Source organism: Excalfactoria chinensis, chromosome 4 (genome assembly GCF_039878825.1).
Source record: "Excalfactoria chinensis isolate bCotChi1 chromosome 4, bCotChi1.hap2, whole genome shotgun sequence".
Taxonomy (NCBI): domain Eukaryota; kingdom Metazoa; phylum Chordata; class Aves; order Galliformes; family Phasianidae; genus Excalfactoria; species Excalfactoria chinensis.
This window is the reverse complement of record NC_092828.1, coordinates 75521821-75665999: the sequence shown is the minus strand read 5'-3', so window position 1 is coordinate 75665999 and position 144179 is coordinate 75521821. Positions and strand designations below refer to the sequence as shown.

General features: G+C 45.5%; 1 protein-coding gene across 2 annotated transcripts; it reads right to left on the bottom strand.

Annotated features, from left to right (window-relative positions):
* Positions 1-64817: 64817 nt before the first annotated feature.
* LOC140252291 (gamma-aminobutyric acid receptor subunit beta-4) lies at positions 64818-132027 on the bottom strand. 2 transcript variants are annotated; one of them, XM_072336788.1, is made up of 9 exons: positions 130964-132027; positions 127325-127413; positions 105405-105472; positions 87025-87245; positions 75250-75332; positions 70541-70678; positions 68836-68988; positions 66017-66273; positions 64818-65479 (listed from the first exon to the last, which is right to left on the bottom strand). In XM_072336788.1, exons 1-9 carry the CDS (start codon positions 131041-131043, stop codon positions 65102-65104), a joined length of 1467 nt encoding a protein of 488 aa, XP_072192889.1. In that variant the 5' UTR covers positions 131044-132027; the 3' UTR covers positions 64818-65101. The 2 variants fall into 2 exon arrangements, with proteins under 2 accessions (XP_072192889.1, XP_072192890.1); XM_072336789.1 differs by having other exon boundaries at positions 64819-65479; positions 66029-66273.
* Positions 132028-144179: the final 12152 nt, after the last annotated feature.

Here is a 144179-nt window from a genome sequence, read left to right as displayed (position 1 = left end):
ACCACCACTAAGGTAATGTTTCTTTCTGGAGATTGCTTCTTTGTGGAGTTTTTGTGGTGAGCCTCAACATTGGTGAGCATCCATCTTGACTGAAAGCCTCAGCACTGGTGAGTCTTTTCTTAGATACCCTCTGGCTATTTATTCTGTAGATACAACCATACACCTGTACAGTCTGTTGTTTTAAAACTCCTGGAAGAGATGGGTGACATCACATGCAATCTCAGGCAACACCTTATGGCTAGAGCCTTTACAAGAAATGCAGTACCTGCTTTTAGCTGGTTCTTATCCTGACAGATTCAAACACAGTGTGCCCAGAGGCTGTTCTGGCTAAGTCTCTTCTTCGGTGCATCACCTGTGGGACAGAAATAAGGGACAACTGGCAGGGCCAGAAAAAGAGAAAGCAGGAGTGCTTGCAAAGTGCTTCTCTGCAGAAGGAGCACCAGGTGCCCAGGTCCAGACACTTTTCATGAGCAGTGAACTTAATTTTCTTGTCAAATGGTCTTTTGTCAGTAATAGTCCTTGCTATCCCTGTTTCTTTAAAGAGTAATTTTGACTGTAATTTAGTTGCAGTTAGCAGGAAGACCTGCTCGCATACATGCTACTTTTCATTTCTTTGCACTGGGTTGAAGTTGGATATCACTTTTTAAAACAGAACCTTGCATAAATTTATCTTCTGGAGTTACATTGATGCCCTGTGCAGCAGAATTGGTCCGGCAGCACACAGCCCCACCAGCTGGGCCTTGGGATCACCTCTGCCTTCTTCTGCAGCTGCATCACTTCAGCCCACTTTTGTTGTCTTGTGATTGATGAGAAGCTCCCTCCCGCCCCGGCTTGCCTTTTCTCTGTCGGTTACAAGCGATGAACTTGCAATCGCTGCTTTTGCTCCTTACTTAAGGTTCATTACATTTGCTCTCGGTGCTACGGGAGGCATAGCTCAGGCTGCAGCATGCTGCGCCTCGGGCTGGAGGGCATTTGCGGCTCCGAGGAATCTCCAGCCTAGAAGCCAGCCGGAGCGGGCACAAAGCTGCGCATGGGAGCAGCCGAGTCGGGTTGGCAGTCAGGTTTCCCAGGGCAAACTTTTTCCAGATCCTCCTCTTAGTACGGACTCTTTGCTCTGCCCTGTGCACAGTTTCGAGGGATTTTATCAAAACCTGTTTGCACATCGGCACGCTGCTTCTGCACAGAGCCGTCGCTGCTACAGGGGCGGCCCGCAGCACGCCGGGCAGCAGCCCGGGCACGGTCGGAGCAGGGCTCAGCGCTGCGCTCTTGCGGGCGCACGGCAGAGGGAGCAGCGGGAGGTGCTCCTGTCCATGGCGCCTGGTTCCCCCTCCGGAGGTGTCTGCTTTGTAGAATTTTTTCAGTGACTCACAGGGAAGTAACCCCGTGTCCCCACTGCCTGCCCCCTGCTCTTCTCTGTCTGTGGTGTTTTGGAGCCGCATCCTCAGCCGAAGCTGGCTCAGAGGTGGCCCTGCAAGGATAGTCAAGATGGATCCTGTTTCAGCCATGTGGACACCAGCATGACACAGGCAAATGTATGAACGGGAATGAAAACATCAAGATGAAGAGGGAGATGTGTCTGTGATACACAGCAAACCATGGACCAAGTCCCTTTAGATGAGTTGCTGCTGATCAGTAGTTCTGAGCTGGCATGTATGTTTAAATAATGTTATTATCCTTGCAAATATAGAGCCCGTGATCAGTGGTTTCCCACAGTCAGGGAGAAATGTTGTTTAGAAGTAAATACTTTGGTTGTGATGGAGTTTGATGAAGGTGGTGTTGTGCTGGGTGTCAGGGCTGATGGCAAGCTGCTACTTTGAGCTAGAGCTTGCTGTAGATGAAGATGTTAAAGTCATGTTCTTAATGACTGGTATAAAAGTTGGTCAAAAGAAGAAACCTGAAGTGCAATAATGCCATTTAGTGAAGTTGCAGAATGGAGAAAAACAGTTTTTCTTTATTTGAGGTCCTGTAATGAAGCACTGAAGTTTTTCAGTTTTCCAGATGTTAAAATCAAAAGCCAAGTAAATACCTGTTGTTGGTCCCCTCTGGAAAGCCCCATTACAGCTTCAGATTGTGTGTGCTGTATCTGTATGTGCCTATCCCAAGCCATTTACCAACATGGGAAATAAGCCCCTCTGTGTGGTCATTCAGGCAGCCCTATAGCTGAAGCTGCTGCTCTGAACGCATATGGCTGTGAGCAGCAGTGAGATGGCTGAGCTATACTTCTAGGGAGGTCGTGAAACCGAGAAATGTAGGATTATTTCCTATCACAGGACATGGGGTCCCTTGGCACTTCTGAAAGTCCTTTTCAGATCACTGTTCCTCATGATATCCAAGAGCAGGGAGTGCTGCCCCGTTATTTAAATGCCTGCTGCTCTCTAGAGGATGAAAATATTTGTGGTGTGAGAGCATGCTGTGGAGCTTCTGTTCTTTGTCCGTGTTCCTGGGTGCAGTGTTTTTGCACTTTGAAACAATGAAAGTTCACAACAGAAATGTTCAATTAACTGTTAAACATTCTCATCAATTCAGGGATCATTTCCAAATCTGATGGATGAGTTCAAAATATTCAATTCATTCTAACCATCAGGCGGAAAAACAGTCGAACTCCTGAGGAAAAAAGAGCAGATAAATGCTGAAATGAACTTGCATATCTTTCAGAGGTACAGTGCATCAGAGACATTGAATTATGAATGTGAAAACTTCCCAAATGTGTTCTGTAAGTGGAATAATAATGGGCAACGTCTCAAGCTCAGCATTTTTTCCTTTAACTTTGTTTCAGTCCAAGTGTAAAAGGCATGGCATTTGTGCACACATAGGGCATTGTACCATGTATGATGCCATTATTGGCCGTGACAAATAAGTGATAAATACAAATAAGAATTAGGATATATTTTGGATTTTTAATCTGTTCCATTTATCACAGACACAACCAATGAATTCATACTGCTGAAACTTTTGAGAAGGCTTTGAATTGTTACAAGTGGAAAGAGTGGTGAGGCACTGCAATGTGCTGCCCAGGGAGGTGGTGGAGTCTCCATTCCTGGAGAGGTGTTCAAGAAACCTTTAGATGTTGTACTGAGGGCCATGGTTTAGTGGGGAAGTGTTGGTGGGAGGTGAACATTCAGACTGGATGATCTTGGAGGTCTTTTCCAACCTTGGTGATTCTATGAATCTAAGTTACTGAAAAGTCAGAAAAAAAAAAAAAAGCACTTTCCTGTTTTAAAGCAGTATGATTCTGTTTTCTATCAGCAGTTCTCTTGAATTCACAGATTCTGTATGTTATTAAAATAGGCTACGTAACCTGGCAAAAAAGTGTCATGGAGTGCTGAATTCTGTAACAGTTTCCTGTAATTCTGCATTATGTGCCAATTACATGTCCAGTTTATATTAATATGTCCAGTTTTATTTCCACTGTACTCTAGTTCCATTTAAAACTGGCTTCCATTTAAAACTGCAGTGTTAATATGATGAGCTATGAATTGTTTCAAAAACAAAGAAAAACCCCCAGAAGGCCAACATCCAATGCACTGATAGCAATGGAACAGTTTTGCTGCCTGCTATTATCTTTACTTTTACTTTCTCCAAATGCCCAAAGTTTCCATAGCTTAACTATTTCCATTAATGTGATGTGATGCACGGTATAAGCAGTCTACGTGAGACGGAGTAGATGTCATTATGTTTGCTTAAATTATCATTTCAGTAATAGTAATTTTAATGGGAAATGTATCACAAGTGCTGAACAGATTGCTGTGAAGACAGTGTCCATACTTTGCTTAGGATCATACACAAAAGCTCGGGAATTTGGAAGAAAAGAAGTTATTCTTCCAGTTTTGTGGGTGGAGAAGCCTGAAATTAAGAGACCAAATGACATATTTGGGTTTACTTGGGAAGTGGGAAAGGAGTTGTGAATGGAGCCCAAGTTTAGTAAGTCTCAGGGTGCGGTTTCATAGAGCAGTTCCCACAGCAATTCTTTCCTTAACCCTACAGTAAGATATGGATTGGGTTTCTTCTTACCAGCAAACTAGTGTAGAATAGAGAAGTTGTGGGTACGTGGAAATGACATAAATTGGCAGCAAATGTAATTTGTATTGCATGTATTTATCACTTCCCATTGCTTGTCAATCAGTAAAATAACTTACTTCATCCACTGATACAAATATAAGTACGAAAAATAAACAAATTAGCTGCCCTTTGCTTGGTCTTCATGGAATAAAAGTCTTCTGCTATTTACAGAGCCCGATGTTCCCATTTCCCTTGAAGCACTGAACTCTCTTTACTGGCCCGCTTATTAGTGACACTTACTGTTGGGAGATTGTAATGTTGCTGAAAGCACACAAAATACAATTCCTTCAGCCATTAATCCTTGTCTTGATGCTACTTTGCCAGCACAATGCCTCTCTCTTTTACCCCTGGCTTTTTTCTTTCTCTTGTTTCTTTTTCTATCCTCTCTATTTACCCCAGTGCAGCCACTCCACGAGGTAATTCCTTTTGAGGCAAGATTGCCCCAACCCAACTCCTATTTACACTGGCTGCAATTTTCAATTAAACACAAGAACTTAACTTTAGCGGAGGGCTCTATATAAGCCACAGGGTCCAGCTTTGGGGACTCAGATTTGCTTTCCCAGCTTGAGACTTTGAAGTTGGGAAGCATGAGAGAGCGCTTGGAAGAGGTGGTAAAGTGTCTTTCAAATAAGAGCTTAAAGCAGAAAACATGTTAACCTAAGGGCTCCGGGGTTAGGGAAAAACAAAAGGTAGGAAAACAAATCTCCGAAAGAAATGATGTGTAGGTCTGGTATCCAGAAACATGATTTAAGACAAACAACTTGCTGAATTACCCTTTGTACAGTGTAATACCGTGAGACATAAAAACTGGACTTCTTTTAAAGAATATCTCTGAGGTGTCCAGTCTAAACCAATTAGGCTTTGAGCAGGAGACTGTGAAATGCAGCTTAACATGCTGCTTTTAAGATTTAAAAAGCCCACTGCTGTAGTGAGAAGAACTGTACACTTTTCCTTTTGTTAGATGAACGAGCCACACGAGAAATTATAAGCACGCAACAGGAAGAATTTCAGTGTGTAAACCAATTCTCACTGCAGCTTCTCATTTAACTTTCTGTTGGAATAGCTTGGTAGACTGCAAATTATTTTCTGGCTACATGAAGTCCAGTGTGTCCTATAGTAGTAAGAAACATTTTTGATTGTGTCAGCCATAGGAAACCCCTATGGAATCATTAAGATCTGAAAACACCACCTAAAAATCATCTAGTAAAAGCAAAAATCTTGTCCAAGCAAATCAGACTTAGAAAGGTTAAAAGAAAAAGAAACACACCTTACACGTCTGCTAATGAGGATTAAATCACATCGTAACTAGTGAATTAGTGAATAAAAATATGAGCAGCACACAAACACGGTGCGCAGGTTGTGGTGTAATTTTACTGCTGTTTTGAGGCATCCAAGAAAAATGGGTCTGAAAAGCCTTAAATCTGAATTAGCTTAACTGTTTCTGACAAGTTTACACATGAGGGGCATCGAGACTGTGTGTACTGCTTGCTGCTTGCAGTTTCCTCCTGGCTTCTATTGGTGAGATACTGACCAGAGTTAAATCAATCCAGCTTTTGCTGATTTCCAACATTAGACATGTCCCAACTTCTCTCTTTTTTTTTTAACCTTGCTTTCAGACTGACTTTCTCCCAATTGAAATTCAGTCCCTCAATAGTTGGGTTTTTTTTTTTTCTTCCCCTTGCATTGATAAAAAAGGGTTTTCTTCACTCCCTCAATTTGATGTGACAGGGCCCTGACATGAATAATGGACGTATTTCTTTCACAGGCAAATCAACTTAATTTAGCATGCCTTTATACTTTCAATAGCAAAGCCACAAGCCTGTAAATTCCATGAGATCCTTTAGGTTTGCAGAAATCTTTAGAATTAGCAGAAAATGTATAAAGTAAACAGCACTTATTTTGTCAAAATACTTGAATAACTTTTATGCAGGAGTTAGAGATGAATATATCACTTCCTAATCAGATTGTGATTTACATGTAGTTGAGAATGGGCTGCCTGGGCTCAGCCTGCTCTCTTGCTAAAGGAGAAATAGGGCTAGGGGGAAGAAATCATCACAAACCTTAAACAGAACTAAAATCCCAAACTTTCTTCCAAAGCTGGAGGAGAGAAATGGAATTAGGATATGAGATTTGTGCAGTAGAGGCAGTGTTAGGAGAACCCCGTTCCATCCTCATCTACCTGAACAATTGCTCTAGAAGGGACTCCGTTCGAGCAGAAAGCAGTGAGCAGAGTGAATTATTATTTATGAAAAACAATTCTTTATGAATAATCATTTGAGGGTGAGAGCTCAAAACAGTCCATCAACATTAGAAAATGACCTGTGTATGTGCAGCCGTGGGCAGTGATTGGCATCACTTTACAGAGGTGAAATGTAGTGACCTGCCTGGCTATGATGTCATCGCTTCAAGCAGCTCTGTCCTCATCTGCATGACTCTGGAATGGGCACATTAATGAGATGCTGCAAGATTTGCCTTCTGTTGAACAACCAGCAAAACTCTTTGAAGCATCAGAGAACAACTTTGAATTTCTGCTTGGTTGTATGGTTCCAGGATGTATCAAGCTATACTGGTACTTCTGTGACGTGGTGATATAGCATCAACCCAACACAATGCCAACAACTGCAGGAGTGAGCTCTGCTCATATCCTCACACGAATCCAAGAAGAAATTATGGTGGTAACTTTCTCAGCTGTCCCTGTTCTCCACTGGGACTTATTCCCCAGGCTAGCTGCTGGTAAAAAGCAGTCTGATGAGGCTACTGAAGATAAGTAGAGATTAATTCCGTTGGCATTACTTGGTATCATAACATCAAGCAGCTGTAACAGCTCAAATACCTTGATGGTGGTTATATCAGTGTGCTGTAAATAGGTTAGTTTGAGGGGTACAAACTCCATTGCTAGAAATCATTCTGTTTGCATAACAACCTGTTAAACAACTCTTCCATTTCCTGGTGGTTGTTTATTAAATAAATAAAATAGAAGCTAGTTTAAGAAAGGATCTTCTCAAAAGAAGTTCAGCTGAAGTCTAAGCAGTCAGACTGCCTAGGAGAAAAACAGCCCTTGCAGCTGCCCTCCTGCATTCAGCACTGCTTCACAAGATGAAATCAAGTTCCATAGCTAACGGGATCCCACATACCTCCAGGTCTGCCTGTAATAAGTAGTTAATCAGCCAATTAGGGGAACCAACAATTACAAATTGGGAAGAAGAGAGAAAGGAAAGAAGAAGGGGGGAGGGAGGGGGAAAAGAAATGAGTATGAGTCAAGGTAGGCTGTAATCCCTTTGAAAAGGTTTCTAACATTAACTCCTAAAGAATTATGTTCTACCATACCTTGACTGATTTGTTTTCCCCCCTTACTCCCCCTTCCCCTTTTCCTACTCGTTGGGTCAGTTAATTGGCTGATTAACTAGCAATTACCTCTGGGACCAGTTCTATATAGGGTCTCTTTTAATCTAGAATTTTATTGACAAAGGCACCAGAGCAAATTCATCTCTGGCATAAGCTTGCTGAAGTGAATGGGCTGACACCCAGGACAAAGTTGAGCCATTGTATTGTGGGCACTGTGTTTTTAAAGCATTTGATTAACTTGGGACTTTTAAAATTACATTCCCTTTGCTGCAAAATCTGTTCATTTTGGTTGGAACCGGGAACAAGAGCTTGCAAGCCAAGTCTGTCAGGGGGCTGATAACTGTCTGCAGTGGCAACGCTTTCAGGCCCTGCATGTGTAGTGCCAGGACAGCAGAACAGGATGACACCTCCTTCCTCTCTCTGTCTGCACTATTGCAGCCTCACTGACACAGACTGAAATGGGACTCTGAGTGGAAATCCTTCGTTCTTGCAAAAGCCTGAGTTGTCAGGGGCTGACGGTCTAACTTCTCCCTTGGGCTGCCTTGCTTGGGAAGGCAGTACTGAAGGGGATGGATGGATCTGACACGCTATTACCGGGCAGTGGGGAAAGCACAGTGCTGGAGGGGACAGAGGGCTGTTTTGGGAAAACTCAGAGCAAAGAGCCCACTCTGAACACTGGAGCCAAAAGGCAGGGATCAGCATGCTGAGGGAGCTGGCACCTGCCCTAGAACACTGGGAGCTGGCAGGAACACATCCCTCCCTGCATGAAAGGGGCTCTGTGTTTTACGGTTTCAAACAGTGCACAGGTTAAAAATAGGCTAGCCTGGGAATAGAGCAATGTAAAGACAATAATATGTTTTAGGGAAGGGAGAGGCTATTCATTTCTCCATGATAAGTCAGTACAGAAAGCATTGCTGCTACTTTCTGAGCAAGCACAGGAGCAGCTTTAGCAGCAGCTCCGCAGCCGTTGTCCTGTTTGTGGTGCTGCAAAGGCTGCGAGAAAGAGTGTGGGTGGGATGCAGTCATTTAGCAAACACAGAAACAAAAAGCAGAGGCGTTAGCCATAGAAGTGACACCAGCTGTTTTATAGAGGTGGAAGGCAGAAGTGGGAGACGTGGCTGCATCCTGCTGCTCTGCAGTTGTGCCAGGATCAGTGTACATCTCCCATAGCCATCTGGAAATATCACCACTTCTACCTGAAGGTCACCTGTGCTTGGGAGTTAGCTGTCAAGCTAACAGCTGTTATGCTGGGGGCATAACGTGAGTGTTCTCTTACTTCAAAATCTCCCAAGTTATCTCTTTATGGATTAAATTAAGTGTGCCCAGAACAGTTTGAGGAAACTCCAATAAACCATCCCGCAAATGGAGCTAGAAACCTCCAACAGAAGGTGGTAGCAAGCATTTGGGCAGTGGTGGCTTGTGGATGTGGCAACAGCTGTCTGCAGGGGAAACACCTACTGCTATCTGCAGGGGCTGCAAAGAGGATGTGGGGTGGTAGCTTCAATATAGTCTAATTATTGTTGTATTGCCATAATTGGTCTCCTTTGCAAAAGAGACTTACCTTGCTGAAAAACTCTGCTATGCTAATGGTAATGAGAAACTTGTAATGCAATTGCCAGTGTTGGGGTTATCAGAGGGTGATTCTCTCTTCTGGTGTCATTGAAAGAAGTTCAGTCTCACACGGTATTTTTGAGCCTGAGGAAACATCTAATACCCAGCTTATCTTTTCATTAATGGACTTATCAATTTCAGTAGCAACGAAGTGATAAGCTGCGTTCCTCAGACTAGCACAGACTTGTTAATTCAGATGTCCTAATTCTGGGTTCCCTGAAACACGGCTCACCCGAAACCAAGCTGTGAAGGGTGTTAGCGGAGAATTTACCTACCACCCATGTGGATTATTAAAAACAGTCCCGTTATTGCAGCTCTGAAAACTCCTTAATATTAAAGGTTTGGAGACATCAGAGTAAGAGTAGATATGCCTTAGATGCCAAGATTTATTTAGTGCAGCATATGGGCAACACTGAGGCCAGACATCATTTTGAAATGATGCATATTGGCCTTATAAATTAAGATCACAGTTTGCAGACAGAAACAATAATACTGTTAGTGAGCATGAATAGAGAAAAGAAGTGTATGCAGGAAGAGAGTCTGGTTTGATGTAGTGGCTCTGATCCATTTGTCAGGGAGTGTAATGCTAGGACCGTGTTTTCCTGTAAGGTCAGAAAGTGCTTTTTCATCCTGAGCTTATTGAGGCTGGTCTAGGAGGTGGGTGCTGTGCTTGGCTCTGCTCTTAAACTGCTTACAAGTTTCTGTCCTAGTAAAGGGAAGGAGGGAAATGGTTTTTTGTGTGAATGTAAATGAAATGGTAGAAGTCAACCTGAAAAAGAGATAGTAAGGAAGGGCATCAGTTAGAAATGTTCAGTAGCCATGAAAATATACAGTGTGTTAGAAGTGATACGTAAGTTATTTATTACAGCTTTTGGAATCCATCTTGTCATCTCAACAACTGGCATTGTCATCATAGTGGAAAGGGGTGGCTGTTCCTGAGGTTTGCATTAGAAATAAGGTGGCAGTTGCAGATTGTGGAACTGAGGTTTTGTTCGTTGTGTTCTGGTTTCCTACTCCTGTGATATCTGAATCTTGTACTGCAGTCAGTGATCTCCTGTGTGAGGGGAGAAGGAGAGGGGCATTTACTGGGGGCTAGACTCCTGTATCTGCATGGGGTCAGCAGCAGTGAGGTGCTTGGTATGTGGTGTGGGATGGCAGGTTCCCTACCGTTCTCACCTGGGACCTAGCTTTAGTTCACTGCTAAACATGCATTAGAATGTAGAGAGAATCAGCTTGCAGTGTCAGACTTTCATAACAGATGTGAAAACCTTACAAACCAGGACAATAGAAAAGAGACAATTCCTTTTTAGTCTATCAGTCAGTTCACCCCCTGGGCTGTGCCTTTGCTCCATGTCCCTTCTCCTGGGATGCTTTCCCTTCCCACCGATGCCAAAGATGACCACAGGAATGTGAACAGAGCAGAGCAATGATAACCTGTCACATTAAAATATATATATATTAAAAATACAAAAATCCCGTTCTCCTGTTTTCTGTCTCATGCCCCCATGTATCATTGTACTGAGTAGACAAGCCCACTATTACAATGTTGTCAGGGCCCTGCTAGTTTTCTAGTTCAAATCCTTGTTCATGCTGTTTGCTAAGTACTTGTTCACTGTGACAGCTTTCAGCCAAACAGAACACACTGAATGCTTCTTTCCAAACAGCTCTGTCCTGCTGGGCTTCAAGTGAAACAAGCCCTTCAGACTCCATCATGTGAACTTTTCATAAGGAACAATCTCCTTTAGACAATTCCTTTCAGAGATACTATCCGTGAAACTGGGACTTGGGGATGAGGTGACATCACAGCCTTCTTCCTCTGGCCAGGGTCATGGCCACCAAAGTTGTATTTGTCAGAAGGCCTCCACATGGCATGGTGCATGATTTCCTTAATTGCCTCTTTTTTCCCCATTAAAAAAAAATAAAATAAATGAAAAATAAAAAAAAAAATCTACATCAACTTTTAAGTGGGTTTTAATATGTTTTCTATTGAAAGAAAAGCACATGCTTTCATGCAGATTGTCAAAGCCTGGGTTGTAAAATCAGCACTGATTAGTGAAAATGTAACTCACATGGAGCTAAATCTCACAGGCAGTTGTAGCAAAGCTGGTGGACCAAAGCAGAAAGATCTCTGTTCTTTCTGTTGGTGTCTGTATGTTGTGCCATTCCCCTCCAGTTCACTGTCAGTGCTCTTCTTAGTACGAGTCATACACAGAATCAACAGGAGGTTTGGTGGACCTGGCAAGGTGTGTATGTTCTCACCATCAAGTTAGTGGGGGCAAAATGGTCTGTGTTACAGAGCCTGGGAATGTGCAGTAGCTTATGTGCACTTCAGTGGCAAGGACTTAGCCTTGGGTCTCCTCCCACCCCATTGCTGAGAGACCTTAGGAAGATACTGCCACCTTTCCAGGAGGTGGAGGTTGAACCCAACCAACCATGACACCAAGTATCTGCCATGCATGACCAGGGCAGAGATAGTAATATGGAGAAAGCTGATGGAGAAGGAAGTTTGTAGGGGTATGGTTTGGTGTGGTGTAGAAAATTGTGCTTACAGTGTGCTTGTGGCCATGATGAATAGAGCATATATGTGGATTTATGCTTCTTCCTCTCCTTGGTTTGGTAAGTTAAAATACAAAAAAATACAAACAACTTGTGAGTGACTTGATGTCTTGTAGTGATATTTCTTTTTTATTAGTATATTATTAAAGTATTGCCCTTCTGCACTGCTATATTAAAAAATAATAATAATATTAAGATATCCTCAAAATGCATTGAGAAGGCATTGGCTTGAGATATCTTAAATACCTATTGGAAAACAAATGCGAAGAAATGTCTTTCAGTCCCAAATGGTGCCTAGTTCTTCATGAAAAACAGTTCAGCTCCCAGTCATTGAAACTGGTAATGGTGAATACTGCTTTTCCCACCTTCCATGATGAAACATATTGTAGCTGGGAGCTCCAGAGAGCCTCTTTTCCATATCACTGTTATATATGATGTTGTTGTCCTGTAATGGATATAAATGCTAAGAGTTCCAAGAGAAAAGAGTCTGGTGTGCCTGTGAGAATTGTCCATTAGAAGGAGTTCTGAAATCTCAGCATAACTTGGTGTATTGGAGCATGACAGCTATGACACTTAGCTCACAGCTAAGGAGTCTGAAGCAGATATCAGCTCAGGGCTGCAAAGGATGTACACAAGCCCTCAGCTGTCTGAAGTTGTTCCTTAAGTGGGATGTCTTTGCTCCACGCTTCTATAAATGTTAGCTTGTGAGCAAGGCTTTCTTTATCTGGCCGACAGTCTTTCTGTGAGTCAGAGTGGTTTAGATCAAAATTTGGTCATCAGTGTGTACTCTTCGGGATAATTTGTGTATGTTTTGTTTAGTAAGTTCCCTGAGAATAGCATTTTTCAGCACAGAAGTAGCAGTTTGGTTCTTCTGACTTGTAAGTTATCACCCATTTTCAGTCACATCATGAAACAGCTCCCATTGGTTTGAAGCTGACTGATAATTCAGTACTTCAGTTCAGCTCTGTAGGAAAGCCCAGAGCATAGGTTTGCAGATGCTTTGGGTATGGGGACAGGCAAACCCTCGCTGTCCTATAGCACATCCATACTTCTGCTTTTATTCCTCTCCCTAAGGGAGCTGGGCTGCCCCAGCTACACTGTTCTAGATCAAATTAGTAAAAGATTGGAGTGTGCTTGAGTAATTTCACACATCTGTGTAAATAAATGCACACAAGGGTTTTTACCATTGTTGTTCCCTATTGTGGAAGCTGTTCTTCATAGATATGTGGTACCTTAATGAGATCACTACCACCTGCAACTTCATGGCTATTCCCATACCCAAATAACGAAGGAAGCTTTAAGGCCAATTTTTAAAGACACTGAACAGTTAATTAGTGTTACACTGTGTGAATTCCTCATTGATGGTGGATAGAGATCATCTTCACATCCAGTTGTTTATTGATGCTTCTTTTCACAACTCTGGATCAGAATGCTGCACAGTTACCATTGGGCTACTGGGAGCTTTTCATGTGTCGTAATTTTGCAGGACCTCATTAATAACAACCACTTTCTGCACGTTCTTTGCCTTTTAAATTTGTGTAAGTCCTTAAGTATACACAGAGGAAAGGAGAATAAGACAAGGGATGAACTTCAGATAGAAGGACTTGAATGTAGAGAGAATTAACTACAATCCCATATTGTATTTGTTTATGCTGCTTAGAGGAGCGTAACTTCTGTGCTTAACTATTTTCCTTCAGAAGTACATATCACAGATTTCAAGTGCAGGCTGTGATAAATGCCAACAAATGCTGTATTCATTCTGCTGTGGTTCTCTCCCGTCCGCTCCTCTGCATTCTCCCCTCACTCTCATAAATGAGAAATGCACATTTCCAAGTGGAGGGGGTGTGAGGGGGCACTGGGATTGAGCTCTTTCTATGCAACCCTTGCTTTTTCACGATTCATTAAACCTTTTCTCCCTCGCGTGTAATTGGACCCCTCTCATTTACATGCATGAGGGATGCATAATTCTGAAGGTGCCTTGGTCCAAAGAGGGGGGGGGGGGACAGGAGTTTGGGAGATGGCCCCTGGGCTGGGATGCAAGAGACAAACTGGTTGAGAGTGAGCTGCGCAGCAGTGCTGCATGTCTGGAGTGGGTGGGCCGGGCATGGTGTGCAGCTTGCAAGGCAGGTCCGTGCTCACCTTGGCTCCAGGATTTCAGTGCTGGTCTTTGGAGCTGAGACCCTCCTTCTTCTTTCCCTGAGCTGTGAAAAGTAGCTCTCAGTATTTGCTTTTTTCCTCGCAATGTTGTCAGATTTAATAGCGTAGTCCCTCCTGTTTGTGGTGGGGGAAAGCATCCTGCCAGGAAGTGAAATATTGGAGTTGACTTTGTGCTGAGTTAAATTTACTGAGCTTAGAAAGCTGTATCCAATACATGGCAGAACTCCTCACTGCCTTTACGTGGGCTCTGTGCTGCTCATCCCCACACAGCTCCCGAAGTTGTTGGGTCCTTGCTGGGCTCTGTGAAATACTGCCCTACTTTGTGTCTCCCAGCAGTGATTTATCAGTCACATGAGGACATACTCATGTTCATGACGAGCTAAATACACAATAACAAAGCTTATTTTTAAGCTCTGGTTTTGAATACCAGCAGCGTTTTCCGACTGATGCTATAGGTAAAGTATTTCATGTTTGGGGTGCGTGTGTTGCAGGAGGATCTGCATGGAGCTGTAGGGATTGGCTTCCAGAGAGAGCAGTTTCCTTTTATGTCTGGTGGCATGGAGATTTGTGGTGGTCTCACTTTGGTTATTTTCAAGAAAGGAAAAAAAGAATGAAATATTGCCCTGTAGTGTAGGGCGTGGGTTTATGCCTGTGTTAAGTGTTGAAACTCGATTTAGATTTTTTTATTATTATTTTATTTTATTTATATATTTATTTCTTTTTACTAATTACTCTTTATAAACTGTGCACATCAGGTGGGGAGAAAATACTTAGAAACTCTCAGGGCTGATGTTGATGGGAAAAGTTTTAAAGGCATGAAATCAGAGAGAAAAGAAAAGTGCACATAAATATATTAATGAGTGTTTCTGCTAAGCTCTCACTTGATATGCTCGAGCCCATCTTTTAGCTTAACTTCTTTTTAGAAAGTTGAAAGAAGCTCGGAAATCCCCACAGAGAGCGGCCAGCCACACTTCTGCATCTCAATGCGTCCTTCTGCAGGAGCGCCTTTGATTTTAAATGGAAACGTTGTTGCTTTAATCGGGAGACAATCCTATATATTAGTTGTACTCGCCTATAATTGTAGGAGCTAAATGATACACAAAACTGGATACACATCATTGCAGGGCGATTAATGGGGAGGACTGAAAGCAAAAGTAAACACAAACCTTGCAAAATAAAAGAAGTTAAAAGATAAGTGTTAAGGACCTTTTTCCTTCTTTCTTTTTCTTTTTTGGTGGTGGTGGGGGGAGGGTGGGGGAGAATAAAACAAGATTTAGTAGCTTTCCACTTAATTTAAATGAAAAGAATCGCTACCTTACATATTGCACTGATAATGCGGGGGAGAGCGAAAACAAAACCCTCTTTGTGGCACTGACACCTCCTATAGTTGTTGTGAAGAAACTTTTCCCCTCGGTATCTGCTCACCAATTCTAATTAATGCTGCACATTCCTCCACTGAAATCATTTAATGCATAACAAGAGGGGGGGGGGAGCTAAAAAAGGGAGAAGGGAGGGAGGGAGGGAGAGAGAGGAGAAATTCTCAGTGCTCACGATTGCCCTGTTCGAATTATGGGAGTGAAAGCCCGGGCCCCCTAACCTACTGTCTATAAAGCAGAGCTTTGAAAGAGAGCTGCAACCTACAAAAGCTGTCAATCTTCCTTGCCCCGAAAGCCTGGGTTCACATGGCTTCGAGTGACAGCCCTCCTCCCCCGCACACAAAGCATCAATCTGGCTCTCCCCCGAGCACCCACAGCCCATTGTGCGGCCGCAGGTGCCTCACACAGCACCCACAGCCCCCAGCGCCGGCCCGGCACAAAGGCAAGGCAGTGAGGGTGCCAGCCCGCTCGCTGCACTGATTCTTGCTGTTTTCAGCCTTCTTTTTTTTTGTGGGGTGTTTCTGCTTCAGAGCCTCCTTGGTGATTAGGGCCAGCTGGGGGGGTTGGCGCTGAGTTCCTGGCAGATTAAAGTGTCCCAGGTTCTCTGCAGAGCTTGGGTAATCTGCCTTGTCGCTTGCTGCCTCGCTTGCCTCTGCGTAAAATTGAGAGGTGGTTTCTCTCTTTCTATCCACACCTTTTTCATAGAAACGGTACATCCAAGGAGATGGGGATGTGTTTGTGTGATGGCCCATGCCCAGAACAGGGTGACGCTTCTGTTGTAAAATGAATTAGTGGTAGTGGTAATGAAGAGGGGAGATATAGATTAGATATTAGGAGAAATTACTCAGGTGGAGGGGAGGCCCTGGCATGGCTGCCCAGAGAGCTGTGGGTGCCCCATCCCTGGAAGTGCCCAAGGCAGATGGGATGGGGCCCTGGGCAGTCTGAGCTTGTAAGGGGCAGCCAGCCCATGGCAGGGCTTGGCACTGGGTGGGCTTAAGGTCCTTTCCAGCCCAACCACTCAGTGACTCTATGATTCTATGCCGTGTCATATCCTGTAGTTCTAAAAGTGGAACTACTTCATCTCATGTCATTTCCCATATCTGAATTGTGAGTGATTTTTTCCCTGATCAGATCCAGCAGAACTGCGTTGGGTTCAGAAAATCCAGAAGGCAGCTACAGAATTTATGGTATCAGGAGACTGCACATAGAAACTGGATATGGAGAAAAGGGGGCTCACCCTTCCACCTGCCAATAGAAGTGCTGCGTAACTGGCTATTACTGTTAATTCTTTTCTTACAGCACAGCTCTTCTATTTTGATCTCTTTCAGCAGAAGTGCATTGTTTGGTGCAGGGCAAACCAAGAAGCCTTGCGTGTGCACAAGCTGCTCAATAACCTTATTTTTACTGAGTTAGGATTTCATGAAATGAGTTTCTTTCAACTTCACTTTATGTATCTTAAAAAACAAAACAAACAAACAAAACAAACAAAACAAAACAACAAGCAAACAAGATCTTTCAATCATCATTTTTGTTCTTAAATGTCTCAGCAAGTCTCCCTTCATCACTGCAGTGACACAGCTATGTCACTTCAGAGCTGCACCCCAACCTGGGCTCTGTGGGCAGGATGCTTGCAGCACAGAGCTGACTGCAGGCTAATTGCAGGAGGATTCCCTTTGCTTTTGGGGAGGTTTTGCTTCAGTGGCTGCAAATTAAAGTGACACTGCGATTGTAGTCAGCCCAATGAAATGATGCACTCGGTGCTTTGATTTTGGCCCTTAGATAGATTGCTCCATAATAATAATAATAATAATAATAATAATAATAATAATAATAATAATAATAATAATAATAATAATAAAGGAACTGCTGGCTAATTTGGTACTAAGCGTCAGTCAGAGATGGAAAATGTCAGAGCACAGAGCATGCTTGTAGATGTGCTGATAACACCTGTAGGAGAAAGCAAGTAGAAATCGTATGCTCTACTTTTCTGTGTTTCATTTCATATGGATGTTTTAAAGCAGCAACCAGAGCCAGGGCTGAGGGCATCATAGAAAGGTTGGGAAAGTCCTCTTAGATCACCCAGTTAAGAACAAAACAACAAAAAACACTTCTTTGAGCTCATTTAAGGAGAAATCACAGCTGCAGAATGCCAGCGCTGTGGCAGTGAAGCACAAAGCTGAGTGTATGAAAGGAAGCAGTTTCATTGCTGTTGGCTTTCTCCCTGTTCAAATGACAGAGCACCTTCAGGCAGAATTTGAGCCTCCTCCCAAAATATATGAGAAAAGCAAATTCAAACTGGCATTGGCTTCTCATGGCAGTTTCTCACAGTATGTGATCAAATGATTGCATCTTATGTTACTTGTGGTTTTCTTCTGTCACCTTCAAGGCCAGATAAAATGAGTGGGTTATCCAGAGCATCAGCACACAGGAAGGCTCAGCTGTTTCAAGCATGGTTTCCTCTACTACTGATTCCTGCAGTTATCAGTAACAAAATTGTCCAATTTCTGGTGTAGGATCGAGTCATTAAATTAGAGGCTTACAGCAATTCTCATCTTTCTGGGAGTGTTGCTGTCAAGCAGCAGCTTTTGCTGCCTTCTCAGGGCTGAGTCAGTTCCAGAGGACTTTAAATTTATGGCATATGCAGGAAATGGCAGTCTAAATAAGGCACCTCTTACTGGAGGTAGCTGTCATCACTGAACAACAAATAAAAAGACATCTAGCAACTTTCCAAATGCACACAAGTGATTTAATAGAAACACTTGCATTTAAAAATAAAGCCACCAGCCTGGGAGTTCCTTCTTGTTCTTAACTTGTAGTGGTATCACATGAATGGCTCAGTTTCAGGTGCACGAATGTGAGATGTGCCAGTAGCACAAATAGTTTTATTCACACTGCTGTGAAGTTCTCTCTCTCAACATTTCTTCTTTGTTTTCTTGACTGCCAAAAAATGTCCATTTCTCTTTATAGCATTGGTTTGAATGTATTTTTCCTTAGGATGTAGAAGCCATGGGTTGCATTCTCCCTAAAAATTCATTCATCTAAATTTTTAGAGTAGAAATGGTCTCCATCTCCAGCAGTACCCGAGGAAGACACAGGACTTGGCAGAGGAAGCTGTGCAGTGCACAGAGAGCAGCACCATTGGGGAAGGAGGGACATGGTTTGGGCAATAAGGAATGCTCAAAGCAAAGGAACTCTCCAGATGGCTGTGCCTGCCTGCTTGGCATGTGGACTTTAGCAAAGCTTAATAAGTACCAACACCAAAGAGAAGTTTTGTTTCCCGAAATGCCAGTTCTAAGAAAGTACATAAATAGTACTGAATGGGTGTGATTGTTTCTCCAAATAAGTTACTGCTTTGAGTCCAGCAATCATTTTCCTACAGTAAGTGAGGGTGTATGAATTGGAACCTGGTTTCGCTTTGCCTTCCTACTTAACTGTTTTGCCCTACCAATCTTAGCTACTCACTGCAGGTGATAGCCAAAAAAAGAGCTGCCAAGTGCTGTTATGTGTTTGGCTGATGCCCCTTAGGTAATACACAGGGTGTGCTCTGATAGTCATAGAAATCCTTTGGGAGTCCAGAAGATCCTAAACTAGCTGTTTGAACAGAGGAGATGCACTTTAAGATGTTTCCACTTAGGGGTTTGATTTTGCTTTCTATCTGCTTTTTTCCTGTTGTGCAGAAATGTGCTGGGGATTATGGATGCTTTCTGCTATGTACTGCTGCAGATGGCAGCCCTGCGGCAGGACGTCTGAAGGGCAGGAGGCTGTGTGTGGACTCAAGTGTATGGCTCTGCCATGAACACATGCCCACATGTGATTTGTTGGTGGAGTGCTATGGCAAAGCTGCAATATTTTAGTTAAAGTATAAAATAAAAACCAAATAAAGGGAGTAGTTTCTTGTATATTTCAATTAGAGCCCAGTTCTAGTGTACAAATTTATAGGAGGATCTGGAACACCCTGAGTGCCCAGTACGGTTTAACAGCTGGAAGCAGAAACTAGTTACATTCAGTGAAGGTGGGTATCTTGCTTGGGTGAGCTCAATAGACCATCAGTGTTTGGAAATCATCTCCATGGTAGATAGATAGATTTAATGTCTGGGAAAAAAATAAAACTGTAGTCAGCCTTTGCAGGAGGTTTGAACAGATCAACTTAATGCTATCCCTCAGAGCATACGCTTCTATGAAAGGTGGACAAATACAAGGAAATCAGCTGCACAAAACTGAGTATGGTTTTTCTTGATTAGTTCCAAATATGTTTTCCGTGTTTGTCACCAAATAAACTCCAATTTCTATTATTATTATTATTATTTTCCACCTGAAAAAATGACTCCAGCCTCCATCTGAGGAGTCACATAAAGGTTTCAGTTATCACAGGTCACCAGTTCCCCATGCTGGATGCCTGCAGTGATGCTTAAGGTGGTAACTGCTGATGACAACACAACGATCCCACATTCAGATGCATTTCGTATTTATCCTCTGGTGCATTCATTTCTTTCTCTTTTCAGAGGAATGAAGAGGGCATTTCAGTTTACAGCAGGCAGCACAGCCAATATGTTGGCTGTAGCTGCCAAGCCCCAGACTTTTCAGGACACAGAATGCCTGAAGTTTACCCTTCTCATATCGCTGCCCAAAAGGCTCTGGGTGTCCAATACCCACCACTAATCCTGCTTTTATTTTTCTCAGCTGAGACTTGGATCCAGTCTGTGGCTTCCGTAGGAATAACAGAACAGCAAGGGGCTCCTTGCTGCAGCTGGGAACGGAGGGAAACACTTTTGCCCAGGTTCTGGTACTTAGCATGCACCCAGGGACCGCCTCTGTTGTATTGGCATGGGGTGGTGGTTGGACTAGATGATCTTATTGGTCTTTCTTTCCAACCCTAAAAAGACTTTGGTTCTATCATTTGTAGGTGGGGAGCGCCATCTGCTGCGGGCAATGCATCGAGCGACCCTTCAACGACTCTTACATCGGCATCATAACTGCATTGATGGGAAATGAGTTACCAAAGTCGTGGTATTTTGTATCCTAAGCCTTCCATCAGTCATTTCAGCAGGTAAAGAGCAGCTGGTCGCCACTGTCAGTCAAAAGAACATCTTAACTGATACCACCTGCAGATATTTTCTGTTTAAAAAGATGAATGGCAAAAGCTGATCTGCTAAAATGATCTGTCTGGGAGTTAGGAACTCCTCACCAGCATGTGGCCTTGCAGACCAGTTATACCAATGACTGCCAGAGCTCTGTGGGCACTAATGGCCTTTAGCAGCCCCACCTATGGCCATTAGCAGTTCTGCCCTAGAGATGCTTGCTGCTGCTGCCTGTCTTCGTGTAAGGCTTATCAAAATGCACTTTGCCTTTGGAACAGCAGTGACTGAACCAGCACAAGGTAAGGCACTATATTCTGTGGGTTTTATGAAATGGAGTTGCATTTGTTTGTACACTTTTGGATTTATTCCTTCTGACGCAGGGCAGTACAGATATGTTTATTATGTTGTGATTGCTGGAAGTAGAGTTTATCACTGAGTGCTTTGGGCTCTGACATGGATCTCCTTTCTTTTAAAAAGCTGTTGTTTGAAGCTGTCTGATTCTTCTGGAATTCCTTACCTATGTAGTAAGAAACCTCGTGTAAGATGTAAACTGAGTGAGGAAAAGCATTATTGTTCCATGCTGTGAGCATCGTTCCTGGGCTTTTAAATCAATTGTTTTATAGGGACACAGACACTGATTTGGAACAGATGGGTCTGTGGTATTGGAAGGGACCTCTGAAGGTCACCTCTCCCATTGCACACACAGCAGGTTTAGCTCTGTCAGGTGACTCAGGGCCTCATGCCACGGAGCTTCTAGCTGTCTCATGCTATGAAACGTTGGAGTCCTTTCCTTATGCTGTTGCAGCCATTGGGCTGTGCGAAGGTTAATGGGTTCTGCGTGACATCTGGGCTATGTGATGGTGCAAAGTGAGTCTTTCTGCATGAAGAAATAAAGCCATGTCCCTGTGTGGATGCTACAGAGGTGCTGCCATGTAGTGTCATGCCTTTCTCTTTACCATTCTAATTTTCTGATGGGGTTTAGGTTTGTGAGAGGTGAGAGTGGCTCTTGATCTGCAGATGAAAACAAGTCCCTTCCCTGTCCATCTGCAGCAGATATACTAAGAGCAGGTCTTTGGTTCTTCTGCCATCGTGTGGCTGACAGCAGGTCTCGTTATGCTGTGTGATAAGGGCTTGATTCCCTTATTAGTAACAGCTGAATGAATAAAAGATCTTCTAATAAGGGACATTACAAACATTCTTCCTTTCCTCAATCCTTTAGCAGGGAAAAGGAGATTTTCAACACATGAGCAGCTCTCCAATCCCTGCTAGAGGAGAGGAGCAGTGGGAAGGGCTGCTCATCCAAAGGAGAATAATGCTGGGGTCCTGTTCCAACAAGAGTCTGGGGTGTGGGGCACACATTGGCTCACAGAGTTCTGGGTATGAAAACAAGTGACTTGTTAGGCAAATGTGCCAGCCACAATTAGTGTTCAGCTGCACTAATTGCGAGAGAGAAGGGCTACACCACCCTCCATAGCCATTGCCCATGCTGTTCAGCCCATTTCATTCCATGTAGCCACTATTGAGGCCACACTGGGAGACTAACATGGCAGTTTTTGGAGGAGAGAACTGCAGGCTGGGCACTCAGACCTCATCAGAATTGAGGATCCGCTTCTAAGCTCCAAAAGATGGATTTGTATGGCTGAGTGATAGCTCCTTCCTCCTGCAACTCCTACAAGGAAGTGAAGCAGAGAGTCTTCAGTTTTCAATATTTATTCATATTGAAATGCTGATATTAATATTAATTTATGACAATGATGTATGAATTTGCAAATAGAACCTCTTTAATACAGAAGTGATGAAAATAGTAACTCCAGCTGAAAAGCAGAATAGAGTAAGGTCATTCAAGAATGTGATTTGTAAAAGGGGTGGGAGGGAGGGAAGGAAACAGTAGGAAGATATTTCCTTCCCCAGATGTGATGCACAGAGAGGAGTGATGCAGCTGGGAGGGGAATGTGGTTGGCAGATGCCACCTCTTGGATCTGGCAGCACAGCAGTGTGATCTTCCACCAAGGACCTGAGTGAAAAGCAGGGCATAAGGAGAGAGTGTGCTGAAGGCTGGGATTCTCCTACCCATAAACATTCACTTATTTTTTTTATCTTTGTCTTAAAACAAAAGGCTCAGTTTCATCCAGAACAGCATAATGCCATAAAATAGTTCAAGTTAGAAGGGATCCATAGGGATAAATGAGTCAAACTCCTGGTAATAATAATATTATAAGTCTTTAAATAGAAGAGATCTGAGATTACCTGAGAACAGAGAGTGACTTGAGGCCAGATTTTGGTCCTTTCTGTTCTGTGTAGTATGTTACACCATAGGTACAGGACAATCTTACAGCAAGCTTTGCTGCCTCATTCCGGCAGAACTCAGCCTGCATCCAGCACAACAGGCTGCAGCAGCAGAGGGGGACACAAGCATGGATGCTCATGGCAGAACACAAGGACAGCTCGTGCTTCCTTTTCCATGCTCTCAGCAGAGGTCTGTGAGACATATCTTAAGAAATACAAGTATTGGGGAAGCATTTATGCCTACTAGCTGAATGGCAGCTTAAGAAATTTCTCCTATGTCCTAATATGTTCAAAAGTTTTCTCTTCATGCTTCTCTACCTTGAAACTTTAAGTAAAGGAAACAAACAAACAAACAACAAATGAAACTAAAACAGCCCTGCTCCAGCTGGAACATCTCTCACCTAAGCCAGGTGCTCCTTTTAATTTATGATGTGTAGTGTGGTGGGGCACCTCTCACTGCTGTGAGCCCTGGGACATAGCCTAGATCCACAGGGTAAAATACAGGGAGTTTATGACATTATTTGCCCAGAGGGTTTGTGGATGCTCCATCCCTGGAGGTGTTCAAGGCCAGGTTAGATGTGGCCCTGGGTAGCCTGATCTGGTGCCTGATTTATTGGTTGGCAGCCCTGCTTCAGGAGGGGGTTGGAACTAGATGCTCTTTGAGGTCCCTTCTAACTTAAGTCATTCTTAATGACACAGGGATTCTGTGGCTTACAACCAGCTGATGGTACCCTAATGCCAAGCTTTTGCCACATCTCCAGCCCTCTGCTGCTGATCAGTGCACTGTCTATATAAAGGCATACATATTATAGGCACAAAATGAGCACTGCAGAGCTACATCTCTAAAAGTTTGTTCTCCTGTTGGAGAGCCGCAATAGTGAGGTACAAGATGTGATGCCTGCCACTGTGTGCTGCTTTCCTTCATCGTCTCCCTTCTTCTCACTGCTAGGACAGTAATTTCTCAGTAGACTGAACACACCCATTTTCCTCATGGCCCTTCTTTCCTGACCCAGAAACTGAGACCTCTTGCATTTCCATTGCTTAAGTTCAGGAATGTGTGGCACAAAAAGCCAGAGCTACTGCCCCCCATTATCCTTATGGAGTCATAGAATTGTTTGAGCTGGAAGGAACCCCTGAAGGCCATCACTCCAACTCTCCTGCAGTGAGCAGGGACACCTACAGCTCCATCAGGTGCTCAGAACCCATCCAGCCTGACCTTGAGTGTCTCCAGGGATAGAGTACCATCACCTCTCTGGGCAACCTGTGCCAGTGCCTCACCACCCTTATTGTGAAAACTTTCTTCTTTATATCCAGCCTAAATCTCCCCTCTTTTAGTTTGAAACCGATTTCCCTTGTCATATCACAACAGACCCTGCTGAAAAGTTTATCCCTTTCTTTCTTAAAGCACAATGAGGCAGCACTTCTTAGTAATTCACCTACTCTAAGCAAGGCTGCGTAATCTATTCCTGTGACTTGCTGAGGGATAGAGAGCACAGATAAAGGGTGAGTCTGGACTTCCTAACAGCAAATCCACAACACACCACAGAGCAGGCTGCCATTCATCTTACAGCGAAAAAGAAAAAAAGGGAAAAAGAAAAAGCATACCCGCCCTCCTACCTCTGGGGTTCTGTCTTTATTTTAGCCATCAGTGCCTTCGCTCACATACTGAGGTAACTTTCAGGGCTGGATTCCATGGTCCCGAGGTCACCATAACTCAGCATACAGACTTAAATTACAGTAAGAGGACTCCAATTTACATAATGAAAACACAGGACAGGAAAAAAAAAAGGGGGAAAAAAATGACTGAATTGCTGAGTGATGAAGTCATTACAGCCCAATTGTAACAATCTGCTCTGATGCAGCACACAGACAAAGGCCCTGTGGATCTGAAAGGCCCGTTTACTTATTAACCAAATGACTGCTGCTGGAAGGTGGGGATAATCCAACAGCCAGCATCCATGTCCTGAAACAAATGGACATCTCTTTTCTGACTCTGGCTGTTCCTAACCTCAGCTGATTTCAAGGAATTGCAGTAGCGTGGATTTCAAACTGCATTCAGTGTATTACCTACATTGCTGCTGTCAGGTTCCCTCAAATCTGACACACAGGATGTGTCTGCATGAACCACATTGTCACTGTGGTGGATAAACCCAGTGTGGATGAGAGAGAACAATCAGCAAGGATGAAACATTGCTCTGTTTTTCAATTGTAAAGGAAGTCTGGGGTGTTGGAGGGCTGTTTTTGTTAAAAGCTGTATAGTATGTCAGGAGGGAAAAAAAAAGAAAAAGAAAAAAAAGAAGAGAATGAGCCTTTTGCATGTGATTCGTGTCTAAAAACACCCACGCAGCTCATCCCATTGACCTCAAAAGGCAGAAATGCTGCAGCAAGCCACTTCCAGAGAGGGAATTCATGGGCACGAAACCACAGCGAACAAAGAACTGATGAATTATCAGCTTTTCAGAGCTAATCTGCTCAGCAAATATTAATACAATTAGTCTTAATCCCCAAGTCTCATAGTTTTTAAGTTATGCTTCATTTTTTAAAGTATGGAAGCTTATCATCGGCTTCAGCTGGAAGGAAAAATGAGAAGAAATAGGTGAATCAAGAGACCTAGAAACCATTTCTTTTCTTGCCCTGTAAGCAGGCAGCAACTGGGCATGACCAGAATAGCAGAGATGACGTTCGACATGGCTCTCATCAGGCTGTTCCAGAAATACTGCTCTGCTGGCTCCCCAGCAGTGGGATGTGCTCAGGGCTGCCTGCAGCCATTCCCACCCACCATGCATTGAGCAGGCAGGGTCAGAGGGGCTGTGCTTGTGCTGCTCAGAGCTCCATACACCCCAGCCAGGTCAGCCAGCACCTAACCACCCCCTTGAGTGTGTTCATACATATGCTTGCTGTAGGTGCACAGGTGTGCTATTGGAGCAGGTACTGGGGAGCAGAAAGGATAATGGGATTCAGAATAATAATACAACAAAATGAAGTCCTTTGATAGACTGATAGACACTCCCCTCCCCCCTCAAGTTATCACAAGACAAGACATTTCAAAGGCTTCATTTTTGACACCTACTCATGGAAAAACAATTTAAAAATAGCAGAATTTCCTTTGATACATAAAATCCATCTCCTGCTCAGCAGCAGTGTTGAACAAACGCATTCTGCAGTGCTTTTCCTCTATTGTTTCGTCCCAGAGATGAGCTCAGTGCTGTCCCCTTTCCAGGTGATGGTTGTTACCAGTGAGAGGATGTGACAGGCAGTTTAGAAGTTTCCTTTTTTGCCTACTCCAGAAAGAAGAGCTCGGAAGCTTGCAGTGGTGAAGTGATTTCTTGCTATTTCTCTCTTTGTGCTTAGCTGCAGGTTTCCACCTCTGGTCTGCAGCACCCCAGGGAAAATACATACTCCTTGTAAGCTGTCAAGACAAGGTAACTCACTGAAGGAAGTCATAATCAGGAAGCTTAAATTAGCTGTATGGAGGGCTGTGGCTTCACTGGAAAACACTTAGGTGCTGCATACTGATAGGAACTGAAAGCAGAGGGAGAAGACCTGGCTGCTGTGGTTGGCAGAGGAGCAGCATTTCTTCCTCTCCCTCCTGTGACCTGGCAAAATGCTGTTCTTGTCTTTTAATTTATGCACATCTCCCATCTTTCTCCATTTTAACCAGAGCAGCACGGAGGATTTACTCTTTGCATTTTTTTTTTTCTTCCTTCTTTCCATTTGCCCCTTTCCTTTGCTCCAGAGAGCTTTCTTGCATGAAAGATGGCAGCCACCTGCTTCTATTGTGAGGCTGCAAATGCAAACAGCCACTCACTGAGCACAACCGCCGTTGGGCAGGAGAGGGCCCAGCTGGGACTGGGATCTACAAGTGGACTATTAGCAGCCAAGTAGTGGACTGAAGCTGGTTATTTTTATTGCTGCCCTGAGGAGATAGGTCAGACAAGGCAAAACATTAGTATAACCAGCAAAGTGTAAGCATCTGAAGGCTTCTGCAGGCTCTGAGATGCCCAAATGCTGCATTTTTGCACAGCGATGGTTGGCAGCAAGATGTTTTTTTCATGACAGTGTTTGTAACAAGAAATCTATTGAAGGAAAAGCGTGAAGTGCACTTGACTGATTTCTGACATCCCAGTTTTAAAAGCAAATTCTGCATTTTTCTTTGCTTGATGAGCTACAATTTGTCAATATCGACCTCACGCATGAGGTGGGATTGTGGCATATGCTGAGCCCACACCTCCAGAACTGCTCAGAGATGCTCTGTACTACACAACTGTCCATCCTCTGCCAGAGAAACAGGAAAGAAGGTGGCCATGCTTCTCTTGTGCTGCTTTGGGCATCAGCAGCACCAACCAGCATTGCTGTTTGGCAGAGCTGGGCTGCCCTGTGGGGTGAGAACATATGACAGAGGCAGATGTTGTGATACAGAAATAGCCTTAAGCTGTGGATATGCCAGTGCAAAACCACCATGCCTGCTGCAGCCACTGCCCTCAGCCAGACACAGGCTGTGCTTTATTGTAGGAAGTGGGACAGTAGAGACAGAACTGAACCCGCCTGCCTGAATTCTCCACACGCTGTTACGGCAGCTCTATCCCGCATAGTGCCAACGTGGCAGCTGAGTTCCCAGAATAGATGAACATAATTTTTTAAAAATCTGTTGTGATGTCAGAACGCTTTCCCTTTTTAGCTCTTGCCTCATCTATCAGCTATAACTCTCTTATGGGTGCTGAGCCATGAATGTAGGCTAGCAGCTAACGTAGGCTCAGATTTACAAAACCATTTGAAGCAGATCAGAGAGGGGGAGTCAGAATCTCCAAGGTGGCTTTCATGGCCGTAATCTCACGGCATGATGGAAACAGGAAAATGTGATGGAAGTACAACAAACGAAATGGTAATGCAGGGGTGCCATTCTGACATGCTTGCTATCCATCATCAGCAAAGAGCTAAGGCGTGGAGTTGATAAATGTTTGGCTCGGCCTATAAAAGTCAAAGGCCAGAACAGACAAAAAGATTTCTACATTACCCCCAGAGCTCAGCACATCTCTCCCTACAGAAATAAACACTTCTCAAAGTGCTTATTTCTCTCTAAGATTGATAAACATAGTTTTGGGTGAAAGCTTCACATGGAGACACCTGAACCAACAATACACATCCAAAGTGGAACAAGAGATTGGATTCTGCCCTCTGGGACCTTCAGAGGCTGTGCCAATTGGTATGGTACTGACCATTCATCTTACCAGACAGAGCCCACCTTGCTTCCAAACACCTACTCAGCCAAAGCATTGAACATCTCTTCTGCCACTGCCAATGAATCAAAGGCATCATAAAGTCCAAACAGCAATGTGAGTGTGGCTAAAAGGCTGCTACAGATGTTGTGTATCTAAAGCAGAACTGTTTGCTGTTCTTCTTTCTGTGTAAATACTGCAAGGCAAGAAGAGCATGTGGTATATGTATGTGTGGCAGAAATATAGGAGGAAAAAAAAAGTTACGTAGCAAATTCTGACACATGTTATGGAAAACTCCTTCACACAGCAAGCACTGTGCTGCATCAAAGGAAACAGTGAAGGTCAGAGTCACATGGGGGCTAGCATTTCAGATAGGACTGTTTTATTTCATTTGTTAAATTGATTTGTCAATGGCTGGTATTGATCATTTCCAGCTCCTTTTTTCCTTTTCAGCTGCAGTCTTCACTCCCTCGTATTTATAGTCAAAGACACATTTATTCTTCTACCAATTTAGCACCTTTAACAGCAAAACTCTTTCTGTCTGATCATCATACTCCTTTCTTTCCATCCCTTTTCTTTTTCTTCCCTTTCTCCAAACAGTTGAGGTTGCTGAGCTACTTCTGGCTCCTTTTCCAGCCATATTTCCCTGGGATCCCTTTGTAAGAACACATGAATCAGCAACCTGCTGCACAATTAATTTCTTCTAGTTGCTATGATGCAATTAACCATCAACAAAATGGTTTGATGTAAATTAAACTACACTTAATCAATCAACAGTGCATGTGTGTGTGATAGGGCTTCTTGGAAGATCTCAACAGACAGCAGAGCTATTTTAATCCAGTGGTTTATTATTATCATTTTTAATAAGCAGAGGATATACATCTTAGAAATGCTCAGATATATAGCTAGATTGGCAGTCAGATTGAAAACCAAACATCAGTACATTTACTTATCTACTGCCCTTCAATATGAGTTTTGCCAATTGCAGATTAAACCAGTAGAGAGATAAGGTCAAAAATGGAACATTAGCACATCCAGAACCCCTGGGAAGTTCCCTCTCTTCAATTCATCCCAAATTATTTTCCAGATAATTTATGGGATGTTCATCTTCTATAATTTGTTCGCCGCCTTCAAGCTACATTTTGCAAGAGGCTGTAACACCAAGGGAACCATGGGTTGTAAAACAAGTGTGTGTAATCCCTTTCACATGGAGGTTTGGTGCTGAGCTTATGGGAAACCAATTGCTAATGGAAAAAAAATAATGCCAAATGAATCAGTGGAGTGGGGGGAAGAGATGGAATAATGAGCCACGAGATTCTATCATGCAACCTTCTGAGATAGTGATTTCAGACTTCAGTTCTCAAGTTCTGCCACTAGAGGGTAATAAAAACTAAAATACTGGAATTCACGTGGCATTGACACCTCTGCCAACCTCAGCCGCGGGAGTGTCCCTGCACCGCAGCACCTGTAATAGGGCAGCATCATTAGGGGCCAAGATCGGCTCAAGTTACCTTGGACAGAGCCAGAGCCTTGGCTTCAAGGCTCACTGCCAAGTTTGCCACCCGTCGGGAACCTCAAGGTGTTCTGACTAAACAAGGTCCACCTAAGACTGCTTTTTAAAACTCTGGATTCTCACAGGAAAGTACTAAATTTGGACATGAAAAGCCTAAAAGCCAGGAGAAGCTCAAAGCCACTTCACAACTCTTCTTTCATTACACTGTCACTGATAGAACAATTTCTTTAGTATTGACACCCAGGTAGATGCATCTGGTTTGTCTTCCTTGCCCCAAAGCCACCATATCTAATTTCTACCAGCTATCTTCTGTAGCCTATTTCTGGGATTATCCTTCCCTTCACATACCTTTTGGCAGGGGAGATATTTGCATTTTCTCCCAGGGAAGGTCTCCAGGAGCTTCCCATTCAGGACAGAGTACGTAGCCAGGGAGGACCTCCTCCTAGTGCCACTTCCACAGAGATCACCATCTCCCTTTAGCAAGACTTGAGCACTCTGGAAAGAAACTCTTAAGCAGAAGATTTAAAACACTGAAATAAATGGGACTGCTTGAAGCACCGCACTGCTTGGAAGGTGTCAGGAGCTAAATTATTCTGGAAGCATCGAACCATATGCTGTCAAGAATAATCCTATGTTGGCAACAAGAGGATGGACAAAACAGCCCAATAGATTCCTTCTTCCCATCCTAGCATCTATAATTTCTCTGTTAATGACTTGTAATCACAACCTACATGTCAGGGCACATTTTGATTCCTTGCTTAATAAAGCACTGAGGCCAGTAAGATTATTCAATTAACCGCATGGTCCAGTGCCTCCTCCAGCGCCAAAGCCTCCCATCCCACATCAGCCAGCACTGTCCTCACATGTTTCTGCAAGGGCCCAGGGGGAAAGGAGCAGAGCAGAGAGAAACAGTCATTCTCCACATTTAAAAATATAAAACACATTCAGGACCACATGGTACTGCATTGTAAATCTTATTTCCATAAAGCATCTCCGGGGCTAATTCACAAGACATTAATCATAATCCATCTTCTCCCAGCTGTTAACTCATCTGTATGGTTTTTAATAAATGATTGTATGTGCATTTTCAAGAGACAAAACTGTGCCAACAAGAGCTGGTCCACTCAGTGCAGAGGTTTCTGTGGTTTGGAGGAACAAAGGCCACCAAGCAGGCTCCAGAGCCTGCACGGCAGGTCCTGGCCCCCAGCTGAGCCCTCACAGTGCCCGTCAGGGTTACCTCACCGCCATTCAATGACGCCCTATGGTGATGAGGTTTGGCTAGGGAACAGGCAGTAATATATTTCCAGGTCACTTCCTTCAAGTGCCATCTGATTTATTCCCAGTCGGTTCATTGGCGTCGTTCAGTGGCAGAAGCTTTAATTATTCTTTTAAATTTCATTTCAAACTCCAAGCACTGCCTTCCATCTCCCTCTTGCCTCTTGGATGCTGCTTCTTTTTGCCACACCTGTCAGAAGGATCATCTTTCCAAGAAAGGACTCATTTCATCGCCATGTTGTGCCAAGGGGGTAAAGAGCCATCAGGAGCTCTGGGTTCTGTTGTTTTAAGAACCAGGATACATGATTGTCCCCAGCTAGAGAATGCAACAGCATATCCAGAGAAAAGCTGCACCTCTTTAAAATGCTGCACATATAAGTCTTTCTTGGCAAGACAGCAAGTGACTCTTAGCTGAAGCGGTGAGGTGACTGACTGGGCAATGGTGTTTTGCATTACAAAGTCTGCTCAACACCCTCCTCCACTCACATCCCAATGCACAGCCCCACTGAACATCCCATGGCCCTCAGCAGGTTGATCTCTTTGCTCCTTGAAAAAACAGCCTTCCAAACTGCCAGGGTTGTGCCTCCCTATTAAATCAATGTGTTTTTCCTCTTGGCTGCCCTCCTATAACCAGCCAGGCAGCAGGCTTGCCCTCAACCCCTTCTTCCTCAGGCTTCCTTTCTATATGTAAAGCCAGATTTGGAAGGACTGCATTGTCTAACTCCACCCCCTAAATCAGCTTGCTGGCTAATCCTGTTTTAAGTGTACATGTTTAAGGGAACATCATCATGGCTGAAGAAGCCCCTCTCTTGCACCAATTAATCACCCAGAGTAATGTTAACAGCAACCTAAAACTCCAGAAGCCCAGGTATTGAGGGGAAAGTGTCAGAGGTTTTCGAAAAGCAGTTTCCTCTCTATTGTGAAGGCTATAAGAATTAAAGGCCAGGAGCCACATGCTTTCATCAGAAAGGGAACAGCTAAGTATCTTGGTACAATAAGGGGAAATGGTTTCAAACTAAAAGAGGGGAGATTTAGACTGAATATAAAGAAATTTTTCACAATAAGGGTGGTAAGGTTGCCCAGAGAGGTAGTGGTGCCCCATCCCTGGAAACACTCTAAGTCAGGCTGGATGGGCTCTGAGCACCTGATGGAGCTGTGGGTGTCCCTGCTCATTGCAGGGGAGTTGCAGTAATGACCTTCAGGGGTCTCTTCCAACAGAAATGATTCTATGATGAAAATCAGCAAGTTTGCATCAATTTCTTCAACTATGTCTTTAGAAAAAGATGGAAATTATATATATATATATAAATATATAAAATATATCACTCTTCTTATTAAATCTAGAGAAAACTATATTCCTTTACAGGACACAGGTAGTAGTAAGCTAAAGTAAGCATAAGTGGGACTGCATTAGATTTGGATAAAGCCATTGTGCGATGAGAAATGTGCCTTGGTGTTTACTAGAGGAGTAAAGTCCTAAAAGCTTTGAAATAATTATTGGTGGGCAAATACAGGCTTTGTGTTTCAGCCTGTACAGCTTTCCTTGCAGCTTTTCCTTAAAGATCAACTACTACTTCCTAATCTTGAATAGCTGTGCTATTAGTGCCCTTACCAACTACATTAATTCACCCTTCCTGGATGACCAGCAGCCATCCCCAGCTTCTCTTCCAGCTGCTGTGTCAATTTGGAGAACTCCAATAACTGGTATAAGGCTAATGGGGTCCTCTGCCTTGGCGCTGGCACAGGCAATGGACTTGGGAGTGCAGCCTCATTTCTTGCTCCCTCCTGCAGCTGTCTCCTCTGGAGAGCTTGCATTGTCACTCTCTTCCCTTCTCTTCAACTGCCCTTCTTCCTTCCTGGGAGCCCACAGAGGTGACAGCCCAATCCTGTCACTATTACAGATAAGCCACTCTCCAAAGAGAGGAGAACATTTTTCCATTATTAGAAGCCTCTCTCTGACTAATCCATTGCCCACCATGCTCCAGGCCTCATCCTTCCCTCTTTTTACATCTCAGCTTAATCTTTAACACCATAAAACAGTGTTCCAGGAATAAGTCATTAAAAGAAGAAAAACACAAGAGGATGCCACCTAGCACCCTGACCCTATGACAGCTTGCAAGTAACACAGAAATAAAAAGTAACACAATGATAAAATAAATATCAGCAATTCCTGTTCCTCTCCCCTTCGTAAAAGACGGTGTTTTTGTTTTAGTATTTCTCTAGGTTCCCCACTGCCCCACATAGCCTTTCACTATGAGAAAATCCACTCTCCACATCATTACCAGGCAACCTTGTTCACAGTCTGAATTTGTTTTCCACGTTTCACCTTGGAAATTACCACTCATATCACTGCTATTATCTGCGTGCTTCTTTTGAACCATAAAAAAAGCCCACACCAAGTGCTGTTAAGCCTGTTCCAGCAGTTATCTTCACATCTTCCACAGAATGGAGTGCCTGTACTTCACTCTCTGCCTCCACTGAAGGACCCAAAAAGCCTCAATGCACCACGTGGTCGGCAGCTAGCAGTAATATTTCAGAGCCCCATGGCAGCAGCTGCCCAGAACCACCATGAGCACTGTGAGCAGCTTAATTTGGTCATCTTGAATAATCTATTTGTTTTCTTAGCATTATGTGGTTTAAATTGATTTTGCTATTATTTTCAGCTCCACAGGAAGGAAAATTGGTAAATAACTTTTTTTTTTTCTTTTTTTTTTTTTTAATATTGTGGCAATCATTAACTGTCATCAGACCACTGGACAATCAAACTGCTGCCAGCAGGGATCACTCCGTAGGAGGAAAAAGACCACAAACTCCATAGGCACTTTCAGGCCAGGCTTAGGCAGTCGGCACACAGTGAACACAGTAAAACCAGACAGTCCTCCCACTTCTGGCCCCACCCGACCATGTAAATCTGGTTTTCCTCTGTGAAAAGAGGCATTATGGGTGGTGGGTCTGCAGCACATCCTTGCACCTGTGTTCAGATTCCAGGCACTCACAGGACATGGCTCTGAACAGGACCCATTCATCTTCTTCCAAGAGCACAAGACCTGCCTGGCCATATCCTGCACCCAGGCATGCAGCAAGCTGCCTGCCCACTGCCCTGTTTGGTTATTGGTACCCACTTTCATCCCCTGAGAAACACGCATCTGGGAACTGCAGGAAAATCAAAGCCACCCCCAGTTGTGATCTTCATACTCAGGATACTCAAATCCATCTTTCCTGTTCCCCAAATCACTTCTCATATTTTCTTCTCTGATTTTTCTTTTTCCATCTCTCCACCTACCTGAAATCCCAAGCAAAACTGTAGCAGCCATTCTGCATCTTCAGATCCTCGTCTGAAATTCATCACTGAACTCTCATGCTCCAACTCAGCCTATAGCTAATAATGCAACACAGCATGCACATACCTGCTCTCCAAAGCCCACCACCAGCCTAACCCCCTCCTAAAGCATGCCCTTCCTGTTCCTCCACAAAAGCATCGGCAGGTATGATACAATAAACCTCCTACTGCTGCTTGTTCCCAGAATTAACATAGTTGGAGGACTGGGACATAACTCTCCTAGCAACAAATATCTCTCTCCATATAGTTCCTAATTTGTGCGTTGTCAAAGCTACCTGCCATCTCCTGTCCTTAAGAAGCAATCCACCCTCCATTTTGCTTCAGCCAGTCTACCCGTTTCCTATCTCAGAACAGCACACAGCCCTTCACTTGCGGTTGCAGTCTGCAGCACAGCTGAACCAAGGGCAATGTTCTTCATTTCCCTGAAGACCGTATGAAGTCTTTAACCAGGCCAAATACTTTAAATAACCATTTGAAGACATGTTCCCGTTCTGGGAATTCTTCAACACAAACAGATGGATTGATAGATGCAGTAGATTAGTTTGGGTACAATGTGATCCAATGTGATACTCAAGTGATTCAAGCAGGGGAACCACATGCAATGCACTGCTTCAAGAAAAATAATATATTTTCTTGTCAAGAACATCACAACATTCTGATGCCAACCCTCCCCCCTGCATACGCTTCCCATAGAAATATGCCCTGCTGTCATCCATGGCCAGATGGTCACAAATCCCGTGGCGTTTCTCTAAGTGAACTTCATGGGGCAAGTTTTATTTCCATCTACCCTGGATTACAGTGATTGTGGGACAGACTAAAGTGGAGCATCTTCAGTGAGGTCAGTGGAGGATTGACTGCACAACTGATCAAGGAGAGATTTGTAATCCAGGCAGGAAAGAGAAGCAGCAGACATGAAGGCTTATGTTTATGTAGGTTGCTCCAAAATTAATGCCTCCTGCTTATTGCCATGGAAACTATAACAGATATAAAGAGCACAATTACACTGTTTGATGGAACAAAACAATATCTTTCAACACAGTCACCACCATTAGCTATGCATTTTCGTTTGTGGAACAAGAGCCTGCATGCTGCATTTGTAAAAGTCTGCACCAGTAGAAGTGACCCAATATTTCATAGCTGCTATGATAGCACCATTGCTGAAACACACTACCCACTGCCTCTCTGTGCTCACATCCACTGTTCGGGCTCCATAAACATTCACAAAGCTTCAATGAATGTCAATGAGTGCCATTTTTTCCACATGGAAGAATTCAATTCCACTCCCATGTCAAATAGTATTTGTCAGACTGCCCTTCTGCTGCCATCTGTCACACAGCAACAAAATGTAATGGAACATTGGTGGTAAGGTTCAATCTCTATTGCCATATCACCAACACTGACATCTGACACTGCGGGCCAAAGTAGTAGAATAGGAGGCATTACTTTCAGAGCAGCCACTGTATGTCCAGTCAGGTTTCTAATGTCCCATGTGCAGCAATTTAACTGATTTCATAAAGATGGAGGGGCTAAGACCTCACAGTCTATGTGCTTGACCATGAGCCTACAAGCAGCGATGGAAAACTGCGCTTCCAGGCTGCAGCTCAGCTCTGGTGAGAGCCTCTGGTAAACTCCCACAACTTTCAGTAACATGCATGGAGAAATACAGAAACACCAGGCACTGTGTTGATGTAGCTTGATGGATTTGTCAAACACATTTTTGCAATTTTACTGTGTTTTTATGTAGTGCAGAATCATGAGCTTTTTCTGTGTTTGATACAGCTTTAATGTCTTCAATTGCTTATAATGGAAACCTGACCTTTAGCGTGCTGGTGCCGTATCGCAGCACATTGAGGCAGGGAGTTGGAGGCAGCATGTGCCAAGGTTAGTAAGAGAGCAGTTTGCCACAGTGGGAACAAACAGACCATGGCAAGGAGGTAGCTGCCTGGACACAGTGTGGGATAAACATGTCTTGCTCTGCCTGGGAAATCAGATGCATGCTGGGACGGGAGGAAATGTATTTGCAGCTCCATGGGTGAGATGCTAATCCCCTGGGTCCATTAGTTAGGGCTCTTCACAGCCTGGCTGTGTCCCAAGCTCTCCTATCTCTTCTGGAGAGAGTAGCCCCGCACAGAGCATAACTCAGGGTTCAATCCCTCTTGGGAGGGATTTCTTCCAGTTTGGCCTCTCCCTTTGCAGTGTGCAAGGGCTTCTTGGCCACTGATGTATCTGATGACTTAGCTGAAGAAACCCACTTTCCACCTGCCAACCTTCAGAATAGTCCCAGTTGGAGCACTTGTAACTTTTCCTCCTTAAGTAGGACTTTGTCTGACAGTAGCTGTGCTGAGAAGTGAAGAATGTGGGGCTGAACATGCAGGGGGAGTAGAAGGAATAGCAGTGGCCAGCGGCAGCATCACAATGGTTGTTAGTTTTTACATCAGCTGAACTGGAAATAGATACTGTCTGTGCTCACATCAACAGGGACTGCTAGCTGGGGACAGCCAGTGATGCCCAGGGATAGCTTAGTGTTGGAGACTCCTTCCCATCACACAGAGCCTTTTGGCTGCTCCCAGCCAGGGACCATCTGTGGCCTCGTTAATACTGGGTGGAAAGCAGAAGAGGTGGAGGAGGCGTGGGTGCTCCCGGGGTACCAGTGCAGGAGCTGGGCCTGCAGGAACTCACACATGCTTGTTTGAAGCTTAGCCCTGGTTGTTGGACTCGGTGCAAACAGCCTCAGACACCAGGTACACTGACAAGTGGGCTTTAATGATCCCCAGCAGGCAGCCTTGGCCCATCCAGGCCCCTGCAGCACAGCTAGGAAGATCAAAGCTGTCACATGCAAGTGCCAACCTGACTGATGGTGACATGGGGGAACAAGCACAATTAAACAGAAATTAAACAGAAGGTACAAGGCTCTGCTGAGGATCTGACCCACTCCCCTGACATCAGTGGGAGTTCAGAGAGCACCTGCCATTGACCAATGTCATGTTCTGGGTTGGGAAGGATGAGGAGAACACAAGAAAGGAGCTGATCCCAGCCCACTGTGGCGCACTCTGAGCTCAGGTCCTTTCCATCCCCTCATCAAGAACTTGAGAGGGGGATGGGGAATTTCCCTGTGGTGATCCCTCTTCTGATGCTGACTTTGTAACAGACGCTTATCATGAATTAATTATGCATTATTAGCATCCATTATTCATTTCTATTATGTGTACATACATGTGTGGCGCTGAATAATAAGGGAATTATGCCAAACAATGAAATGGCCCTCCACCGAGAAGCAGCGTGGGTAGGAGGGAGTGTATCACAATGGAGGGGGTTTGCTGAGGGCCAGCATCAACTGGGGAAGGAGGCAAGCAGACTGTGCTGGCCAAAAGCCAGGGCAGAAGGCAAGGAGCTGGAAGAGATGGATGAATTACATCTGGGTGCACAGACTATTTCTCGTCTGAGTGGCTGAACATAAAGCAGTTCAGAGGAAATTTGGGTCAACATTTTTGGCAAAAACAAAACAAGACCCTGAAGATCACTAAAGCCAAGAACCACTTAAGTGGAATAGAAACAGAAACTGAACAGGAATAGAAAAGTTCTGTTATCTGGTCTGGTTTGTAATCTTGGTCTAAACAAAATCTGCATTGGTTTTGAATTCTCCAAAAAGGCCACTTCCAAACATTCCAGTCTGATGTCAAAACAAAAACGTTTCAGCGTGGCCTGCTTGCTTTCAGCTGAATCTGTTTGTGGATTTGACCCAAATTCACACACAGGTTACGCCAAATGCATTTTTTTTTCCCCATAAATTTGGTATATTTGTTCTGATTATTCATGCCATGGTGGGGAGGGGAGAGGAAGGACTCACTCAGTGCTCAGAGGATAAGGCACTGCCAAGAGACACACTCCGCACACAGAGCACCATTGCTGCAGCTGAACCAGAGGAAGGGAGCTCATGTTTTCAGAATCCATCTCAATTGATGGAGATAATTACAAGTGCCACATTCCCAATTTCTTCTTCCGGGAATTCTCTTCTTTAATAAACTCATTTTAACAAATTGATCACAGCCTCTCCAGTGCTCTGCACATATCAGAGCCATTTATAAGATTGAAGGGAACACTCTGGGTGAAAAATAGGAGTCGGTGCCAGAGATCTCAGTCTACCTTCAGCTGTAATAAAATTGAATTAACTCACTCTCCTCTCATGCCCACTATTTAATGCGGTCTTAGGTGTCTGCTTTTGAGCTTCAGTCAGTGCTGAATGCAGAGTCCAGAGATCTCAGAAGAGGCAAAGAGAAGTGGGACCTGCCCCATGGCAAGTGCAGAATTAATTATATAGTGCAGTCACCCACCCAGTGCGGCATGGAAGCTTCCTGATTTCAGTAGGCTGAGCACAGCACTATGCAGTGCCTTTATGTACACCTGCCGGAGGGCTCTGCTAGAGGACGGCTTGGTTGGGTCTTGGGTACTTCTGGTCCTGTCCAGTTCTCTTTTCTAGATGCTTAGTGGAGTGTTTGTGTAGCATAATTCTAGTGAAAATTAACAAGACAAAGAGTAACATGGAAGCATCCGACACACTGAAGACTTTGTGTTCTAAGCCAGTGTAATTGAACCATCTTCAAAAAGGAAATCTGCAAACATCGAAATGAGCTCTGAACCTAAGCTTTTAAGTGCATTTCATTAGACCTATGCCAATATTGTGAGGATGCCCTAATTTCCTACTGCAATTTAGTGTAAATCCATGTAGAAAACATTAAAATTAGCTATATCTTGCCTCCAAAATAAGCACTTCTTAACCCAAACCGAGAGACTATAGACAGCATTGTCCACTTGACCACCCATCTGGGTAAAGGATGCAGGCAAACCCTGAGCCAGGTGAACTGATTGCTGACCACATGAAAAGCTATGACTCACCCAGCTATACAACCTGGCCCAGTCTCCTATAGCAGCCCTTCAGCTGCTGACATGAAGCACAGTACAGAAATATGCAACCTACTGTTTCATACTTCCCTACAGGAAGATTCACCTATATGGAAGCTGCCTTGGCAGTATGTTGGACTTGATCTCTCCTAAGGTCCTTTCCATCCTCTCTGATTCTGTAGCAGCTGAGATTTGCAGTAAGAGCAATGAGTCTCAGGGAGAGAAGTCCATAGTCCAGAATGGCACCTTCATCTGCTGTAGCTGCAGCTGTGTTTTGTCATAGCCATATCTTGTGGGGAGGCCAAAATCACATTTCCCTGGGATGCAGGAGATGTTTTCCTGCTGCTGGCATTCCCAAAGCAATGAGGCAGTGGTCCCACCTTCCCCTTGTGCTCTCCTTAAGCTGTATCTTCCCTGTACCCTTTCTACAAAGGAGTGACTCCGTCTGCACTACAAGTTTCATCAGTTTTACATAACAGGAGGTTGCAGCCAGCACAGACACCTGCACAAACCCCACGTGGAGAGCCTGAAGCACCTTGTCCTGCTTCCCAGCAGTGGCATCACTAGTCTCGTAAGTAGCCCTAAGAAGAGGAACAGCAGCCTCAAATCCCCTCCTTGCTGTCCTATTGCCCGGGGCAGCAAGGCTCAGACCAACTCAACTATGGTGTCAGGAGAATCCACGAATGTCCCCTGCTCGGTGGCTAAAGCAGAGCCATGGACCTTGCAAGAGGCTTTGTAAGCTCCAGGAGTGTGAAACTACATTAATAAGCTGAGAGATGGATGCAGAGACAAGGCACAATGCCAGTCACCAGCTCCACAAGCCCCCAGCTGGCAGCAGCCCAGCACTGTGAGCAGGTGCAGGCAGACTGGGGACATGGGGAGCAGCGTGCATCCAGCAGCCCACCACAGCTTATCAGCAAGATGCTTCTTGGGGCATCCCACTGAGACATCAGGCCTTTGTGCAGACAGCAGCAGTGCTTTGCAGACCCAGGACTGCAGAACTGAGCTGCTGGCAGCTTGCTCGTGCCCAAAGGGATTTTGCAAAGAGCTGGGTGGGTGGCTGGCAGCCTGGGAAAAGAGCCACTCAGAAGCAGAGGGAAATAATTTTTTCCAGTTCAGGTGTGATTTGGATGTTTCATATGGATTTTTGTTCATCCAAAATAGGGATGGAAATTTCAAGTGGGAAAAAAAAATAAAAAAATCCTAAAATAAACCAAATATATATATTTGAGCGGTGGAAGATATTGTCCCTGTAATTCTTGTGTTTCATTTCTCCATTGATATTTTAAATGCCGTGTATTATGAGCTATGAGTTGAGATTCATTTATGGAAACACGTTTGGTGTTTTTATTTAGGGCATGGCTAAGTAGGTTTTTCATGCATATTTTTTGAAAATACATAATTTATCGAGACCTTCCCTCTCCCACATCTACTTTCAGCTTTACAAAAGGCTTTTCTTCTTTTGATTACTAAAAAAAGAAAGAAAAGGTTTTATGAAGCCATTCATAGCCCCTCTCTGGGATCCTTGTAAAGCAAGGCCATGACTGCATTCATATACTCAGAGCGTATAAGCAGGAAGGAGAGCAACTTTTTACACAGCCTTAGAGTGATAGAACAAGGGGGGATTGCTTTAAACTAAAGAAGAGATTTAGGTTAGACACTAGGGAGAAATTCTTAACTCAGAGGGCAGTGAGACCCTGACACTGCTGCCAGGGAGCTGTGGGTGCCCCATCCCTGAAGGCACGCAAGGCCAGGTGGGATGGGGCCCTGGGCAGCCCTGGGGGGCAGCCAGCCCATGGCAGGGCTTGGGACTGGATGGACTTTGAGGTCCCTTCCAACCTCAGCCATTCTGTTATTGTTCTTCCCGTTCTGTGTCTTCCTTCTCTGGCCCCAGAGGACTGGATGGGGATTGTCACCTTTCTGAGAAACCCCATGGGAACCTCCACCGAGGGTGAGCATGCAGCTGTGCCCCTTCCCTTCCAACCTTGGTGCTATTTCATTTTTGTCCAGACAGATGGGACAGGGGGAATTTCATTGTGCTACTTGAAATGTATGCAGGCTCATCAGCAAAGAGAACATTGCTGTAGTCATTAAAAGCAAACAGAGCATGCTGACTCCCAGCATCAACCCTGCTGCAGAAAGAGAAGGTGAGAGCCGGTAGCTCTCTCAGAGATGCTGAGACTTATCCCAGGTGGGGACAGTGGGACTACTGTTTGATTAACCAAAGGCTCTCACAGACCAGGCACTGGATAAGGAGCCCCCCCTGACTCCAGCGAAGCAGGCCAGATGTCCTCAGCCTTGCCAACAGCAGAGAGTCAGAGTTTCCCCAAAGAAGAGCAAGCCCAGCAGCTGGTAGGCTCTCCTACACCCCTAGCTCCAGCTCACAGCCCCGTAGCAGAAGATCTGTTATGTCAGAGATAGAGCAAGGTTGCACTGTGGTGTTGCAAGGTCCCAAATTAGCAATGTGTTAGTGACAAAGCACCGGCACCGTGCAGGGTCAAGTAAGAAAGGTTAAATCTATTATGACAACTTCTATTTTGGCTGAAAATATATCCGCCTTTAGCACTAAAAAGATGTTTCTCCTGGGGTTTGTGTTTTTGTGGCTTTTACGAGAGAAGCAGACCACCACTGTCTTGCTTTTCAGGAATATTTTTGGATTTTTACTGCTCCTCGGGTGTCCAACACTAAAAATAAAATATAGATTCTTGGTTGTTACCGCTGTCAAAAATAAACTAAATCCCCAAATGAATCCCATTAAGGGAGGTTTAAAGGTCAATTTAATGTCCCTGCAAGATGTAGCATTATGAGGAACCTGGCCTGGAGCTCTGCAGGGGGCTGGGAGGGCACAAGGCCCGCTCTCCCCACTGGCACACTGCCTTGCCTTAGCGCCCACCGGAGCTGAGAGCTGCCTGTAGTAGGGAATCAAGAGCAGCAGGGATGGCAAATAACAAAGCGACATTTGAGAATGAGATGAGCACCTGGAAAAAAGCTGGTAGTAGGGAGGGACACAGTGGGGGAGAGGATCCATGGAAGCTGTGATGGGACATCCCAGGTTCTCCTGAATAATCTCTTACATGCAGTGAAACTCATGATGATAATTCCAAGTCTTCAATTTACATCCTTGAAGCCATCATCATAAGGCAGAAGGATAGGCTGTTTTTATTCCGTTTTCTTAAGGGGGTGTCTCAGATTAGAGCTGACACCAAAAGGATGAGCACTAAATCTGGGGCTAAATATTTCATTGCCGCAGATGCTGGCATCAAGTTGGTTACAAAGAAACTCTCTTGAATTGTTTTCCTTTGTTGTTTTTTGTTTGTTTGGTTGGTTGGTTTGGTTTGCAGGCTTTGATGTTATTTATTTATTTCATTTTACACAACTTTCTGCTAAATATTAATTTGGATGAGGGAAAAATTTGGATGAGACCATGGGCAGCCCAATTTAGTGGTTGGCAGCCAGCCTGTGGCGGGGGGTTGGAGCTGGATGATCCTTAAGGTCCTCTCCAACGTAAGCCATTCAGTGATTCTGTGAAAAGAAAACGGAGTTCAGCCGAATCAGCTTGGAACTGGAAGGTGCCAAGTTACAAGGAAAGAAAGGAAAAGACTGATGAGATAAAACTTAATAGTCTCTGTCTTTCTTGCAGTTTTCATGTATTCAGCTGATCTGCCTCATGCAAAGATCAAGGACGACTTTGCCCTAATTCATGGTGAGAAAGATATTTTTTTCTTGAGTATCACAAGAGATGGAGCTCCAATTTAGACAGAAGGGATTGTGAACAGGGTCATGGTAGGCCTTTCAGTTTGTCATCCCTGTCCATGACTTATATGGTTGATGTCAGAGAGCCCGTCCGGGACATGCTGGATTTCCACAGTTGTGCTCCTCTGTGCACTGCACCATACATAACATCTTGTTTCTGGTACAATCAGCAACGGGCAGCTAAGGAAAGAAATTATGTTAAGGAGCAACAGCTTCCTTTTGTTATGTTTCAGAGGTTTGCAATAAAACTTCACATGGGAAATCATGTTTATGCTTCAATGCGGTGAGCAAAAGCATCCCATTTCCCTTTTCTGCCATTCAGGCTAAATTTGGCTCTCCCTGACACTGGTATCTTTGGAATACATCCACTGAATTTATCCTGCCTTTCCACAGTGGCATCTGGGAGCAAGATGTGGATCCTTATTTATTTATCAAGGCTATATGCTTTTGAGACTCGCTATTGCAGGAGGAAACTTCCTCAACATTTTTTTTCCTGTTCAGCTGCAGAGGATTCAGCACTGGGCATAAAAGCAGCAGCATCCAGAGGAACAGAGCCAATTAACAGAGAGAGGGCTGCAGCCGTCTGCACACCGCAGTCCTCCCATGCCAGCTTCCAAGAGAGCTGAGCAGGGTCTTTCCTGGCTGAGCAGCTTTTGACGTCGGCACTGATACTGAGGCAAGGGAGACACAGATGGATTAAAATAGCACAGCTTTTATCAGCTTTGCGCAAAATTCTGCTTCAATTTAAATTCATTTGTCAGGAGAACAAGGAAACTGACGTTTACTTTGAGCGGTTGTTCTCCCTGCTGGCTTCAGAGGAACCTCAGAGCCAGCAACAGCCAAGTCCAAGGCCTCACAATAGAGGCATCATTTGGCTCCTGGGCCTGCTCCCAACTTCTTTCTAAACAGAACCAAGTGCTGGTGCTCAAGCTGAATGAACCATTGGGCAGCAGTGAGACACAAGAGCCAACCCATCCTACTGCCCCAATTACTGCTGAGTTAAGGAACCAGCCCACACAAGGAGAAGTCCTATGGGCCTGCTGTGGTTAGAAGATATTCAGTGAGCCAGGAATTGCAATTCCACTTTCTCCTTCATTTTGGAAAAAAGTTTTTTCCTGTCTTCTCCATCCCAAGTTGCAGCAGCTGTTAACAGCACTCCCCACTTGGCAAAAAGTGTCCTCTCTGAATGCAGTGAACTGTGTTTGTGTAAGCTGGGAACGTTCTCAAGTTGGTCATTAAATCATAGAATCATAGAGTCACAAAGGTTGGAAAACTCAATAAGATCATCTAGTTGGACCATCAACCCATCATCATGTTGTCCACTACCCATGTCCTTCAGTGCCACATCTTCATGTTTCTTGAGTACCCCAAGGGACAGTGACTCCACCACCTCCTTGGACAGCCTGTTCCAATAACCTCACCACCCCTTCTGAGAAGAAGCTTTTCTCTAGTATCCAACCTGAATCTCTCCTGTCATAGATTAAGGCCATAGCCTCCTGTCCTATCGCTATTACCTGGGACAAGAGGCTGACCCCCACCTCACTACAATTCCTTACAAGCACCTTCACGTACTGTGGACTCCAGTTGAATACTCCACGTGTGTATTGGTGTGGCCTATGACAGTGACTCCAGTGTTGTCTCCTCATCCCTGCTCTGCCCTCCCTCCCGGTTCTGGAGGCCACAGGGAAGTGAGAACTGAGTGCATAATGTCAACTTTTCTTGTATTACCCCCCACCTCATTGCATGCGGTTCTTTCTCTAGCCCCAATATCTGTTCTATCTGACTGTAAGCACAGGTTGTGTCACCCCAAACAAACCTGTACCCCCAAGGGGAGCCAGTTCTGAACACACTAGTACTGTGGGCCTGTGACTCATGCATTCCTGGCTCTAACTTGACTCATGGTTTCTGCAAACCCCACGACTCTGACCTGATGGATATCAGGCTTTCACTGGCCCCACTCCCTGCCATGCCAGAGTCACCTTGTTGGATTGCAGATGCGCTCTGGATCTCAGTTCTCTACTGAAAAGTATGACTTCTTGTCAAAGTGCTGTGATGGGCATAAGCAGAAGGTGACTGAGGAGGAGCATTCAGCTGCCTTAAAGATGAATTCAGCAGATGGCAATGTATTTATGCAGCTCCTCATCAATCCTGGTCACAGCTTTCTGCAGAGCAGAGCTAACAGTGCAAATTTTATGTCAGAATAGCTGCATTTGCCCATGGTGACACTTAGCTCCTCTCTTAGTGTGTGCCAGTGCTTCAGTGTCCTTGAATCCTGACCCCACCATAGAGCTGGCTCCTGCTGGGTGTTTATACATGACCCAAAGTAGTGCTGAAGTGCCCAGGCTGAAATGGCCCCACCATTTACTGCAGTGAGTCTGTGTTCAGAATTCTTCTCATACACCACCTAGCACATAAGCAAGTCTCCAACCTATGTTCTTTTATGTGTTCACTCAGGTAACCCATGCATGACTTCTGCCTTCGTGTGGAAGCACCATTGTGACTCTTGGCAATGTTGGTGTGTTAATGACTACCACATTTACTCCATGAATATCAGCCATGGGCTGCCAGTTGCTTGTATGAAAGTATACCTAGAAAGAGATCATTGTGATAGCTTTTTGGCTTCCCTTCTCCAAAAACTGGGAACATCCTAGATGAATTCATCTTGTTCAATTCAAACCCAGAGTTTTTGGACCAGACAGAGACTGAAAAGTAAGCAGAGAAGAGGAAACCAGGATGATTGCAGTCCTTTGGAAAGACATGTTCCCCCTGCAGGGAAAGACAGAAAAGCTTTGGAGGAATTGCCCACACAGTTTTGATTTGGCATTTCTCACCTCTCTCTCCCATTTCAAATCCATGGGCCTGCCACACCTTCCACACTGGAAACAAAGCCTTAGAATAAATTAGAGCAGAAAAGGAAAGGAAATCATACTGATCTCCCAATTAGCATGGAGTACTTAAGCAGTCAGATCTTTGCATTTTAATTGTAATCACTCCAAACACAAAAAGCTGAAGTGACAAACCCCACAGCTAATTCCTACTGATTAAGTCGTCCCTTAGTCCCCATTCCAACATTTTTGTGGTTTCTGCTTTAAATCCTTGGCCTCTGGACACAAGCAGCTGAAAAAGGCAGTGCTTTATTTTTACCCTCTTCCATTCAACTCATTTTGCTTCACTGAATCCTGTCCCTGTGCCATGTTTGCATACCCCATTCTTTGCCCTGGCCTGACACATGCCCATGGACCTTGAGGTGCTGGGACAGCCCCAGATGCTGTCAGTGTGGGGCAAACAGCAGAGGAAAGCAAGGCTAGAGCCAACACAGAGTTCACAACATCATGAGAAATGCAGGTGGGAACGGAGTACTGCAAGTCCAGTACGTCCCCAAAGCATGACTGCCTGGAAAGTTAACTTAGATGTTATGGGCTGTACTGCCAAATAATGAATATTTCCAGGTGCAGAGACCCTACAGCCTACTTGCGACTATGTTCTGTTGAGTGAATGCTTTCTCAATGGGAATGTTTTCCTTTTATCTAACGGATTTTCCTCTGTTGCCATTCTGCCTCTCATCCTATTACTGTGAAAATTAATTAGGACCAAATTAAATCAGAGAGGGAGTATGCTGACCTAAGAAGTGCTCTCAATCCTCTGTGAAAAGCAAAGTACACAGCAAAAACTCAGCTTCGAGCTGATTCAAACCAAGTCTTAGAGTCGTGCTTCCTGGAGGTTTAGCTCAAGACATGTGTGCTAATAGACATGACTCTCCGCAACATACCCCTCTACAGAATGGGCTCCTGTCCCCAGTATTCTGCATAGGCACAGAGTTGGTCCTTGAGAGATAGTTGGTCATGATGGTGATGGGCTAATGGTTGGACTGGATGTCTTTTTCCAACCTTAACAATTCTATGATTCTGTGACTGAGAAGGAAAATAACTGTGAGAAATGTGAAAGGTTATATTTATTAAAGAAGATAATAGAGAAGCAGATAGGAGATGTACATCTAATGAGACACTATATGGGAAATTCTTTCTAAAGTGGAGTTTGAAGGGCAGGATGAATTACCCCAGCGCTTCATGGCAGGATGCTGTTCTGGGTTACCCATGACACCACTCACGAGCACAGGCTGTTGATGGACCCACAGCACTGAAGGTCCACATGAACTTAGCTGGCCCCTGTTATTCCTGCTCCTTCAGCAAAGGAGCGAGCATGAAATGTCAAGTTGGTCTTTTGAGATTAGTAGCAATGAGGTACTGTGATTGTTGTACAAAACTCAAAGAGTTTGCTTACTGTTGCTTTGCAAACAATCTCTTTTAATTGAAAGCAGGAGTGTTCTTTACCTAAGAGCAAATCTTGGAAGCAGAAATACAAGTAGATGCGAGGGCTTGGTCTTCCTCAAGCACACACCACTCCTCTCAGGTCCTGCAGCCAGGTGGAGAGGGCCAGCACAGCACAGACGCCAGCAAGTAAGAGAAAAGCAGGGTCTTGTCTCTGGGCATCACTGCCCCATAGAACAAGGAATTCATAGTGTCGCCTTGGCTCTGCCAGTTCTCTTCTGTAGGTGCTCATCCTCACCCAGGATTATGTCTCACATATTTAAATATGCATATTTAAATATGCATCTATTTCTGTAGAAGGGGTGGCTCAGATTCTTCTGTTTGTACATTGTGTTTAAGAATGCGAAAGCCCAAAACTGTGGCTGATGCAGAAGTCTCATTTCTTTTTGTAAGCAGAGCTATGCATGCACAAGCACGCTATTTTGTTATTAATCAAATTAAGGAAATAATTCCCACTGAAAGGTGGGGAAAAAGAAGTATATGGCTTTACACTGAATCAGTCATTCCATACAGAAGGCTTCAGTCCTTTTTTAGCCTTTTAGGAAGAAAAATGGAGAAACTTACAGGTGATAGACTGCATTGCAGGCCTTTGCCAGGTCCTTTTCTGCATTTGTTTGTGTAACAAACAAAGCAGACATACCAGAAAAGACAGGACAGGACATGAAGAGTCCAGGAGCATGTTCTGCAGCAGCATGACCTTGAGCCTAGGAACAAACTTATACATGGTAGGAAGCAGGCAGGCTCAATATTGCCTTTACTATTTAATTGCATTATCTTCAAGGCCTTTTTGGCTGTGTGTTACAGGAGAATTCTTCACAGAACCTGATTAACTGTCATCAGCACCAAGCTCTTGCAGATCTACTCTCACTCTTCCTTTCATCCTTCCTTCCTTTCTTCCTTTTCTTTTCTTCCTTTCTTCCATCCTTCCTTTCTTCCTTCCCTTCTCTGCACCCTGCAGTACTTTTTCTTCTCTGATGACTATGCATCTGCTCTTTGTTTCACTCATACTCATAAGAGCCTTTCTCTTCTCTCATGTTTATATCTCTTCTGTGTTTTTTTGCTGTATAATGTATCCTGTCTTCCCCATTTGCCTTCTGGCTGAAAAGCTTGCTGAGGTTTCTCCCTCCTAAGGTTCCCCCTCCTCCTTGAAAGCCTGCATGAGTTCTGTGACTGCAAACTGCATCCTCCCGGAAGTGCACAGAGCAGTTGCTGTCCTGGGACTGTGGGACAAATCTCAGGTTAATTTGTGAAATTAACTTCAGGCTCAGCAGCAGTTGCTGCTGCTAGTACTTCAAGAGAGAGAAGCAAAATGCTGATGGTAACATCTGCCTCTGTGATTTACAAGTGGTATAGGAATGTCTAGCAAGCTCCGGAGAGCTGTACATGGTAGGGGATTTTCTTGTGAATGACTTTCTTTGAGAAAAACTACACGGCACTACATGGGAAATTGCAAAAGAGTCCAACAGCAGTAAGAAGTTTCTTCTTTCTTTTGCCTAACTATGTATCAGCCTCCCGTTCATTGTAAGCAATTTTGAGACAATGGTGATTGGAAGACATATTTAGCAATGGAATCCTCTTCTGTAAAACACTGTTCATTCAACACAAACATCCATGAAGAAGATGCTTTTCATTATCCATATTTCCACATAATCTCTGGAAAGCGGATCAGTATCTGTGCAAATACGTAGGAAAGTGAGAAGATGGGTGAAACATTCTCTTCTATTTTGTCCTTTCTGACACCGTTCTGTGGACAGCTCCCATAGATGCAGGACTCACATTGTTACAGTAGGTTGTAGGAGTATCTCCCTAACTCATGTAGCAGACACCTTATTCCATCTCTTCAGAAGTGCAGTGCTTCCACCTACTCCAGCTGGACAGTTCTGCCAGTAAGTAAAATGGACTGATGCGATCCACAGGCTGGATGATGTAACCAGGTTGGATGTGGCTCTGGACAGCCTAGTCTAATGGCTGGCAACCCTGCCCATGACAGGGGGTTGAGACTAGATAATCTTTTCAACCCAGGCCATTCTATGATTCTATGATTCTATGATGACAGGCCTACCTCTTCTTCCCACACCATCACTGAAGGGGGAACAGACTCCTTTCTGCAGCACAGTCCTTAGAAACTCCCCAGTGAGACTAGAAATCCTCTCTGATTGTTATGCATCAGTGGATACAGCACTGCACCAAGGAATCAGAGACCTGAACTCCATGTTTCTAATTTTCTTGTTTATACCATTCCTGGGTGCTCCCTCTTGCTCTGCTTACATACCTCCCAAGGCATTCACGTGATCCTGCAGTGTGAGTCATCACTGCTGTTTCATAACTTGAAGCCAGGTGGAAACTTTATCCAACAGAAACATAAAAATGCACAAGCATGCACTTCTCTGCCACCCTTACTTCCCCTGGATAAATTGCAGTCATTTCTTTGTTCAGTAAAGCTGAGCAGAAGCATTGTTCAGATATCTCAGATGAGAAAGTTATGTTCTGCGCAATGTGTATTCTTGTGTACACATTGCAGGGGAAAGAAGCTTGGGAGATTTGGGGATAGAATAGAATCGTTAAAGAAGAAAGACCTCTAAGATCTCTAAGTTCAACTGCCAACCCAACCCACATGCCCACTATACCATGTCCCTCAATGCCACATCAACCCTTTTCTTGAACACCTCCGGAGATGGTGACTTCACCTCTTCCCTGAGTAGTCTGTTCCAGTGTATCACCACTCTTTCAAAGGAAAAGTTTTTCCTAATAGCTAACCTGAGCCTCCCCTGGCTATAAAATAGAATGGACTAGAAAACAGAATAGAAAATAGAATAGTTCAGTTGGATGGAACTTTGAGACATCATTTAGTCCAAGTGTCTGACTGTGTCAGAGCTAACCAGAAGTTGAAGTACAATATTGAGTGCACTGTCTAAATGCCTCACAAACTCTGACAGTCATGAGCTTGTACCTCCAGGAGCAGGTACAGAAATGCTCTTAGACACACAATCAATAATTATTAGTTATTTGCCTTTTCACTTCTTGTAAATTTTGATTTTGAGCTAAGACGTATTACATGGTTAATAAACATACAATGTCATATTTCATTAATTTATCTTCTAATAACAGGTTCCAACAGTGATATTTGTAAGAGCTCTTCCCTGCGACAGAAACTTACTTTTTGTTTTTAATTGCAAACACAGCCTTGGATGTATTCCCATGAATCGAAGAACATGTTGTTGTTTTTTTGAAGGACTTAGAACTAGGCTCATGATTAATTCACCAAATTAAATTAAACCAGTTGGCAACTCTGATTTAAAGTTGGCTCATTTTCACCCATCTGACTTCAAAATGGCAGAATGGATTTTTATCAAACTTCAGAAGAAAAAAAAAAAAAAAAAAAAAAGAGTTTGCCTTTGGGAAAAGGAACAGGAACCAGAAATAGAAATAGGAAACAGCAATAGTATTTGCGTATCCTCCTTGGCCATTCAGTGTTCTATACAAGAATTGGTGGCTGATGACACTGCCTGCAGCTCCATGGCAGTGGTGGGATGCCATTGCCAGAAGATGAGATTCAGGTGCAGAAATGAGACACCGGAGCAATTCCTGCTCCAACAGGAGTGCAACTGGTGCAGCTCAGCAGTGCTAACTTCTTGACCCTCTCCTAAAATGAGGCTTCAGCTGTACACGCAGCACTCGTATATAAACTCATAATGTTAACAAACTGGGCAGCAGCTCCTGTTGTGATCTTCACAGCTCCCTACGGAGGGTGCTTGACTGCATAGCAACTGAAAGATGAATCCAGTTGAAAATGTGCTTATCATTCACCAATAAACCCACGGAGTGAGAGAATATACAGTGTGAGGATGTGGGTGGGTGAGGACGGATCTACCCTGTGAGATCGGGTACATGGTAGATGGGCCATCTCAAAGCAGTATCTCTGTGAGCTCTGCATCATGCCGTGAGGTGTTTTGTTCCAGACAACATGCTGATTTTTTTCTGCATGCAGAAAGTTGGGGGCATAGAATCATAGAATTGTTTGAGTTGGAAGGGACTCCTGAATGCCATCACTGCCATCCCCCTGCAATGAGCAGGGACACCTATGGCTCCATCAGGTTCTCAGCACCCCATCCAGCCTGAACTTGAGTGTCTCCAGGGATGGGACACCCATCAATTCTCTGGGCAACCTGTGCCAGTGCCTCACCACCCTGACTGTAAAATCCTTCTTCCTTATATTCAGTCTAAATCTCCGCACTTCTAGTTTGAAACCATCTCCCCTTATCTTGTCACAACAGACCCTGCTAAAGAGTCTGTCCTATTCTTTCTTATATTCCCAATTTAGGTACTAAAAGTTCCTTCCTGGTGGTTTGTACAGCAGTGACTTTTAGACTGGGGGCATGAAAAATGCAGTTTTGTATCTGTTATATCTACTGATATTGCTTCTTATTTCGGTGAATTATTTTTCTAATTGGTCTTGCGTGTTTACATGATAATGTCTCCTAAGAGAGAGGTGTGAAGGATAAAGCTGAATTTTATTGTATTGTCACACACTGCAAGTACAGGGGAAAGGGGCAGGAAAACCTTTCTACCACATCATAGGTACAGGTTGAAGTTATGACCTTCCTTGATACAGTGCAAGTAGCTTTATGGAAGCTCTTCTAAATTCTGATTTAGGATCTGTAAGCACAGAAAATGAATGGGAGTGGTATTCAACATCCAGTTTATCAGAGCAGAATTTTCATTCCTCAAACGGAGATGATCATTCAAAACCAGTGTCTAGAACAGCTTACTTAAATCATTTTTTAAACCAGGAGCTCCTCTGGAGAATTTTTCCAGCTACAGACCTTGCTATCAATATTTGTGTCTTTGTTATTGCAGTGCCAGACTCCTGCATTGTGCTTAGAATGATGTCAAAGCTTCAACCCATCAGCCAAAGCTGGTGCAGACCCTGACGTTGCACTTGGCAGCTGTGTGTTGCTGGGGAGTTCAGTCCTGCCAGCCATACTTACACTAGCTGCCTTGTTTAGGTTTTGTTTGTTTGTTTCTGGCCAAGATGCCAGACGTCACCTACCTGTTTGTGAGGGAACAGGTTCCCATCTTCAGAGATGCCTTCAGCCCTCCAGCAGACAAGCTGCAGGATGCCAAACTTCTTTTGCCTCATGTTTGCAGCAGCCTGCCCAGGCAGACCCTGCAGTCACAGAAGAGACTTCTCTTCCTACACAGCGTCTTTGGTGCAAGGAGCAGAGTGACAGAGCTGGCTGTGGAAGCGTCTGTGAACTATGTCATGGCTATTTGTAACAGAGTGGCCCTGCTTGGGGGAAGAAATCCACGTGTGGTATTCAAGGTTGAATTCTCTGTCTGATCCTGCATTTCCCACGGGCTGGTGAGAGCACATGGAACAGTAAATATTTAAACTGTTGACACAGTGCCCGATTTAGACGGCAGCTTCAGCCTCACCCTCATTTGGAGAAGTGTATTGTCTGGGGGAATGCTGTGTGACCCGAACAGCCGGTGCAGAATGTTGAGGCTCCTTCAACCTGTGCAGTCGGGCTGCGGCTGGGTAACATCCACTCTGTATGCCCAGGGAGAGCGTGATTTCCATTGGTTTCCCAGCACAAAGTCTATTAGATGAGACTTCACAACACAACTGGCTGGACAACATTTGTCAGTTTTTCTTGTTTGGTTGGTTGTTTTTTTTTCCATTCAAAAATTCAAAAAAAAAAAAAAAAAAAAAAAAAAAAAAAAAAAAAAGGTGAAATTGCAGTAACTCCAATGAAATGCTTTTCGGCTGCCTTAAAAGTAAATACTGAAGTTTAGTCGCTGTTTTGCTCTCGGTTTTTCTGAATTTCCCTCCTTCATTTCCCTGCCTGAAATTTTGCAATGCAAATTTTGTTGATAGGACTCAAAACATAATTTATTCTTGGACACGAATGCTCCAAAGATATATCAACAAAAACTGAAACCTTCTTGACACCGATGATTTCACATGCGCTACGGAAATCAATCTGAGATTTCTAAAACAGCTCTTTTTTTAGACTCTCTTCTTTCTCCAGCTTAAGAGGGCATATGTTGACTTTAACGCATGGTAGCTGGCAGAGCAGTGCGCTGAGCTCTGCCCTCTCGCCACCAGCCAAACTTTCAGAGGTCAGTCCACTGTTGTATTTCCTATAAATGTGTTGATGCTTTTTAAAACTTTGGGTAATATTATGTATTATGATGTTACTTAAGTCCCCAAAGCACTGAAAAGCCAGAGGGGCCTGGATGTTTAAAACTTCTGAATGTGTGGATCTCTGACACTGTTTGAATGTTTAATAGGTCAGCACAATTAATGCTGCCATATGCCACCTGTTATCAGCAGAAATTCTTTCAGTACCCTGTAACATATGTAGACATGTATTGAATTTAATGGGGTGTTTGACTGTTGCTGTACAGCTGCCTTATCTGAGCTTCCAGGAACATTAGGTGTGACTTACTGTGGACGTGGATTAATATAGTACAACTGCTAGAATTCTAATCTAGACAAAATATTATTCATAACAGAGTAGAGAATGGGTATCTAGGGTGGTTCTGACCTATGCTTGTGGTTATGAAGGGATTATTAGCATCTTCTGCTGAACCACGACAGGAAGAAATCATTAAATGCTTTTCCCTGTTGCAGTGTGAGATCTTGCCATGGAAACCCAGGGTACAATAGATTAAACAGAAGAGAACAGGGAAGCAAGGTGAGATTAACAGAACTAAAATCTTACTTCAAATTAAATGAGACAAGAAGATGAAGTAGTTTTTCCAGCAGCTAAATGTATGCACTGTTATCTCTAATAAAATGAAGGCAGGAGGAAAAAAGCATCACAGACCTCTCCAGAGTGGTAGATTAGCAGGAACTGTAACTCACCACCACAGCTCTAAAAGATTTATGTTGTGCTGCTTCCCTCTTCTTCATTCTCCCATTGTTTAACCATTAACACTGCAGATACTGCCCACTTGCTATTTCTCTTTTAAATTGATCAAGTAGTTGGCTTTTATGTTTCTGATTGGGTGGGAAATTCCTCTAGGTTGAGCTGTCCATCTATGATTTTGGTGAGCAAACTGTGGGAGGCTGAGCCCCTCAAAGTGTTTGGACCCTTGAGACTGAGGGCTGGTTGTTCAGCTTCAAAGAGCTTCAGTTTTAAGCAGGATGATGGGAAGGAAGTCCAAGAGGAGAGGGTGTCAGGGGCATAAGGACACGTGTGTGCAGCCTTTCAGCTCAGCAGGGCTTCAGGGTTTTTGATTGTGAGGACTGCCCTAATGGCTTGTGAGAGAGTTGTGAGTTGAGTTGTCACATGTGAAGAAAGTAAGGTAATGATTTTATATCAGATATGGGCTTTGGACTCAGTGGGGAAAAAAAAAAAGATCCAAAGGCAAAAGAGAAAGCTTCCTTTCTCGTTTCACCCACGATTATGGCGGACCACACATTCCCTCTTCCCCATCAAACTGCTCAGGGTTTCCACAGCCCTGAGAGACAAATCGTAGCACCTTGGCCTCTCTGTACATCCTTATCTGCACATTCAAATCTTCTTGGTGACTTCAAGAGGCCAAATCTTTTAAGCTAAGATGTCTGGAGCTTAAGACTCAGCCTATTAATGGATTTCAGTGAAGTATTTCAATGCCTTGCATCAGTCAGTTCTGAAAATGATACCGCCTCAGCTACTTTTGGTTAGCATGAAAAGGTCCAGCAATGCTTGAGTACTTAATTTGCTTGTGGAAATAAGACTTAAAAGCTTAGATTTTTTTACTCCTTAAAATCAAAGTAAGTTACCCCATAGCAAAAAAATAAGATTCAGGATTTATTCTGTTTTCTCCCTTTGTTCTGGGCAATAAGCATAGAGCTTGTGTGCATCCAGTTCTTGGTACAATGGAGCAGGATACTTGGATACGTAGAAAACTTTGCTTAAGTTGTAGCAAAGTCCTTCAGACACACATTTTAAGTGGCGTAATAAGAGTTCTGTTGTGAAGTTCAGGACAAGTTAGAGTGCTCTGGGTAGCAAGTTCATTGGACTAAAGACAGTGCCTTAAAAATGGAAATCTCTTGTATTCAAACCGGCAGAGAAAAAGTTCTCCTTTAAAGGTTGTATTTGTTATATGTTATTCTTGTCCTGGGTAGGAAAAAAGAAAGCAAACCCAAAAGCCCAAGAAAGATTCCTAACCAATTGATAATGAACAACTTTCAAGTACATTTATGTGCACATACATTTGTTTGTTTGTTTTTTTTAAAAAAAAAAAGAAATATTTTTAGTGTTTTGACACTTTTTCTTTCAAGAAAAAAAGAAGAAAGAAGGAAAGAAAGAAAAGAAAAGAGAAGAAATTAATGTACACGTTACATTATTTTGGCACTGGCATGGATCATTTTAAAAAAACATTTGTTGTTTATATTTATGATGGTTTGTACAAAATTGTAAACTATTTTCAAGTTTGTTTTTACTTTTGTTCACCGTCGCCTTTCAAAAACTGTCACTGCAGGAACAGAAATACCCCAAACTAAACCCCAGAATGAAAGCAAGGCAACTCCCCTTGGCCCTGCCCGTCCTTCCCCCTGCCCTCCTGCTCACTCTACCTAGAAGAAGACAGAAGGAGACAGTTTTTGAAAGCACCCAGTTGTAATTGGTGAGCACGCTTGTCCTGGAAGCCATCCCGTGGCACAGAATGGGCTCCAGCTCCTTTCCATCTGGCACAGGATGGCTATGAGAGCAGGGACTGCCACCCACCAATCACACCTTCCCACCTGTAGAGTAGACAAAGATGGCTCTTTAGGTCATTTTATTTTATTTCTTTGTTGTTTTTTTCCCCCCTCTTTTTTTTTTTCTCCCCCCCCCCCCCCCCCCCACCGTTTTTTGTTTTTGTTTTTGTTTTTTACAAAAATTTCTACATCTAAATCACTTTGCTATAGAAACATTATTTTCCTTTTTTTTTTCTTTTTTTTTTTCTTTTTTTCTTTTTTTTACATTAGTTAAAGCAGAACCTGCTTTCGTGAAAAAAGACAAGGATCAAGGTCTTATTTCATGCAGAAAATGCAAATTAAAGAACATAAAAAATGGGTGGTCTGTTCTTTTGTTGTTGTTGTTCTTTTTTTTTTTCTTTTTTTTTTTTTTCCTTCTGTTTGTTTTTGTAATGCTGTACAGGATGCAACGCAGCCACTCAGAGTATGTCAAGATGGTTCACAGCAGTCCCTTTGATAATGTATGTTGACATCGCCATTGATCTCCCTGTTCTGTTGTCACTGTTGTTCAGTTAGGATTTTGTTTGAAATTCTGGCCACATAAGACATCCCCAGTTAGAGAAGATGTTGCCACTTCTTCATCACTGAAGGGAAGATGGATGAGTGCAGTTTGAGAGGATGATAGATTGGCATAAATGGTCTAGCCTTTCCTGGCCCAGACTTAGAGGTCTAATCTTGTTTGCGTTCATCCCTCTTAGCTTAACATCCCTGTGGGAAGCACATCATGAGTGGGCATTTGTTCTTCAGAAAATAGTTTCACCTCTGGAAGGGGATGTGATTTCACACAAAGACACAATATTATGACATGCCAGGCAATGGAGAGAAAAAATTCTGTAGATTGGTCAAACGTCATTCTAGCGGGGTCATGAGTACTTGCCTACAGGTGGTATTTTCCTGGTAACTCTTCTGTCTCTCTATTCTCAGATTTCCCATTTTCTTCTCTAGTACCTAGCTATTTGTCTTTCCAAGTGTTAGAAACTCTTCTCTGTGACATCTGCTGACCCTTTCTAGGGCTTTGCTCATGGAGATCATCTCTTTTGGTCTGTCAAGCACATTGGCCCCAACCTGGTGAAGCTGTCAGAGCCAGTTATGATTTTAAACAAATGAGTAGTCATCAGGACTGATCCCCTGCTCAGAGGTGAGCACGGGATTGGGCTTTTCTGGATTGAGGCACTGCATGAGTTTAGTCCTACCCTGTTCCTCAGTTTTGCCCTTTTCCTTCTTGCTTCAATGCTCTTGAAATGTGGGAAGCTGGAGGCTGGAGCAACCTCATCTCCCCCTTGACAAAAACTTCCTTCAAAATCACCTACCTTTTAGCTGAACCTCAGATTTATGCCCAGTATCTTCCTGTGAAACACTCTGAGGCATATCTCCCCCATTTCTACCTCCACATCTGTGGGGCTTGAGGTTGGTTAGATCTCTAACAGCCTGGAAGCTGCACAGCAAAAGACAAATTCCTGTTCAAAACATCCCTAATAGGTACCCAGGTGTCCCTATGACGGGGTGGCACAATGCCCAGAACTTTGGGCCTGTTGTATGCCATCCTTGAAGAAATAAATTAAGCTTTGCCAGCCAACAATAGCACAAGTTCTCTCACAAGGTGTGCCTCCTTCTTGGAGTGACACCTGACATGTCATGATATTGTGTGGTAGTCACTGCTGCAGTGAGGAATCACCACTGGACCACACTGGGTCTCATTGGGAATGGTCATTACCTTGGCAAGGCTTGGTGCTGCAGCAGTGCAGGCTCCACAGCCCTGGGAACAGCCAGAGGGTGGTGATGAGAAAGGAAGGACCAACCAAGCACATCATTTCCTAGTGGAATACATAACAAGGAGAGAAATGCCTCTGCCAGCCTGAGAGAGTGCATTCCTCATGCTGAAAAACAGGACATTGCCTGTCTCACTCCCCAAATTCCATCTGCATGACACCAATAGCAATCATGTTTTCCTCCCTTGCTGACTTGGCTTCTCCTAGCCTGATTGTCCCCAAATCATCCTCACTTGGCTCAACATGACTCAAGGCTGTTCTGCAAAGGGTGTTCTATGCAGCTGGGAGTTGGGAGCCACGTGACAAGATACCCAGAGAAGAACATTGCAGTCAAAGTCTCTGGCATTGGCAAGCTCTGACTATTTCAGATGGGAGCAGGACAGTCCTTAGCATGGAGCTGAGATTAAGAGGTGTGGGATGGCAGATTCAGTGCCTCTAGAGTGAGATGATGATGGCAGACCTTGGATGGAGCCATTTTTTCCCCCATGATTTTCTGCTGCAGAGCACACTGTGGTGCAGGAACTCATACAACTTCTTGTTTATTCTCTGCAAAAAACACCTGTTCCTGTGTACCCACAAATCCTGCCTTTGCTGTTCACCAGCAGGAACGGCTGAGTCAGGGCTGTGTGGCCTGCATCATGCTGACACACTCTAGCTGGAGTGGCAGTCGCAGTGGAGAGAAGCCCTACTGTTGAAGAATGGCCATTCCTAAGAGAATTGAGACTTCCCTATGGTCCACCTTCCATACAAAGATTTTCCTTTTATCCTTGCTGCAATAAACAATACAACATTTATTGGCTGCAGAAACCACACTCTCCCCACAGAGAAAGGACTGTCCTCTATTTTTCCAAAACACTAAGATAAAACAGACAAGCAGTTTCTCATCTTGTTTTTCACCCTTGGCATTCTTCCCAGCCCTGACAAAGATTGGTTATAATACAGAGGTTTACCTATAGGTCTCAGACCCACTACCATTATTGTCTATGGCATTCCACTATCACTCATTTCTGCTAACTGGAAGTTGCATGGAAACCAACATTTGTCCCTTGGTCCAAAATCAGTCAATGCCATAAACTTGAGCCTGTTCATTTGCACTTCTGACCTTCTGTGCTTCTTCTGCTGAAGAATATTTCTCTGCAAGTCCAGTGGCCACTAAAACAGATAGCTAAGCTTAACTCAAGGTCTCTGCTTTGCACTCTCTCTTCCAAATCCATCTTTCACCATCTCTTCCCAAACAGCCAGAAACTTGCAGACAAAGGTCTATTGAATTGCAAAGATTCTTAAGAGAAGTCTGTCAACATTGACGGCTTCCTTGATAACTCTTGTCAGCAGCTGAGCATTTCTTAGCACTTGTCACCCTAGACCAAATCACAAGGCAGAAAGCAGCATCAGCAACAGCAGTACTTCAAGACTGTTCAGGCTCATACTGCCTTTACTCCACGTGCATTACTTCATTTATACAACTGATACCTGATATCATTTTCATCCCTTCACTACTACATCCCAGGATACAGTAAGGAATAGTACAGTTTGGCTCTCCAGGAAGAGGCCAAATGTGCAAGAGATTAGGGTCTAATACACAACCTCCTCTCATTGACTTCAGGAATGGTGGGATCAAACACTGAATAGTTACTCATACAACATAACTTCCACCTCTACTGCCCACCCCTTCTTTACTGCTCTTGGAGGTGGATCAGGGAACCAGCCCTAAGGTCACCATCTTGGTGGGCTGCACTTCTGTGCAGGCACAGGTTCACCCTCCAATCCCTGTGGGAAAATCTGGGAAATGGTGTTAATGTATCAACCTGGAGGACAGTGCTTCTTTATTATGTTTGTCACCTTTCAGCTGTTCTTTACTTCTGAATGTACAGAACCATTTTTATTTGGTTTACATCAAGACATTAGAAATCAAACATTTATTTTAAAAACCAAAAAAACCAAAACAAAACAGAACAACAAAAACAAACAAACAAACAAAAAACCCGAACCAACAAAAAAACCTCAACAAAATCAATCAACCAATCAAACAAACTAAAACCAAATGAAAAAGAATAAAAACCAAGCCCCAACACTATATACATCTTCTCGTTCCCAGTCTCCACTCCCCTCCCCACTTCTCTCCCACCCTTCCTCCCTCCCCCCCAGCATCTGCATTAGGTACTGCGTCCAACACATAGGTTTCACATCTCTCACCCAACCCATGCCCCCAACCCAGTCTCCATGACTTCTGCAGAGATATCCCACCCTGCTTGGTAAGCCCAGTCTCATCTCCAAGAAAGCGTTTGGTAACCTGCACAGCGTTTCTTGCCTGGTTATTTCTTATCTCTGACATCAGGGTGAAGCCCAGCCATTGCCCCAGTTTGGGACAGTGGTAGCTTCTCTGCATATCCCAGCCCAGCTCCTGCAACATTGTCCAGATGCAAATGATTGTCCCTGCCTAGAGGGACTAAGCTCATTCTGAAGGCAGAGCACCACGAGTCTCCCTCTATTTCCCAATTCCTGACCTCACCACCTCCCAGAGTCTGCGGTCTCTGTCCACCAGGGACTGCTGCCGTGGCTGGGTTTCCTTGAGTGCTGCCTGCAGCTGCACCCAGCCCATCTGGCTCACTGCAGGTCCCCAGTTTCCAGTGCTCTAGGCTTTTCAAACCTATTGTATTGCACGTATACTTCTACTAGTCTCTCTCCTAATCATCTCTGAAGTTCTAGGTCATTCTACCTCATCTCATCCTCTCCAGTAGGATTTCACTAACTACTGTCCTTTGGTCTGCACAGCTCCAGAGGTTTCACTTCGGCTTGATAACAGTTCAGAGATTTAAAACCCTTTCACTCTCTCCATAAAAAGGAAAACAAAACCAACTCCCTCCCCCACTCCTTATCTCCTCACGCCAGAGCCTCTGGAGCAGATCTGGTCAAACAAACTGGCCCAATCAGGTCCTCACACGGCTCTGTTTCTGGGAAGTGGATGTGCTGTCCATTGGACAGAGGAAGCGCCAAGCCTTGGCAGGTTCCCTGCTTATTTGCAAGACATAAGCTGCTGGAATGGTGTCAGATGTGCATGCAAGAAAGCTGGATGCCAGTTAAGACCTATAGTCCTGTTTGTTTCATGCACTGTGAACTTATCCTATATACACTACGGGCTGGTTTATGCTTGAAGACATGAATATAAAGGTATACATTTTCCTTTTATCTTAGTAACCAAAGCTTTACTTTCACCCGTGGAATAGCAGGGGTTTGCTACCAGGGCTTTTATTTTCCTGTTCTGCTCTTTCTCTCTTCAGTTCTCAGTACTGAAGGTGAAGGGGGGATAGGAGGGGGACAGGTAGGATTACAGTCCCAAGGTCCTAGTTCCTAAAGGTCCCTGAGTGACAGCACTATACAGTATCAGAATATGAAGTGATAGGGTTGTGTTGGCCATTTATATCCTGAGAGAGATTTCACTTCTATTTCTCCTTTTCCTCCTCCTCCTCCACATACCTGTGTTAGGCTGTTACGCATGGGAAAGGTGCAAAACATTCTCCTCCAGCCCAGCCCCCTCAGGCTGCCCGGAGTTTCCCTCATGCTCAGCTTACATTCTCTGACAAAAAACACAAGACCCAACAAAAGGCAACCCTGTCTCAAGCAGCAAACAAAACGAGCTCCTTTCAAAGTTGCCTCCTGCGCCACTGTAGCAAAAGGCAGATGCAGCTCCATTTTGGAGTAGCACTTATACTTTTTCCTCTCTGCTGCTTCATGAAGAGAAGGTGGACAGCAGCATGCACACAAGCTACAGAGTGGAAATCTCCTCCGGCTTTCCAACAACATTATCTTTGTACCCATCCCATCAAAGGCTCATGTCTTTCCTTATGTTTGTGACGGCTTGAAACCTCTCAGCCTGGAGTTTGAGTAAAACTCTTTTTTTCTCCACTGTCTCCTTTCAGAATCACTGGACCCCAAAACAACCCTTGGATTTGTTGCCTTTCTTAGGGTGGATACGGTTTACTATGGAGGGGGAAAATGGAGGTGCCACCTCGGTCCTGGAGGAGGGCATTTCTAAAGGCCTCCATCATTCTTCCCTCCCCCCTGTCCAGGACCACATATTCTATTACTCATCTGACTTACAGGACTCAATTGTTCTCCATCCTGCCATGTCACCAGAAATTATAAGGCAGTTCCTGAACTGTGAGAAGTCCTGACCGCACACTCTTTGGCAAAGATTATTGTGTAGGACTGAAAAGTCCAGATGTCTGGATATACAAAGACAGACTCTATGAAATAAAACTGGCCTGGCAAGGACAGGTCAGAAACATTCAGAGAGAAATTAGGATGACTCCTGATAAGAAAGAGAACCCAGCCAACAGAGAACCGAGGCAATAGCAAAAGAGTCTGGCTCCAAATCCCAGCAGGTGAAGAAATCATCTGAGCAGTGCTTTTTCCCTGGAAAGCTTTTGGATTGTCACTATGAAATTCTGGACTCAATCTCTGATTGAAGACTTGAAAAGTAAAAACAAACCCTCCCCCGTGCCTGATCTCCAGCTGCTGGAGGCCCCGGGCTCTACCTGCTGTGCTGGACAGTGTTGGTCAGCAGCTGGCAGGAACCCCCCTACAATCCCATGCAGGGCTCACTGCCCAAACTGCAAAGAGCAGAGGTGGGCTTTCCATCATATCTGTGTGCTGCTGCCTCTGTTGGCCCTTGGGAGCAGCTGAGGGCACACTTGGGTGCCTAACTCCTACCATATATTGGTCAGGTTTCTACTACAGCTATCAAATCACTGGAGTTCCTGAGTCATCTCCCTCAGCTTCATCATTTCTCACCACATGGCTATTTGTTCCCCCTCCAGTCTTAACAGGCTTCTTAGAACTGCCTTTTTTTTTTCCCCCTTCTGTCATGCAGGCCACCCTTTACATTGCAATCCCTTATATAAAGGGTAAGTGTTTTGATACTGTATTTACTGACCCATCAGCAGGTTAGACTTCCCTGAAAGGCCAAACCTGCTGATAGGCAGCCTCCCTCTGGCACACATATTACCACATTATACTGCTGATGTCATAAAATACAACTTTATGACTTCCATTACAACTTCTAAAAGCCTTTTCCCACTAGAAAGTGGAACAGTCTCCTCTGGACAACCTTTAACTTCCTGCACATCAGGCAGAAGAAACTACCTGATTTAGCACTAGTCCTACCATCCAGTTCTGTTCGCTCTTCACACTTACTGCTGTACAGATGCATATCAGCAATAAACTGCAGCATCAAGAAAACCTATTTTCAACAGTATCACTCCTGAATGTGGAAACCAGCAAGAAACTGTTCTGTAGGGCAGCTGGGAAGCTAAGCCTGATTTAACAATTGTGCTAACACCTTGGTGAGCCCAGCGAGGCCTGGACTGAATGTGTGCATGCATGAACATGGGAGAGGGAGACAGAGACTGGGGATGAGTGAGAAGGATGGATGTTCTACTTTTATGCTTAGGAGTCTAACAGTAGAAAATGCATAAAGCACATAACTGATATAAAAACAACAATACTTATCACTCTGATGAGCCCTGATCCTGCTTCCTCCAAGTGAAGGCAACACTTTCTATGACTTCAGTATTACTAGTTCAGGCCTGTAGTAATTCACATTTTCATAGCACTGTACAGACACAAATTAGTAAATGAAAAGACGTGCATTAGATGCACCTGTTCTGTGACAAACAGGAGTTTCCCTGGTCTCAGAGAATCACTTTGCTCTTCCAAACAATGGGAACTTAAGAGAAAGGAAGAGGATGCTAGCAGTAAAATAAAGGGGTGTTTGGATTCAAGGCAGTGTGTGTGTGGCTGGCATGTGAAAACCTCCATCAGGTAAGAAAAAAGTTCTCATAGTAATTTCATGAATGGCAGAATGACCCAAGGGTTAAAGTTTTGCACTTGTGAATTTATTATTTTCATGGCTTTTATTAACATTGTAAGGGAGATTATCAGTCATCAGTGATTGCCCAAGTGGCCAATAATTCAGTGATTTATCTGAAAGTCACTGGCTCCTTTGGAAAAGGAGTACCCTTTTGTACCTTAATAACATGTGCCTGCAGTTGGAAGCTACTACAGACTTAAGGGCTTCCACAAGCACTGACAAGCTCAGCACTTTCACTGCAACCTTCATTCTGCCCAGTCTTTGAAGACCACTGTCTTCCAGAGGGACGATGCTCCATAGAACTCTACTGCATCCTTAGTTGCATCTTCTGCAGGAAGGGACACAAGGTGCTCTTCTCTGCGTGGTTTAACAGACATAAAGCAAGGCCATATAAAAGCAGAACATATTAGAGGGTGGTAGATCGCCATTTGCTTCTGAAGCTCTTAGGAAATGGAATATTCTGGGTATTCTGGATATTTTCATCCTGAAATACAACAGAGTTAAAAAAAACATCCACCCCTTCCTGCACCTTGCTGTAGGCTATGGTCATTTGGTGGGCTGGAGTGTGAAGTCCCTCGTCTGGCACAAAGAGCAGGTAGAGAGGGGAAATGGCTGAGTTTGCAGAGTCCTGTAACTGCCTTTCTCCCAAAACTCAGTAAGAAAGATGCAGGGTGGAAATGATTAGGAACAAGCCCTCATTTCAGGACTAAAACCAGCTTAGATCCGATGCCAGCAGTGGACAATGGCATCATCCCATTGCTGATCCCCAAAACCCTCTCTCTCCTCAGCAAGTGTATTTGCACAATCTATTGTCCCCAGCCCTGTGTCTCTAGTACAAGCTAGGACTCCAAGTTCGCAAAGTTGCAATGAGCAAACAAAACCCTGCTATCCCCCCCAGAACATTGCCAGTTAAATGTCATCTGTGTTCTCTTTCTACAAAAGACATTACAAAACCCCCCTCCCCTGCTCCCCTCCCCAGAAAACATGCTTGCACACACACATCCACGTCCACACTTTCACACTCCCAGATGCGTCTCACATGCACACACTCATTCACACAGGAAAAACAGCTTGCAAACTCCTGAAGGTGGAAAAAGGCAACTTGCAAATGTGCCTTTGCTTTTGATAAGCTCCCTCCTCCCACCCCCCCTATGCCCCACATTGCCCCTTCCCTCCCAAATAATTGCCCTGTCCTCCCCCCTTCCCAGCTCTTCCAAAATAAATATTCTTTTTATTTGTTGGTTTAAAAGATTCTTTTAGGCTTGTAAGCAAGAGAGAGGGAGAGAGAAAAAAGAAATCTCATAGCATGAGGATGAAACCCCACTATCTCATGAATCCATGAAGGAATAGACATGAAGGAGTTGGGAACAGTGACAGAAGAAAGATTTAAAAAAATATAATAATACTGAGAAGAGAAAGATGAAATTATGAAGTTCAGTAGTGAAATGGAAGTGAGGATAGTGCATTAGTGAGCACAGCCAAAGATAACCTATCCCCCCCCACCAGTTTTTAACTCAATTTCTTTATATCTCCCTCCCACCCCGCCCCTTTTTAATACTTTTTTCTTTTTTTTTTTTTTTTGTTATTTTTCACTTTTTTCTATCCTTTTTCTTTTTTTTTTTCTCCTTTTTTTTTTTTTTTTGATTTTTTTTTTTTTAAACAATGGTTTAAGTCCTTCAGCAGGAAACCAAAATCAAGACAAACACATCCCTCCCTGAAATCAATCCCCTCCCGTATACCTTTCTTTCCCTTTCCCCGCCCCCCAACACTCCGTGGTTCTATATGTGCTGAAAAGAGAAGAGTAAGCTTAGAATAATTCTAATGAACCAAAGGAATAAATGATGATAGTAAAGAGTAAAACCCAAACCCAAAAGACCACAACACTCCTGTGTTGTCATTGTCTGAGTGTCTGTCCCTATCTCTCTTGGAGGCTGCAGGCATCAATTTACATAGTACAACCAGTAAACAAGGTTGAAGAATCCAAAGGTGATTGGAAAAATGATTCTTGACCACTTGTCAATGGTGCTGACATCTGTTAGGTCTGGGATTTTGAGCTTCAGCTTGGATGACCGCCGACGGAGACGGCAGTTGGCACGGTTGCGGGCTGCGGCATGGTGGGTCAGTGGAACATGGCGGTCCAGGGTTGGGTGGTGACCAAATCCATCCCGGGAGGCCAGCTGCTTGCGGAACTGAATTCCTGAGCCTTCAAAGGACATGACAGAGTTTCGAGAGTCGCCAACGCTGCTCATCATGTCCGTGGCCAACAGCTCGTTGTTCATATCCAGAGTGCTGAGGAGAATGTTACCATACGGGTCAACCTAGAACAGAGGAGACAGAGAGAAAGCTAGCATGGATGTCTTGTGCACTGTGTGCACAGCTACACTACCAGGGATGGTTTTGAATTGCTTTCCATATATTGATACTGGTCTTTGGGTTGTAAGTGGGCTCTGAACCTGGACTTCTGCATTTGCAAAGGTCACCCATTGATGCTGGTTGCCCACAGGCTGGAGCCTGTGCTTTCAGCAAACTTGTGAGTGAATCAGTGTCTTTGTGCCAATAGGGTAGGACCAAAAGGCACAAGGGTAACTTAGGGTACACCTGCCCTTTCAAGAAGATGATCCTGATGAGACTGGCTTGAGGATAATGACCAAATGGTCAAGGAGAAAAATTCCCAGTAAACAATGGGAAGAGATCCTTCTTGGCATCTGTCTGCAAACTTCAGTAGATCTATGTTTATAAGACAAGGGAACTGGAGTTTCTTGTGGTGAAGAGATAGCTGCTCCACAGCTCATCCAGGACTGAATGAACAGTGGAGAGTTTGAATTCTCCTGCCACAATGAAAGAAGGGGACAAACCTGCTCTCTCACCCTCTTTTCTTCATAACGATGGCGCTCATTGTTGGCCTTGCTGATCCGTTCACTCTGTTTCTTCTGCTGCCGGGGGCCTCGTCCGAAGAATATGTAGTTGACAAAAGCATATTCCAGAAGTGCCAGGAACACAAAGACAAAGCAGCCCATGAGGTAAACATCAATAGCCTTGACGTAAGGGATCTTAGGGAGAGTTTCCCGCAGGTGAGTGTTGATGGTAGTCATTGTGAGTACCGTGGTGACCCCTGTAAGAAGAGGGTAGGTGTTCTGTTATCAAGGTGGGGTGGTTTCCTGAAACTCCAATCTCAGCTTCCCCATCTCTTCTCCCATCTGCACCGAACCTCAGAAGGGTTGGAAGAAGCAAAACTGGGAAGAAAATTGTCATTATTCTAAGATCAGCTGCCCATTGCAGAAAATAAACAAGCTATCAGTAGTGGGAGAAAATGTAAAAACTCAGTAGAATCAAGACAATGTGGATCAGTGTTCTCTGAACCTCAGTTCTCCGAGTCCTCCCTGATCATCCTTCTTTCACTCACTGTGATAGGAAATATACAGTTTTGCTTTCAGTCTCTCAAATTTTCTCCTCCATCCTTCCTACTTCATGAACTCATCACAATTCCCTGGGCACTACTGAATGCCTCATTATCCTCGACATGAGTTTCTAATATGCTGTGATTTTCTGATGCCATAAATATGAGAAGGAGATAAGAGACTCCCACTTCATGATTCTCTCTTCTTTTACCTGCCTCAAGGTGTCTATTTCCTTGACTCCATCAATTCCTACCTTTCTCTCACCAGGTCTACCACCCACCCACTACTTCAATTATCTGAGCTCCTTTCACGGCTCTCATGGTTCTCCTTTTATGTCTACTCATATTTCCTGTGTCTTAAATCTTTGACCATCTACCCAGTCTACTTGGTCTCCAAGAGCTTAGTGCATCATGATTATGCTCTCAGTTTCATTCCTTCAGTTTGTTCTCAGCCTCTGGCCTGTAAACTCTTAGAATGGCTGCAGATTTGTCACTTCAGCAGCCTTCTGCCAGCTACAGAAAGTAGCAACTGGACTTCCTACTTCCTTTGCAACAGAAACTCTGTCTCTTTGACCTAGTCTTCTTTTCACTCTTCTCAATCTCAGCTGCCATGTTTTTGTTACTACTTCACTGATTTCCTTTTCCTCAAATGTCTTCCCTCCTCTTCTCTGTTGGCCACGTTCCAGGTGAAGTTCTTTGTTTTTAGCTCTCTTACTCTACATTACTTTAATTTGCTCTTCATTTTTTAGCCCTACCTCCACTGTGATTGCTCCCAAATCTGTCTGTGCATCCCGGAGTTGTGCTTGTCCTGTTTTCCCATCATCTTTATTGTTTATAGTGTCATTCCCAGCAAAAGGCTTAGAGAGCTAATAGTCTTCAGTTCACAGAAGAGCAGACAGAGGAAAGGTACAACAATAATTTTTGAATACCCAGAAGTCTGGTGCAAATTAAGGGGAAATAAAATGTTTTCCATTTCCACCAAAGACAGACAAATTGCAATAGAGATTTAGAATAGAGGAAAAGGGGGGATTTCTGATTCTATGAGCAGGCAAATCCAGAGGCAGAGTGGTTAGAGGAGGATGCAGATTCTCTTTCTTTGAAGGTTCTTAGGAACAAGTCAGATAGAGAGCTGTCAGGAATGGCTCGTTGAGAGCTGTTCCAGTTCTGATCTACAGTGTTTTTCTTCTGTAGTCTCCTTTGAATCCAGATGTCAGCTGAAAATCAACAGCTGTGCATCTCACGTCCACCCTTCTGCTTGTACTCTCCCTGTGAGTCTGCTATGTCTACTATGTCTAGCAATGTCTACTGTGATCTTTTTACTCTCACTAATGATACTCTTGTCATTGCAACTTACCTTTTTAATTTACCATGTTCCTCTTTTCCATTTTTTTGCTACAGCCTCTCCAAACAAGCACAGACAAATCATTTATTTTATACGTCTCTGTACAAACCACCACTGTTCTGCCTTCTAAAGCTAATTTAAGTCCCCAGCCTTCTCTGTATGTTCCAGTCTTTACCTGTGCTCCGTTCCTTACCAGAGCCTTTTCCTACCACAACTGAAACCTTCCCTCCTTGCCTCTCCTATTTCCTTTGAACTTCCTATCATGTTGCATAGCCCCACTCTGATATGCCAGCCACCCCACTTTTCTCCTGTTCCTTTTTCAAAAACCTCATCTGCAATCCACCCCCACTTCCCTTCTGTTGCTTAAAAGATCTTTTTTTTTCCTCTTGTAGGAAAACATCCCTATTTAGGGGAGCATATGTTTAAGAAAATCTTTTACTTTACTGTCCCACATTTTATTTGGTTATGAAGGTCTTCAGTCACATCATCCAACTAACCTGCTCTCGGCTCACCTATTAAACAAGAGATGCTCAGACTTATCTTCTTAAGAAAACAAGTACTAACTGGAGTGAGGGAACTGGTGGGTTCATAGCATGTCATAGTCTCATGCATCTGAGAAGCTGTGACCATTTATACCTTTGGTATAGAGAAACAAATTTCCCACAGAAATCTATACTGTAATTTTACTGATTCAAATAATACAGACCCAAGCTTGGGAGTTTACGACCTTTCCAGAGAAAGTAACACTTCAGGCTAAAAACTTGCAGTTTATTCTGTGAGGAAATGTCATTCTTTCAGGATGACAAATTTGACAGAACTATCTGTCTTGTTTAGATGCTACTTCATCAAGAAAAATATCTTTTCTTTCTTAGAACTGTCCTGTTTGGTCTCCCTCAGATCTCGTATTCTTCAGTGTATAATGAAAAGGTACCTACCCAGTGCCACTCGTGCAGCAGATGCATCATAATTGATCCAGAAGGATACCCAGGACAGAATGGTGATGAGGATCGATGGCATGTAAGTCTGCAGGATGAAGTAACCAATGTTCCTCTTAATTCGGAAACTCAAAGATAAACGCAGGTATGAACCTGTCAATGAGATATTAAAGGGAGATGTCTGAGAGGAAGGCAAAGTTGTATTTATAGTAGGAGCTTTTATTTGTAAAATGTTCTCAAGAGGCAGTGATAATGAGGAATCTCTCCTCTTTTTTTTTCCCCTTAGATTTTACAGACTAAGCAGAGAAGGGGGTCTCTTCAGAGTCTGCTCAATTGGCTCAGAATATTAGGAAGAAAGGAAGCTCTACACAAGTTACGGTATTATATCAGACATCATGGGAGAACATCTGTTCAGTACCGAGTTGAAACTGCTGTTATGGTTTGTGTCAATAAGATGTGGGCTTGCACAGGAGACTTCAACCCTTTATCTGGATGCAGTAAGATCATTTTCCGTTGTTTCATATTCTAGTTTTTCCTCCAAACAGCAATGAAGATATGAATAGTATTTTTCCCATGCTGTTCTAAAACTGGGTTATGGTCAGACTGGGCAAATTCATACACAAATGGAGTACCATTAGTTAATCTGTAGATCTTTTTTCTGTTTCAAGTTCCTTCTAATCTTTTAGGAAATCTAATGAGGATGGTGACAACAAGTACTTTTACAGTTCTTCCACTGGAGCACAGTCATTTTGACAGGGACGAAGCAGCAACCCTCTCACTGCTGTGAAACAAAGTCCAAGACATTCCTCCTTTTCACCTCCATCCCTAAGCAACACAACAGACTGAAATATGAGTGTAATTGTGGGTTGGCAGCTAGGCTAACAAGAGAACAACAGTCTGTAATGATCAGGGAGGAAGACTGGGGAATGGAGGTTATATTTTCTCATTGCTGCATACTATTTATGCAGTTTGAATGGAGTACTTCACCAATCCCTTTTTTTTTTTTTTTTTTTTTAAGGTCATATCCATCCAGATTGCAAAGTTCTTTTGGAATGAACATGGCTTCTTGTAGATGTCTATATTAATGCTGCAATGGGACCCTGCTCCTGGCATGTTTACTGAGGTACCACTGTGACAGTATCCCCATCTGCCACTGCCATGGACAGATTTTGGCTGTTACTTCGTGGCATTTCAAAAATCATCCAATTTAACATGTGTGGCACTCCACTTAGGCAGTGAACTCCATACCAGATCAAAATGAAGTCAGCAACAAAAATCCAAACCCTGAATTGTCCAAGGTGTTCTCTCCAGATGTTGTTGCATTACGCAGATGGGCCATAGACCACTTGCTGTTTGAAAGAAATGTTCTCCTTCTTACTCTTGCACCTACTTTGACTTTGAGAGCCAGTTTCAAACCACGTAAACACAAGAAAAAGGCTGAGAACCTTCTAAGGAGGTTCTGTTTTAGATTTAGCTGGTGTTTCAACTAAGAAATGAAAACAACTGTAATAAAAATAAAAACGATCCCACAAGTCTTTGAAGAGTCAGATTAGGTGGGTACAGAAGATGGCTCTTTTAGATGAATAAGGCCCGAAGCCTGGATCCTAATTTAGTACCTCAGAATCTAAATCAGATGAGCAGCCACATTGACCTAGATCAACAGAAGGTTTTCGAATTCCATCACATCTCTAGGGCAGAAACTCACCGGTGGTGAAGACCACTTCCCTGCTGACCAGTCTCTGCTCGATTATGGTGAACTGGGGCAATTCTAGCACTTCCATCCCTGTCACAGCAGAATCATTTCCTTGCCAGAAGAAGACAATGTCATCAACCGTGTAACCATCTGCAGAGGTGGAAAAGCACAGAGAGAAAACTAAGCTGACAAGCTGAAGCAAAGGACTTCCCCATTTTCTCTAAGGTGATTTGGAAGAGGATCTGAAGGAAAGCCCACACCACCAGACAGCAAGCACAGCCCCTCCTTGCTGACGTCATTTCTTTCAGCTGAGCTGGGCAGTACATTCCCCAGAAGGAGAGGAAAAAATTGGTCAGAACTCCCCCTTCTGGTTAGGATTCAGGAGAAAAAGGTGGGATATGGTCCATTAAGTCTTGACTCGTGCTGCATAATATCCATGGCTAACATGACAGGGAGTTGTGCATCAGAAGCTGCTATCAAATGCACAAAACATTGCATTTTGCTTTTTAAAAGCTGCCTCCTTTTACCAGAAGGGGGAGATCACAATACATTCTGATGTGGACCAGGTAAACAGAGCCCCTGAGTATTAAGGATTCCCAGAGAGAAAAAGATTTACAATGATGTTGAGAAGAAATCTGAGCATCAGTACATCTCCCTCTTTTAAACACAATTTGGAAGCACATAGAGCCTCTGAGACTGGGGGCTGCTTTTGACAAGCTTTGGCTGGAAAGAGCACAGAGGGAAGAAGAAAGTAGGCAAAATTCAGCTGGTGACAAATGCTCATTCCTTACTTTTCACGGTAATGGATTTGTTCAGAGGTCACCTCAGCCGAGGGCACAGCCTTAAGCTTTTTAATCCCATACAATACAAGGTAGGCAGGGCTGCACAGGCTGTGGGTACTGAGAAGCCCACAGCCATATCCCAGGTGTTTCAGCCTCATTTGAAACAAGGCCTGGCCGATGAAAACATGCAGCTCCTCTGACATTGGTGTGCTGATCACAATCCTGCCCACCGCACTTGCGTACAAGGATTGATCTCCACAGTGCTGCTTGTGGCAAAGTGTGTTTTGCAGCACCACAACTGTTTCTGGACACAGGGCAGCCTCTTATTCTAAGAAAAGCATGGAGCTGCATGGGAACACATCTGTGCTCAGACAAGGACTGTGATATGCACAAGCTTTGGTACAGCACTGCAAAGCTTTATTCAGAGAATGATCTTCACCTATGCCCCCCAAAAGCCTGTGTTTACAACCTACACTGCAGCACAGCAGTCAGCCTCAGCTATGAGCTCTGGCAGTAGAGGCGGTTGGCTAGCAACACCCAGCAAGGTCGACATCTGCTTCAGGGAGCCACCACTGAGGCCAGCACCAGTTTATTAGTGATGGCATGGGAACGAAGAGCTGTTGAATGCACCATAGAGGAGAAGGAATAATTCAAATTGGCCTCAAGGGCGAAGGATTCCCATTGCTTATGGCTGAACTTCTGAGGACAGTGTGATGCTGCAGCTCCTGGGTGGACAAAGTCCTGAGCAACCTGTTCTGGTCTCACAGCCAATGCTGCTTTGAGCTGGGGGCTGGACTATGACACCCTGAGGTCCCTTCCAAACTGCATTATTTGATGAATCTGTAGCCTCCAAGCCCACGTCCTGTGCTCTCAGTCATTACTGTGCTTATTCACCGATGCTAAAAAAGTGGAATACTGTTATCAAGTGCTATACCAGATCTGTTTTGCTATAAATCAATCAAGCCAGGCCTCCACCTCCTCCCTGGTGGCAGCTTCTGCTCCATGGATGACTGTGGTAAAGCACTCGGACCCATGAGCTCAGGGAATCAGAAGGACCCTGAGGTGGCACAGGTTGCTGTGGTGCCTCATTACCCCACCTTTGTACACCTGTCCTAGAGCAAGGTGCTGACGCCAAGCATGGAAAGCATTGCTCCCGTGGCTCAGAGCCTCACAGCTAACAGTGTGTATGAGCTCAGATCTGAATCCATCAGGCTCAGAACTTCAGACACCAGTGGCTGCTCTGTGGTTACAGAGTCCTTCCCACCCTCTGCAGAGGTGCACCCAGCCTGTAAACAAGTCACCTCTCCGCCTCCCTTGCAGTAAACAAAACAGGCTGAGCTATTTCAGTTCCTAACTGCAAAACATCTGCTCCAGCCCTTGAATGCTTTTTAGCATCTTTTTCTCAACCTCTTCTGATTTCTCAACTTCCTTTCTAAATTATGGAAACCAAAATTAGAAAGAGCCCCTTTCCCAGTCTCACCAGCGGCACATGCAGAGGCCAATCGATTCCCTGCTCTGAGTCACTGCTCCCCTGGTTTATATAACCAAGGCTTGCTCCAGCCCTCTGTGCCAGAGCGTTGCTACAAAGCCTCCAGCAGTGATCTCGGGGCTGTGATCCCTCCATTGCTTCCTGCGATCTGGGCTCGTGCAAGTCTCGTCCCTCAGTCTGGCAGCCTGGCTACTTCACCCAGCCACAGACCTCCGCATTTAGCTGTATTCAGATGTACTCAGGATGGATGTATTCAAATCGGGATGTATTCAAATGTGCAGCGAGCAGGCCACGCAGACTGCTATCTTCATCATCCACAAATTTAACAGCAGTGACTTCAAATTTACTTCCTGATCAGCAATGAAAATGTCAAGTTACAGTAACTAATTTTAGGATACCTCACAGTTAACTAGCTCTATCCCATTCATCCTATGACCTGCTGATGCTGGGGACCGATCTTTTTTTCTGTTATTATGCAATAAGAAATCAAACGTTTTTCAAGAAGCCATTTTTTTTCAAAGCGGTTCTAAAGGGAAAGGTTGCTCAGTCTAAAAATAAATGTTCCACTTTGATTTGCAGCTTTAGAAAAGAAAACCAAGTTTCCACTTTAATTTTAAAAAGCAAAACAACTTTCAGAAAGTCATTTCAACCTGAAATATCATGAAGTATTGATACAACATCTTAAGATGCCAGATGAATGGCCTGGTTGTTGCCGGCCTCATCACTTTTTTATTGAGTGCTGGCACACAGTCAGGAGGGGAGTCATGGAATGAGGGCTGGTTTGGGGGTAGGGGCTTGGATCACCAGGCAATCATAGTATGGGCTTATCCCCTGCAGGTAAGTTCAACACACTGCTAAGGGAAGGAAACCCCAGCTGCACACTGCTGCTTTCTTCTCAGAAAGAGCAGTGAGGCAGTAGCACAGGATGCCCAGGGAGGCAGTGCAGTCACCATCTCTGGAGAAGCTGAAGAACTGTGGAGATGTACCGAGGGATGCAGTTAGTAGACAATTGTATGGGAAACTGTTAATTGCAGCCTGAACCTCTTATTAACCATCTGAGGCAAGTGTCGGGTCAGCTGTGGGAGCACAGGTGAAGGTAATTCATCTGTGTTCCCCAAAGGGGGTGGAGCTTGACTCTACCTCTCCTAGATTCCATTTAAGGGCTGACCACTGCTAAAGCAGTATCTTTTTCTGGAGATTGCTCCTTTGTGGAGTTCTGGTGACAAGCCTCAACATTTTCCATCTGGACTGAAGGCCTCAGAGTTGGAGAGTTTTTTCCTGTAGATAACCTCTGCCTACCTATTTACCACCATTCTTGTACTCTTCCACTGTGCAGCAGTATTGGTGGAAGATGGATGATTAGACTAGAGATCTTTTCTGACCTTTATGATTCCATGATTCTACAAACCCAACACTCCTGCACCACGTTTTGGTGGGGTTTTCTGTTTGCGTTCATTCTGTTGTTTTTTTCTTAAGCTAGGCATGAGAGGAGTGTTGTTCCAAAGTTCTATGGATGAGGAAACAAACAAAATGGAGCCCTGAGGATTTCCAGCATGCGTGAGTGTGAGAGACAAAGGCTCTTAGCAAGGAAACCGTGAGTCTCTTCATCTCAGCGTGGATCTTAGAAATACTGTAAGGAAATGTAACTTCAACTAACAAATTGGCTTGACATGTCCCATTAAGAACAAAATCGCAAGATGGGGAACTGTGGGTAATTCTTTGCCTTCTGTTTTCTTGGTTGTACTGTAAACTGTTCACAAAATATGAAGGAGTGCCAGAAATGGCATGCAATTTGCCTCCAGGAGGACCTCATTTACATCCTATTACCTGCCACGCCAAGAGCTGCTATCGCCACACATCCTGAGCAGAACCAGGGCTGCCTGGCAGAGAAGAGGCTGGGGAGGCAGTGCTGTGCCTACCGACTGCTGATGCCATGGGACTTCTTTTATGAAAAAAGCAATTCTCTGATAATCACCACTGAAGCTGCATCATCATTACTGTGAGATCTGCTGCTCTGGACCGCTCCTGTGGGGATACTGCAGTGCATTTTTATGAGGGAGTGCTGGACCTCCCTTGGCCACGATGTTCAGGGAGGCTTTTCATGGGAGTTTAAGGAAAATCCAGGTGGGGAGGGGCTGCGGGCTCTGCTCCCACCTCCTGCAAAAAGCAGGCTCAATCACCACTGAAGGCACCGTGCTTCTCAGGGTTCTCTTAGGGCTGAGATAGCCTTCTCCACCCTCCCAAAAGTGAGAGTGATTTTCAAAGTGCCTAGCCTGCTGTCAGAGCTCCATTTTCCTGAGTGTTTCACCCTGGGGCTGGAGTTTGGATTAGGGAGCCCAGTCCTGCCCTAAGGGACATCCTTGGGTAGGGGTGGTCTTAAAAGCCCTAAGAGGCAGCCCCAGGGTGGGAGGACTTGGCTTGGGTGGGTCAGCATTGCATGGCATACGCACAGCTCTCAATCTCCAGCGTGCAGTTCTGCTGGTCCAGCGGGTACCTCCGCAGGTCCATCATGCAGGCGGCCGTGGTGGTGATCCTGAAAGAAGATGGGAGAAAAAAAAAGAATAGCAATAATGATTATTTTTTTAAAAAGGAGAAATGAAAGGCAGATGTGAAAGTCAGGCAGCATTTGGGGCCGCTGTTTCCCTGGAAACCAGGGAGAGCCACGGTGGGAGGGTGGAGGGAGGTGTGCGGGGGGCTGGATGCAGCTCACCCTCAACTGCATGGCTTACACCCTCTGTGACTCACGTCAGCAAGGCAGTATCTCTATTAGCAGGGTGAGGAGGGATTGGTGTTCCTCCTCTGTCTCTCCAGGAGAAAGACAAAGAAACTGGGAGTAGGCAGAGCTATGAACAAAGTGGGGAGAGGAGAGAGATGTCAGCTTGTGAAAGAGAGGCTGAGGGCACATGTCCATAGAACAGAAAAGCATTGGTTGCATTGTCCTGCAGTGACCTTTTTCCTCCCAAATTGCCCCAAGAACCCCACTTTAGCCCTCACTTATCTGTGCCTCTCCATCACACTCACTGCCCTCCTTGTCTTGCATTGTGTGCTGGTGGCTCCACTAACAGATTCGCTCCTGTGCAAGAGATTCCATGGTCGAGATTCACCTGACATGTATGTATATGTGTGCATTCCCTAGGAAAATAAATATAGGGAGAGAAAGAGGGCTGGGGTTGTTGTAGGGGTGTCAGTGCCACACAGTACATGTGGAGGGTTCACGTGCTTGTGGGTGTGTGTGTGTTACATGGTGCACACAAAGGAGCATCACTCTCTGGGTTGGGGCATTTTGCAGTGGGGCAGGTGGGGTGCAGGCACAAAGCAGGGAGACAGCAATTCAGCCACTAACTGCCAGCCCTGAATTTAACAGGCTGCCCCCATTTCTGAAATTTATTGCTCCCCTCACCCATTAATGCAGTTGTCTTCCTGTGCAGTGTATGTGTGCAGAGTGCTGAAAAGGGGGGAGAGATTGGTGCATTCCCTCCCCCCACCCCACACCCCCCTTCTTTTTTTCAATTAACCATCTGGAAGGCATTAATCAAGCTACACAGTTTTTACTATGTAGGCATAACCAGTGAACTGTTAACGAGAAAGCTTTATCTTCTGAGCCCTGTGGATGGGGAGAGAGAGAAAAGGGGGGGGCTGGGGGGAAGAAAAAAGAAAGGATGAGATGGTTAACCAGCCAAAAAAAAAAAAAAAAACACTACAAAAAGAAGCAAAACGGAAAAAACATCAATGAAAGAAGAAAGAGAGCAGGAAGGGGGTGAGAGGACAGCAAATCAGAGGGGGCGGTGGGGGGAAGGTGGGTGCAGGCATCCGTGGGAGAGTGCAGTTGTGGGGGTACAGGGGTGGGGGCTGAGCGGGGCGGGCGCGTGGCCCCGCAGAGCTGCTGGCTCTTTAAGAAATCTCGTGTGCTAAATTTATCTCTCTGCTGTCTGTGAAGACTGTTTGTAGGAGATGAAGCCTTGAGGAGAGCCTTTGCCACTGCCTGCCGTGCTATAAATAGATCCGAAGAGACGAAGGGAATTTATATATATCCTCGCTGGGTCTAGATACAACACTGCAACTGCCCTCTCTCAGAGCAGGGGGCCCAAGTGAGCTCTTAACCCTTTTATCCGTAATGCAGTTGAGGTGGAGGAGAAAGCACAGAGGGGAGGAAGGATGACAGGACAGGAGCCACTTACATAGATGATCACTGCGGCTTTGGGACCGCATGGATGGCTTCTGCAGCCAACACATTTGGCCCCTCTGGGTGAATGAATGGAAATGCAGAGCCTCTCCCACCCCGACCCTGGAGCAGGGTGAGCAGCACAGGGTGCTATGGTGTGGGAGCAGACCCAGAGAATACCTGGGGAGTGCACCTTGTGGGGAGAGCCCCCTGCAGCAGGTGCAGTCCATCCTGGCCCGCACTGAGACCAAAGAGTCACGAATGGGTATGACTCATCCCCCTGTGCCACACACGGCATATACTGTATATATTATACTGCACCCGTGGGAAATAGCAGCTACAAATGCTCTCTCCTATTTTCCCTAATGTGTGAGATGCGAAAGAAAAAAAAAAAAAAGTATTAAATGAAAATTTTCCATCCCATTTGTGAGACCCCACAGGCTAAAACCTTTCCACAGTGTCCATCCCAAAACTGCGGCCCAGCTGGCTCACTTGGTCACACGAAAGACATCCAAGGGAAGCCTCTTATGCTTCAAGAGGGACCGGCTCGCCTCTCAGCAGGATTTGCTTGTCACCTGCAGTGCTGGTTGGAAATGCAGAGCACGACACAGTGAGCTATGGCCACTGCATGCCATGCGCCAAACCCTGCTCGCACTAACAGCCAGCATAAATCCAGAGCCACTCCAATGATTTTTGCAAGATCACACCAATTTACATCAGCAGAGATTTACATCAGGGCAGAATTTAGCCCTGTAGATTCAAAAGAAGAGAACTTCAGGACAAAAAGGAGAAAAATGAGAAAAAGAGGACATTAGTCCTCAAAAATGAGATAACAGTTTTTCTTTCCCTCAAATTAAAGGCTGGACAACCTCTGCAGCTCAGCATCTTCCAGAGATAAACTTGGCTTGAGGTCCCAGACTCCCAGTGACCTGTCCAGTGTCACTGCTGGGGCAGGTGAGAACAGGGGCTATGCAGCATGCAGATCTTATTCTTATCTTTTCTTTTTTTTTCAGAGCAGGTGTAGCAGTGACATTGGGCTGTAACCACCTGCTTGTCTGGAGCATTTGCACTGCAGTATCACACCCATGGTGAGGTGCTCCCAGCAAGCACCAACACCAGAGGGACTCCTGGATATGGGCTCCTGCAGCATGATTAGATGTGGGGGCATTGGGCAGCTGACGCTGGGCATTAGGTCCTATCCTGAGGCTTCCTATAACTTGATAAACCTTTTCAGGATATAGAAAGTGACAACATCAAAGTGTTGGTAAGGCATTGGAACAGGCTGCCCAGAGTAGTGGTAGAATCACCATCCCTGGAGGTAGGTGCTCAAGAAAAGGGTCAATGCGGCACGGAGGTACATGGTTAGTGGGTACACTGGTGATAGGTTGATGGTTGAACTAGATTATCCTTGTGGTCTTTTCCAACCTTCATTCTGTGCTGCTATGTTTCATTATTTTGTATTCAGACATCAAAAACCATTCTGGACACCAAGAGCACTTTGCCATGCTCGCTTGGAGTGACCCACAGCATCACAACTCTGTTCCAAAGTGCGCTACCAAAGCATACCTACTTGCTGTTGCCGTACTCAGCACCTGCCACCATTGGCAGAATGCCCACCTGTGGCCTTTCTCTCTGCCCCTACCATTCACTCACTTCTAGAGGGAGCCACCAAGGGGTTTTTGCACCTCCTTAGGTGGGCATATAACACAGGAGGGTTGGACCTGGCAAAGGGGTGGGAAGCTTTCCACCATTTGTAGCTAAAGGGGGACAGGAGTAAAACTCAGGCATCCCAGTGACCTTGTGGGGTCACTGTGCATCTCCTGTCTGTTCTTGAAGGCCACAGAATCAGTCTCTGCCTCGTACTTTCATGATTTTAAGCATATTACCTCGATACATTGTCTGCTGTGTAAAGAGATGTGCCACAGGAGATGGCGTGGAGAGAACTGTCCAGAAGCAGCTAGAGGGTGTTCTGTGCTCTGGGTGTCTCCACAGAGTCAATGGGCAATAAAGGAGGGGGGAGATTAAGAGCTGTGAAAGTCAGCTCTTGTCAGGAGAGGACAAAAGAGTGATGAAGGTGTGATGATGAGGGAGACAGGAGTAGAGAAGAGAGATGGGAGAGCAAATGGTGCACGACAGAATGCCACTAGGGTAAGGGAGCAGCAGAGAGGGCTCAGGGGAAGCAAGGGGATGAAGGAGCCTGGGGATGGAGAGCTGGACAAGAATGAGAACTTAAAAGAAAAAGCAGGGGAGTGGTAACTCACTCCATGCAAAAGGAGATGAGGAGACAGAGAACAAACCATCACCCTGTACACAGCTCTAGACAGAGTGCATTGCCCATAGAACAAAGAGGAAGGGAGCACAGAGCGTGGGGCCACAGGGGATGCTGGGGAATGATGCCACCTTCCCCACGGCACTGGCACAAGGCACTGGCACCAGGCCAGGCTGTGTCTTCTCCCTCTCTCCCTCCCGCTCCTCCTCTCTTGCTTCTCTACCCTCCCTCCCCTTTTAAATTCAAAAATTGGTGTGGTGTGAAATCTCATCTGCTTTGATGGCGATTCACAGAGACACTGCCCATCGGAGGGGAGCGGCTCGCCTGCTCTTCACATGATGTGCTCAATGATGCGGCCAAGCCTGGCCAGCACCACCCACCTCCTCATTCCATCTCTGCCCCCTCTGTCTGCCTCCAAGTCATCCCCCTCACACCAACACCTTCTCACCTCCCTCCCCACAAAGAAGACGTGTCCTTGCCCTTGCTCTAATCACTGCTCCTCAGGTCTGTGGGCAGCTGTGCTATCTAGCAGCCAAGTCCTTACTGCCCTGCTAGTGCGCTGCACAGCTGGCAGGCAAACACAGTTCATCTGGGGGGAGGCAGAGCTATGGAGAAACTACTATATACCACAGAAAAGGGAAAGGGAAAGGAAAAAAAAGGACATGCATTCATGAGATGTCAAGCAGTCCTGGCAGACTGTGGGCTGACGGACATCCCCCTTCTCTGCTAGCACCAGCAGATCCAAGCAGAAGCTGAGGTAGCACAGATACCTTACTCTGGAGAGCATCCTTCTGCCCCAGGGGAGGAATGGATCATTTCAAGAAGAGCAGCCAGAAGCTCAAAGTCATACCAGGCAAGTGCTAGGTCTCCATTTGTTATGATGAGGAAGTGATGCCCACCTGGAGTTTGTACTGACCAAGCAGATTCTGGCACAGAAAGGGCAGTGCAGCCTCATTGTGCTGCCCCTCCACCACTGCCTGCCCTGTGACATGAGAACAGGGGTGTCCCACCATTGCTGAGGCTCAAAGGGAGTGCTCGGCCTTCTGCTTATCATAAGTCCTCCACAAGTTCTCCAGTTTGAAAACCATCAGACATTTCATTCCCTCTCTGATCCTCCTCATCGCTGTTTACTTATTAATGGCTTCTTCGGTCTTATTTAGAATGATTATATAAGTTCACAGACAGCATAGAGCTCTGACCTGCTATTAAAACCTACCATGGTTGACACTGTCTCCTCCATCTCCCTCTTACTCCACTGCTTGCCTCCACATTAGCTGCCCCTTCAGCTCCTGCCTGAGCCTTATCTCCCTGTGCCAAACTCTGAAGGCCTTCAGCCACCAGCCCATCCTCCAGGTAATCTCCAGGGTTCAAGAGGACTGAATTCATCAGCTACAAGTGTAAAGGGCAAAAAATGACTTCCCCAAAATATCACCTGGTTTTAGAACGAGTAGGTCCAGGCTCTGGAAGGAGGACTGGGAGGGAGAAAAGGGAAGGCTCTTGTCTTTGAGGAGCTCCTGAAGCAAGCAGCATCCCGTTCCCCTTAAGCTCATCCTTAAAAAGTAAACTCGAGGCATCATATATATGCGTACACCATGAAACTAAATGTGCCTGGGACTGGTTTCTAGGGCTACTGTTAACCGGTATGGAACAGCTTGTGCCTACACTTCTTGCCCTCCAGAGAAAGGATCTGGCTGCATGCATAACAAAAGAACAGGCACCAGCCTCTACTGGGCTCTAACTGGGAAATATCCAGGAGACTGCTTGTGGGCACAGAAAACAATCTGGCAGAGTGGATTACCCCCGTTCGGTGCCCCTATCCAGTTTTTAAGTTGCTGATTGCAACTTTCTGGATTTCAGATTACTGGAGACGTTGAAGATGTTGCTGTCCACCAGCAATACAGACTCCTGAAGCTGAATTAGTGGCAATGAGAAGGTGTGGAAGCCACTCAAGTTCTGCAGGACACGTGCAGAGCCCCCATGGGGCAAGTTAGACTTGTACAGGAATTCCGGTGACTAAGAGAAGAGAAAGGCAAAATTGCTGTTTTGCTGAATGAGGGGAAAATAATAATGAAATTGAATTTTCACTCTGCACATTCTCAAAGTCAGTCATAAAATCATGCTGGCAAATGTCACCTTCTGCCTGGCAGTAAGCACAAACTTCGAAGGGCCTGGAGGGATTTATAAACCCGTGGTGAATTTTGCCATTCTTTCAACACAGTCTGATCTTTGCAGACTCCCAGAGGTCATGTTAGAATCAAGAGCAAGGCAAGGATATGGAATATTTCCCTCTTGTGTCTGTGTGCCTAAAACCAACTCCATAAGCCTTGGCACAATCCTGCTAAGGTCACTCTGTTTCCAAAAGCATCTGTGCTTGCATAGGCTTCCTTTGATAAATAACACCATGTGCTGCATTCCGATTAGATGGAGAGAAAAAAAGCTCTTCTAAACTTGTACTTCAACCATGGAATGAGCCCTTCTCCCACTCCCAAACAAAGCACTGTACCAGACACTACAGAATCACAGAATATCCAGGAACCCACAGGGATCATGAAGTCCAATTCCTGGCTCCAAAACCAAATCTGTCCCAGCAGAAACCAGGACACGGTCTGGGAGAAAATTGCTCAGTAGTCTCAGTGCTGCAAAAGAGTTCCTCAGTTATAACCTGTCAGGCCTCTGCTTCATAGGGAGCCAGATAACATCTATGGAGAGAGAAAGGACATGGCTGCAAACAGCAAGCTTCAAGTGTGACGTGAGCAGAAGAATCCTTTCAGCCAACTGAAGAACTGAAAAGCCCAGGAATATGGAGAATGCAGCACAGACAGAGCTGGGCGCTGGTCAAGAGCTGGGCTGGTGATGGGAGCTCTGAAGAAGACCCCAGGGCAAGGTGCAATGGAACACAAACCATGGGCAGCAGAAAGAGCAGCCTCAAGTGGCACTGAGCAGCAGCATGACTGGTGGTGGCTGTGCAGGAGATGGGAATGCTGGGCCAACCTGCGCTGCTCTGCTACACAAGATGAGCTGGAAGAGGTGTGTGAGCGCTGCCTGGCCCAGCAGCAAGCACAGTGCCAGGAGTGGGTCAGCTCACTGCGGCACGAGGCCTGCCCTTCCCTGGGAGTGATGGGAATGCAGTCCTGTGAAAGCATAAAGCAGGCGCTGACAAAATAGGTACACCTGGATTCACTCAGGTGTAAACTGCAAATGTGGAGCTGTTTGAAGTATAATGACTCTCTCATCTTTGCTTCAAGCCCTGAACAGGCATTTACATCAAGGGGGACAGTGGAGGTCTGCAATCCGTTGGGCTGAGCACTTTGCAATGCCTCAGCTCCCCTGTATCCAAACTGCCTCATCTTCAACACTCCTCACTGCAGTGCCTCTCATGGACAGCGATATTAATAAAAAAAAAAAAGCAAAGCAAAACACACGTACACCCCACCACTGCCACCTTCGCAGGAGGAGATCCCTCATCCTCCCTGCACAGGATTTAGTCTGTGTCATCAAATTCCTCTGCAGCTCCCAGTTGCTCAGTTCACATCTCCCAGGCTCCTTGCCAGCCCGGTGCTGTGTCCTGCCTGCTGTCTGCTCTGCTCCGTGCCACTGCCCACTGTCCCAGCAAGCACAGGCCTGCAGCCCCAGCCCCTCCAAAGCACCTGCTCTGCTGGAAGTTGGTATTTCCCCTTAATTGGAATGCAATCCAAGAGCAATCCAATATTTCCCTGAAAGACGTTTTTAAGCTGGTTTCAAACACGATTTCGCATTGCCGTGTGAGAATTTCAGCGTCGTTACAGTTGTTTCTATTTTTAGGCCTCTGAAAACAGATAGGAAAATAGTGATGACATCAGCATTTAAAGAGCGTCGACTACTGAATGTTTCGTTACCAAATGGAAGCTGCATGGGCTGGAGATGGAAATCTCACACCGTTACACGTAGCTTCAAGATGTGATAATGCAAAGCTTATTGAATACAACAGCAGAGGCTGAACAGAGGTCCAGAGAAATGGTTTGATGGTCCTCCCTGCACACACCAGCAGTGGAAGTACCAGCAGCTGGAAATAGCGAGGAGAGTATTGACACGAGTGAAAAACTCTCTGCATGACGGCAGGAGTGAAACATCAACACACTCCGAAGCACTCCTTAAGCGAAAAATTTCTCCCTAATTTTCAGTTTGTTTGTTTGTTTGTTTAAAATTGGATGAAGCCAGTGCAGTTTTCTGACAAAAAGCCATTATGAGGAAAAATGCATTAAATCCAGCCAGTTCTATCCAGATCCTCCTCACTGTTTTATTCACCTCTCTCCGTGACACCAACAAACTGCTTTGTCTTGGCGGGCAGTTCCCTCAAGCCTCGCTTGGTACTGCAGATCTAACATGTTGTTTTAGCACTTTCCTGCTGTGTGCCCCAGGTGACTGCCTGCTCTTCATGGGCTTTTGTTACCCCTGCAAGATACGGAGGTGCCAGAGGAGCCCAGGTACTGGCTTTGTACCTTCCCACAGCAGACCTCAGCCACTAGGAGCATCCCTTGGGTTGGATCTGGGTTCCAGAACCCAGGATCTGGGCCACCTGCTAGCTTGGGAGGATGGAGCTGGGAAATACCCGTGGCAGCCCCGCATAGCCTCCCAGCACAGCCCATGGCTGTTTATGCATTCCCTTTGTCAGAGACCTGGCAACCAGCTTTTAATCCTAGCCCAGTGTGAATTAATTTTGGAGTAAGCTTTTGTATCGAGCGTTTTCCTAAGATGTAGCTGTATTACATCTGCTGCTCTCCCTTCATCCACTAATTCGCTAATTCTATCAAAAACAAGCATATGCTTTTCTGACACACAGCTTCCACAATGAAACAGAGCAGCGGAATAAAGGGCTTCATTTACTCATGGAAACGACTTATCTGAGGCTTGATCTTGTCCTCACTGAGGTCAGAAACAAAATACCCATTGACTTCCACGTGAGCTAACTTGGACCTTGTGGTCTGCTCTGGGGTTTGAGCCTGATCCTGCCTGAATGCTCGCTGGAGCTGGGGCTGCCAGGGTGTCATCCTCCCCGCTCTCTGACATCAGAGACTGCTGGAAAGAAAAATGACTGTTGTGCCACAAATAGCACGATTGAGTCACTTTGCTACAGGATCAGCTCAAAGGAGGGGAAAGCGGCTGGTGAGAAGGTAGAAGGAGAAGGAGCAGAGCTTTGCTATCTTGCTTGGGCAAAAACAAACAAGGGGGCCGACAAAGGTTAAAATAAAAAAGAACCAACAGAAATTGCCTTCTTCAGCTTTCTTCTATCTGAGCAACTCCATTTTAGAATCCTTCCAAAAATGCAAGACAAGACGAGACCGGGCTTCACCCTACAGGAAGGACCTGCACTTCCCTTACTGTTTGCAGAGCAAGTGTCGGTGCACGTGTGCAAAGATGAAGGGAACACAGGTGAATGTTCAGCTTGTTTTCTTACCTGCTTACACCTGCTGTGCACATGGCTTTGTATTTTTGAATGTGTTCACAATTCTTTGCACCTGCAAAACTGCACCTAGCGCTTCTGTGGTCAGCAAAACCACAGGTGCAGGAGGCAGTCCAGACTGTAAGTCCTAAAGGAAACATTGTCTGTACTATGAATTTTGAGGGACTTCAGGCATTCAGGGCACCTGGCTTGTCCCCCTGCACCCCAGTGCCTGCAGGGCATTAAGAGAGAGCCACCTTGCCCAGAAACACAGCCCAGGAACAGCAGTTGCAATTGCTTGCTGCTTCATTTTTGCAGTTGCAGTTTTCTCCAGGGGCAAGAGAGCAGCTTCCAGGAAAACCAGCCAAAAGTTAAAATAACACAGGCAGCTCTTACTATGGCCCTGGAAATAACAGGGGCAAACAGCTGTCATTTTCTTTCTTCTGGCCTGGATGCAATTTTCCTCAGCTCGCCCATTTACGCAGGTGCTGGGAGGGAGCGGAGCTCCCCTACCCATGCTGCAGGGTCCTGCAGGAGAACAAGGGCAGGAACAGTGCCGGAGGTGCTCACGTAGCATTCTTGCCCTGCATATCCTCTGTGGGCTTCCACTGCTCTTCACCTGTGCAGCAGGGTTCACAGTGTTCGCTCTTGAAGCTGATTAAATGGCAGCTGATAAAAATATACTAGATACCAGCATCTCTGCTTCTTTTGCTGTGCAGGTGCATGCTAAGGTCTCCTACCAGCCTAGGGGAGGCAGCTCTGCACTCAGATGGGCTGGCTCAACAGCTCCAGCTTCACAGCACTTTATGCCCCCTCCTTCACAACAGGACAGGTTTTCTGCTCCTACGTACCCTGAATCAAAGCATCTTCTTGCCCAGCCCAGCCTTCATACTTTGTTTAATACAATTGAGAAATCTGGGGTAGCCAGCTGGGTGAAGATTACAATCTTTTTTGGTGAGTGAGTAAAGTTCAGAGCAGTACCAGCCAAGCAACATCACTAGCACAAAGTCAAGAGATGGATGCTCCTGGGAAAGGAGAGGTGGAATTGGTGGAGGCTCACAGTTGACCTTATTCCATCTTTTGTTGTATTAGAAGAGCAAGAAGCATCCTCTATTCAGAAGGACAATTAAGTGCAAACATCACAAGACCTGCTCCAGCCTTCTCCTTACCACCAGCAGCCACTGCTTCTCTTTTGGCTTCCCAGAGCTCTGCCATAGGGAAACACTGGGTACAATCACCCCATTGTCCCTAGCAGAACAATGCCCTGCTTTGCTGTGCCCACACTCAGCCCCTCTCTCCCAGAAGCAGCCCTGCTACTTAAAAAGGAGGAAATCATCATAAAAAGTCAGACTTTGCCACAAAGCACAAGGCAGCAGAAGAGCTGATACTGTAAATGGGAAGGGTGGGTGTACCCTTTTTGAAAGAGAAAGGTCTTTCCTCCCCCTCTGCTGCACTGGGATGTAAGCCCAGAGCTGCTATCACAATCATTTGTGAATGTGGAGGCAGGTCTAAAAGCCAGCTGTGAATTTTGGTAGTCAAAAAGGGAAAAAAACAACAACCACACACAACACAAAAAAAAAAAAACACCCACAAAAAAAACCCTAAGCAAACAGCTCAAAGCAGACTAACACAGGGTTGGGGAAATCATTGCCTAGATCTCAGCTACAGTATCCAAAACTGTGCTGTACTTCAACTTACAGCTGCAGACTTCTCTTTTAGCCCCTACCTGCTCTGGCATCTCCACAGATCCAGGTAACACAGCAAGCCAGACTTTGCCACCTTCACTGCACCCAGAGTACTTTCAGATTCTGTGGACTGCCAACACAAATCTGTTCCAGGCACCACAAGAAGCCTCCTCGCTGAGGACCATTCCCCTACTAAACATCAACTTTCAAAGCTCAGTCATCAAAATTGCTCTGATAAAGACATGAGACTTATTTTTTTAATGGTCAGAAACCATTTCTTACATTTCATGGTTAAAAATGACTGAAATGATTGGATTCAAATGCTATAGAAGTTAGATACTGGAGTAATGAGTTCTTATCTTCCTAAGCCAAACTTACAGAAGATTATAGGCAACTGAAAATGGGTGTTTCATATGGAAGTGAATACACTGTATGGCAATAACCTGAAAAGCACAGAACCAACCCTTCCCATCTCCAACACCTGTCTATAGCAGTAGAGGGAACTTTGGCAGTCTGAATGTAACAACCATTTCCAGCCTGGAGAAAGATGTTTAAAGAAGTGCAGCACCTGAGTATGGCTTGGGTCCCTGTCTGTGCCTTAAGAAAATACCAGGACATCATTCAAATGGGGGAAATTTATATGAGAAGTCATTGACAGACATCACTAACAAGAATCCCTCTCACACCTACCTCAGGCCGTACAGGACTGTCCCATCAGGATGGAGCCGAATCATGCGATTCTTCACCGTCACCCCATGCAGAAAGGACTTCTTGTCATTCAGGAAATAGGTGTCTGGCAGCCACAGCTGGTCAGCCACCCGGTTGTCCAGGGTCAGGTTCAGAGGAAGGTCATTATATGCCAGGCGTTTGTCTCGCCAGCTCTGCTGGAAGTACATGGTGATGGTGTAGTCCTAGGAGAGAAACATGTAGAGACATAACTCAGACCCTCTCTGCTGCCACTGCAGAGACATCTGGTGGGTCTCCACCTTTGTTGGCACCCAGATGCTTCTTTCTGAACCGCCACCAGCTGGGGAGGGCTGTGTTTTCTTCTGGGAAAATGGAAACAAGGCAGTTGCTAAAAGCCACTTCTAGTCTGAGCAGGAATTCAGGAGGTTCCCAAGGGCACATGGAAAATCTCACCTCCAGGCCAAGGATTCAAAGTCAGCCCAGGCCAGCCGTGACAAGCTATTAGCACCTGCCTTGTTGTATGAATGGAGTTGGGAGCTCATGGTGATTCTCAGCGAGGGACATATGTGAAGGAAATCTGTCACCAGTGAAGCATGATCGACTGGGTAAGGGGCAGTGCCCTAACCATCCCCTGCCACCGCAGAGCTGTACGTATCTCCTGCTCCTTTCCACTCCAACTGTACAAAGCTGAAGCTTAAAACAGCAGCTAAGTCAAGATTTTTCCAAAGGGCAGGGAGAGATGTTTTGTGGCCCATAGCTGTAGCCTTGCAGAAACAACTTTAGATGCTCTACAGTAACTGTATGTCCTGGAGAGGCCCAGAGGCCCCAAATCAGTTTATTCACCAAGACATACACAGCACTGCAGCACTGTGCTGGAAGAATAATTATTTCCTTTCAGAGAAATGAGCAGTATGGGAAGGGGTCTTGTACAAGGTGACAAAATATTCTCTCAACAGCTCTTAAATAGGCCAGGAGTCAGATTTTTATGGGTAAACAGCTAACAAGATGTAGATTAGGAAGTAGGCAGGGGAAGCCACGTGCACAATCTTACAGAAACCAGTAACTTTTCACAAGTCCTTAAATAAAAAGCATTCTGCAAATGCATGCAAATGAACTGTTGGGGTCAGAGATATGTTTCTTCCTATGCAGATACTACTGCACCACAGGAGCCCCCTGGACCATGCTTGTTTGCTTGAGGGGCATTTCTCCTGTGCAGGGGAAGGCTGGTGAAGACCTTGCTTCTGTACTAACATCTGGCCTTAGTACAGAGGCATCCTACCTGCCCACCTTCTCCCACTTAGTTTACTCAAAATGAGATTTGATTAGCACCTCTGAAACAAGCTCCAATAATCCCACTGTACAGGCATGTCAAGGTTTAAGTGCCTAACTCTGATTCTGAAATCTAGGCACATGCACATCCGAAAGGCCATGGAGCAAATCTGTGGCATTGTCTGGTTACAAAAGCTGTTTCTGTCACCTCTGTATTGTACTGAAAAGAACAAACAAACAAAGAAATAAACAAAACTATTAGTGCCAGCTTTCTGGAAAAAAAAAAAAAAAAATAGAAATGTTTTGCTATGATTTTTAAAGGACTGAACTCTTGCTTCCCAATCCATCCATCATTCTGATTTTGGTTAAGGACCCTGCTAAAAGAAAATGTTCTCCCTGCTTACCTCTCCCAGAGAGTGAGGAAAGGCAATACCTGTGTTGGAGGGAGCATGCATCTGCCCAGCCTTCCCCTGCAGCCTGGTGTCTATTTGATAAGGGGAGGCAAAAGAAGAGCAGAGGAGCCCACTCCTCATCAGAGGCACAGTGCAGGTGGCACTGCAAAGATCTTAGGAAATTGTTTAATGTGAATGAAATTTCAGGTTTTGGAAAACACAAGCTGGGACATGGGAATGGGGCTTCTGAAGGGTACATGTGTTCAGAAGTGAAATGCATCCACTTGGCTCTCTGCATTTTCCACCCCTGGGAAATGCAAGCTTTACAAAGACAACTGTAAGCCTTCTCCAGCTAGGTTTTGTCACCATAGCTTGCCATTTCAGCCTGCATTCCACCGTGCTCCATGAGATGCTACAGCCAGCAGCCCTTGCAAAGGGGAGAGCCTTTCTCAGAGTCAGCTGACCCCTTCCAAGTCTCACTGACCTATAGAACGTGTCTATTGCACCAAAAGAGCTGCATGTTTCAAAACAAGATACACTTTTCTTCCATCCACAAGTCCCTCTACTCATGTATCACAAGATCTCTTGGTTTGCCCCAGAAGTCTTGAAATGATAAGGCTCAGGGGTTGCCCCCAGACCCATCACTTACTGCAGGACCCCTGTGCTTCCCACTCTGCCTCACAAAGTGGACCTCACAGCCCAGATGTGCTTGGCACTGCAGCTCCATCCAGCCCCTCACAGAGCCAAGGTGGCACCTGAGTTTTCTGAAAGCTGCTCAGCATGACCATCCTCTTGGGACCCCCTTCACTTCCCTCTACCCACTCTGCTCTGCCCAACAGCTCCAAGTGAGCTGTCAGCTCTGAGCCCCCTCTCTCTCAGCCTCTGCAGAGGCTTTGCTCCCTTCTCCTCCTGCTACCCATGTGATGCATGCACAAAGCAGAGGTGAGAGCAGCACGTGGAGCTCACAAACACTCCAGAGATGCTTACCTGCAAAGAGGGAGGGCAGCACACGTTGAGGCCAGCAAAACCCCCAGAGAATGAAGAGGAGCTTATCTGGAGGCCTCACATGTTAAAATGACAGTGCATCCTACCAACTAATGAGGACAGGACTGTTAGTGTACATCTCCAAACAACATAATGGTACTGATAGCTCATCCTTTCTGATGCAGCAGAGACCTCAAACCAAAGACAGTGTAAGTGGACTTGAACAATGAAAGGCTGGAATGTAGAGATGAGGGATATGGATAGAGAAAGGTATCTCCTGCAGAACTCCAGAGAGGACAAATGCAGAGCGAAATGTGTGAGGGTCTCCCAGCTTCCCCATTTAACAAGTAATTGTAATCCTCTGCTACTTCAGCTCACAGTTTCACCTTCTTCTGTAAACATAATGGATATTGAGGAGTATACAAATAACTAAATGCACCAAAAAAAAAAAAAAAAAAGAAAAAAAAGAAAAAAGAAAAAGAAAAAGAAAAAAGAAAAAGAAGCAGTAGAAAGGCCCTGATAGAAGAAGGAAGCAGCAAGGGAGGAAAAATATTGCACAGATTAAATACTAAATACTAAGCAGAGAGTTAAGATGACAGTGTCTGATTTTCTGCAGTGTACAAGAACATGCTGAAGGCAAAGTAATGAAAACAACTTTCCACAGAAGTGATGGAACTTGTTACAAAAGCACGAGGTCAGGTGCTTAACAGCATTTTGGAAGGCCCAGGCATGATGTGGAGAAAACAGTCCCCCAGGTTATAAAAGAGAGGGACTAACATACCAGGAAAGGAGAACAGCCCAAGGATGCAGAGCATCCTGCTGGAAGGCAGAAGCTCCAGCTCCCAACAGACAGACACCAGAAGCATCCCTCCTGGGCAGGCTGCTCATAAACACTCAGCACAGCTCCTGGCAGATGTGGATCATTGGAAGGTTGAATCTGATTGGTTTCCTCTGTGTTGTGACCTATACAGTCCCCAGTACAAAACCTGACCAGAGGCAGAAGTGTGCATTCTTGTTGCAGGCTACAGTAGATTCAAAAGCCAGAGTTAGAAATTGGAGGAATACTACATGCAAAAGAGTCAAATCTTTGCTGAGAATACAGTGTTTCTGGCAGTGTGGATGTCTCCTGTGCCTAGCCCATGTCTCCGGTACCTTTCTTATAAAGGGAGAGAGCTTTTAAAGTGAAGGCAACAATTCCAGACAGCTTGTGAAGGCTACATTTCACCAAGATCTTGAGAGGTGCTGGAAGCAATGAGGAGAATAAAGGCCATTTTACAAATTACTCCACCACTAGATGTGCCACTTAATTTTGTCCCCCGGTTCTTCCCCCCACCCCTAACTTTGACAAAACACCTCCCTTTGGAAAAGTGACCAAATAAAAGTCCTACCCCATGTAAGCAAATGACATATGGTCTCCTTGTCCAAGATCATAAAAGAACATTAGGAAAGCCAAGATGCTTCAGAAAGAGAGAGAAAAATGGAACATCTGACTTAGTAAAAACCGAGCTGCCGCTGCCAGAGACTAATGAACAGTTTGTTGGCTTCAACTTCTTTGATGATTAAACACCAGCTCCTGTTCCCGTCATTTCTGGGAGAGAAATTAAAGGACAAAGTAGTCCTCCAGTATGTTTTATTTTAAGGAGAGGGCAGGGAAAATAAGAATTATTTTTGAGGGAAGGAGACAATGTGCCTACAATCTTTTGCAAAGAAACAGAGCAGTGTAAAATGCACAAGAAAATATATGAAGGACAGGTCAAGATGGCCACAGTTCTTAGCAAGCTTGTTTAAAAAAGCTCCTTTGCCCTCACAATGGATTGTCCATTTCCATGCAGATAAGACAAATCAGTGTGTTCCAGATCTTAAAAAGCACCAGTTAATCTGGCATTAGTAAAGACATGATAGCAATCTTTCTTTCTCCAAGACAGTACAAAGTCTGTCTTAGACTCTCACCTTTGCCTAGGGCAGGAGGCAGCAGCTCTCGTACTTACTGTGCTTTTCATGGGGAGAGAATTCTGCCAACATTCTGCTTTTAATTTATCTTCTGGTGCAAGCCAGTGCCCAATTTACAAGTCTGAAGTTCTGCATGACAACTGCTATACATAAAGTGACAACTATTGTAGATACTGTCCTTCTTCTTGTTCTTCAGCTTAGAAGGAGTGAAATCCAGAATCTCTTTCCATCTACCTTAATTTTGAATAACCAGATATCCCTAGATTTGGGTGACAGGAGAACCACGTTGTACCTGCAATATCTCTGTCAATAATGCAAGGGAACAAATGTGATTGCTTCTAGGACAGGCTTTGTGCACCTCTGTGCAGCAGGTCTTTGTGATCTTGAACTCATTTTTCTTAGGACCTTGGAAGAACTTTGCATGGAGATGTTTCCCCTCACCAATCTGATCTACTTTTGTAGTAATTTGCATGTGTTTAATTGCTGAATGCATGTCCAGAAACTGGGACATATCAGCTGTATCCTCAACAACTAGGGGTGTGCAAATGAGGTGTCATCTTGTTGCCCTATTTCTCTCCTGCCACACTCCATCTCTATAGCATCTGTACTGGTGCGAGTCCTGCATTATGTTAGCATGCTACATACTTGTATTTTGCACACCCACAACAAACCATAGAACAGCATTAGTGGCTGCATCCCATTTCTTTGCCCATCTCGCAGCTTCCCCCAGCCCATCTATTTGTACTTCTAGTAGCTATCCTTACTGCCTCACAGCATATTACCAGTGCCCTGCTGCATACACATAAGGCCATATCTAACATACAGCCATTAAAGTTCAAAAATATGTGTTTAATAATCATTTGTATCCAATTAAACATGGAACAACTAGCCTATTAAGCTAAATTGAATTTGAGTGAGACATTTAAACAGCGACTTGTGAAGATACTGGTTTCTAAAGCCCTCAGAAGACTGAGGTGAGAACGCTGGACCATGCCAAAGGAAAGGTGAAGCTGGAAGACCAATGACAATCCCTAGACTATTTCAAAGGTGCTTCACAGCCTCTGCGTGCATCTTCAGATGATTTTCATTTTACAGTGACTTTCTTACCTCTTGCTTTCTGAGAGCTGCTCAATTCAAGTGGTCAACACTCATTATGCTTTCTAGCAGGATCAACACGGTAGCAGAAAAATGCAATTTCACTAAAACATTCCCAGAACTCTTCATTCCTCTGGGCTATTATTTTTTAAGAATTATTATTATTTTTTAATGAAATGTTCTCTTCATCATCTTGTCAAGAGGTTTACTGGACAGCAATCTAGCTGAACCATACTCCAGACAGGAGAGTTTCTGAAGCCCTCCAAATAGACACTGACTGCCAGACACTATCGGAAGAGAAGGGAGGAATGGCAAGGAGAAAAGGATACTTCTAAATCCTTCAAGGGACTTAGAAGCCCACTGGGATTGGGTACTCTAGAAAATACTTCTGTGTCTCTCTTTCAGCTCAGTCAGTGCTATTCTGTAGGAGACTTTGGGCACTTTAATCTACATCCCATTTTCTCTTACCCATAAAATGAAGACAGTGATGCTAACTTGCCTCTGCGTTGCAGTTTGGGATTATACATCTCTAGACAAGTGCTAAGTGTGCAATACGCAGAAACTAATTTTTTTATTATTTTTTCCCTGGGAAAATAAAACTTTAAACAGAGTTTATAATTCTCTTTGGCATTCAAGACCATCAGTGTATCTTAGAGCTGCATGGATAGGGAATTGTGGCATGAATGAAGCAATACTACTACTTTACATAGCAAAATAAAATACTGTACACACAGTTCTGAGCACCAAACCATGGTTCTTTCTGCATTATCAAGGCATACTATGCTTGAAAGACAGTTTTAACTTAGAGAAAGAAGAGTTGTTATTCCATGGTCAAAATAAATAAATAAATAAATAAAAAATGCTGCAAAGATGTTATTGCCATGGAGGCAGCTGGAGGCAAACAAATCCTTTGAACGATGTAAGGCAACTAACATGTTCTGGATGGAATAATTACCACCACTTGGCTGGCAACTCAATTGGTGTAGAGTGGCTTGACCAAAAGTTTACAAGGTACAGCTAATTTCCCTTAGAAACCACAATAGTTTGATCATGTAGAAAAGACAACTGGGACTAGACAGAGATGATGTGGAATCCGGCACAGAAGATGCAGAACATTTTTCTGGGAACATGGCACAGTTAGGCCAAGCACAGGGATATCCTAAAGGGAGAGGATGGCAGTCTGTGATCTGAAAATCAAGGCTTGCTTTTCAACAAGCTGTAAGGGAAACTGTTGATCGCAGCCTGAACCTCTGATTAACCATTTGAGGCAAGTGATGAGTCAGCTGTGGGAGCACAGGTGAAGGTAGTTCAGCTGTGCTCCTGGAAGGGGTGTAGCTTGACTCCACCTCTCCTAGGTCCCATTTAAGGGCTGACCACCACTAAGGTGGTATCTCTTTCTGGAGATCATTCCTTTGTGGATTTCTTGTGGAGAGTCTTGACATTGGTGAGCACCCATCTTGACTGAGGGCCTCAGAGTTGGTGAGTCTATTCCTTAGATTCCCTCTGGCTATCTATTTCCAACTATACATAACTATACTTGTATTGTTCCAACTGTACGCAGGCCCATGAAAACTTTTGCAAATCCTTACATTCAGAAACCACGGGACTTTTGTACACACAGGCCCATTTCTATATCTAATGTGACAGATCCTACATGAGTACTTTGAATAGCTCTATCTGTAACTCCTATGCTTGCAGATTGTGTTAGGGGAAAAAGAAAAAGCAGAGAACTGTACAGTCATTATGGGACAACTGTAAGGTAGAATTATACCAACTGATAACCTATTCTTGGCAGCATCTACCATCTAGGGTGCTGACCAGATGGGGCATCGTACTTCCACGCTACCTCTGCTCCTAGTCATGCCCTTGATTGCGCCTAGGCAAAGCCAAAGAAGCCAGACTGAGCAGCAGCACACAAGATATGGCCTATGCTATCATTCTCCCACTTTAGCAATCCAAGTCCTGGCTGTAGGAGCATAAATCTGATGGATGGGTGCAGTGTAGTTAACTGGCGATAGCCTTCAAAACGAAGCTTATGAAACATTCCTGATCCTGCTGAACGAGTCGAGTTTATTACAGGATGCATGAGGGAAAAAAAACAGATTTCAGCAGGCTGTAGAGGTCCACAAGCAAGCAGACTTGGACTTCACGGCCAACTGGATGGCAAAGAACAAGCTGCAGTCCTTGTCCATGCTGAATGAGTGCTCTCTGCAGTACCAGGACCAACAGTCCTGGAGCCAAGGAGCTCTATTTGCAGAGCTGGCTGAAAGTTGTTGGCAGGGAGCCCATGTGAGCTCGGTAAATAAAGTATCCAGATAATAAAAATACCCAAAGGCACTGTTTAATTTTTCTGAGGGTTCTGATACAGCCAGCAATATTGTGAGGGAGCAGAAATCTTGCAGACAGGAACATGGGCACAGGGCAAAGCTGACCTTCCAGAAGAAAGGAACAAAAGACATCTGGTAGATATGATAGTGCTCAGCCTCTAGAGCTAGATTCCCACGCTCATTTACAAGGAAAAAGATTCACATTCAGGATCTAGACTGAGATTCAGGAGAACCAGGATCATACTAGAGCTGGTGTGTTGTAGGCCTTCAAGTGTGCTTGAACCTCAGCTGAAAACTTGATGAACAAAAGGGTCAGTACTTTGTGTATCCATGACCTAGGAATGCAAAGTGCTTGGGAAGGGAGATGAAAGGCACAAGCTGTTTTCTTCTGCAGTCACAATGATGTAAAAGAAGATCCTGTGGCAGCAGGTTGCAGCAGTGGAAGAGGGAGATGAAGTCCAGCTTGCAAGATGTAAACATGTTTGGCTTTGCATTTCTCTTCACTAGAGACTCAGGTGGGAGCTCACGAGCACCCTGTAAAGAAGGGGGTGAAGGATGTCTAAAAGTGCACATCCCAGCCTGGTGGCCCACTGCTCCCTAGCAGATGGAAGGCAGCCGCTTTCACGTGCCCTGCAGGCAGTGGTGTGGAAGGCGGTAGGGGCTGTGGGATCCTGCCTCACTTCTTTCCTTGCCAGTTTTCTGGCTGGAGATGCCCCAAGAGTGTGCTCATGCCAGGGCAGCAGAGACTGCCTGCATTTCATCCCACATACATGCACTACCTCCTTCCCCAAAATGATCGCTTTCATCTGACTTGAAGGCCTTTCTAGATCTACAAACAGCTCAGCAGATCCTTTCCCTTTCACCATCATTTTTCCTTGAATGTTCATTTTTCTCTGTAGCCTAGCAACTCCGCACAGACTCAGAATATTAACAGCTCCTGTCCCCACACACAGTCTTCTCCAGAGGCCTGAAAAATGTGATAGCAGAAAGGCTGAGAGTGGTAGGAGTGAGCACGAGAGATGTAGAGAGCATGCAGGGATCCTATATCAGCATTCAGAAACAGCAAAGCTATTCAGCTGTCGTATCTGCCACCTTCACTCAACATGTACATAACATATAGAGCTATATATAGCCCTATTTATTTACATATTCAAATAGCAACATGACATGCACGCCCTTGTATTCAGAGCTAGGTTCTATATTGAGGTGCTGGCACTCTTGCGCACGTACATTCCATTGCTGTGTGCTATAAATATATATGTGACAAGATGTCAGCAGGTCAGATCCTCAAGATCTAATATGGTTTTCAATCAACTAGATGAAGCTTTCACTTGTAGGAAGATACTTCTGCAGTAGTCTTCTCCAGTGCTGCAGCATTTCTATTGAAACAGGTGGCTATTTAGAACATTGTTCTCAAATACAGCTTTTTAAAGATGTATATATACATATATATATATATATTTGTGTGTGTATAAAGTCTGTGGGAGTTCTGCCTGTAATATAAAAAACAAAGCAGGAAAAAAATCAGCTGGGAGAGTTTTCTGCAGTAACAATTCTAACTACTACAGGAATGCCACGGTGCACACTGAAGTGGTTCATACCACTGCCATACAACGCTGACATGTTCAGATCTAAAGATAACTTGGCTTTTTCAGGAACAGATGGAGCACTGCAATACACAGCACTGTTCAGCTGAAAGCGTGCTGCAAACCATATAGCCGTGGACTCTCATCCTCTCCAATATGACTTCTTTCCTGCTGTGGGGTGGAGTCATCTACGATAAGCAGAGTGAACATAAATCTCTTCAGTGAGAGTACAGAATATTCTCATGGGGGAAACCACCCATTGAGCCAGGCATCTGAACTCGTTCTCAGTCCTGGAAGTGGGGTTGACTAAGCCCTGCTGAGGTTTGGACTTGTGATCCTGGGAGGACTTGCAGAGCTGCTCCTTAGGAAAAATGACACAGTGGAAAGATACTTAATGGGGATGTGTAAATGCTTATACTCAATAAGCAGCACCACCATGTCTTATTAGTGCTGCAAAATCCTGGATTTGGTCTAGGAATCAGCCAGTCCATCTAACTGCTTGTCCATACCAAGCTATTCCAGTTGCACAGATAACAGGCTTCCTGCATACCCTCCCATTAATTTATCCTGCGAATGCTATAGGATTTCTAGGAGGAAATCAGCATGGTAGAATAGAAAGCCTCAGGGGGAAAGAGTCATACTCTAGCTCAGCAGCTCCCAGTTTTTCTTCAGCTAAGAGCTTATTTCAGCAAGGCTTCCGCAGCTCGTTATCAATTGATCTATGTCCATGGTAAAATCATGCAATTCAGCCAACAAAAACTATTTCATTCCAGAACATCATTAATGACAAAGACATTAGAGCCTTTCAGCACAAACACAGGGGACTCCTTTATAGGGGATGCTATAAAGCTTTCCCCTACTTGTATGAGGACAGATCCAGGCAGGACTGCTGCTTTACCAGACTGCCCTCTGCTACACACACCTCAAGTCTATGGGAGCTCCATCTCAGAAGGAGTTTCTGGCTCTATCTTCTGGCCATTGCATTTGAAGCAATAATATGGTGATCTCTGGGTTGTTACTTAGCAACTTATATCTAAGATGTAGTGAATTCACTGGGCCGTCTCTACAGGTAGACAATATCAAGGCCAAAGACATAGGGAGAATTTTGTCCTTGGAATAGGATAATTCTTGAAATATTATGGAAGATAGAGAAGATCTTTCCCTTCTATGAGTTGCCATAAATACAGTAAATATTGACATATGAGTCACACTGACCTATTTTCCAGTTTTTCACCCAAGCCAATCTCTTCGTAACTAATTCCATAACCAAGAATGTGGAGTACGTCAGGATCCTTTGCAATGGTTTGCTTTTTCTTAGCTACTTTGTGCAAGATCACCACCCTGTTGTGGAAGGATCATGTTTTGGGGAAGGAATGGGAGCACTGCTTGTTTGAATTTCAGCAGCCACTCCTATATCTCATCACACAGAATTTCCCTGAGACCTGATGCCTACCTGTGCAATCTGGTGTAAGGAACCTGCTTTGGCAGGGGGTTTGGACTCAATGATCTCTAGAGGTCCCTTTCAACCCCTACAATTCTGTGATTCTGATTCTTTACTTGTCTCCATGCAGTACCTCAGTCTAAGGGCTAACCAAAAGGACTTGGGGGTACCAGTGGATAGCAAGCTGGATGCAATCTGCCCTCATGGACTAGAAAACCAACCTTACCCTGGGCTGCATTAAAAGCACTGTGGTGAGCAGGTCAAGGGAGGCAATCCTGCTCCTCTGCTCTGCACTGTGAGACATCACTGGAGAGCTGCTTCCAGATGTGGAGTCCTCAGTACAGGAGAGACACAGAGCTGTTGGAGTGCATCCAGAGAAGGGCCACAAAAATGATCCAAGGGACGGAACACCTCTCTACAAGGACAGGCTGAGAGCTGGGCCTGTGCAGCCTGGAGAAGGGAAGGCTCCAGGGAGACCTGAGAGTGGACTTTCAATAGCTAAAGGAGAGCATTAAGAAAGAAGGGGACAGATTTTTTAGCTGGTTATGTTGTGAGAGGACAAGGGGAAATGGTCTCAAACTAAAAGAGGGAAGATTTACATTGGATGTAAGAAGAAGGTTTTTTACAGTAAAGGTGGTGAGGCACTGACACAGGTTGCCTAGAGAGGTGGTGGTGCCCCATCCCAGGAGACACTCAAGGTCAGGCTGGATGGGGCTCTGAGCAGCTGACAGAGCTGTAGGTGTTCCTGCTCATTGCAGGGGCGATGGACTAGGTGAACTTTAAGGGTCCCTTCCAACTCAAATGATTCTATGATTTAATTATGTGTCTTTCAGTATAATCAGTAGGATTTCTGTTAAAGTAGAATGTGGTGTGAGCAGATATCCACAAGAGACTCTTGGCCTTTTGAACTGTATCAGTGCTGGTAAGTCACCTTGAGACCCAACAGTCCATGGTGGAATGACAACTGGAAGAATAAGCAAAGCAAGTAAGGTCTGAAACAGAAACAGAAGAGGAGATGGGTTCCTTCTACGGATTAGAGGTCCTCTCTCCCCTTCTACAACTGTCTTTATTTCTTCAAGCAACTCACAGACAATAGGAAAAAACATCACGATGCTGCTGCTTCCCTTCAGCTAGTTTGGGGTTGTGTGTTTATGTAGAAGTTACTTTCCATTGATGTAGAAACATGTGAGAAAGCCACCCAGGAGACTGCATGTAACTGATGGCAGCCCGCAGAGGATACTGCTTGCAGCTATAGAGCAGGGCCTTCCATCTCATTCCCTGTTAACTCTCTCCTTCAGGAAAATACCATTTGATATGCACAGAACTGCCACTGTTTGATTTTCCAAGCAAGCAGACACCCAATGCATTACAGCCCTGCACGCAAGTGACAATTGCTGCATGACCTAAGTGGTACTGAGGCAATCTTTGGCAGAGGAAGGCACAGACCATTGCCAGCTCTGAAGAAACCTACCATCTCAGCCACATGCTTGCAATATCACAGTTTAAATCACAGCATACAGAATCCCCTAGCACATGAAATAAAGCACAACTCCTATTTGTCCATGTCACCATAAAATCTAGGTACATCAGAGCTGTACCATTCTTATTATGCTACACTATAAGAATGTGGCCCTTCTTCAGCACCAAGGCAATCTCTACTACCTGCAACACTACTATCACAGGAGCCTACAGCAAATCCAACAGGACTGCAGTCCCTGCAGTACTATTACAACACGCCATCCAGTCAGCTCAGCACCAGAGATGCATCTTTACTGTGTTTTGGCAGTCTTCAATATTCAGCAGCCCTAAATACTAGGATGTAGCATATTCACGCACACATTTGGATACTCCAGTGCTGTGAAGCTGGTGATAGTTGAGGCCAGAGGGACACCATCACATTGCTGGAATGTCCTGTCATACTTACAGCATATAACCCAGAATCCTCTGACTGTAGGATCTAAATACTTGAGCCTTTAAAACTTTTGCATATCCAGAGACATAGAATAGACTGACTGAAAAATATCTTTAAATCTTTTTTTCCTCATTGAAAGTAGTTGCCAACAAGGCAGAATAATTTCAGATAAATATGAAAAATGCTGATATTTGAAGAGAACATGAGGTATTATAACATCCATAGCAGAAATCTCTCCTTAAAAACTTGAGTTTTAAAACTCAAGGCAACCATATCAATGGAAATTCCTCTTCAGGTCTACATTATGTATCCTGCCTGCTATTGCAGATGTACAGTTAGTCCATTGGAAAGCACTCAAAGGCCAAGAGATATGCCCATGTGTCTCGTAGTCTAAGAAGCTGCTATCTCTCAAAGCTTAGAATCATAGAATGGCCTCTCCTACCAAGTCTATTCATCTACGCTGCCTTCTTTCACCAACTATGTTCAGCACACAGCAGAATCACCCATGTATTAATGTGTGTGGGTTATATTGATACGGGATTCAGCTAGGCAACGGACATTCATACTGCAGTGAAAACAGGACTACAAAGCCTGATTAGGACAGATTCCTCTACAAAATTCCCCCACGAAGGCTATTTCAGACATTCCTGATAGATGGAATCTTTGACATAGTGGAAAGAATGATGCACCCCAGATGGTGTCATAACAGGTTGCAGGATGGTCTTGTCTGGGTAAGAACACCCTTACACACCTATAGTGGACTTGCAAGCTCATTGGTTTCTAGGGACATACATTACATCCCTCTTGAACAGGGATAACTTATTTTCCTAAAGAGACAATCTGGTTTCTTAGATTTCAATCAAACTTCAAGAAATTAAGAGGCATCGTGTCTGCTATTTTCCTGTAATCCCCAAGTGATCAGCCAAGTGCTGGCGCTCCCATCAGGCAGCAGCGTGGTGAGAGGTGATGATAGAGGACTAGGGAACAGGAGGCAATGAAGTGAAATATCGAGGTTAGCTTTGCCAAGCATCCTGCACCAACCACTAACCTGTCTGCACTGCGGACTGCTGCCCAGCAAGATGTATCACCAGTCCCACAAATATCACTGCTTTAAAACCTTGTATATCCCTGCAAACAGTTCTTTATGGAAGGCTTGCTTCTTACACTAGCCCTCTACAATCATCCTCTTGTAACTTTTCAACTTGTCACCAGGTTTATAAAACTTTAAAGCTAGTGCTATAACAAACTGAAACAATGTTATTGCAGATGTAGGAGAGCATCTTGGGATGAATAAATTATAGGAGCCACAAAGAAATCACGACGACAGCGGCTGCATGCTCCCAGTTGCTTATGGTGAGCAGATACACAGGGAGAGCAGGCTCAGGAATGCACAGATCATAGGGCAGGGAAATTGAAGCCTTATGAAGGGTAACCATCTCTTCTTCTAAATGCCTGCAATGCTTCTGGTTGTTTTACTTATTGAAATAGTTTGTGAATGCCTGAAGTAAGTCTGAACTGTTTGGTACTGGAAGATTAGTGAGGCAAGGCTGTAGGTGGATATAGAAGCCTCCACTCCCACCCTGCAAAAAGTGTCCAGATTGGGCCAGTTCTCAGCTGTCTGCTGGAAGGGTGTACAGGGAAGACTTCCAGCTCCTGAAGCAGTTGGTGCTGGATACCATCGGAGCTGGATCCAACCAAGTAGGTTGGCTGAGAGAGACCACTAAAATGATGATGACTGTGAGCAACATTGCCGGCACACGACTGTGCATTTTTCTGGATGTACAGTGACTTGAGTTCCAGGCTGGCAGCACCCTTTACTCTCCTGGTTCCTTCCTTCTGTTCTTAGCAGATCCACTGAGCTACGAAACGTCATTACGAAGGTGTTTCTCTTTTCAGACTGCCTTTAAAACCCCAAGTTGCAAATTCATACAGGACCTGAGAATTCTCCAGCCAGGCCTTTCATCTTCATGGATCAGCACTTCCCAGAGGGTCTGCCACTCAAATGTGCCCTCCCCAGTACCTGCTTGGCCTGGCCCCTGTCACCTTTTCCCAAGCATTTCAATTGATGTCACTGATCTTGGCTCAGCAAATAATCCTTTTAATCAATGACAAGAACAGAGGCTGCAGCTCAGCATTGCTTAGCAGAGCTAAGAGGAGTACACAGTAATAAAGCATTACTTGAGCAAGTGAGCTTGAAAATACGGCTGACCACACACAGGCAGCAGCCGTGGTGAATGAGATGTCATTTTTTAAAATAAGGACAATAGTTTTGGTCCCTCACGATTAGGATATCATTACAAAGCTAGCAGTGCACCTAGGAGCCTCTTTCAACCCAGCATGACTCTATCTGCACTGTACCATGTCATGGTGTTGGGGCATGGCCCTCAAGAGTATAAGATGCTTTGCCTTTGTATGACAAGGAGCCAGGAGACACTGAGCTTGTACAGGCTACTGCAGTGCAATCTGTGCATTGGTGTCTGGGAACTTCCAGTGTAAAGACACAGTTGTGTTGTCTTTGCGTAGCCCCGTAGGCTCCAGGATTGAAATGTCATCACAAAATCATTTCAGCAATACCATTCTCATGGGAGAGGAGGCAAAAAGTGCCACTTAAATCGTGGGTGGAGCTGCATTCCTCCAAAGCACCACATCCAGCCAAACTCCTGTGGAAAACAACTTCTTGAATCACGCCATGGCCAGGCACTGGCAGCACTTGCTCCCCACCATCATGGTGTCAGTAAATGCCAGGAGTCCCAGGGATAGGCATGGGAGAGCTGGGGGTTCTCCTCAGCCCAACCCATTGTTCCAGAAAGGATGTCTGAGGATTAATTAATTATCCTACAAGGGGCAGTAAGTAATAACACTCCTTGTGGAACAATAGAAGCTATTTGGTTACCATGACAACTCAGCTCCACTTGTGTGCCTTTAATTTATTCATTGCACAGTCCCTTCCCCAATCATACACAATGCCAAAAAATGCCTTGTTTTTCTTGCCAGTCACCATATCCAGAGCAGGGGTAAGACACAGCCCTTTCCCGGGGGCATCTGTCACCCAGAATGATGCACATAAATCTCTTCTGCTTGGAAAATTGCATCCCATGAGATTCTGCTCCCTGTAGGTTTGGTTTTGATTCTCATCTTTTAACCCTTTTTGAAGCTGCCTCGCTACATTTCTTATAGAATCTTGATCTTGAGTGGGTTCTCCTGCAAACATATGCAGGAAGGATGACCAGGTGTTTGTGCTTGTCAGCCTCTACGGAGAGCCAGGAGAGATGATCAGAAGCATGGAAGCGACATTCCATGGCAGCATCAACAAGAGTGTGGCATAGGCAATGCTTAGTGCTCACTCCGGTTACAGCCATGCCATGATTACAAAAACACTCAGTGTCCATTAGTAGTGCTGCCCACTTTCTGTAAGACCCAGAGCAATGTGCAGATGAAGGTTGGTGCAGGTTCGGTATGCTCTCCCCTACACTCCACAGAGGTTTCTCTACAATCTCAGTCATACACTTTTGCCCCAGCAGTCCTTCTGCAGAGGAAATATGGTGTTCGCTGGAAAGGGGAGAGCATTGCTCTCACAAGGAAAGCGTTAAGTGTTGCAAAGAGAATGGCTGCTAACACAGGATACAGCATGCCTGACTACAGCAGCTGTATGGCAAAAGACCTGAGAGGACTTTACAGCCCATGGACACACCTCCAGCAGAAGCTTCATCTTGAATCTGCAGAACTTAGCTCTCCTCTGATATCTATATAGGAAGATCAGGGTAATTGTAGCACGTAAATCCTTCACTTCCTGCAATTATGTTTGTGTAATCTGGGGTCTTATACAACATTTCCAGACCCCAGATTTTTCAACCTGACTTTAGCAAGGAAGGTGACAGCTGCCACATAGGAAAATTCAGGTCCAACTTGAGACTGGGGGAGGAGGTGACTTGAAGTTGAGCTCTGTCCTGGCAGGAAAGATAGATGGAACTGGGTTAAGCCATCTGCCTTTTCTAAGTTGAGCTTAACCTCAAGCACAGTTACCCGGTGCAATTGGGACTGAGGGCTTAATCTGAATTTTTGTATGTACATTCTGCTCAGTGTCACTATTAACACCGAGGTGTAACATGCCATATAGAGAATGATAGTAAAGGTTGGGCTAGAGAAAACAGGTCAGGGGAGTCCAGAATCAGATAAATAGGACAGGAGCATTGGGAGACCAAGATTTTAACAGACTTGAACAGCAAGAGCTCTAAGCTGGCCTAGGATTCTCCTGCATGGGTTGGGACTGAGGAATAGGACAGCTGCTGCCAAATGGTCCCCATCCATCCTCAATGGCAAGCAGAGGGACTTGGAGGAAAAGCCTCTAGGCAGGAGGGAGGAAAGTAGGTCTAGGTGACAGATCAGTGCAATGCAATGGGGTGAAATCTGTTATCTGAGCAGAGAACATTTTTCTTCAGTGATAGGAAAAGCTCCAGCCTATAAATGCCACTCCAAGCACACAGATTGCCCTGAGATGCCTCCTTTCCCAGTACAGATCTCCAAAGAAATGCCAAATTACCACCAGCAAGCATACAAAGCCACTGCCTGTTTTTCAACTTTGCAGTCACAGGCTGACTGTAAAGCTACTCCTGCTTTTGTGCCACTGGAAAAATACAAGCATCTGCTTTGAAGGAATAAGCATTAATGGCTGGAGGAGACAACCAGCACAAAATAGTAAGAGATGATTATCTGCTCTGGATAAGTTGTAACTAGCTCCAGAGATGCCAGCCAAGTCTCTCCATCCACACACTGACAGATGACACTCAGGATGCTCCTCTGAGCTAGTGGATGCTAACCTTACTAGGACTTATCAGGAAGCAAACTACAGTCCTTCAATCACATCACAAATATAGAGACAGGCATGTACCAGAGGGCCATCACGCCAGCCTTGTTTTTCAAGGGCTTAATTTCAGAATTGTTTTGGTCTGGAGCTGGGCTGTGGGGCCAGTTGTGACACAGGCCAATTAGTGGGTGGAAAGAGCAAGGCTCAGACAGAAACCAGTATGCTGAGAAAGAAATTTGGAGACCTCATTTTGTACAGCCCAGTGATGTGCTGAACTTTCTTTTTTATCACAGCGCACACAAAGAAATCATGCTTGAACTCCTCATGCTTTAGTGACGAAGAACTGTCTCAGGTCAGAGTACAATATCTCCCACAGTCCTATGCCCAGTGAGAAAAAAACCCCACACATTTTGTATCAAAAAAATTACCACTTTTCCTCCAACAACTTCCCAACAGTTGCAGGGAAGATCTGCAGGAGGAACTTAAGGAAGCCTGGTCTTTTCATCAGGGACACCCTGAAAGCTCAGGTGACTCCAAGGAGACACTGTCTAGGATACACATCTCAACCAGGAAAAGAGAGAACATTTTATTAGCCTTTTGTTTGTTTTTCATCCCAAACTCACCATGTTGACTTCAGAGATCTGGTCAATGCTGGAGATATGGATGCTCATTCCCACTGTGACAGGGTTACCTGAAACACAAACGGACTGGGTTAGGACCATATCCAGGCTCTCTCCTTCTGCCTGCTATTACAGCATTGACTAGAAATGCATGGATATGATTTGAAGCAGCCTCACATTCTGCAATATCCAGAATTTCAAAGTCACATGTGCTCAGATTATTGGAGAAGAATAGATTTGTCTAACTCCCAGCTTGATTCTTTAATTCTTGGAAGTTAATCACTCCCCCTAGTTATGCAATTATCTATGGTCGTCATTCCAAATAACACCTTCAGAGACATCAGCAGGCTCTCAGAGGTCTTGCAGAAGGTGTTGCTGATTGGCCATACACAGAACATAGCAATCAAACCCATGCAACATATAGGCAGGAAAGATACTCCAGCTCACTTCTCCATTCTCCTGCCAGCTCTGCTGTACCAAACAAAGCCCAGATGAGTTTTAATACTCAAGACACCAGACAATGGAAACAGATCCATTAAGCAAGAAACCAGCATTTCTACTGTGGCTTTTCAGAGAAGCAAAGAGTAGTGCTGGGATTAGAGAACAAATTCCCCATTTTTCCATTAGCATGAGGGTACACCATCCCTCACTTAAGCTGTGTAAAATGATTTGCAGAGAGATACACATCTGCTGCTAAAACTAGCACAAGGTTTACCTATGGCAGCTAGGGATGGGATTTCTGAGAGCCACCACTCCCCCATCATTCCCACTGCTCCACAGTCAAACTCAATCCCACTGCAACTAACACCCTTCCTCTCATATGTGCCAGTTAGAAAATGCTTCCTTGCAGCACGGTACAAGAAAGGGAAAGGCAAGCAGCTCTGTCACTCAAGGTATTAACTCTTCCATGGATTCATTAGTAGATCTAAGTGCTGAAATATTTACAGATAATCATGAAATGGCTTAGAAAGTAATTAGGAGATTGGGGTAGAGGGGAGAACCACACAACTGGAAATGAAGTGATTTTTTAATTATATGTTTCCAGAAGTAGGGAAGTAGTGTCATTAGGGCTGCCTTGTGATTGGGTGCACTGTTAACCAAGACCCTCTGCTGCAAATTAAGCAGTATTATCTTTTAATGGAATATGAACAACACTGAAAACATCAGAATCAACAACTGTAATTAGACCCTGCTAAGCAAATCCCCTGAAAGAGGCAGTGCATTTCTGCAGTGCTCCTGGCTCACTGTCAGTTGTGCTGGGGACAGGGTGCTCGGGAGACCTTGCACAGCGTCCAGAAATCCCCATGCAGGGCAGACTCCCTGTATCCTTGTATTGCTCTGCTCATCTATCACAAGGGAACCAGGTGGGAAAATAACCACAAGTCACTATGTGACAGCCAACCTCCTCACGTCCTGCACCAGTAAAACTCTTCAGGAAGTCTCACTTCAAGTAGTTTGTCTTTTTTTCTGCAATCAGGACCTTGCAGTGATAGCAGCCATAGCAGGAAGTGTCACTGCCCTGAAGACCTTACTGACTAATTGGCTGCAAGAGGAAAGATGGGGCCATGTCAGGACTGCAGCAGAGCTGGGGAGAAGCCAGATCCTGACTCCTGAGCCCCACTTCATGCCAGTGTTTTTTTCCTCCAAGAGATGCTCTTCTGTCTTCTTCGCTTCTAGTTTGTCAGCTCTGGCTAATGTGGTACTGTGGTTGGGGCGTCCTTTCCTTCCTTGGTGCAAAGGAAAAAAAGAAGCTTTTCTTCACCCCTGCTGTGCAAGAGACCCACTGAAACAACTGGCTTGGGTGGCAATAGGAAGCACTGACAGCGGTGATATGCAAATATTTGTCAAATGCAGGGACTATCCAATCTAATCTATCTGTCTAGACATTTGTGCTGTGTTCATCACCATGGTATCTGAGTGCCTGGGGTCATGCAGTGACTCAGTGTCAGAGCTGTGGATAAGATCCAGACCTTCCAACTCCCAGCTCCAAGACAACTGCTGGAGCAGAGATTGGTCGCGCTGCTCCCCATCAGTCTGTGCTCACCCGCACCCAGTGCTTGTGCCCAGTCAGCAATGTTCCCAATGGCCACCCTGGGCACTGCCAAGACCTCTACACACCATCCATCACAGCAAGTGGGAGGCTCCACAAGCTACTTCCATCCCCTGGGGTGTGCATCTGTCAAACCACTCCAGAGATGAAGGTATGCGAAGTCCTATACTGGATCTACTCTTGGCTTGACTGCCGGGAAGCCAATTCACCTCCATTTGAATTTGAAGACTGCCTTTCCACCTCTTCAGGACAGCACACATGCATACACAACCAGCAGAAAATACTCGCCCTACCTCTTACCACAGCCTGGAGAGAAACTAGACCGGCTGCTGTCCAACATTCAGGCTGTAAGTAGTACACAGAATAAACAAAGGACATCAATTCTGCCAATGTTAATAGCTTCAGGCAAGAGGGATACAAAAAGTAGGGTATTTAAAATACAGGATAACGTCATCTGAATTTGTTCAAAAGGCAGAGCTCTGCATCTGCAGATATGAAAAGATGCAAAAGAAAACCTGATATTAAAGATTTATGCTTTTATCTGCAAACTAGACCTTTACCCCATAGAGAAAATGCTTATGCCTTGGAAAGGATTGTAGGCAAGTTCACAAGTGAGGGAGTGTGAGAAACCCTGCCACTTCCACCAGCGAGCAGCACTGTCACGCATCTCCATTTCTCACCACCACTGGAGAAGTTACCAACATTCTGTCCTCAAAGCAGTTTGACGTCTGTGAAAAGTGTTCTCAGGGGAAGTTGGAAGGAAAGCAGACAAAAGAGTTATAATAAAATCAGTCCTTTTTCTGCAAGTGATACTTGTCAAATACAAAAACAGCCAAGGTAGAGAACAAGTTGTGCTAATCTGCAATATTTTTCCAGCAACCAGTTATTACTTTCACATTTTATTTTATAATGTTTCAAAGCCCCAGAACCCAGCATTGTGTTGCTACAGAAGCCATCCCTATGGCACAACTGCAGAGGAAAAGATCATGTTTCCAAGTCTGTCTGCTTTCACTGCAGCCAGGGGTGATGGCAGCCTGGATCAAGGCGTTTCTTCCAGCTTTCAGCCTTGTAGCTCAGCTGCAGGAGGAAGCAAAATCTATAGCACAAAATACAGTGTATGTAATGTGCCCCCAAACGCAAGATGGTGACTTGGGCAGCTGGACTGAACTATGATCCACACTGCCCTTTCTTCACTCCTTGCCCAGAAAGTTAAACTAGAGCAAGTTTGGATTTCTCAGCCATTAAATTTCCAATTACAATATAGAAACTCAAAGACTCAAGAACAGTGGGCAGACAAATAGAACTTATATTTTTGTCCACTAAAGCCACATCACTTTTATAAACTACAGCCAGTGCTTTGAGAAGCCTGGTTCATGCATCTCTGAGCATGTGAACCTGGCAATGCTGGCAAAGCAAAGGCTTGCAGTTGCTAAGGGACAGGCTTCAGCCTCAAGTCTACCCTCCAGCCCAAACTACAGGAACAAAGGGTTGACAAAGATCTTGGGAGGTTGCACAGCCCGTATCCTTCACAGAAGCAGACTCGAGTAGACTTAAAACCTCTTTAGGGGAGGCTTTCTTTAAAATCACCAGTATCAGAAATTCCCTCGCTCCCCTGGACAATCTCCTGCATTTGACTGCACTGAGAAAGCTTTACTTGAATATCCAAATAAGACCTTCTCTGCAGTGCAAGTGTAGTTGATTGTGTCTCATCATCTCCCACCCTCCCCCCCCACCATTGATAGTGAAAGAATAAATCAATCATCCTTCTTTGACAACAGCTTTTATGTACTGAGAAACCATGACATCCTTCTCCCTCCCCCTCTAATACTGTCTTTCCTAGATTAAATGCACCTGAGTTCTCCAACCTCTCCTTGGAGGTCATGTTTTCTAAAGCTCTAACAATTAGTGCTGTTCTCCTCTGGCCTTTTGCCAATTTGTCTACATCTCTATTTTAAAGGATGGTAGCCAGACTCTGAAGTAAATACGACATGTCATCAGCATGGAGGGGAAAAAAAAACAACAACCTCCCATGTATAGCATTCTCCTAAACCACTTTGGGTGTATTGCTGCCCAGAAACCATTCCAAACCCACTGCTCCCATCCTGAGACCTGCTCACTTTAGTAGGAGTTCAGATATACTAATGGGGCAGCCCTGTGCTTAACATTCAAGTGCATCATATGTAGAAGAGAGAGAATTTAGCACCGTCTTTTGGCCAAGAGTGAAGCTCATCCAAAACAGCCCTGTGCATGAGTCCCAGTGTTCCCTGCTTGCATAGTGCCTGTGTCATTACCAGATTCCAAGATTGCCTGGGAAAATAATGGAGCATATCCTCTGAGAAGCTATGCTAAGGCACATACAAGACAAAGAGGTGATTCAAGACAGCCAGCAAGGCTTCACCAAGGGCAGATCTTTCCTGACTAAACTGGTGGCCTTCTATGATGGAGTGACAGCTTCAGTGGGTGGGGGAAGAGTGATGGATGACATCTACCTGGACTTCTGCAAAGCCTTTGACATGGTCCCTCACCACAACCTTCTTTCTAAATTGGAGAGGCATGGGTATGAAGGATGGACTGTTCAGTGGATTAGGAATTGGCTGACTGGATGTAGCTAAAGGGTTTGATCCATGGTTCTGTGTCAGGGTGGATACCTGTCACAAGCAGTGTCCCTCAGTGTCGGTCTTGGGACCGGTGCTCTTCCACATCTTCATCAATGAGAGATGATGGCATTGAGTGCACCCTCAGCAAGTTTGCAGATGATACCAAGCTGAGTGGTGCAATCGATACCTTGGAAGGAAGGGAAGACTCCAGGGGGACCTGGACAGGCTGGAGAAGTGAGGCCATGAAAACCTAATGAGGTTCAGCAAGGCCAAGTGGAGGGTGCTACACTTGGGTTGGGGCAATCCCTGCTATTTATACAAACTGGGGGGAAGATCTCCTTGAGAGCAGCACTGTGGAGAAGGACTTCGGGGTCCTACAATGAGGCAGAATGCTTTGTCCATGCATGCCTTCCAGAAACCAGAGGACAGCAGTGGCACTAGAGCCTAGAAGCAGCTAGTCCCAGACAAGGTTGCCCTGTGTTGGCTGGCAAAAATGTTTCTGCAAAAGCAGGGCAATACAGGCAGACATGGAGAGAGTAGGGTTTCTTGTTTGATGCTGCTATGGGACTGCAGTGCCTTACTTGCATTTTTCAATAATTCCTCTGCTCCCACCTCCCTCCCGTCTCCCACCTCCAATTAGAATATTCTCAGACTTGCCAAAGGGAAGACCAACACACAGACTAATTTCACTCCCAGGACTTTTTCCTTCAATATGACTCCCACTTTGCTGAATGCAGGAGAACAGTTTGGTATCTACTTGTTCTTTCTGCAGGAAAAGGCTTGCCCAAGCTACTGCCCCTGCTTTGTTCTCTGCGCTGGACCTCAGGGCAGCCTGGCTTTATGTTTACAACTTAAAACCATAGCCCACGTCACTGCTACGTGCAGTGAGAAGCTGGTTATACAAGGCTGACAGACACTGTTAGTAAGAAGGAAAGAGATATCAGGTAATCAGTGGCACAGAATGGACCAGGGCTTGTTGCCTGGATCCAGCCATGCAGGCTCCCAAAAAATCCCACTCTGTCCTATCCAGAAAAGCTTTCAGCCCAAAGACTATTCCACAGTTTCTTTTAAATCTTCCCAGAAGACAATTTAGAGTCCCATGTAGTGACTGAACACTCACTTTCACTGCAGGGAAGTCACCCATAGTTACCACTAGCACCAGGGGATTAAAAGTATTCCTGTTTTATCCCTCCACAACATTGGAGGACTGTAGAAGTTAACAGTAATTTTCATTAATAGCTGTGCTGTTGAATCTGAAGGCTCTGCTATAGCAGTTAATGGGAGAATGTCCAGAATATCAGAGAATCATTGGAAAGGACCCTTAAAGACCATCCACTCCAACTCCCCTGCAGTGAGCAGGGACATCTATGGCTCCATCAGGTGCTTAGAGTCCCATCCAGCCTGACCTTGAGTGTCTTCAGGGATGGGGCAGCCACTACCTCTCTGGGCAACCTGCACCAGTGCCTCACCACCCTTACTGTAAAAAACTTCTTCCTTATAGACTTCCTTATATAAGTATATATAAGTATATATAAGTATATAAGGAAGGATCCTTATGAGGACAGGCTAAGAGAGCTGGGACTCTTCAGCCTGGAGAAGAGGAGGGTCCAGGAAGACTTTACAGCAGCCTTCCAGTACCTGAAGGGGCCTACAGGAAAGCTGGGGAGGGACTTTTCATAAGGTCAGGTAGCAGCAAGACAAGGGAAAATCACTTTAAACTGGAGGAAGGTGGATTTAAATGAGATATTAAGAAGACATTCTTTACTGTGAGGGTGGCAAGACACTTGGAACAGGTTGCCCAGAGAGGCTGTGGATGCCCCCCTCCCTGGAAGCATTCAAGGCCAGGCTGGATGGAGCTTTGAGCAACCTGGTCTAGAGGGAGGCGTCCCTGCCTATAGCTGGGGATTGTAACTAGATGATCTTAAAGGTCCTTTCCAACCCAAACTATTCTATGATTCAGTACCCATTAATCCTGCTGGATGAGCAAGGAAAGCTGATCACATATCATGGAAGCACAAATGTTTTGGGAGCAGCTTTCATCCAGCATCTCTGATTTGTGGTGACATCTGGAAGTGCCAAGATCAGCAGGGTCTCTTAAGCACCTACTTCAACTTTTCAAAAAACTCGAGGTTTAAATACCAACTAAACATCCTCCAAACAATTCTCTTTTTTAATTCTTACTTCTATGACTCACTGTTGGCCTCTCCCCCAACCACATCGAGAGCTGCGCAGTGAGCTTACCAGGACCAGCATAACGGCCAGAGCTATCATGCATCCAGAGGCTGATATCAAACCACTCCTGCTGCTCTAGGCAGGTCACTCCTTGATATCCATTGGATGTACAGGAGAAAATTGTACCATGCCAACAGCCTTTTAGCCAGCTTTGTAGTTTCCCAGATAAATGGTCTCATGGCAGGTTAACAGCTACTACATTCACTGCACTGTTGGGAAATGGAGAGGCAGTGGGACTTGTGCTATGGAATCTCCTTGCTTCACATGAATAAAGAGAAGTAGTTTGGAGCTGAAAGTCAGAGCCCTGGTGTCCAAAACATTTAGATCTATCCATGCCTGCTGTTTCCCTATGGATTTTGTCTTTGTAGGAGACAGGTTTGCCTCCAAGTAAGCACTGAAGCTGATCTTTCAGCACAGAGCCAAGAGATGCAGCACTTGCAAAGTATGCATATCTGACCACTCAGGTACTATCCCATGATGCTCTCTGCAGACATACCAGTTAATCTTGATAATAGCTACCACATTTCCAGTATGTTGCCAAATGAAACTATCCCTGCAGATGTGAGTGGAGAGAATATTTTCTCAAGCAAGCTGTGACTGCTTGTGAGCCAGAGCTGAGGGATCCTTTTGGAGGAACAATACTTTCCCAATGCTGATGTAACACTCATTCTGTGACTGTTCTAGGGAAAGCAGAGAGCTAAGGAGCACAGTCGAGCACAATCTGTGAGGCACAGTGGATTACCTAATCTATCTCATGGGTATTTTTAATGGATTAGTAGGTATTAGAGTGGGATATTGCAAATATCCCATGGAAATTTGGAAGTGAGAGACAACAATCAACCGGCTGCAAAAACAGTGTAAAGGTTGTCCCAGAGGTATCGAAGGATTACAGAGCAAGCTAAATCAAGGCTGACTTTAAAAGATGTTGCTAGACAGCTTCCCAAGCTGAATAAAAACAAGATCTCAATGTACAGGCTTAAAAATGGAACAAGAGAGTAGACATCAACCTTACAACACTTGTACAACTGATGGACTCAGCACATGCACACAGGGCTTTCAGCATTAAGAAAAATCACATACTTCTCAGAACATGATCTGGTTTTGGGAGAGACCTGGCCCAACATTCAGGAGACATTTTTAAAGCTACTTCTACCTCAGTGAGGAGGGCAGCTTTCCAAAGCCAGGCTTGTCTTTTGCCTGAGTGATACATGCTTGGTAAGATTACAGAAAACTGAAGGGAAAATATGTCTTCAGGTTTATCATAAACCATATATCTGTCCTGATTTACAGCCCTACACAGCTGAATCACCTTACTAGATCTGATAGTTAACAACCTGACATCATTGGACAGGCTGGAGGGGGGTTGTGGAGTCTCCTTCTCTGGAGATATTCAAGACCCGTCTGGACGCCTACCTGTGCAACCTGGTGTAGAGAACCTGCATTGGCTGGGGGGTTGGACTCGATGATCTCTGAAGGTCCCTTCCAGCCCCTACGATTCTGTGATTCTGTGATTCTGTGATTCTGTGATTCTGTGATCACTAATGGGACTCAAGCAATAAACTCTTAAAGAGCAACCTGACTAAGAACACCAGTTCCCACACCCAGCCCAAGCCACAGCAAGTTTATGTTGCAGGGATGCCACAGACATAGGTTTCTTTGTTAGGCTGAGTGCAGAAGGCAGATCCAGCCACCAGGAGATGAGGGTGCAGTACTCTGTCAGAACAAGGATCAGTCACCCATCCTCCCTGTCCAGGCCACATACATTTAGACAGGTCCCTGGCTCAGATTCTCAGATCCCTGTAGAATGCAATTTTACAGAGTAAATGTTTTGTTTGAAGGATTGTTCTTTTACATCCTTCCTGCAGAGCAGGGTGCTCCTATAAAACATTACATTTCCCTGCAGCTATACTAAGCTGGCTCTAGAAAAAGCAGAAGTACTGAATTTCCCAGAGTCCTCCAGCTCTTAAACCCCTCCAAAAGAGGTAGTGGGAAGGCAACAGAGCTTCGCAAACAAGTATTTGTTGTAGACTGACAGTAGATCAACTGAAGCCGGGTATTTTTCTTCCAGCAGCAAGAACCATCAGACCCACACTGATTAGCCACCTCCACATTTCTCCACCTGATAAAACTCCCTCCTACCTCTGCTAAGATGCTGGCAGGCAAGTGCATCTCCCTGCAGGCCTGCACAGCAGCTGGGCATGGCTCTATTCACCTGGGGAAGCTGGGAAGGACTCAGGAGTCCCAGCTTAGGTTGGGAAGCCTTTGGTTCCCATTTCCTATCCCACTGCTAGTTATTTGGCTTTCCGGGACTTGCAGACTAGAGTAGATGTTAGAAAGCATAATTCACAGCCATTTAGTATTTTGAACCACACAAGAGGGAGCAGAGTGCTTATCCACTGGTTTCAAGTCTAGTACTGGATGCCCCACACCATGACTCTCCTGCAGCAGCCCAACAGGCAGGAATACAGCAAACCACTGGGAAGACCACAGCACCAAACCACTATCCTCCCACCCACAGCCAGAAGGGGTGCTATAAGTGAGGTATCCCACCCCACCTCCTCCCATTGGGTAAGGCTGCCACAGTGGCACAAATTTGAGGCCATTTCATTTAGCCATTTAGCAGTCATACCAACCATCAGCTGTAGAAACTTCTCATGCATTGCCCATTAGTCTGTCTCATATCCATCTGACCTCTCAGAGCACAAAGGTCCTGATCCACCTTTTCAGCATTGGGCTTTTGTTAATGAATGTCTCCTACATGGAAGAGGCTTGCTTTTGTGATGCCCTGGAAACATCATCCTCTAAACAACTACCAACCTGGGCTGTATGTGAGTATGTGACCTCTCTAGGAAAATGCTCTCATACATTACCAAATCCTGAGCTATCTAATCCCCTTAGCTGCAAAATGAGCCGAACCAAATTAATTTAAATGGGTTAACACAATCTTCTCCATTCATATCAAATCCATTACTCTGTCTTGGAAGTATTTGTAACAACAACAAAATATCTGGACTTGAAATTTTTATCAAAATAACAACAAGAAGGTGTTTTCCTTTCCTCCTTATATTCAGTCATTAATGAGTTAGTCACACTTCCTCATCACCATTATAGGCTTGTGTCTTTAAAGGATACCACAGTGTCTAATTTCTGGGTGAATACAATAGGATGTACACAGCATGGGGAGAAAAAGGAAAGAGAAGAAATACAATGGCCAGGTCAGGACACATCAGACTTATGCAAAGAGCAAACTCAGGGCTGAGACCTCCAGTGGCAGCAGTGACAGCCCTGCTGTGCCCAATGCCATACCTGTTGGTAGGTGACTTCTCGGTGGTGCTTCATTCCACAACATGATGCAAATTCAGTGGCTGGGATGCCCATGAGAAAGACGGCCATTCCTTCCTTGTTACCTTTGTCAAGTGTGGAGATACAGCTTTTCTCAGTGCCCCAGTGCTCATCCTTCCCAATACACTGCTATTAGGGCTTTTACTAATGCTGACTTCAGACACTGCCCACCACCATCCCTCTGTATAACACACATGCTCCCTTCTCTCCCCTACCTTCCTGGGTATGTAGATAATCTCAGAGGTAAAGCTCTGGGGTCACACAGTGCCCAAGGCCTGTGCTCAGTGGAGGTCAGGATGATTTACAGTGCAAGTATTGCCAGTGAAAAAAGCGGTGAGTCAGGCCCAAAATATAAGAGAATTCACATTGAAATCCTGAGCCTGAGTTAGAAATCATGAGAAGTAAAGCACACACAAACAAGCTTCCCTCTTTCCAAATGTTAGATATGGAATTGGATTGCTTTCATCTCCTGGTTTCTCCGTTGCTTGGATATGCTTCGTTCAGGTTCTGCTTTTTCTCCAGCATGAGGACAGAGAAAATCTTAATAACATACGTGATGAGTGAGAACTGAAATACTGCTATAGGAAGAAGGATCCAAGTTTGTAAGTCGGTCAGTTTTGAAAGACTGATGCCCAGGCTGGTGTTTCCAGCATTCTGCTAATTATCATTTTGCAAAACTGTCCTGGACATTCATCAGGACCAAAGTTCCCAGCCCAGCCCTTATCCCAGCACGTCTTGTTGAGAGATGCGACTGCCATTTGTTCACCAAAATAATTGCTTTCACTCAGGATTCATGGATGAGCAAATCTTGCAGAGCTTTTACATATATATTCATCTCCATCAATTCATCAACATAATAATCACGCATTATTAACTTGAGTACTCATCAGTTTTTTTTTTTTTCTTCTCCAGTTCCAAATCCTAGCAAGGAGCAAGTGTGCAACAGAGAAAAAAACATGTAGAAGAGCTTCTGATGAATGTTCTATTTTTGAAACAAAAGGAGAATAAGAAGAAAAACTCAGATCATCACATACCCTCTCCTTCTCTTCTACAAATGTCCTTCCAACTCAGGACCCTTCCCCAGAAGCCAATAGGCTGGGCATTCCTACAGACCTAACACACAGCCTGTTTGCCATTTGGAGCTTCCTCTCCCTGTCTTGAGAGAGTTTCTTTTTCATGTGACAATGTTCCACCAGCAAGGTCCAGCATAGAAGCTAGGAGGCCTCCAGTCCTAGAAGGAAGCCTCTGGTGTTGCACTTGGAGCTTTGGCAACTGTGCGTTCCCTGCTGAGCTGCTCAGTTCAGAACCACAGTGTCTTCGCTGGACTTGCCTTTACCCAAAACACGAACTACTCCAAACCTGAAGGAGATTTCTCCTGTGGTCTCTCAAATGCAAAGCTGCTTAAAGAAAGAAGTCTGCAGGTGGGTTGCCTGGTTCAATCGCAGAATCATTAAGTTTGGAAAAGTCCACTAAGACCATCTAGACAAACCATCAGCTCATCATTGTCACGCCAATCTGTAATGTAGCCAACATGTAATAGAAGAGCAAGAGAGAAAGAAGATCATCAGGAAGATGTCTGGTAGCTTTAAGGAGATGTGTTTAGAAAGATCTCTGGATGAGGAAACCTTTCATAGCTGCACAACACTGCTGCAGTTATGACCCATGGAAGGGGAAAAGGCAATCTGGGGTTCTTCCTTCCCAGCTGCCTGATGAGCCTTGATTCTAAACACCGGCACTGGATGATAAACTGTCATAGGAACTGGATAAGATGAAGTACTTCTGGGTCATTGTTCTTGGTAGAAGTTGGTCTGTGTAGCAGACAAAAGCCTACTACTGCTTTTAAAGGCCTAGATAACCCTGCTGGCTCAGAGCGCTGATACTTGCTATGGGCAGGGAATGGCAGGGTGTCTGTTCCTGCTGGCACTGATGGTCATTACAGAAGCACACGAACAGCAGAGGCTGGAACTAGTGCAAAATCTGGGACACCCTTCCCAATTTGTCTAGCATATGGCACGATCATACCACATTTTCCAAATATTCAGCCAATGACTGTTCAAAACCTTGTATTTTTTGCAAAGGCTGTGGGGAATACTCTCCTGTCTACCAGGAGGGGAACTATTTGTGAACAAAATTAATACCCACTGCATGTCAGATCCTTTCCTGTGGCCCTTCCATTTCTCTACAGCAAGAGAAGGGCACACGTACCCAGTCCCTCTGCAGGTTTTGCAGGTTATTTGATGACCAGGCAGTGGACCAGAGCACTGACAAGTGTTTGGGTCTGCTCTTGTGAACAAAGAGCAACAGAAGGAAGCAGATCTTCCCAGTTCCATGCCTTGCTCTGCCACAGGTTTTGCTGTGCTGCCCCCAACAGGCTGCCACCTCTTGGTGTCTGTAGATGTACAGTGGGCCTAGCAGAAACCCATCAGCCAACAGGTAGTGGGGAAGACCTTTTAGTCAATGTTTGTACAGCCCAGAAACCTTGCTGCTATCTGTCACACAGAGACCATAATACTACCTGAGAACAAATTATATTCATGCATAATCAAAATCACATTCAGCTCAGCCCCGATTCAAGAATCCTTTTTGGCTGGTGGTGATGTCCAGAGCAGAGAGAGCACAGCTTGATTTCCAGAGCCCAGGCTGAGCTGGCAGAGCTGGCAGGTAGAAATATCTTGTTTTGACTGGTAAACTGAGCAAATTTGACATGGAAACCACTGAGGGAGAATAAATATGGAACAACAAGATGTAATTTTTACACAGGCCTTTTTCCAACCATAACCGTACTCCGAGCCATCCCAGACTTGAACTAAGAGGTCCTGAGGTCTGGGGAAGGAAATTCAAGCCATGGTAGGTTTGGCTGAGGCTCACCCCTGTCACAAGCACAGACATCTTTAAGTGCACAATTACTTAACGGCACTATTCCTTCAGGACTACAAAGAGCAGAAGAAATAGAAAGGAACAGAAAAGAGAGGGAGGGAAGATCAGAGAAGAACAAGAGTTTTTTAGCTCTGACACAGAACCAAGAATAAATGCCAGAATCAGAAGAATAGCCTATAGGAACTGCACAATCAGTGCTCTCCAAAGCTGCCTGAAATTCATACCCAGCTCAAAGCAAATAGCGGTGATCCTACAGCCTGGGAAGAAGGGCTGACTGAGCCAAGATCAGCTGCTTTCCATTTAATGGGAACAGGATCTGTCACTGGATCAACAGAGCACCTGCTTATTGGACAGATCTGTTCATGCTGTGGGGCTCCACCGTGCAGCATTCCTCCCTTTCTCACATACATGATGTGAATTCCTTTAATGGGCTTTATGCCATCATTAAGCACATCATTTTCCCTGTCCATGTTTCTAGCGATGTTTTTAACAAGTGCATGATATTTCACAGGAAATATCAAGATATAAATAGACACTTAACAAACCCCACCAAGGGCTATCTGCAAGAATGGATCTTAGCCTTCCACACCAAATGCTGTCACTGTGGCTGAAGAACTGTTACATCAGTTCAGCCTGACACTTCAGTAGCCTTCTGCTTATTTATTTTTGAACCACACACAGGTGAGAAAACCGACGTGCACACACAGCCTGTGTTTTATGTTTTGTGCTCTACGGGTTAAGAACATTCTTCTGCTTCATTGGGACACTGGAGTTCTTAAGAAATGAACAACATGTATATGTAAACTGCCCTGATAAACAGCTCTAGGGCTGTGTATTTTGAGTAATCAAAAGGACTTGTACTAATGAGTTTTGCATTCTTTTTGCATTTTGCTTGTAGTGACACTCCCTGGAAAGCAAGCTTACTGGCAGGAACTGTCTCAGAAATGGTTGGGTGTTACACTGATATTAGTCAAGGTTGGAGATGGGTCCAGGTGAGATGGCAAACATCCTCCAGACTTGCTACAAACAACGACTTGATTTTGATTAGTTAATTAATTAAGAACCATTGAAATTTTTATGCCAATCAGTAGCTTGAATACATTGTAATCTGTAATAAAAGAGAAAAAAAAAGTGACTGAGAGAAGAGGCAAAATTCCTGGAATTAATGTAAAAAGGATGATGACATCTTTCTTTTAGAGATAGAGAGATCTCAGAACCCTTCACCAGCTCTGGTGGCTGTGTCAGGGGTGGGATGGAGTGGCACAGAAAGACTGCACCAGCTAATGGGGACAAGGAAGGAGGAGGGCAACTGAACGCAATAATCCTACATGGAATTTGTCACAGACAGAAGAATCAATGTCTGTTGCTTTGAAAGTATAGTGGTTTCATGGATGACAGTAAGCCCTTATGTCTTTCAGTGAATACTGAATCCAGCAAATAACACTCAGTGATACTGAGCACTTCTCTAGGGCAGTCATTCAGATTGCTCAGACACCCAAATCCAACATTTGCACTGAGAGTCAGGGGAACCCATCTCCGTTGCTATCTTTGTCACACCACCGAGAGCTTCCTATCACTGAATGGTCTTCCAGGGCCACAGATGGATGCACAAATATGTTCAACATGCAACATGGAGTTTGCAAGATATGTCACATTGGAGGATGGGACTAAAAATTCTAAAATATTACTGCATCCCCCCCCAAAAAATACGGATGAAACATGAGTGGAATCATGCCCACTGCTGAATGGAAGTTATACAGGCAGTTCTTCATTAGAGAGTCCACAGGATTCTTTTTCATTCCTCTTCCGTGTTCGGCAGAGGATGGATTTGCTCTAAGGATGACGCAGGATTATATACAGGAGGACAGTGTTGTCAGTGGGGTCCCTGACTGCTTTGCTGAAAATCTGATAGCCATGCAGTGAGTGAGGGGGAGGGCTCCTGTAAAGGAAAGCTGTTTGCATCGCTGTGTCCTGTTCTCCAGTGCTGGATGTGTCACTGTCCTATACCCAGATCTTATAGGTTTTCATAAACCTTGCCTGCCTACTAGGGCATGGGGCTGAATACTCACAGCTGTGGCTGATACCAGTAGGCACCATGCTTTGAACATGTTACCTGCTGTATGCAGCACTGCTAAGCATTCTGGAAAATCAGGTGGTTTGGCTGGGCACCCCACAGCAGAGGCTACTTTTGACTCCTCAGAGGGGAAGTGTGAAGATATTCACACTCTTCTTACATTTTTGACAGCAGAAACTAAAACAATTAGTTCTGTAGGAGCATATCTCAATATGGAGCAGTCAAGAAAGCCTAAGCATAAGCTGGTGTTTGCATGCTTAGTCTGAAGCTTTGCACCAGATGTGCAGCTCACCAACCTCTTCTGGCTCAATCTGTCCTAATCATTTGCCTTGACCACTCCAGTTCATGCCCACTGTCATTCTGACAGCCTTGTGCCCATTTTGAGCGAGGGGAACATGACGGAGCAACTCGACATGTAACAGCATCATCCTCCAGGTGCTCTGTGGAGGTGTGCATGAGGAAGCAGTTATTGGAGCTCTACTCCAGATGCACCCTCACAAGAGCAAACGCAAACCCAGGGAGCAACTTTGACTGTGGCTTTAATGAAGTCCTGAACGTTTGACTTTACAGCCTCAAAGTACTTTCACAGTATGTGTTTCCTATAAAAAGAGCAAAGTGAAAAAAAATAGAAATACCATCATGTGGCAAGGTGTTAACATCTACATATGTCCCAAGAAGGACTGGATCCTTTCATTTCCTGCCACTTTGGCTAATGAAGTAAGACACAACAGCAAGAGGTTGTCATCTTCTTTCTGGATTAGCCCTAGAGAGGATGTGACCCATGGTCTGGAGCCAGAAGTCACGTACATGGGAGAGGAAGCAGGGGCCGAGCAGCTGCAGTCAGTTTACCAACCAAGTATACACTTTTCTCAACAACCATTCCTTAGGAAGCAGAATGGAACGACTGGTAGACCTGGTGGCATATCCACCTTCGCTTTGACCCTGGATGGCATGAGGGTTTGCTAATTTTTCCATACCTCTCTTTCTTCCATTTACTCCCTTCCTCCTATTCAGCCCCCTGTTTTCAAACCCAGAGCTTCTCCCCATGGATACAGGAGAGGAAGGGTGATATCTGCCACTGTGGTCAAGCTGCAATGTGTAGCAGGTTAACATGTGTTCAGCTCTGACAGCCTCTCCTGTGGACAATGAAAGATGGCTGTGGATAAAAGGGTGCCACTCTGCTGGGACCCAACTCTCTGCTCCAAAGCATGCAAACGTCTTGTGTAAAGGCACATCAGAAGCCCTGAGGAAACTGAATCTGGCCAATCTGAGAATTTAACATTTTTGCCACAGAAAGGGAAGAGAAAAGAGATTCGGTGCTGAAGACTAAGCCCTGGAAGGGCAGGATTGCAACTCCATCTTGTAGGGTGCCCTCTACCTCCCTGCCACGCTGGGATGGATGGAGGTGGTGGCACTGAGATGCTGGTGTCACCATGCTGGGATGGTGGTGGCCCTGGGCAGTAGCTGTGTGTGCACCAGGGCCAGCCCTGCTGGGGTTCTGCCGGCTTCACCCCCAGCATTTTGCAAGAGGGAAGAAAACCTATCACATATGTGCCTCAGTTTGTTCTCAGAAATATCTGAATCATTTTGCCTAAAATTTCCCCTCTTTCCTCAGAAAAGTGAAAGCAAGCTATCTGTGTGAAAAAAAATAACAAAACACAACAGGAGCACAGTGGCCAAGTCTTATACAGAGCAGAAAACAGGGACATGTCCAGGGAGCCTTAGCACCATACAACACTGCCAGCCCTGCCTGCATAAGGCACCAAATTCCCATTCCTTCCAGTACAGTGCCACTGGGACCAATTGTTTCCCAGCCATGCTAGGCTGGGGGGCCAGGACTCAGCCCCACCACCTCCTGCTGCATTGGTGCCAGCCAACATTGCCACTCCTGCCAGCCCTGCTGCTTTCTGAGCCATGAACTACTGACAGTGCTTCACTGCAACACTTTATGCATCAGCAATCGTTTGTTTTCACAGTTCTGGATTTTAAGCCATGTCGTTACACAAGGAATGGCTGAGGATTTTGTCCCCAAGCCCACTGAACTTGGGGTGGCCTTTACTGCCCCTGAGGAAGAGGTGCTGCAGAACAAGAAAGGCATGGGGGAGGCTGGGACCACAGGAGGGTGCAGGTATGATGGAGCAGAGAGGGATGAGGGCAGAAAGAGCAAGGAGGAGAAGCAGGGAGAGCAGCTTAAGGAGGGGTTCATGTCTTAAAGGTGATGGGTGAGGTGATGGAAGCAGGGAAGCCAGGTCCGTGCTGCACAGCAGAAGAGGAGCAGAGCTAAGAGCCCTAAGCCCAGGTTCATTTGGATCCAACACCCCCTACACCCTAATTCTTCTTCAAGAAATCTGAATACAAACTGGAGTGCAGAGAGCAGGTGAACCCACATGGAAATATAGGAAACATGGAAGCATATGCCATTATTCCCTTTTCACCATGCATTTTCAGGCACCATGCACATCACCCAGGAGCAACTCTAGGAACCACGCATTTCTAGGTAGGCAGGGAACAAGAAGCAGGAAATAACAACCCCTTATTTTTTGACTAAGATCTGTGAAAGATCCCATGCAGGGTCCTCTTTCCATTGGCTCCTTGGAAGAAGAGAAAGTCTTGTGAAGTTTCCGGTTTGAAATTTTGCACCAACAGAGAGCAGCTGAGTCACTGAGCTCAAGAGGGATCCTCCTGCCATTCCTTTACTGGCTTCTCTACCCTGGGGCAAGATAGTCTTCATTTACTTTGTCTTGGTTGTTTTTTGTTTTTTTGTATCTTTCTTTCTTTTCTTTTTTTCCTCCTCTGGTACTAATGCTTCTGAAAGCGAGTGCCTAAGAGCACTTATAAGAACCAGGGTACTGCTCTGAAAACTCTCTCTCTTCCCCACCCGTAGCTTTGTGATGCTTCCCAGAACAGATCTGCAGCATCGTCCAGTTCTACACAGGGTATATCCTAGATATATACATATAGCTATATCCAGTTTGTCGTGCCATTGCCTGGCTTGCATCCCACCCAAAAGGAGACATGGAGCTCTGTGCCATTGATCCCCCAGAATAGGGTCAACTGGATCCCTGCCGCTGCCATTTGGTCTCCCCATAAGCTGCCCAGCTTCCCTAAAGCTGAGCAAGCTCCCCAGCACCTCCTTAAAAAGCTCCTTCCCTCCCTTCCACTGCCTTTCTTGCAGTACCAAGGCAGAGATCTCCACTTCAGAAGACTGGATTAATCTTTATGCAGATATTTCCTCCAAACCTGATCCAGATCGTCACCCCTTAGAATTGTGTTGTGATGACGTCCTGCCCTTCACTCATGCTGAGCCCATGAAAATTGAGCATTGCTGTCCCTGCATTTGTGCCACTGTCCCACATCTCCTTGACCTGGCATGCTCACCTAGGGTTTGGAGGACAGTATCTGGAAAGTAAGAAGGAATGGCCAGGGCTCACCAGGTTGGAAGGGTTTATCACCTGCACCCCAAGGACAGATGTACCTGCTGTCCGTGCAGCATCCACTTCAATATCACCCACTCCACTCCTCTCCACTCCACTTCTCCTGGTTTCTGACTCCCTTGGGCAGCCTTTGCTGACCCAGAATGGCTTTCTGGAGGAGGTTCTCCCAGACTTTTCCATCATCCCCACATGGCTCCAACTTTCCCCCCTTTTTCCCACATTTTCTGCTGTTCAGCACAGCTCCCAGGTGAACATGTCACACTTGGTGCCACCGCATCACCCCTGAGAGCCGACCTGCTCATCGGCCTAATGGGTTTCCAGGGGGTGGGGGGAGAGAGGAGGAGAGTGAGTGGCTGACGCTTCTCAGCCACTCAGCTCTGCCCAGAGCTAACGAGGCATCTCAAAATTAAAAAGTGAACTGCAATCCCCAGCAGGCCTGTCCTCCTTTTGGCATTAGCCAGAGTTCTCATTCTCTTTCAAAAGAAAAAAAAAATAAAAATAAAGAGGACTGGGGAACCGTGAGTTGCATTTGGAGCTGTTGATGTACCACATCCCACGTGCAGTGGGGGTGCTGGGACAAGGAGGTCTTTGTTGCTGTTGGTAATCCTTTCTTCTCCAGGGAAAGGAGGGAAGCAGCATTCTTTACTTTGAGGCCAGCGAGCTGATTTCTGCACTGTTCTGCCTCAAAACTGAGCTTAGCACCATGGATGAACCAGGGTCAGATCATGGTTGTGGATAGACTAATGGACAAAGGGTGTGAGGGTGAAAGTGGGGAATGTGTTCCTTTATGCTAGAAGGGGAGAAGAGCTGAGGAGCTGCTTTGCTCCCATGTCCCTGTCCAGCCAGAGCTTTTTGTCACAGCTGTACCAGCCACAAGACAGACTTATGCTGTTTCTCCTGGGCCATATCTCCAACCAGGACTTACCATTCCACCAAGATGCCATCTTAGCCATTCATAGCTCACTCTGATTGTTCTTCTCAGAATGAGAGGCCAAGTGGGTAAAGAGTAATCACCTTCCCAAGTAAAGATGGCTTACACCCATCTTGCCCAGCATCCAAGGCATGGGCACTGTCCTGGAGAACAGACCAGTCCTCAGGTCTCCTGAGACCAGAAGCCACTACAGGTTAGATGAGTCTTGGTGTGATCTCTCTAGATTTATCCTAGCAATGGATTTGCCCCAAAATCTCAGACAGCTGCTGAGTTCTGGGGACAGCAATGGTGCAAGGAGACTTCCACCATTTTTCCTTGGATGTACAAAGCTTATGACATCCAGTTTTTAAACCTACCTCTCAACCCATCTTTCTCTTACTTGTAGATGGAATCTTTTCTACACAGAAGCTTATCCTCAAGAGCAAAGGGCCAGACATGCTGAGAGTTAGGGTGTCTCTGCACACTGAACACCAAAGGCATGGTAATAGGTACTACCAGAGGGGGCTTTGCACTCCCAAGCAGAGAGAAGGTCATGAGAGGTTGAAAGTAAGCAGTGAGATGAGTACCAGAATTAAGTCTACTGCTTTCTTTCTCTTGCTCAGCTTGAGTGAGGAAAATGCATTTTTTACTTCGGGAATTCAAGGTAAAATCAAATAAACTGCAAAAACATCCATTTTATAGTCAGAAAGGAGGCACTGAATGCTCATCCCAGCCCATGCACCACACAGACCTGGCGGTTCTAGTAGCAGCATCTGGTCTGAAGGATGGGGTGGTGTGTCCTAGGGACAAGCTGGGTGTCCCAGGGACATGGGGGAGCAGGACCTCCACCGTACCCCACACCCCTCTGCTCTGTTCCCCCATGCAGCCAGGTCACCTGCTGTTTTACTGTATCATAATTATCTCAACAGCTTAGGAGATGGTTTTCCTCACTGTTTTTATGTCATCTCTGCAGTTCTCTCCTCCTCATAAAATGTGACTGCACCAATTCCTCTGATTGGGGCAGGTCAGCTAATAGGGGCATTTCACATTTCCCAGACAGACCTTTAAAACAATCCATCCATATCTCACATCTAAAGGAGAGGAGGGAGAGGGAGGAATCCTGCTGTCTTGTATGCACTCACAAAGTCGTACCCCACTGCACTGAAGTGACACCCAGCTGCACTGTGGAGGAACAAACATTGCCCCATCCCAGAGCCCCCACTAGGCAAGGGCCAGAAGTAGCTTGTGCTGCCCTCATGTCCCCAAGGCAACTTCAAAATGTGAAGAAATCCAAAGCAAAATTCCCCTACCCACGGTTTCAAGGAGATCTGGATCAAGCTCTTTGGGAGAAAATTCCTTCCTTGCCCTCCATTGAACTGACTCTGGCATCTCTTCCCCTCAAAAGCCCATAAATGAATCTGCTTCTCAGCAGTTGTCTGGAGAACATCTGACCTCCTTGGGCTGAAACTCCCCCAGTCCCACACTCCTCCTTCTAGGGAGGAATTGGCATTGCCCAGAGAAGACTGAAAACTGCCAAGCATTGCAGGTGAAGCCAGGAGTGCTCCAACCCCCCCTCCCCACTTATTGGGATGTTCTCTGACCACACAGTCAGTGGTGGGATCTCCAGTGCCCACAGCTTTTCAACAGATAGACCTCAGCAGTGCCCTGCAGTATGACAGTATCCAAGGATTATTTCATACTTCATCTCCACCAAGGTGACAAAGAGCAAACCCTTTCCGTTCTCCTTTGTGTTCACAGAATAGAAGAGAGGAATTTGCAGATCCTTCCATCTCCTACTGAACAACAGTGAGGTCAGAGGCTCTCCAGGTAATATTTTATCCCATATTTTCACCAAGGGGTACAGACCAACTGACAGCCTTGCCAGTGGACATCCCAGTCCTCTATAGGGAAAGCAGCTATAAAATCTGGCACTAGGAGCAGCAGAAGTTGTGGAGATATGAACTGTGGTCCATGAGGGAGGAAAGTTCGGGGTAGGGAAAATCCAGAGTGTCTCAGCAAAATGTCCTCAGAAACATCCTACCATGAACAATCCCCCACCCGTCTGAAGACATTGCAAAGACATTCAGGATAGAGTTTCTCTTTTTTTCTACACTTCTCATCTCCAGTGGCACTCATCAGCGTTGGACCTGGACCAAGAGAGTTGGCCTGTGCCCTGCAGAGCTCAGTGCTCAGTTGAGCCAGGGGCCAAAGCAGGCACTGGGGAGGCCAAGGATCCAGGGATGTGAAAGGACAAGGAAGAGCAGGGAGGGCAGAGTGGGAGGAGAGGAGGAGGGAAACCATGGAGAAGAAAACGTGAAGAATGAGGCAGGAGGGAGCATGTTGCAGGGTGATGAATGGTGCAGGCAAGATCCCGTGCTCCACTCCCCACAATTAGCTGACACCATACCTCCAAAGTCAGGCCTGAGGCGGACATCATAGCCCTTCAGCAGTTTGTCCACAATTTCTTTCACCACAGAAATATTCCCAGTGGATGGGCTGAAATAAAAAGGAGAAAATCCTCGTCATCCTTTGTGCTCCCAGGCCCTTGCACAGGGATCCCAACCAGCTGGCTCCATCACAGCATCCCACTTATCCCACAGCATCCCACAGGTCCCCTTGCATCCCACAGGTCCCCTTGCATCCCACAGGATCCCTTGCATCCCTCAGTACCGCTCAACCTGCACTGCCTCCCTGTGAATGGTTGCACCCCAGCCATCCCACAGCCTGATATACTCCGACCACTAACCCACCTTTCTGGGTACCTTCCCCTGATTTCACACTGTACAGCATGGACTGCCATGCACTGACATCCCCAGTGCACACCTGTCCCCCAACACACAGCCTGCACTGCCACAACCCAGTGCAAGCTCTGCTTCCCTGTGCACCCAGATATGTCTTCATGCTATTAAAGCACAGGAAAAAGCAGTGTCATAACACACAGCCAATCTTTGCCATGTAAAAATTCATTTTCTGCCACTCAGCATCACCATGGCTTCTTAGCAACGTGAATCAAGAGACAGAGATGGGAGGCAGGGTCCATATTGTGCTATGTGTGCCAGGGCACGGCGTCTTGCCCTCTGGCCCCCTGACTGCCATCCAGGGCTGCCCCTGCTTCAGCAGTTTCAGGCCCCCCAGCCATCTCAGTGAGAATGGTGCTCTCTCTAAAAGCAGCCTGTGAGGCAAAGCAAAACCAAAGGCAGGAGGCCAGAATGCAGAAAATACTAAAAATATTGAGCCTATTTTACGCTGTGGGGCATAGAGGCTCTGTTGCCTGGAACTCAGCCCCTGTGCTACCCTCCATACCCTGCTCTGCATGAGAAATAGGGTCCCTGGTGATAACAAGTGCTGCTCCTTGCAGTCACCCACCAGAACAGCATGTCTCTCTGTCAGCACTGCCTCCCACATCCATCTAAGTCAAAGGAAAGCCGCACCATGGCACTACCTCTGCCAGCCAGCCTGCGCCTCACCGGACATCAGTGTCCGTCCTGACATGTCTGTGTGACTGCACACACACACACACAGGGCAGGCTCTATGGGGCATGCATGGTCTCCTGCATGGGCACACAGACATGCAGTCACATCATAGCACTGGAGCTCAAGGCTACAGCTGTGACAGATGTGCACAAATGCATGCATGTGTGCGACGACATCCAGGTCTACATGGTGGGGACTACAGGTTCTCTGTTGAGTTGCAAGGACAAGCTGGGGTGTGGACACAATTTATGTGGGTATACAGAAGCAGGAATTGATGGGTGCCATGAGATGGGGCCAGGTTCTCTGTACAGGAGTGGGTTGAGGCATTTGGGACTAGCAGGACTGGGTGTGCAGTGAGGCTGTGAATGTGCAGGGTTCTATCAGCCAGATAGTGATGTGCAGTGTGAGCAAGCACACCTCTCCGGCCCAGCTTTGGTGCAGGCACAAACCCTTCAGCACTTGTACCAGGGCTGTGACTGAGCTGCACTCCTGGCTGGGCACCTTACAAAATGATATCCTTGGAGAGCAGTTCTCATCTGGCCTCAAAAAGGCCAGAGAGATGCACGCAGATGGATGTTTTCACAGCAGTGTGCCTATGCTTGCAAAGGTGTTCACACCTGCGGATTTCTGTGCAGGTATGCAAGTTTTTGCTCTGCACCTTTGTATCTATATTCACTGTGTTAGTGTTCCTTGTCATTTTTCATTTCTAGATAGTCACTGCTGGGCACAGAGATTTTTATGTTCATAGATCCCCATATTCAACATTTAGACACAGTACACATTTCTCAGGGGGCTAGGCACTTCTGCCTCACACAGGACATGAGCTCAGGAAACTGATATCTCTTTGATATGGACAAAGAAACCAAAGCAGAAACAGCAGCCAGTGTGCCAGGGGCCATGAGGTAAGGGGCGGATGGGGGAAAGGAATAGAGGGACTTGTTCCTTCCCATCAGTTGCCCCCATGAGGGCCAAACCTGGCTCTGTGATCAAGGGCATGATTTCCTGTCTCTCAGTGCTCTTTTTGATCCCAAAAGCCACTTCCCTCATGCTGAGCAGGCAAGTTGTGCATTTGCCCAGCTGTGGGCGAGCAGCTGCATGTCAGAGCTATTCCTGGCAAATGTGGGTCTGCATCCGCCGAGGGAGCACATCCATCCAGCCTGAGCTGAATCTGTGAATGCCGTGTCCCTCGCTGTGTGGGTGTGCATGTGCTTTACATACACATGCACACTTGCAGCCAAACATCCACATATATGCGCACTGTGCTGTTGGAAGAAATGAGTGGGAGTAGCTGTAGGCATGTGCACATGGGAGAGCTGTTTGTCCCCAGGATGTGCAGAGATGTGCATTGAGACAGGAGGTGAATGTCTGTCTGGGGCATAAGCAGAAGAAATGTGCAAATAGATACACATGCAAGGACATGTCTGAGCACAGGCTGCTGATGTGAGCGCTGCTCTCTACACATTTGCTTCTAAGCATGTCTGTGTGTGTGTCCATACACATTAGAATCATGCACAAATAGTGTGCAGAAGGTGGGCATGCTTCTGCGCATGTGCGTGCTTATAACTATGGGAACATAAATCTTTGTATATACAGATATGCAAGCCTGTGCAGGGAACTGCATATATGCGATGGGAATGCTCTGTTAGCATGCATGGCTGAGCATCGTAATGCCTCAGCTCCCACCCCACCACACAGGTACAAACCCAGCTGCCCACATCTGTCAGAAGAAGGGTGAGGAGGAGAAGTCAGAGGGATCCTGCGTGTGCAGACAGCAGCAACACTTGTGTCAGTGCAAACAGGTGTGCTCTATACACCTTGTCCAGGCTGGATGGGTGCCTGTGCCTCTGGATGCTGGGATTGCTCGGAGTGCTCAAGGCATGCACCAGGAATAGCTGCAGCCTGGGCATGCAGGGAAGCAGTGCAAACATTGACATGGCTACACACAGAGCAGGTAAACCGTGCTGTGCTGTCAGTGTGTTGCCATGCACATGTGTGCAGCCAATCATCACAGATGGATGCGTGCATGCAGGGCTGTATCTGAGCCGGTTGCACCCCCAGATGATTATGTGGCATGCCATAAATCTGCGTGTAGGCACAGACGTAGGCATCGCCTCCTGTGCACTGCGGAGCTGGGCTCTGCTAACGGCACAGCACGCCTGGATGTGATGTGACTGCGTGTGCACCGTGTGTGTGCAACACAGGCATGGCCAAGGCAGCCCCGTGCTGGGTGCGTATGAACACAGCTCGGCTCCCACGGACACCATGTTTCCCAGCAAAACGCTTCATTTTGTTGTTTTCCCCCCAGGTTGAGCAGGAAGGGGGGAGGGGGGAACGTGCTGCAAGTGGGCTGCGAGGTGGGCTCCGTCTGCAGCACATCGCATGTATGAGCATCCCTCCTCCCCCTGTCATGACACAGGCTGGGGAATAACAACAACAGGCGGCGGGGGAAGCAATTTGGGGAACGGACCCCCTCCCCTTTCCCACACGCAGATCGATGGAGAAAATCCCAAAGAAAACAAACAAGCCCTGTATCAGCCCCCAAGTCCCTGCAGCCTGGGATCGCAATCCTTACCTTTGCGCACAGCAGGCGACACAAAGAGCTGCTAAAGCAGAGACAATTCCACTCAATCTGTCTGCCTGAAATGTCCACATTTCCACAAAGACGAAGGATGAAAAAAAAATCTTTGGAGGGGAGGGGAAAGAAGGATGGATCTCCTGAAATCCCCCTCCAAAGAAAGGGGGGGAGGGAAAAAAGAAACCGACCCCCCCCAGTCAGTGATTTCCCAGAGAATAAGAATAATGAGAAAAACTAAAAAACGTGGGGGAAAAATATCCCCCCCCCCCTCCTTCAGTGCCAGTCAAAGAATTCGTTTCTTCTTCCTTTCAGCATCCTCTCAACAAGAGACATCCTCTGGCAATGGAGAAAATCCCAAGAGAAAGAAAAATAAAATGCCCCGAAATGAGCTGAGCAAAATGTGAAATCGAATCTCACAGGTACGTGGAGGAGAAGGAGACGAAGGGAGAAAACAGAAAAAGAAAAGAAAAAAAAGAAAAAAAAAAGAAAAAAAAAAAAAAAGAAAAAAAGAAGAACTCGATGTCCCTTGAGCACTCCACTTGGATTATTTTTCCTCCTGCTCTTTTGCCATCCGGTTCTGCAGATGTTGCATGGCTCCTGCTACCCACCTTCAGAGAAGAGGAGGAGGAGAAAGAGAGTGGTGTGTGTGTCTGTGTGCGTGTGTGTGTGTGTGTGTGTGTGTGTGAGGGGGGAGGTGTGAGTTATCGAGCAATGCAATTTTATTCTGGATTTTATCTACCTGCTCCCCCCTCCTTCTTTATTTTCCGAGGGGGAAGAAGGGGAAGCAGTGCCACCCCACTGTGCTGTTATTCTATTTTATGGCAAGCTCAGGCTCATCACTTGGATGGTTTGGGGCTTCTCTGAAAGGGTTAAAAGAAAAAAAAAAAAATAAAAAGAAGAAGAAAAAAAAAAAGGAGGAAAAAGGGAAAAACAAATGCAGCCCGGTAAATAAATAAATGCATATATGCATGTGTAAAAAAGAAATAAATCCCTGTCTGTGGAAGGAGCCACTCTCTGAGGGAGGCTGGATGTCTCCCTAGTGCTGTTGCCGCAGCTCCTGTGGAGTTTTGCTGCTCATTGCAAAGTCACAAGAGGAGGGGAGGAGAGAGGGAGTTTGGGGATGGGGAGGGGGACTCTCCAGGCAAACTGCGATCCTGACGTCATGGCTGACAGCATTAACCCCTGCTGGCTTGCAGAGGGGAGGATTTTGCTTATTCCTGGAGAGATGGGAGCAGGGGAGAAGATGGAGTGGGATGCAGGGGGATGTGCCTGGACAAGGGTGGCAGAGCTGCAGGATCTGATGGTTGTCGTGGTTGTCTAGAATGGTGTGATCAGCAAAGGCTGGACTTCTTCCTCCAGCCACAGAGATAAAGGAGAAGGTGATCTGCTGGAAGTTCTTCCATGCCACAGGACAGAGGGCGGCCTGGTGGCCTCCTGGTGAGCTGGTGAATACCTTCTGATGTCTGGTGGGGCTCAGGGCCTTTCCAGGCCAGGGAAGCCCAGGTTGATGGGGATGCGCAACTTTCCCCAGGGAGTGTAGTGCTATGGGCATAACAGAGTTTGGGGAAAGGGAGCCAAAACTGCCAGAAATGTTGCTGAGTATCAGCTGCTGATGCTATAGTTTTGCCCACTGAAATGGTAACAGTCACTGAAAACTTCAGTCACAATCTCCCGTGTATCAGCTTCTGATCTTTATCTTAAAAAAGTAATATAATTAAGGAGCTCTGCCTCTCTAGATCAGGCACGGAGTGATGGATTTCCATGGAGGAATTTTTCCTAGGAAGAAGGAGAGCCACAGTGGCACTGTAAGCACAGAGCAGGGGCGGTAGCCCTGGGAGGAACCATCTGAGATCACTCACCAGCACCATCCGGGCAGGGGATGCAGGGAGGGAGCAGACCTTGAAGCAGGGTTCTCCCTTCCTCTTGCACCCCACTGAGATCTGAGCTTGTGCTTTGTCAGGTTCAGCCTCTAGCCAAAGATCAGCCGCTTCCACCATTTCCACATAGCAAATTGTCTCCTGTCTGGTTGCTCACACCTTATCTGGGGTGCCTGGCCCTGTGGTGCAGAGCACGGGTATTGCTGGCACAGTATCCAGATCCTGTGATATTTCCCCATGTGCAAATGTGCCACCAGGAACCTCGAGTGTGGGAGGCGCAGCTCCAGTTCCCCTCACTGCCAGCTGTCACACAGGTGTGGTATTAACCCCATCCACTGCAATAGCAGTTCACAGGACTCCTGGCAGCAGTGTGTTTCTGAAGCACTTCTTCTGAATTAAGCTGCTGGATACCAGAGCATAGCTCCTGGGAGAGACGAGAAACCTCTGCCTCTCTCAAAGCTCTGGGCACCAAGGATCCCATTTAGCCCCACCCTGGGCCGTTCCACTACTTCCTTCTCTGGTCCATTAGCAATGTTCCATCCCACCAAATGGGACTGCATGTTACTGGCAAAAAGGTAAGTAGAAGGCAAATGTCAGGGGCACACACGGAGGGGAAAAATTATGCTCACAAATGGTGACATTTGTGCTTGCAAGTTCACCCAGTCGGGAGCAGAAACCATATCACATGAATTATCTGACCATTCAGCCACAACATGGAGCTAGGAAAAGCCAATTGCTTAGCAGCAAATGCATTCAAAGACACCATCGTGTGCTCTTGAATAATCTACCTGAAGCCATGTTCACAAATAAGTGACTGCTCTGGAATTAGTCACCCATCTCTGCTGAGTCTCATTAAGGCTGATGCACATTCAATACACATGCCGAGGAGTTTGTTTCTTCCTCTCCAGAAGATAGGCAGCCTCGAGACCCTCAGAAACCCACTCCCTCCCCTTCTCATAAGCTGCCCCCTCTCTAGAGAGTGCCCAACAGTGTTTATTTCTGAGGTTCATGTTCTGAGTAAAAAAAGAGCCACTGGAGGCTGCTGGAGGTAGCATGATGTGGCCGCAGTCATCCCAAAGAGGCCATGGAGGAATTTGTTCATGGCTGTCCGTTGTCCTCTGTTATTAAATCATTCATTTGAACTACCCTCCTACTTGTTGCTCTGCTACAAGCTCTACACCATAACCTTTTTATCCTGTGGACAACCCTGTCTCCAAGTTCCACAGTCACAGTACGATAGCACTATGACAAAAGTCTCTACAGTTTGTGGCTTCTGGTCTATAGCTACCGTGGTGCATGGTGTCCAATGGTGTTCATCTGTGTACTACCTCCATCTTTGGGTTCATGACATGGAGGGAGAAATTGGTGCTGTCCTGAGGGGTCTGTACAAGTAAAGTAGCCAAGCAATGAATCAGGTTGCATCTACTTTTCTGTAAAAACAGGGAAAGAAAGAGAAAGCAGGTCTTTGCTAGCACCAGGGCATGTTTCAGACCTCTTCTTCAAGCACATAGATGCATCGAGCAAATGGAGCTTGGCTAGATATTTCTGTAGAAAGTATCCTACATCACTAAATACCATAATTAGAACTAGCACTAGGGAGCATCCAAAATAAATCTCTACCAGTACCACTTAGCGGTGTCACCTCTGGCCCTGAGGAGCTGTTGTGGCAGGAGGAATGAGAAGCTCTTTCTCTTGCCATCACAGTTTTCAACTAAGTGCCACTGCTCCCCAGACCTTGCCACAAAGTGGAAAATCTTACTGGTCTCCATGTACTGCTGACAGGAGGTGACAGGGCTGGCTCTTCTGTCATACCAGCAACTCCCTGAAGAACACAGTTATTCTTCCAAAGCAGGAAAAAATAATCATCAACAACAGCAATAAAAAAAAACAACCAACAAACAAACCCAGTCAATAAGAACAACAACAACAAAGAAAACAAGAAAAGAAACAAGAGAAAAGAAAGCAAAGCAAATTGAACACTAAACCAGAAGTGCTACTGATCCTCCTGCACAGAAGATGAAAAAACCCACAAATAAAGTGTACCTCATGATGTGGAAACAGGGAAGGGTAGAGGTAAGGGAATGTTTGTGTAGGACATAGCCTTTTCTTCCTGCACTTGCTGCAGCTGCACTTAGGCCTGTTCTCACTAAGACAGAAACCTTTGGCAGTTACATCCTGTAGGTTCCTAGCAGAAGAGGTTTTCTTCAAGACCTTCCACAGGACAAAGTTTCTACCAGCAATTACAGAGCCATGTAATCACCTTTGGGCATCGGCCCTGGATGAGAAGATCACATATAGCTGACAGACACCAACAATTGATTAAAGAGCTGGGAGCATCATTTTTTGGCAACTCTATGTCCTTTAAGGCACAAACCCCTCCTCACATCAGCCCCAGGAGCACGGTCACACCATATGCTAGATGCTGTATATTTCTAAGGAAATATCCCAAAGGCAGAGCCTATATCCAGGGACCCCCATCCTTGCTGAGTTAAAGATCCTTCATCTTCACTTCTGCAAGATAGTGCAGAATTCTCAAGTGCGAGCGGAAATGTTTGCTATTTTTAGGAACTGTGAATGGGTGAACTGGTGAGTGCAGCTTTGCATACAGCAGTGCATCTTGCCTGTGCTCAAATCTCTTTTACCAGAGGATGGAAAGTGGTGGGAAAGCAGAACGAATTCTCAATGGAGAATTCTCAGGCACTGCCTCCCATTTCAGCCGTCCTTTATTGCAAACCTGCAGCCTAGTTTGAGCTTTCATTCATCTGGAAAGTGGTACAGACAAGTGAATGTCCTTCAATTATGGTTGCCAAAGTGCTGGGATAGTTGTAGTTATTGAGAAGCTTTAGCTCCTACATCTACCATGAAAGAGCAGCCTTCTGCATGGCAGACTCCCCATGCCACAGCTTCTCCTGCCATGCAAACATTTGCAGAGTGACAGTGACGCTAAGGCCTGCTCTGTGGTAAAGGCCTACTCAGGTTTGAACTCAGCAAATCAAAGGCCCCATGTTTAATTTCTCTTCACACTTCCATGACTGTTGTTAGGAACGGTAGTGATGCCCTCTGGGACTGACATTTCCAATAGTGTTACAACTGGTATTGTGAAGGGCCCAAGGCAAGGACAAGGAGCTCCAGCCCCTGCAAGCAGTTAAGAAGTGCCAAAAAAACATTGCCAAACTCATTATTGCTAAGGGTGGAGAACTGCTGTGTATGTCTCTCATAAGGATTCCCAGTTTTGGGTGCTGTGGCACCCCTCAGTGTTATGGATGTTCCTTCCCATTTAAGCTGACAGACAATTCCCCTTCTGAATCAAACCCCCCAGCTGCAGTCCTGGAGAGACAGCAGAAAGTACTGGGAGCAGTGGAGAAGAGGACTGCAAGGATTCCTCAATAAGTTTTTTGGGAGGAAGTGTTGATCTGCCTGAGGTTGGTGGAGTCACCATCCCTGGAGGTCAACAAGAAAGGGGCAGACATGACATGAGGGACATGGCATAGTGGGCATGGATGAGTTGACAGTTGGACTAGATGATCTTAGTGGTCTTTTCCAAGCTTAATGACTCTATGATTCCATGATCTAGATCTGCTCCTGAACTCTGCAGAGAGAGCTGGATGGCTTCAGCACCTTACAAGTCTCCTCCAACTTATACGTTGATGGGCTGAAGCCTTTGCAATAGAAGAGATCATTCCTGCGTACTGCAGGTGTAGTGGAAATGCTGTAATTGCTTGAAGCAGTGATTGAGCACCTGGTAGGAAGGCAGGGCCAACCCAGGGGAGCTCAGGTGCATACAATGTACCTGAGCGACCAGAAGGGGTGGAACCAGGATCCAACCCTTCCCAAACCTCATTTAAGGGCTGGCAGGGGGAGTAAGTATTTGTTGTTGGAGATCTTTGTGTATCTGAGGCCCTCTGAAGGTAAGCAGTTTTTTTTTGTGGCTGTTGCATTTGAACAAATAGTCATTTGCTGTTGCTTAGGACTTTGCTGCTTAGCTGTCATTGCTGTGCTTTCCACTGTGTTACAGCAGGGTGCCCATTTCCCTCATTAGCCTGATGTTGATCAAGTCCACATATCCTTCAGCCCAGGCACATAGGACTATGTACTTTATTCCATGGCAGAGCTCATGATGGTCCCCTTCATGGGCAGTGACCCAGTGGCTGGAACCACTTCAGCCAGGAGATCCTGTTGGTTCTTGCATCAATGAAATGCTCTCTAGCTCCTATGTGTTCAGTCATTTCCAATGATAGAACCCACCTTGAAACTCAAGCTCCAGTAAAGGCTGGCTAGGCCACCAGCTTGATGTTTGTTTGTAAGTACTGACCGTATGTGCAGGGTTTGTAGGGGTCATCCAGGCTCAGTTGTGCTCTGGAAATAACAGGTGATCTGTGCTGTCACAGTGTGGAGGACAATGGCAAGTGTTATCACAAAGGGAATGCATGGAAGGTGCCTGAGTAAAAGCCCTACTAAAGAGAGTATCACAAAGACTGAGAGCTTCAGAATGTCAACTAAATTCATAAAGTCTCCTGGTTGGAAGACGAGATACTGGTGTCGCACGCATCAAGGTGCCCATCTTGCCTTTTCTAATCTGAGCAGAGATAAGAGATAACGTAAAACTGCTTTCAAACTTTTTAAGACTGTGGAAGGAACAACCCTATTCCTTTGTGTGTCGTAAGTTTCTGTTTTTATTTTTCAAGTGGGAAATGGAGGCAGATATGTGTTTCCTCCATGACTGCACTTGACTGGAATGGGGAATTTGTAAAAATGTTCTCACTGGGCACATGATGTGTGTGCTCCTCGTTAACTTAGTGTTTTATGTGAGGTAATATTCATATGTGCTTTCCCATGGCCTTCAGCTGCTCTAGCGGTTCTAAGGGGCTTTTTCTGATGGCTCTAAAACAGGTGGCTGAGAGTGAGTGACTTTTACGACCTGAGAAGGGTGATAATGGTGCCAGAACTTGCTCTCAGGAGTGTTATATTGCTGTCATGAAATGCAATTTGTACATTATAGGATGGAAGACAGTGCAACATGTATCTTGGTCCTGAAATAGGGACTGACAGTCCATCAGCCTGTTGACAGCTAATAAGCTCTGGTCATGCCTCAACTTCTAAGTCATTCGAGCGTTCACTTTGCAAACATAAAAGCAACACTCCTGTGCATGTGTGCGAAGCTCCATATCTGTGTGTTAGGCATGCTTCTGCTGTGGAAAACAACTTAGATAGGTGCTGTGTTCCCTCTCATACCGGTGAGAAACAGCTCTGAGTAGAACTAGATAATTCTGGATTTGCACCAGGCACAGCAAACAGTGACAGCTGGGGCACCTCACTGTCTTGGCTGCACCAAACCAATGTCTATGAGGTTCCTCTCTGGATGAGCAAGAAGAGAATCCCCTGTATACACACTTCATTTTGGAGATTTGAGAGTGAGATGTGTGTGACGCTGTGTTGCCTGGCAACAGGCTGGGAGTGATGGAGCACAGGGCAGATCTTCTTGGGGGTTGTGCTGGAGAGGAGCATCTCCAGCCTGCACATATGGCAGAGGGAAGGGGTGAGTGCTCTAGCAAAGAGGAATGTGCTTGGAGCAAGGCAGAGACACAGAAGTGTGGGAGGGACCATGGGGGAGATGAAAGTCCAATCTAGGAGGAAAAGAGAGAAAACAAAGGGAGAAGTGGAAGAGGTGCTGAGCTATGAGGTCTCATGGCCTTCACCTTCCAGAGAGTGGCTGTATTTTCTCTTCAGATGTGTTGTGGCTTCAATCCAAAGAACAGCATAAATAGGCAGTTTTCCTCTGAGTTGTGCCTGTTCTCCTCTAAGCGAGTCATATATTCCTGATGCTCTTGTAATCCCTGGATACTCTACACAAGTTTCAGAGTTGACTGCAGTGACTTTTTCTGAGTGACGAGCATCCACACAAAGCTTCACTGGGAATAACAGCACCTCTATGACCAGTCCCAAAAGGGGTCCCAGTCCAGCAGTCCTGAAGGACCGCACTCAGAATAACAGATCAGTTTGGTCAACATGGCATGAACCTGTCCTTCATTTCCTTTACTTTAAAATTGTTTTGAAATTACAATTGGAAAAAGAGAATTATGTAGGACTAGGGGAAACAGGCATGAAAAGCAATTAGTTTCCATCCACAAGAAATGCTCTTGGTCTGTGTATCCCCCCCCCACTCAAAGCCACAGGTCTCCCTGAATCTCTGTCCTCCCACATGCACCCACAAGGACTTTCGGGTGTGCTCTCTTCATGTGGACAGGAGAGGACTCTGTAACCCAGCCAGGGCACAGATGAGGGAGGCATTCAGGGCATCAGTTGCTCTTGGGTAAGACCCAGGGAGATCATTTTTCCTCACTGTTGGGGCTGTGCCAGCTCATCTCTCACTGGGAATGCTTACAGGCAAATCCCTCCTGTACCACTGCTGACCCTGCCAGGCAGAATACTCTGGGTTTCCCTATCTGGAGCACAACATTGCGAGTCCTGGCTGGAGACCTCCACCCCCAAAGAAAATTCTGGGGATGCTGTACTATCCTATGCATGAGTCTTCCATATTTCCTGCTTTTATTTCAGTCCATTTGCAGCACTGATTTGGGCAAGAGATAGAGCTCAGCCCTCTGCATCTGACTCCTGCTGCCATGCAGGATAGTCCCCCATACAGGGATGTCAGCTGGCCCTCTGACTGCTCATTGCCTTCCCCTTTTGCTTTTTTTCCAATAAGAACACCATCTTGCAGTGTTCTCAGGAGGAAGCATTCATCCACTCTGCCTCTGGGACATATAAAACAAGCTATAGTGTTCGCACTTACACAGCGAGCCAGTAGCAGAGATGCAATAGACTGTGGTTTCCCTGTACTCTGGTCTACAGCCTTAATTATTAAGGTAAACCTTTTAGCTCAGTTCTTTCCATCTTGATACTTCTCCATCCTGACTGAAAGCAGCTTTGTAACAGGACTGCAGCCTGGCAGGGAATTCAAAAACTTGTACTTGATTTATCTCAACTTAGGAAGAAGAGCAAAGCTACTTTTCCTGACTACAGCTACGTCTGAGATGTGCAGGATAAAGTTTTGTTTCGCCTTACTCATCACTTCCAATATCATACAATACTATATTTAAGCTGACAGAGGGGCTGTGACACTTATCAGAACAAAATCTATGCCTGGTTGCTATGCAGGGCACAGCATGGAGGAGCTGTGAATCCTTTCCCAGCCTTCTTCCTGTCAGGCCTCTCACTCCACTGTCCTTTTCTTGGGCAGGAAAATCTTTTTCCTGGGAAGAACTGTCTATCATGGCAGTGATAGCAAAAACATCTGATTTCCACCAGGCAGCGCCTCCTGCTGCAGCTCACACCAGCTTAAGGTGTGTGTAAAGGCAACACTTGAGTAGTGTGTTACTCTTGCTTTGTGCTGGTGCCAGCTGCTGCAGAAGGTAGCAGAAAGTGAGTTGAAGGTAGAACAAGAGCTTTGGGAAAGCTATTGACTTAAATTTAGGCTGTACTTCATGTGTTTTGAACAAAGCATGGTAGAATGGCACAGGTTTTTTAAGTGTATGCCTGTTCTTTCTCCACCAAGGTGGGGAATTATTATGGAAAGGATTATTTCTATTCAGCTTCCAAATTGAAGCTTTCTTTGCTCACCAAATCTGTTGAGGGGAAATGTTTCCATCTAAAGGAAGCCCATGGGGAAAATTAAGTTTTCCAAGGAAACTGCAGGGGAACAGGGGAACAAAGCGGCTGGAAATGGAGCTGAAAAATGTTCCTGTGATGCTGTTGGACTACGGACCTCCTCTGGGAGGGAAAGGCAGTTTCCTATGTGAATGGAAACAGCAGTGGCCATAGTGCTCACCATTTTTGATGTTCATGCAGCCTGAGTGAGCAGGACTGCAAGCTGTGCTGGGACCAACAAGTAATAGCTGGGTTGTCAGTGGGTGACCACACTGGGCTCTAACTGGTTTGTGCTCCCAGAAGCTGATGTTTGAACCTGAGCTCTCTGTTCCTAGAAACTTCACCTTTCCTTTTCATTTCTTTCTGGCCCTCATTTGAAAATCAAAGGGCTGTAGGAGGTGGCCCAGGCTCACAAATCCTACCAGGTTCACAGCTGAAACAGAACCCAGACCTCCCTCTTTTCCTTCCTTCCCTTTCCCCTTTCAGTCCTGCTGCCAGCTTGCTGTACCTATTTGCATACCCAGAGCACCATTTCTCTTCTGTCAGTTTGGTGCACCTGCAGCCTTCCCTCCTCCACCCCTAGGACCTCTTCAGAGCCAGTAGCCCAGCACTGCCCACGTGGAGGTGGTGTAACCTGTTATTTCTGCTACTTCTTTCTTCCAACCTCTGCTGCCTAAAGCCAGGGCCACTTTTCTTCCACATCTAGAGAGTAAAGCACTTTGTTAATGTAACCTTAAGTGCCTTAAGTGAAGTCTGAGCTGGGTGTGTGTCCCCCAGGCACAGAGGGCTTGGCAAATAAATTATCTAGTCTGCCAACCCATCCCCACCATGCCCACTAACCCACGTCCCCCTGTGCCACATCTCTGTTTCCTGAATGCCTCCAGGGTCACTGACTCCACCACCTCCCTGAGCAGCCTGTTTCAATGCTTTACCACTCTTTCAGAGAAAAGTCTTCTAACATACAATCTGAGCCTCCCCTGTGCCACTTCAGGCCATCACCTCTTTGTTCTATCACTAGTTACCTGGGAAAAGAGACAACCCTCACCTTGCTACAACCTCCTTTCAGGTAGTTGTACAGAGCAATAAGGTCTACCCTGAACACCGCTTACAAGGGAGCTCTGGAGACCATGCAGTCCAACCTCCCATTCTCTTGCAAGTAATCCACACTTTGTAACAAATCCCTGATCTAAGGGGATTCACATTTCCTTAGCTAAGTGCTGTCAGCCAGCGTGCTCTCAACTTCTATCATGAGTCCTATGACCCCTCCCCAAATTGTCATGATGACATTCCTCCTTCCAGAGAGGACAGCCTGGAATGTGGGGACTAGGTGACAGAGCCACTGCTTCCCCTTCCTCAGCTCCCTATGGGAGGATGCTGTCTCCTGATGCAGGCTCAGATCTACAGCTGCAGTCCTTCCACCAGCACCTTCACGCTGCTGGAGACAAGCAAAGATCATCAAACTTTGTTTCTGTAGTGGACCTGCAGGGCCAGTTTTGACAAGTTTTAAACATGCTCTAACAGATGTCATGCTGGCACAGGGCTCCTCAGCTGCCCCGCACTGTGGGCTCCCTCTACCCCAGCCCTGCACAATGTCTCCAGCTCTGCCCGCTCCACAGCAGCAGTGAGGGCAAGGAGGCAGTGTGGTGTTTCAGGGAGCAAAGAATTGTTTGCTTTGCTATATCTAATTCGCAGTGGAAGTGCAGGGGTCAGGAGAAGGCTGTTTATCATGCTAAGCTGTCCTGATTAAGTCAAGCACTGATGATGACATCTTAAAGGAGCAGATGAGAGATAGATCAGATGGGACTGGAAGATCTGGGGGAAAAACAACCCCAAAATGCCCTGGTGAGGGGTCAGCATCAGTCAGGCATGTTGCCAGCCTGTGATCCCCAGGAAAGCAGAGCATTCTTTCACGACGCGGGGATGACAGCCTCTGTTGGCATGGCAACATGGGATGCTGCAGCAGGGATGGCCAGGCAGGAGTTTGCAGTCGGCAGAACAGGAAAATGTTTGATAGATTAAAAAACCAGCAGCAGCAAACCATCGTCCTCCCTCACTCACTCCACCTTGTGCTGCCAAGTTGAATAACTATGTTATTGTGGTGGGAGAAAAACAGCATAATCTGAGCCCTGGCTGTCAGGGAGGGGGCAAGAGAGAGTGTTTTCTTCTGATATCCCCCCTTTTCCTTCACAGCACCTCTATTGGGGAAGCAAAGACAAGCAGCGACCAATGATGTGGGGTACAAGTGGGAGACCCAGGCTCTGTATGGGCTGTGGTATTCCACAGATCTCATCATCACCTTTGGCCAAACCTTCACTGCTTCCACACAGCACCTCTGAAGTACTGGTGAGGACACCAGGGTTATCTGTGCAATTGGCAGTTGCAGGGCTCCCTACTCCCACTCTGGATATGATGTGACTAAAAGGGGTTTGCTCATGCACCCTAAGCAGGAAGGTGTGTGTTAACCTCCGGCACATAATTTAGGGTAGTTTCACATTGTTCTGGATAGTGCCAGGATAAATATTTTGCTGCCTTTTGTTCAAGCATCTCAAAGGGGTGTTCTGCTTTCTCCCTGTCCGGGACCCCAGATTGGTCCAGGCTGCACTTCAGATCTCTTGCTAGGGTTCAGTGAGGTTTCCCTCCAGCTTCTGAGCACCACCTGACTTTCTGAATAGCTCTGCAAGGCTTTTCTTCACACCTGCACTTTGCATACTGCTGCTTCCTGAACCACAATAGCATAAACCAAGAGATGACAAAAGGAAAATTCATCTGTGACAGCAAAAAAAACACCCTACGATCTCAGGACACAGCAGCCTCTGGGGAGTTCTGTCTCATGATGTTGCAGCTGTGCCAGGATCATGAGTGCACCAGCCAGCTTCACCTGGGACATCCCCCACCCACTCACACCACCCATTGGGCCGTTGCTCCATTTAAGCTCAGGCTCATGCACCCACCCTTTGCTTTGGGCTGTGCTGTAGCTACCTTTTGAATATATCTCTTAGTACCTAGAAGTGCTTTGCAATCTTGTCTCTAGCTGGGCATTCTGGTTCTCAGTTGTGACTGTAGGTGGGACTGTGCTCAGGTATGATGGGCCATACACTCTGGTCTGTTTGTTTCTAGTTGTTTTCCTTCTTGTGGGGCAGTTCTACTCTTCCTGCTTCCTTGACACTGAGTGGGGCAGCCTGCTGAGGATGTAGCTTGCATCCAGGTGGGTACCAGGAGTATAAGGTGCTTAGCTGAGTCCCCTATATCCCACTTTCTCTTTGTAGTTGGGCAGAGCCTTCCATGGGGCTAGACAGGGCAGGAGGCTATTTCCTAAACAACCTTAAGGTAATAAATTAAGGGCTTTCTCTTAAAATGAGATGCTATGCAAGAAGCAGGTGTCCCAAGGTCACTCAGGAAGTCCACGTCAGTGAAAATCAGTGGCTAGCTGTTAAGATTCAGCTTGTATTTAAGATAGGGTTTTAGGCTGTAAAATTTTGCACTCCGGTGTGGTGCAGCATGATCTTGAATGTGTGTGAGGTGTCACAGCTCCTTTTTTACAATGAGGAAAGTCATAAGGGCTGGGCTGTGGGAAGCACGAAGAACAGGGCTTGCATCTCCAGAGCTGCTTTGCTTGCCCCCGTTGTGCACGCGGGAGCATGACGGCTTTGCAAGACTGCTCTGTGCGGGCTGGGGCTGTCCTAGCAGCTGCA

Excerpts from the sequence above, each read along its gene's own strand:
- LOC140252291 (XM_072336788.1), bottom strand. The coding sequence starts at position 131,043 with ATGTGGACATTTCAGGCAGACAGATTGAGTGGAATTGTCTCTGCTTTA. Across the intron at positions 127,414-130,963 it reads GTCGCCTGCTGTGCGCAAAG|CCCATCCACTGGGAATATTT; the intron begins GTAAGGATTGCG and ends TTTTTATTTCAG. Across the intron at positions 65,480-66,016 it reads AAAAGAGGGTGAGAGAGCAG|GTTGACCCGTATGGTAACAT; the intron begins GTTTGTCCCCTT and ends CCTCTGTTCTAG.